At 40.0% G+C, this 144,179-nt stretch overlaps 6 protein-coding genes and 4 long non-coding RNA genes across 20 annotated transcripts; 4 read left to right on the top strand and 6 right to left on the bottom strand.

Moving 5' to 3' along the window:
- Positions 1-26,457: 26,457 nt before the first annotated feature.
- On the bottom strand, positions 26,458-28,780 carry LOC133723705 (uncharacterized). Its single transcript, XR_009853202.1, has 4 exons — positions 27,287-28,780; positions 27,111-27,144; positions 26,946-27,023; positions 26,458-26,624 (listed from the first exon to the last, which is right to left on the bottom strand). It is a non-coding gene; the product is annotated as an uncharacterized LOC133723705 (long non-coding RNA).
- A 909-nt stretch (positions 28,781-29,689) lies between these two features.
- Positions 29,690-33,910, bottom strand: LOC133722458 (5'-adenylylsulfate reductase-like 5). Its single transcript, XM_062149347.1, has 4 exons — positions 33,519-33,910; positions 31,681-31,862; positions 31,094-31,218; positions 29,690-30,401 (listed from the first exon to the last, which is right to left on the bottom strand). Exons 1-4 carry the CDS (start codon positions 33,678-33,680, stop codon positions 29,971-29,973), a joined length of 900 nt encoding a protein of 299 aa, XP_062005331.1. The 5' UTR covers positions 33,681-33,910; the 3' UTR covers positions 29,690-29,970.
- Positions 33,911-44,705: 10,795 nt separating this feature from the next.
- On the top strand, positions 44,706-46,965 carry LOC133721115 (eukaryotic translation initiation factor NCBP). Its single transcript, XM_062147643.1, has 6 exons — positions 44,706-44,923; positions 45,004-45,099; positions 45,172-45,276; positions 45,363-45,440; positions 46,404-46,523; positions 46,612-46,965. The coding sequence occupies exons 1-6, from the start codon at positions 44,768-44,770 to the stop codon at positions 46,741-46,743; spliced, it is 687 nt and encodes a 228-aa protein (XP_062003627.1). The 5' UTR covers positions 44,706-44,767; the 3' UTR covers positions 46,744-46,965.
- A 14,750-nt stretch (positions 46,966-61,715) lies between these two features.
- On the bottom strand, positions 61,716-64,668 carry LOC133722294 (superoxide dismutase [Cu-Zn] 2). Of its 2 annotated transcripts, XR_009852610.1 has the most exons (8): positions 64,531-64,668; positions 64,343-64,444; positions 64,168-64,263; positions 64,058-64,089; positions 63,904-63,979; positions 62,676-62,752; positions 62,133-62,186; positions 61,716-61,939 (listed from the first exon to the last, which is right to left on the bottom strand). XR_009852610.1 is itself a non-coding variant. In XM_062149148.1 (7 exons), exons 1-7 carry the CDS (start codon positions 64,619-64,621, stop codon positions 61,911-61,913), a joined length of 480 nt encoding a protein of 159 aa, XP_062005132.1. In that variant the 5' UTR covers positions 64,622-64,668; the 3' UTR covers positions 61,716-61,910. The 2 variants fall into 2 exon arrangements, 1 of the variants encoding a protein (XP_062005132.1); XM_062149148.1 differs by lacking the exon at positions 62,676-62,752.
- Positions 64,669-67,321: 2,653 nt separating this feature from the next.
- LOC133723292 (ATPase family AAA domain-containing protein At1g05910-like) lies at positions 67,322-70,099 on the top strand. The gene has a single exon (XM_062150105.1). It carries the CDS (start codon positions 67,322-67,324, stop codon positions 70,097-70,099), a length of 2,778 nt encoding a protein of 925 aa, XP_062006089.1.
- A 3,321-nt stretch (positions 70,100-73,420) lies between these two features.
- LOC133720275 (uncharacterized) lies at positions 73,421-82,866 on the bottom strand. The gene is made up of 20 exons (XM_062146504.1): positions 81,493-82,866; positions 81,007-81,210; positions 80,138-80,242; positions 79,270-79,335; positions 78,926-79,090; positions 78,637-78,711; positions 78,372-78,523; positions 77,155-77,290; positions 76,995-77,064; positions 76,771-76,898; positions 76,604-76,660; positions 75,990-76,175; positions 75,799-75,891; positions 75,520-75,605; positions 75,359-75,425; positions 75,211-75,277; positions 74,975-75,111; positions 74,151-74,242; positions 73,976-74,042; positions 73,421-73,889 (listed from the first exon to the last, which is right to left on the bottom strand). The coding sequence occupies exons 1-20, from the start codon at positions 82,720-82,722 to the stop codon at positions 73,725-73,727; spliced, it is 3,348 nt and encodes a 1,115-aa protein (XP_062002488.1). The 5' UTR covers positions 82,723-82,866; the 3' UTR covers positions 73,421-73,724.
- A 20,137-nt stretch (positions 82,867-103,003) lies between these two features.
- LOC133723641 (probable glycosyltransferase At5g03795) lies at positions 103,004-105,985 on the top strand. Its single transcript, XM_062150534.1, has 3 exons — positions 103,004-103,339; positions 103,532-104,087; positions 105,308-105,985. Exons 1-3 carry the CDS (start codon positions 103,108-103,110, stop codon positions 105,828-105,830), a joined length of 1,311 nt encoding a protein of 436 aa, XP_062006518.1. The 5' UTR covers positions 103,004-103,107; the 3' UTR covers positions 105,831-105,985.
- Positions 105,986-119,911: 13,926 nt separating this feature from the next.
- On the bottom strand, positions 119,912-130,936 carry LOC133721626 (uncharacterized). 3 transcript variants are annotated; one of them, XR_009852268.1, is made up of 8 exons: positions 130,589-130,934; positions 130,394-130,506; positions 130,202-130,272; positions 129,367-129,425; positions 121,450-121,520; positions 121,108-121,202; positions 120,582-120,739; positions 119,912-120,308 (listed from the first exon to the last, which is right to left on the bottom strand). It is a non-coding gene; the product is annotated as an uncharacterized LOC133721626 (long non-coding RNA). The 3 variants fall into 3 exon arrangements; XR_009852267.1 differs by having other exon boundaries at positions 120,416-120,739; positions 130,589-130,933; XR_009852269.1 differs by lacking the exon at positions 130,394-130,506 and having other exon boundaries at positions 120,416-120,739; positions 130,202-130,344; positions 130,589-130,936.
- Positions 122,201-125,619, bottom strand: LOC133721627 (uncharacterized). 8 transcript variants are annotated; one of them, XR_009852273.1, is made up of 5 exons: positions 124,202-125,536; positions 123,835-123,912; positions 123,286-123,651; positions 122,689-122,798; positions 122,201-122,489 (listed from the first exon to the last, which is right to left on the bottom strand). It is a non-coding gene; the product is annotated as an uncharacterized LOC133721627 (long non-coding RNA). The 8 variants fall into 8 exon arrangements; XR_009852272.1 differs by having other exon boundaries at positions 122,689-123,447; positions 123,550-123,651; XR_009852277.1 differs by lacking the exon at positions 124,202-125,536 and adding an exon at positions 125,543-125,619 and having other exon boundaries at positions 122,689-123,651.
- A 7,539-nt stretch (positions 130,937-138,475) lies between the features above and the next one.
- Positions 138,476-140,443, top strand: LOC133719817 (uncharacterized). The gene is made up of 3 exons (XR_009851480.1): positions 138,476-138,595; positions 139,407-139,472; positions 140,163-140,443. It is a non-coding gene; the product is annotated as an uncharacterized LOC133719817 (long non-coding RNA).
- Positions 140,444-144,179: the final 3,736 nt, after the last annotated feature.

Below are 144,179 nucleotides of genomic sequence, written 5' to 3'. Positions count from 1 at the left end.
TAGAGTCTGATAGAAACTGTTAGCGTGAGTTATGGCATAACATTAGAAAGCATAACATTAGAAATGGAATATATTGTAATTATATCGTAGTTAGTACTTACCAATTCTATGTGTGGTAGAGAATAGAGACGTAAGTCAATTGTATTCCTGTAATTCTCTTTATATACCTCCACTGTGAGATGAATAACATATCAACAATTCATTCTCTCAATTTCGTTATATTTGACTTGGTATCAGAGCAAAGATCCGAAAGGACTTTGTCTCCTTAACTGTCCTCTTCTTTTTTCTCAATCCGAGGAATTGAACCAAAGCCAAAACCCTTTGTTAGGGGTGTTTTTGTCATTTTCCATCCAAGACTGGTCTTCGTCTCTTTAGAGACTGACCTTTGTCTTTCCCAGATCAAGTCAAACCGGTCCACTGTGTCAAAACTGACCGCGCCAGTTCCTATCCGGAGATCGCCGTCGCTCTCCTCAGTTTCCGTCAAGAGATCGCCATCGCTCTCCGAGAACGGTCATCCTCTGTCGCTGTCCATATCTTCGCGTTTGCTTTTGCTTCAGCTCGATCAGATCACTCACCAGCGACGTGAATTGCTGCTCCAGTCGATCAGAACGCTCACCAGCGCCGCCGCGTTTTGCTTCACATCGCTTCCCAGGCCGCTCCATCATCAGCCTACTGTCGCGCAGCATCATCAATCCCAACGTCAATCAGTCTGACCAGAATCCTTGCTATCACCAGTCCCGACGCCGATCAGAGTCTGACCCAAATTTCCAAAAATTGTTTTTTCTTGATTCTGAATTTTTATTTCAACGAAGCACTGCCCAGGTTCTAAACCAAATCTCTCTTGATTCCGCTGCGTATTATTGATATATTGTTATTGCTATTTCAATGGGAGAGACAGGAGAAAATCAGATTTCTGGTTCTAGGACCAATGAGGTCCAGAAGGTTGAGGTCTCTGTCAAGAGCTCAGAAGGTGGTTCTTTCGGGGGTACTAAACTCACTGGTACCAATTTCCGAACATGGAAGAAGATTATGTCTGTTTATCTCCGGGGGATACACAAGATGGGACATGTGACTAGAACAATCAAGGCTCTTGGCGAAGATGATGTGGAGGTCTATGCTAAGTCGGAAGATGATGATGGGTTTGTAATGTCAATTCTATTTAGAGCCATGACTGATGAAGTGCTATAGATGGTGGAGGAATGTGAAACCGCTGAGGCATTATGGAAGACGTTGGGAGATCTCTATACAAATGAGTCTGCCTTTATACAGGTTCATGAGTTGATGTGCAAAGCTGCAGGAATGCAACAGAATGGGCAACCAGTGTCAGTATTCTTTACTAAGCTGAAGAACGTATGGGCTGAAATTGATCAGAAGCGTCCTTGCAAGATCAAGAATCAGGAGGATATTGCATGGTACCAGAAAGAAAAGGAACTTGAGCGGGTTCATGCATTCTTGAGAGGACTTGATGCGAAACATAACAGTGCCAAAGGGGAGTTGCTCAGAATGCCAGAACCTCCGAGCTTGACCACAACCTTTACATATATTCGTAAGGATGAATCTCAGCAGGAAAGTCTCAAACAGGCACAAGTTGAAGTTTCTAGCCTAGCCATTCAAGCACCAGCACCCTCACTCAAGCAGCAGAGTTCAGTCCCACTTCATCAACAAGGACCTCCACCAGGCTTTGCCAATCGCCCTCGTCCACAGTGTTCTTATTGCAATGATGTTGGACATGTTCGAGAGACTTGTTGGAAACTAAACCCGCACCTTAAACCTAAAAAGCAAGGTTATCGTCCTAAGGCAAAGGCAGCCGCGGTTCAGTTGGTCCAAGAACCAGACTTCTATGGCGTGGCCGGACAGGATCATCATACTGCAGGTGGGGCTACTCCTATAGCCTCTATAGCTAGTCGTGGTAAGATTGGTGTGGCTCTAAAGGTTTCTAACTTTGTTGGTTCTGATACATGGATTATTGATTCTGGTGCCTCTGACCATATGACTTATGATAAATCATATTTTACTGAATTGTCTTCCCCACCAGTGTCCTATGTCACTGATACGCCCAAAATAGACGCTCAACTTAACCCTGCAAAATGTAGTTGTTAGTATAGAATAAGTAGGGATCGTTCAAGCCGGGGATTGAGAGTACACAAGTAATTACATAAAGAAAACAAAACAAAAGAAAACTAATACTAAAGAAAACGTCACACAACAAAAAGACAAGAGAGAAAAGAACACGATTTTGAATTTAGGGTTTTGAAAGATAATGATGAAGATGTTAGGAACTCGGAAATCCACCACCAAAACATGCTTGAGACAAATTTATCATCCTAATTTCAATTACTAAGTCGTGAAAAAGGTTTCAATCAAGAACAACCATGAACGCATGCCTAAGTTCTTATTACTTCCCTAGATTACTTAAGCAAGATGAACGCACCATTACTAAGCCTTTAGAATAAACAATCAAGGTATAGAACGCTATCCTACCAACAATTTATTCTAAGCATTAATCACATGTGGAAGTTTGATTGAACAAGTATGCAAAACTAGTGTGGAATGCCTACCTAGCATGCAATCCTTTTTATTTGGTTTCACCTATTGTCCTATAGGTTTTACTACCATTGAAACAAGCATTATTAACCGTTTAGGAGATTAAAATACCTATTTCTAGCCCCACTCACATGATCATAATATTTTATGTGCGCATTCATAAAACATAAACATGCAAGAGTTATCTGTAAACCAAAACAAAATAAACAATTTCACAACAAAGAAATCACGAAACTAGGAATCAAAATATTGTCAAAAACATATCTTAGGGCTTCAAACCTCGCCCCTAACAAAAGTGAATTAGCCACACATTGTCTTAAAATTCACAACTAAAAACATATTAGTTTGAATTACAAGAAAATAAAAACCGTAAAGGAGAGAAGATGAGAGCCACGAATTCACTTTCAGGTAGCCTTGGATGCAAGAACTCCCTTCAAGATGGTACACGGCAAAGCTTGATGAAGATGGATAATGGTGTGCACGGTTTTTGCTTCTTGAAGTTGAGGAATTTTAGACTTTGTGAACTAGGGTTTTTAGACAGAAGATGGCGCTGTAGATGGGTATTTTTTTCACGTTTGCAAAAGCCCTATGTGTATGAGGAGCACAGCCCAAGTTTCCTTTTCCAATTCTGCTTTTAAAACCTCCCCTAGTTGCTTGAGGATTCCTCTAATTGGTGCACAATTAAATGATTTTCAAGCCTTAGTAATCTTCCCAAAATCTTGAGGAATCATTCTAGGACTCTCCTTGATATTTGCAGCATCAATAACCTTCCAAAAATGTCCAAGAAATCCGTCCATAGAAGAGTCTCGGCCAAAATGCCCTGTTTTGACTAGGATTCAATTTCTGTCTCTGAAGCTTTTTTCTTGGACAAGGAACTCCTTTCTCTCGCCACTTTTCTGGATGGTTCTTGACTCCTACGTATTCCATGACATCACATATTATATAATGATCAATAACCTTCTGGAAAAACGCCAAGAAAGTCGCTCGAAAAGATCTCCCAAAAAGCTTCGTGAGAAGCTAACGATTCTGCCTTATCGGGAATCCTGCTTGGACTTTGATTTCCTACTGCCTCGTCGACGATTTTTACTAGTTCTTTGGCTCCTATCAAAGTATAACATCATGTCTTCTAGGATCACTGGTCCTCTATGCAAAGGCGCAGCTGGAAGAATGAGAAAATTGCTCCTCAAAACCGTTCCCAGAAAGCTGATTCTGAAACTGCAGTTCTCTGCTTTGCAGCAACTGTTTTGCACAACTTTTTCCGTGGACTTCCCTTGTAATTTCTGGCCAAAAGGTTGATCAAAATTAGTCCTTTGCATCAGTACATCATGATACATGGCTCCATTGCTCCCTTTCAGCTCCTATTTCTCTTGAATCACTCCACGAACTTCCTAAGAAGAAAACAAAGTTAAAACTGACTTTTTAAAGAAAATAACTAAGAAAAGTGGAACGGATTGCACATTATATTTGTCGCATTTCATGCTCCTATCAGTCACCAATGCAAATAGTGAGGCATTTCCTGTGTTAGGATCAGGGTCAGTTCGTATTACTCCTACCTTAGAACTTCATAATGTGTTATATGTACCTGACTTGTCTCATCACTTGATATCTATTCCACAGTTGAATACTGAGTCTAAATGTTCCGTAACCTTTTATCCTATGTATGTGATTTTTCAGGATCTTCTCACCAGGGAGATAATCGGTCGGGGGTATCTGAGGGGCAGGTTGTTCCATCTGGATCAGACATACGCAGAAGAGAAACCAGGAACATAGTCCCGCGCCGCTTTGACTTCGAATTCTGATAAGCTAAGTGAAATTTGGTTGTGGCATCGCCGTTTAGGGCATCCATCTTTTAGTCTTATGAGAAAAACCATGCCTACTCTATTCATTGGTGTGGATGAGTCTGTTTTATATTGTGAAACATGTGTTTTGGCCAAGAGTCATCGTGCTACTTATTCTCCTAGTGTTTCTAATAAAAGTTTCATTCCTTTTGAGTTGATTCATTCTGATGTTTGGGGACCTTCTAGAGAGCCTACTATATCGGGTATGAGATATTTTGTGTTGTTTATTGATGATTGTACGAGATTGTCATGAGTTGCTCTTCTTAAAACCAAAGATGAAGTCTTTCCAGCTTTTCAAACTTTTCGTACTCTTGTTCAAACACAATACCATAGCACCATTAAAGTCCTTCGTTCTGAAAATGGGGGAGAATATGTTAATCATGTTTTCCAAGAGTTTTTTAAAACCCATGGGATTGTTCACCAAACCACATGTCCACAAACACCAGAACAAAATGGAGTGTCCGAAAGGAAAAACCGTCATTTACTTGATATGGCTCATGCTCTTCTCTTTAGTGCTCATATGCCTAAGTATCTTTGGGGCGATGCTGTACACGCTTCCTCTCATCTTATCAATCGTCTTCCATCTAATGTCCTTCAGGGAAAAATTCCATTTGAGGTTCTTGCATCTCATGTCTCCTTACCTTCATTTCATAATCTTTCAGCCCGTGTCTTTGGTTGCGTTGCTTTTGTCCATATTCCTAAAAACCAGAGGTCTAAGTTGGATGCCCGGGCGCTTAAGTGTGTGTTTGTTGGCTATGGAGGCTATCAGAAGGGGTACAAGTGCTATCATCCACCTACCAGAAAGTATTATGTCACTATGGATGTTACTTTCTTTGAGGACATGAGCTATTTTTCCTCTTCAGATACAGCTCTTCAGGGGGAGAATTCATATTTTGAAGAGCTGTATCTTAGAGAGGGGGAGGAATCAGAACGAGGAGGAGGAGAAATCACGCAGGCAGGAGGTTTTTTGACTGATCCAGTTGAGACCATCAACCTGTCACCTCCAGAAGCAGAAGCTCCAGACATCCAGGCACCAGTTTCAATCACTGAAAATGAAGGTGAAGACACAACTGCCCCTCCTGTTATGGTGCCTACCCCTGACCCACAACTTCCTGGTACTGAAGATCACTTATCTGAGGTATGTCCACCACCCACTGGTAGTAGTAGTGAGTCTAATGTTGGGCAATATGTGTTACCAAGTCAGACTACTCGAGGTCAACCCCCCAAAAGATTTGAACCTAGCTACTCTTACTGCCAAATCAAAATACCCAGTAGCCAATTATATGTCCACTAGGAGGTTGTCTAAGTCATATGAATCATTTGAGAATCAAATATCTGTTGTATCAGTACCTAACAAAGTGCAGGATGCATTGGGGGATCCAAAGTGGAGGAAGGCAATGGAGGAAGAGATGGAGGCACTGCAGAAGAACAATACTTGGCAACTTGTGCCTCCACCACAAGGCAAGAAGGTTGTAGGTTGTCGTTGGGTGTTTACTGTGAAACATAATGCAGATGGATCAGTGAGTCGATACAAAGCACGCCTTGTAGCAAAGGGGTTTACTCAGACGTATGGTATAGACTACGATGAAACATTTGCTCCTGTTGCCAAGATGAACACTATTCTGGTTCTGCTCTCGTTTGCTGCTAGTTTAAACTGGCCACTCCGACAGTTTGATGTCAAGAATGCATTCCTTCATGGAGAGTTAGCCGAGGAGGTGTACATGATCCTCCCACCTGGGTATGTCGTTGCTTCTCCTGGTGATTTTGTATGCAGATTGAGAAAGTCTCTGTATGGTCTCAAACAATCACCTCGTGCTTGGTTTGGAAGATTTTCACAATTCATGCGGAAGGTTGGTTACAAACAGAGTAACTCAGCCATACCTTGTTTCTCAAACATCAACAAGGGAAGGTAACAGCTCTGATTATTTATGTGGATGATATGGTAATCACTGGCAATGATACTGTTGAGATAGATAGACTGCAGAGACAGCTAGCCTCTGAGTTTGAGATGAAGGACTTAGGTGAACTTAAGTACTTCTTAGGAATTGAGGTAACTAGGGGAGAGAAGGGATCTATTTGTGCCAGAGGAAGTACATTCTTGACTTACTAACAGAGACAGGTTTGTTGGATTGCAGACCTATTGATACTCCTATTGAGCAGAATCATTGTTTAGCTGAGTATCCAGATCAGGTACCTACTGATCGAGCTCGCTATCAGAGGTTGTTGGGAGCTTGATTTATTTGGCTCATACTAGACCAGATGTTGCATATGCAGTGAGTGTAGTGAGTCAGTTCATGCATAACCCGAGTGAGAGTCACATGGATGCTGTCATGCGAATTTTGAAGTACTTAAAGTCAACTCCAGGAAGGGGAGTGCTGTTTTCTAAACACAACAATATTCTTGAGGTTTGTGGCTTCACAGATGCAGATTGGGCTGGAAATATTACAGACAGGAGGTCAACATCGGGTTACTTTACCTTTGTGGGAGGTAATTTGGTTACATGGAAGAGTAAGAAACAGAAAGTTGTGGCACGATCTAGTGCTGAGGCCGAGTATAGAGGTATGGCTCATGGAGTGTGTGAATTGCTGTGGCTGAGAAATCTGCTACGTGATCTGGGTTTCAAACTCAAAAGTACTGTGCAATTGTATTGTGACAACAAGGCAGCTATTGACATCTCACAGAATCCAGTACCGCATGATCGTACTAAGCATGTGGAGGTTGATCGTCACTTCATAAAGGAAAAGCTAGATGCCAAAATTATTAGCTTTCCTTTCGTTCCAACTGAAGAGCAACTTACTGATATACTTACCAAAAGAGTTTCCAAGAAGGCGTTTTATGACTCACTAAGCAAGTTGGGCATGGTTGATGTGTATGCGCCAACTTGAGGGGGAGTGTTAGCGTGAGTCATGGCATAACATTAGAAAGCATAACATTAGAAATGGAATATATTGTAATTATATCGTAGTTAGTACTTACCGATTCTATGTGTGGTAGAGAATAGAGACGTAGGTCAATTGTATTCCTGTAATTCTCTTTATATACCTCCACTGTGAGATGAATAACATATCAACAATTCATTCTCTCAATTTCGTTATCTTTGACTCCGCGCCTCAAATTTCACTCTAAACCTGAAATGGCCATGCAGGGTCCATCTTAGGAGAAACTTTACCAAAAATTTGATAGAATCATTCCTAGTAATGGACTACCCAAATCCTTTAGAAATAATCTCAACAATTCTTAATAACACAAATTTCCAACCTTGACACCTGGAGCCTACATGCTCCCCACAAATAATGATCAACTCCACAACCATAAATAAGTAGATATAAATCGGAATTTTCTCAAATAAATTTACAGACAATAGAAGAGATTGGTAATCAGAGCAATCTAATAATTTCACTGGATATACATAGATATAAGAATAGTGTAAATAAATCCTATAATGCGGAAGCAATGATGACAACTATGCCTCAACTCCAAATACGGCCGATCTTAACTAATCTAGTCTGCGAACTGGGCAACACGAAACTGAAGGGCCTAAGAAAAAGTATTTGAAAAATGTTAGCGTGAGTGGACAAAAAAATAATCTTTATGAAATAAAAAGAAAAAAAAAACTTCAATACTTTTTCATTTATTTCTTTCTTAAAAAAAATAAAAAACCAAGCATGTAATTCAGATTATAAAATCTCTCAAAAAACTAAAAGTCGAACACTTGTAAATTGGAAAGATACCAGTTTCACTTCACTTGTCTATGAAAAATAAAATTGCTGAAGGATATTCCCAATACAAACAATAGGAACAAAGGCTAGGGCAACATCCTCCTAGGCTAACAATATACTCTCATTACTCCTGTATCGTCAAGTTATGAGGGAAGTGGATACTGGTTTTCGCCTTTTACCTATGGCAAGCCTTTCAGCTCACCACATAGGTGGATGGGCTAAACAATATACTCCCATAATAAATCCAAAAAGTACAAAGTAGGAGTAAAAGTGTAAAATCCATCCGCTGCCTAGGTGATAGTTAGGACAAAAGTCAAAATTTAATAAGTAGTCGACTGCATGAAACTAACATGAGAGGAGGATTGGTTTCACAAAACACCAACTAAATAGATCTGAAACCTTGACCAAACGGTCGATCCTACAAAGCAATAGATGGCAATAATAATCATAGGTGACCTCGTTACAACATTGCTTGGATAAAATCACCAATGTTGGGACAATCAAACCTACTGTAGTTATGAAAGGATGGACACAAGATGCATGCACTACAACTGCTTGTGAAATGATCATTCTCGATCAACTACTATCTATTCACATAGAAAAAGAGGAATTCAAAAGGATTTGTTTGGTATCTATTGCACGTTATCTCATCTAGACGAGTAATTGTTAGGAAGTTTATGGAGATGTATGATGCAAAGAAGAAGGAACCAAAGTTATATTTAAGTAAGCACAGAGTCTGTCTTACTACTAATACTTAGACATCGGTACAAAATGTGAACTATATGGTGTTGACAGCCCTTTTCATCAATGGTGGGTAAAATCTGCACAAAAGAATATTGAACTTTTGTGTGATTCCTAATCACCATTGGGAAATTTCTAAAAATTTGTTTGCTTCGGTGGAAGATAGATATGGGTTTAAGATTCTCTGTGGAAAATACTGTAGCAAGCAAGGGTGCAGTGGATTATCTGAGGACGAAAATGATTAGTTGGAGAATCCCCCAATTTTGATGGAAGGTGTTTGCATGTTCGATGTTTAGCAAACATTATATACTTTATTGTGAAATAAGGTTTTAATATTTTGGCCAAATCAGTTGCAAGCATTAGAAATGCAGCTAAATATGTTAGGTGCCTCCATCAAAATTAGATGAATTCAAGCTATATATGTGTTGAAAAAGAGATGTTGGACTGCAAGAAGTTTTGTGTGATTGATGTTTCTACAAGGTGGAACTCTACTTTTCTAATGTTAGAGACTACTATTGAGTTTAGGAAAGATTTTGAAGGAATGGCAGAAGAGGTAGAGCAAAACTAAGTACTATAGCTACTTCAATGAGAATGAGGATAAGGTTGAGGAAAGAGAAGAAAATGAGGAGACAAAGTCTACACAACTCTAAGGAAGATGATAAGATCACCCAATGAAACTGACTGAAAAAGAGTACGAGCTTTTGGCGGGAAACTTTTGGGGGTATTCTACGACGTGGCATTAGGGTTCAGTGCATCAATAAAGCTTACTAGACAAACTTTTATGACATTGTAGCAATAGTGCAAAGATCAACGTCTTATTTATAAGGCTAGAGATGGTTGACGGAAGTGAAATAAAGAAGATCATGGTGCAGATGACAGTGAAAATGAAACACCACTATATGCATCATTAGAAGGTGCTTCAACCACTAAAAAAAAATGAAAATAGTATAAGTAGTAACATCACTACTTCTGCCTCTAAAACTGTAAGTGGAAATGACTGAGATGCTTAATGATTGGGAGAGAGAGCTTGAAAACTTCTGTGAAATAGTGGTGGAGAGTGAAGTCAATAGATATCTGCTAGATCCCATATTGAAGCCTCCAAGAGGAACTACATTCAACATTCTAATATGGTGGAAGTTTAATGGAGTGTAGTGCCCTAACTTAGCAGTTGTTGCAAAGGATGTTCTTGCAATAAAAGTGTCAAGAGTTGCCTATGAGTCATGTTTTAGCACTAGGAAGCGTGTTGATAGGAGCATAATTATGCGATGTTAATAGCGTTAATCTCTATAGTTTCTTTGTTAGTTTAGTGTATTTTCTCATTATTTACGTTGTTTATTTGTTTTATAGGTATCTTGGAGCAAAGAAGGAGAAAAGGAGTAAAAGAGGGATTGAAAGGCAAAATCGGCAAATCTGCCTGTGCAGATCAGTTAACTTCGACAGATCACTGATACCATCTCACAAAGATTCAGATGTTGATCTTTATATTGATGGAAAGCCTTGGACGTTTAGTTTCCAGATCCTTTTACAGCTCGTCAATATCATTTTTCTAGAAAACGTTATGGCCGATTTAGTACAAGAAGGTCAGGCTGCGAGTGAATCTGAGGTTGGACGGAAATTTATGTTTTGAGGCCCAAATCACACCGAGAAGCCCGAGGACGAGTTTGTGCTTCATATTTCAGCTTAATATGGACAAATGGCATGATGTGAATGGTTGGAATAAGTCATCAAGTTCAAGAGCCAATAGGAAAACTCCACCTAAGCATGCTAACCCTAATTCTTTTAGGTTTTGGATTTCCTACACAACAAGAAGGATGAATGCAACCGCTAAGCAATTTCAAGAAGGTATTCCTCAAGTAAATTAAAAAATGGCTCTGCTAGGGTTCCGCTTCCGCCGCCCGTGGCCTCTTCTCCATCATCGGTGGAAACCTATTCCGATCTCCCTTTCATCGGACTCATTGGGCATGACGGTTGCTGTCTCCTCCACGAGGCCAAGGCTAGGCTTCTCTCAATCCCGATCTGCTTCTGAAGCTCCGGTTTTGCTGGGGATTGCGGATCGATCTAATTTGTTCTGGACCGGGACGTCAAGGCGAGGTGCGAGGCTTCGCTTAGGCGCTGCCGGCGGTGAAGCAAGCAGCGGCAAGCCCTCGATCTATAGCTCTGGCGACGAGCAGCTATGCTTATCGCCGGTTGGGTGTAGCGGCGATGCTGATCGTGACTGCAGCACTGAAGCTTGGCTGATTTCCGCAGACGGAAGGGGGTCCTTGGCTACGGTGGTGTAAAGTGGTGGCTGGCTCCTGCTCTAGTGGACAGTTTTAACGCTATCGGTGCCGTAGCTGCTGGTTTGGCTGATCAGACTCCTCCTCCAGCCTTTCTTGCCAATCTGGTTCCGACCAGATTCGATGTTCAATGGCTTGGGTGGGGATGTCCTGATGGTGCAACTGTCTCTGTGGTTGCACTTGGAACTTTTCAATATGGTGGTCTTCACAGCGTCAGGTGGCGGTGCAGCCTGTGGCACGGAGCTGCTAGAAGATTGTGCGGCGCCGAGATTGGCTGGGCCTTTTGGGCTTGCTTGCTCCTTTTGGGACTGGAATGAGGTCTTTGGGCCTTATCTTGGGCCTCATGAGGAATGGGTCAGCCTTCAAGGGTTGAGTCTCATTTAGGTTTTATTTACCTAGCCTATTTACCTATCTTTGGTAACATAGTTTATAGGCTTTCTTGAATAAGTGAGCATGGGTACCGTCAAATGATCGGATCTAGTCTATGTATCGCTGTGGTTTACCACAAACTCTTTATGTACCCATAGATGGTAGAGGGAGGATATGTAATGGTCCTTTCTGGCCTGAGTTATTATTAATATATCGATTTGATATTCTTCAAAAAAAAAAAATGCAACCGCTAAGCATATAAAAAGGAGATCAATCTACAGCAGCTCTCTCTCTCTTCCTCCCCTTCTTTAGTTAATTTTGTTTCTTCTATGTTTAACTAGTTTTTATTAGTTAGGGGGTTGCTTGAAGCCCCTAGACATGAACTACAAGATGATTTGACCTTTGATGTTATTTTCTTTTAATTCAAGATGAGACTTTAGTTTACTACTTTTCCATTGATGAATGCTTGCTTATATGCTTTGAGTGCATGCTTAGTATGCATGTTAGAATTCTACCGCTTTGATTGTTTGATGTCTGTGTCAATAGTTGGACTCCTCAAACCTTCTAGAGAAGCAATTGTTAGTTTTCACTATCAAGTAAACTAAGTCCTAGGTTTAGTAAGGCGCTAAGTTTATTGCGATGCCTAGTGATGTCTCAAACTCTTTTAGACCTTAATGATCTCTGCATGTTTAATCTGATAAGCGTACCTTTAGGTTGCATTGTTAGGGAATAGTCTAGGAGTAGAGCACTTCCTGCCTAGCGTACGAAGTAAGAAAGGGTAATAGGTTGTGTTCAAGCGTACCGAGCCAACCTGGCATCTTCATCTAGATTAATTGAATTAAAATTGAACAAATTATCTTGTGTGTGATTGTCGGGGGTGCATGTATCTTCCCTAACTAGCTTTATTCTCATTGTTTTCTAAAATCAAACCAGTTTTGTTATTTTCAGCTTCTGTACTCTATCTTTTCGTATTTGTTTAATATAGTAAATCAGTTCCAAAAATCGCCAAATTTTGTGTACTGGACGCTCTGTGTGTCTAGTACGTTATTTAAATTTTCATATTTTTCTGAATAGTTTAGGTTAGGTTTTTAATTATATTTTCGACTGCTGTTCGCTAGGAACAGTGGTCACTTTTGTGACATTGTTTTGAGTAGTTATAACCTTAGTCCTCTGCGGGAAAGACCCTTGTTTACACTTGCTACAATTGACAATCTTAAGTGAATAAGGAAAATCAATAGCTTATAAATTTAGCTATCACATGTAATTGATCCACACAAGAGTTCCTTGACTCCTAAATCCGTTGAAGCAGTTATTTGCTTACAAAACTTGGTTAGATTGTTAAGATTTTGCTATGATGTAGAAAGATTTAGATGTAAATGCTAAATTTTTTTTTTTTTTATCAAATAAACAGCAACTAGTCTATTGTGAGTTGAACTCACGACCTCCCACTTATAAAGGGGAGACTTATGTCACTAGACCAAATGATACTTGACTAAATTTTTCTTTTTCTAGATTGTCAACCGCTGCAATTTAATAATTAGTATTATAATGCTTAGGATCTAGATTATTTCATACCATAGAGGATAGACTAAATTTCTATATATTTTTGTAACATTCTTAGTTGTAATGATCAATCGATATACCAACTGTCATTTGAGATGGTATCCGAGCAAAATGCTATTGGACTTAAGTTATCAAAATGTTTGGAAGTACTATTGGTATTTCTTTGGGAAGCTTTTAACTTCTACTTTTACTTTTCATGGTTGCCGCTTATGCCTCCATCCATAAACCTCAAGCAATTGTTCTCAATCGTATCGTTGAACAATGTATAAAAATTATGGCTGGTAAAGAGTATGGTACCAATTTTCATCTCAAGAAAATGGTACCAATTTACCACATTTCTCTAGTTTTCTTAATTGTTGGATCATAAACAGCGAGGCAACGAACCATATTACATCCATTCCTTATTCTTTTTCAAATTCTATTCCTATACCTTTGTTTTCCTTTGTGAAATTACCTTACAGTGAATATGCTCTCAATCATTTAGTTGGGAATTTTTCTTTCACTTCTAATATCCTAAATGATGTGCTTTGTGCTCCAAGTTTTTTATTTAATCTTATTTCAGTAAGCAAGCTTACTAATATCTCATATATATATATATATATGTATATGTATATGTTTCATCACCTTTTTTCCTAACATGTGTCTTTCACAAGATTTGGTTAAGAAGATCGAAGATAATTGGCTTGGGTAGGGAGCATAATAGTTTCTATTACCTCACTTCAAATTTAGCCACTAAACCTTCACATATTCATTATGTCATTTCTTCTGCTTTGTGGCATCGATTTCCTAACAATCTTGCTCCAAGCCGTCTGCAATTGTTAGCCAAAACAATGCTTGTTCTTTTTTAGCCTAGATAAAGTGTTACGTCTCGTACCCAAGTTTATCGATTTACTAGTCATCTGGACGGTAAACTACAACGGTCTTAATTTTTTACCTTTGTATCGAACATTTAGTAAACCCAAAAGTTGATTTTTTATTCTATATAATTTTTTAGAAAACTTTAGTCACAAAAGTTGTAGAGCACGTTAAACCAAGTTATTAGACACGTGGCACGCTCAAGTTGGAGTTGGTACGAAGAAGTTATGGTCTAAAAACCAAACTTACTATTTTCGAGCCTTAGTATAAATATGAAGACTTTCTATTTAGGGTACGTTCAAATTCAGATTTCACCAAAACCCTAATTTCACTATTTTTCAAGTTTGACCTGCAACACAACCTGACCCGGAAGCTCGACCCGGCGATTACTCCTCTCTTCGGCCACCAATCGGCGTGCAACCGGTCTCGTTCGAACCGCGCCATCTTCCCTTCGAGGTCTGTGGTGTTGGTTCAAGACGATTCACCTAAAAGAAAGAGAAACAAAGTGAAAGCGCTCTCGGTCAGCCGTGCGACATGTTCCAGTTGGAAATATATTTTTCAGCCACTGTTTGCATTGATACCAGTTGGGTTTTGGAGCTCTCCCAACGTACTTTAAACCTTCCAAATGGCATAGCTCGAATCGGTCAGAGGTAGGCGAATCAAGGATTTAAAGTTTTCAGAACCTAAAGCTTTGAGGTAAAATTCTGACTTATCCACTTATTTTCGATTGATTTTGTAGTTAGGAAAATGGAATGGGGATGTTGAGAAGAAGAGTTTGGCATAGGCCTTGCGACCCCTGAGTGGGCGGCACATGGGGTCCATGCACAGCCACTTGTGGAGGCACGTAGGGGGCGCATGTGGCCGTTTCCAGCCTTCTGCTTTGGCTCGTTAGCTAGGGCTTGATGTCTTGAAGGTGTTGGTGAAATTTGGTAAATTGTAGTGAACATTTGATATTGATCGGAGATTTCGGGAGTTTGAAGTTTTGGGTATTGATTTATGAAAATACGACCATTAGATTTCCTTCATTTCCATTCTATAACGCTAGAATCGATGAAACGATGATGTAAGTGAAGCTTGAGTTGATTCCGAAAATAATTATAACTTTCAGGTTTCAGAGGGTCCAAGATTTTGAGTTTTTTTTTTATTCAACGTAAAGTTAATTTGGATCTTCCATTTGGTTATTTACGATGTACTGCTATATTCAGGATGACGTACTGAGCCACTGCTAGACGAGGAAATCTTTACGCGTGACCGCTAAGTTGTACTGTGAGGGGACTATTGCTTTAAATATTATGCATGGAATTAATTTTCTAAATGAATTATTTTATTTATCATTTGAGCATTTTAGTTATGATTTTCAGAAAAAGAAATTACCTTGGTGTATTACTCATGCTCGGGTTTGTTATTATGATTTTGGTCATGACTTATGGTTTTACACTTATACTTGGGATTTTTTGTTAGCCATGACTTGCATTTTTTTATGAATCGTTTTTCCGAGGAGCATTCTGAAATAAAGTACAATTTACGATTTATATTGGTTTTCAACGAATTATTTTTCTAGGTGATTTCTAGAATTGAATATATTTTTGTTCGTCAATTTTGAACTTTCCAAAAAAAATTTGAAAATGGGATTTTCGATGGAATTTATAATTTTCTTTTATAGCTCGCAAGTTGAATATGATTCTCTCTTTATGAATTATTAAATCACATTGGTTGATTGTGAATATTAATTACGACATCTTTCGGCGATTTTCCGAGTACAGTTGGAAATCATACTCGTGCCCATCCTTCATTTGCGATTTTGGATTCATTTGAGATTTCCCGGGACAGTTTATTCCGGTTTTCAAATTGTTTTTCTTCACAATACTTGGGTTGTATTTTTACTGCTAGCTAAATCATTGCTCCTTCTCACAATACCTTGTGGGTAGTAGTTGAGCCTATAACCTGGGAGGCTCCGACTTGAGCTTGAGAGGCTCTCTTTATTGTACGGTGACCTCTCCTTCCCCATGTTTTATCTTTCTACTTAACTAGCGGGGCTGGACTGATTTTTACAAGATTTTCAGTTTCAAAGAAAACTGTTTTATAAACGGTTGCATGCATTGGTTTTTAAGAAAGATCTAAATGGGAAAGTACTAAGTTTCTATTAGTTTCAATTAATGCGAATATTTATTTTTGTCCACTTATGCTAACGTGATTTTGGAATACTTTTCCTTGAGCCCTTCGGTTTCAAATGACTAATTTGCATACTATATTAGTTGAGGTCGGGTGTAATTAGAGTCGAGGCATAGTCATCATCACAACTTTCTCGTACTGGCTCTACTTTTATATTTTTGTGTACCGTACGAATTAGACTGCTCTGATAGCCAATCTCTTGTGTAAATTGTGAGTTTGAGATGATTCATATTTTTATTGTTTTATACCTGGATATGGAGTTGGTTGTAAACTGTGGGGAGCATGTAGGCTCCAGGCGTTGAGGTTGTATTGTGTATAGAAGTGTTGAAATTGTTTTTACAGGATTTGGGTAGTCCATTTTTTAGGAGGGATTCTGCTGAATTTTCGGTAGAGTTTCTCTTATGTGGACCCCGCATGGCAACTTAGGATTTCAGGGTGAAATTTAGGGCGGGTCATGTCATAAAGTATGTGATGTCTATCCGTTGGCCAAGCAAACACGTTTGTCATTCAATTTGAATACCAATTCCACAACAAAATCATTTACTCGTATTCATTGTGATTCTTGGGATCCTCACAAAATTGCATCCCATTCTAGTGCAAAAGATTTTTTGACTATTGTGGATGACTTTCTTGTGGATTCTAAATCTGAAACTCAAATTCTTCTGAAATCCTTTCTTGCCTTCACTCAAACAAGGTTCAATCAAAAGGTAAAAAAAATTATTTAGGATAATAGAAGTGAGTTTTATCTATGCATGCATTTATTCAAGCTAATGACATCATTCATTAGCACTATTGCGTTTACTCACTTTAACAAAATGATCGCCATATAATCACGATTGCTCATTCTTTGCTTATTCAAACTTAGCTTCCATTAGAATTTGAGAAGATTGTGTCCTCACAACGGTTTACTTTATCAACCGTCTACCTACCACTTTTGTCAAGTAAATCATCATTTGAAAAAAATATATCAATGTGTTTCCCAATATTATCATATTCGTGAATTTGGTTGTCTTGTGATGACGTGCAATTTGATGCACGTAATTTCTCCTTAAACACTGAAATTAAGTTAATTTTCAAGATAATTATTATGTATTTAATCCATATATTTTTATTTAAATGGTAGAAAATAATTGAATTAATGGAAATCAAAAGAAAACATGCGAAAAAGATCCAAATTGGAACTTCTGGTAAATAGACGGAGTCATTATATTGGAGTCCAAAACAGTACTTTCAATGATTTTAGTCGTGTCATTATTTTTCAAAATTGTGGAGGAGCGAAAACTCGAAAAACTTATCCAAATAATCTCGATTATGGTACAATCTGGTCCCAACAACCTGATAAACACTATTTGGGTCTAAACCTAAAATATTCACACTCAATCCGGTTTCATCAAAATGACAATCGGGCCTTTACCCGTGCCCAGCCCCTAGTTTGAGTAATGCTAGGCTTTGTTCGTACTCTTAGGTGGCAGATCATGTAGCAACATAGCTACATCATTTAATGAAATTTTCTAATAAGTTCGGTTTTTTACTATGAGTTTTTCTATTGGCACATCCAGATTTTCTCTTTGACCTCTCTTCTTTTGAATTATCAGATTATATATTTATCATAATATAAATTTACTACTATGGACAGGAAATCATAAGAATTTTTTTTTCTCTGCACCTTCTAGTTTATAAATGGTATAAACCCTATTTTCATATCTTCATCTAACTAATGCGATGACAGTTTACAAATTCAAGATGTTATATGATGGACATATGTACTTGAAATTTATTTAAAATATAATAATAATATAGACGGAGTAGTATTTATTGAAGAGAAGACTCAACTTCAACATTCTCAATGTATAGAACACTCACCAGTTAGGGATGCAATCAACAAAAAAATAATAATAATAACTATACTAAGTTACTAACATTTATATGCATCAATGTAATTGATTAAATGGGCATATTGATTCACGCCCTAAGCACACAAGAAAAAAATCGACCTTATAAAGAAGCTTGCATGTGTTAGAAATTAACCTCAAGAATTTTGCATCAGGAACACTTGAACTGGGTTTGCAGGCAATTAATAGTTTTGCATCAGAAATCAAAAGTCATGGAGGTTCAACAAAAATGGAGAATCAGCCAAAGAAAATTTCTAAAGAAAAACTAATAAATGGAGTTGCAGTGAGTAAATTCACCTCAAGTTTCTATATATTAAAAATATACAAAATATATGAATAAGGCTATATTAGTTATTTAAGGGAGGTCTCATGAGCAAACTTGTTTAAAAAAAAAAAGAGGTCTAAAGAGCATGGGAGGTCTCGAGAGAAGATTTAGAGGCCTGACTAGAACTCTCTTGTACTATATCAGCTACCACATAAAAAACAATTCATCTTGCATTATTCAAAATGTTTTATGCAAAATATTATATCGATGAAATCGTTCAAGCTAAAGCCCTGAGGCTTGTTCATTGGTGTAAAGCTTGCCGATGAACTCCACATTAGAAAACTTGAAATCGAAAACGAATGCTATCATGTATGGCTAGGCACGGGCCGGGCCTGTATGTCGATTTGTTGAGCCCGGGACCAAACCTAAACTTTTCGGGCTGGGCCCAAAACGTGATATCCATAAGTTGGGACCGAAGTAAACCTGGATTGAAACTTTTCGGGTCGGGTTTCCAGGCTTTCGGGTCCAAAACACGCCTTGGAATAAAAAAAATTGAAAAAAAAAAATGCGTGTTGTTCTCGCTTGCAAGGAGAGGGTCTCGTTGCAGATCCTAAATCAGAGCCAGCAACACAGTCCACCACCGTCGAAACTCCAAACCCGGATCGACATCAACGCTCCTCCACCGCTACTCCCGCCGTGCTCTGCTGACTCGTTATCCACCAAAACCCTTCACGAACAGAGGGTCTCCTTTTTCCTCACTCACTATAGTCACTTTTATCACTGCTACCGGAGTGACACGTGGCTCATCTCACTCTTCTCAGCCCATCGCTGACCTCTTTTTCTTGTATTGAGTTTTAATTCTTGATCTGGGTTTGAAGAAAGATGCTTTGATTTTGATGTGGGTGATTGGAAATTGATGGGAACCTAGCTAACGATGGGTTCATTGGGAAGTGCGGTTCCACTAAACAGAGACCCTGTTCTTCGTTCTTCTTCTAATGGTGGTAGAAACTGTAATAGTGAATCAAGTACATGCAACACCAGAAAGCTCCAGAAGACACCTAATAAAAAGAAGAAGGCCCTAATATATATATATATATATATATATATATACACACACACACATATCCTATCCAGAGCGGAGCTCCGCTTTGAAAATTAACGTGTGAAGTTCGAGTTTTGGGTCACTTTTCGGTCGCATATCCACATCTCGACCGTTCAGTTTTTAGGTACTAGTATATAGATCGTCTCTGCAAATTTTCAGCTAAAATGATGATCGTTAAGGCATTGATAATTGCCTTAAAGCTAGTACGGTTCAGGTTGACAGATTCAGTCCGTCCATTAGTTTAACCGAGTTAGATACCTTAACGATAATCAACTTGGTTGAAAATTTGCAAAGATGATCTATACACTAGTACCTAAAAACTGAACGATCGAGATGTGGATATGCGACCGAAAAGTGGCCCAAAACTCGAACTTCACACGTTAATTTCAAAGTGGAGCTCCGCTCTGGATTGGATCTATATATATATATATATATATATATCACTTCCACTGAGAGATTCATTTTTTTGTCATTTTAAAGGATCCCTTGTGGGACCCATTTTTCGATCGCAATTTGGCATTTCGACTGTTCAGTTTTTAGGTCCTAATGTATAGATTACTTCTGTAAATTTTCAACCAAATTGATGACTTTTAAAGCATCCAAAAGTGTGATTTACAATTATAAACATGAACAGTTCAGGTTAGACAGATTTGGTTTATTCATTGATTTAGTCTAATTTGATACCTTAACGGTCATCAATTTGGCTGAAAATATACATAAGTGCTATATTTATGGAGTTTTAAGAATTAAACGGTCGAGATGCGCGCTGATATTTGATTACAAAATGAGTTCCACAAAGAATCCCTTAGTGGAAGGGCCCTATAAATATATAATTAATAAAAACAGGCCCATCGATTTTTTTTTTCTTTTAATTCAAAACTGGTATCGAACCAAGTCTGACTCGGTTCGAACCTGACCTAGACCAATTTCTCATTTTTTAAGAAAATCCAAACCAAACCGACCAATCCAGTTCAGTTTTTCAAGTTTACAGGCTTTTTACCCACCCCTTTTTTTTTTGGTCAATAGTTCATTCATTAACAAAAACATATATTACTACAAATATAGATGTGCATAAGGAAGCTAGAGTCACAGGCCCAAAAGCCCAATAGACAAAAGCTTAATTAATCTACATCCAACACAAAATAAAAAACTGAGGCCCAAAAGCCCAACTACAACCAAAACAACCGCAGAGCTGCAGAGAGACTAGCCGCCATGCCTGTTAACCACCAAACTGCAAGGCAACGACCAAGGCTTCACTTTCAGATGCCAGAGGTTTATCCACCATCATTCTCCATACCCGAACAGCCTGCAGAAGAAGGACAAATGTACCAAAAGACATAAAAACGGCAGTTATGGTGGTGGAGATCACCGAGCAACACAACGCCACTAGTCTGGCGACATCCACAAACAATGGTGGAGTACCAGTTCGACAACTATTTCTAGGTGTAGAGTTAGGTGTATAGACCCAGGTCGAGAACGGCTGTGATGGTAGGATTGTGAAAAAAGAAAAACATGGGATAGAAGATGAAAGGTGAAGTTGTATGAGGATGAGAGAAAAGATAGTAAATTGGACTGGAGCAAAGAGAACGATAATGAAAGTGAGACATAAAGCCTCAGATCTGAGAAAAAGCTTAGGAAAAACTCACCACAGAGGACAGAGACTCACCACAGAGGGTGGAGGAGCGCTGTCGACTCTCAAAACAGCATAGAGTTTTTGTTTTTTAGATAAAGCTAAGCTTTCATTAAGAAAAGGCAAAAGCCCAAACAAGAGCCAGACAAAAGTCTATAACCCAACAACAGGAAGAAATAGAAAGTCAAATTCTCCTACTGACACCAAACTAATACAACAAAGGAGGGAAATACAAAGCAGCTAGCTAGCAGAAGCTGGACAATAGGGCAGTCCATCATTCTGGAGCACAAGAGTCATAGACGGTGGTGGCTTATTAGCCCATCTGATTAGACCCACTGCCCGATTTCCAAGCGAGGCTGCCGTATGGGCTGCCATGTTAGCTTCACGGGGAACCTATTCCCATGAGATTCGATTGAAGAAGTGACTCCTCCATCTAATATCATCAATGATAAAGGTAATTTTCCAGTTTCTGCTTGTGGCATTGGAATTCAAGGCTGTTAGTACCTCTAACGAGTCAGATTCAACTCGAACGATCCTCAGGTTTTGATCGATAGCCACTTCAATCCTCAAAAGGATTGCCTTAGATTCTACTGCCTCAATCGATCCTTCACAGAAGCGTTGTGCTCCACCCGCTACCACCGAACCACTATGGTCACGAATTACGAAGCCCAGACCCCCATTTGAAGAATTGATTCATGACCCATCACAATTGATTGTCATCGAATCTGGAGGAGGAGGTTTCCATCTTGTATTGCAATCAGAAACAAATGCCGGAATGGGAGTAGTTGCATTCATGAATTCAACAGCAAGGGTCAATCCAGCATCAAGAACTATGGCAGGAGAGGGATACCGATGCTGGTAAACAAACTAACACCGAGCCTTCCAGATCGCCCAGCACAAGAAGCAGATTAAGGTAAGCACCCATTTTTTCTCATTGGCCTTTGAAACTACCCCAGCAATTCGTAGTAATCATGTGTCTATAGAAGTAATCTTCCGTTTATCAATTTTTAGTCCTAATGGGGATCCAAACTAGATGGAATCTACCCAAGGACCCAGTAGAAGGATATGCTACATAGATTCTTCAAACTCTCCACATATAGGGCAGACAGGATTAGTTGTTAGCCTTCTATGAAAAAGATTCTAGAAGGTAGGGATAGCATCATTCAAAACCCTCCAAAAGAACAACTTAACCTTCGGAAGAGTTAGGAGTTTCCAGATTAGTTTCCAACATTTCGGGTCCACAACATGGGAGGATCCAATGATAGGACCAAAAGAGACCAAAAGAGCTTGACTCATGTGAATGAATCCAGTGATATCCCGATTTCACAATATAGCTACCCGATTTATTCCATGGCCAGATAAGACGATCAGGTCCATCCCTTCTGCCAATAGGTATAGTCAATATGTGATTGATAACTCTAGGTTGGAGTAAATGAAGAATCTGATCCAAATCCCAGTTTCTAGTCTCCCAATCAATAATTTCACTGACCATACTAGAAGCATTGCTTGGGACTGACCCAATAGTTTGTATCAGCCCATCATTTGGAGGGGGGATCCAGCGATACAACCAAATATTGATAGAAGAGCCATTGATGACTTGCCAGCAAGAACCTTTTAGAAAAGCATCTCTAGCATCGATTAAACTTGACCAACCCCATGATGCCCTGTACCCTTTCTCCGCCTTAGTAAAATCACAATCAGGGAAGTACCTTGCCTTCATCACTTTAGCCCATAATGAGTCTGGGCTCTACATTAGACGCCAACACTGTTTAGAAAGTAATGCTAGATTAAAGTGGTGTAGGTCCCTGAACCCGAGACCACCCTCAATCTTAGGTCTGCCCATGTAGTTCTAGTTCTTCCAATGAATCTTGGAACCTGTCTCCGAAGAACCCCACCAAAAATTGCTCAAGGCTGAGTTTATGTCATTGCAAATTCCATTTGGGAATTTAAAACATGTCATGGGGTACGAAGGGACAGCCAAAGCCACAGACTTGAGTAGAATTTCTTTTCCAGCGAGAGAAAGGGAGTTATGCTTCCATCCCTCCAATTTCCTAGAAATCCTCTCCTTGATAAAAACAAGGGCTTCTTTTTTAGATCTTCACCATATAGTTGGCAGCCCAAGATAGGTGCCTGGGTTCTCGACAACATCAATCTTTAACAAAGTGCACATTAACCTCTTCATCTGATCCGGAGTGTTCGGAGAGAAAAATATGCTAGATTTCTCTTGGTTAATTTGTTGCCCTGAAGATGAGCGATACTCAGCAAATAATCGAGAGAGTTGAATGCAATTCATAAGGGTTGCTTTCAAGAAAAAGAGTGCATCATCGGCAAAGAAAATGTGAGAGAGGGTAGGACAAGACCTTGTTAGTTTAATGCCAATAAGACCGCCCTCACTCACTGCTTTAGTCAGCCTAAGTGAGAGTACTTCACTAACAATGAGAAAAAGATAGGGGGATAAAGGGTCCCCTTGCCGCAATCCCCTGCTAGGTAGGAAGACCTTTCCCGGATTCCCATTCAAAACAATAGAGAAGGATACCGTTGTTACACATGCCATGACTAGATTGATCCAACTTCGAGAGAAGCCAAACCGGATTAAAGCAGCTTCTAGGAAATCCCATTCGACTCTATCATAGGCTTTATTCATATCTAGCTTAAGCCCCAATTCATGATTGCCACCCTCTCTTTTCAACCACAAATAGTGGTAAGATTCATGAGTCAGCATAAGGTTGTCTTGAATAAGTCTCTCCGGAACAAAGGCGTTTTGGTTTGGGGAGATCAGTTGTGTGAGCAGCGGCTTCAAACGATTAGCTAGCAGCTTTGATAAGATTTTGTAGGAATTGTTACACAAGCTAATAGGTCGAAAATGGGTAGTTCTTTCTGGGTTAGGGATCTTTGGGATTAGAACAATATGGGTTTGGTTAATGCTCTTGAGATTTAGCTGGCCTGCCAAAAAGTCACTAGAGGTACCCGACACCACCTCATTCACGAGTTTCCAATACTTGTGATAAAAAAACCCGGAAATCCATCGGGATCAGGGGACTTTAAAGCTCCCAGCTGAAAAGATGCTTCTTTCACTTCATCTAGAGAGAAAGAAGTTACGAGACTATTGTTCATGTCACTAGTCACAACGGGGTTAACCCCTCGAAACACATCGCCCCATTGTCTAGGCCTGTGATACTCTTGAAAATCGGCTGAAATTGAGTTTCAAACTCCCTTCGAATATAGGCTTCCCTCACAACCCAAAGACCGGATTCATTCTGGATTTTTAAGATACAATTCCTTTGCCTGTGGTAGAGGGTAGAAAGATGGAAGAATCTAGATTTTGAATCACCCGTTTTCAGCCAGTTCACTCGAGAGCGTTGGTGCTAATACTTCTCATCTTTAACCCAAACAGACCCCAATTTATTTGTTAGGGCCTTTTGTCGTTCCGTGCTTGTGAAGGGTGATAGATTTTGAAGCTCCTCCAACTCCTCCAAACAAGCCTTGATTTCAGCTTTGTTGCATCTAGGAAACCTGTTCTTACTCCAAACCTTAAGCTTTGACTGGCAGCGGAAGGTTTGAAGTCCACTGAGAGATATTGGATCAAGATGGAGTCTTGTGCCAACACTCTAATGATTGGATAGGATTCAGCCTCATCAGCCCATGTTGCTTTGAATTTGAAGGAGGATTTAGGTTTTGTTAGAGTAGGGTTGGTGTCTAGATAAATTAGATTGTGATCTGACCCAATCCTAACAAGGTAGGTTAGACTAGTATTGAGCCAGCTTAGTAGCCAATTCTCCGAGACCAAACAACTATCAGGCCTTTCTTGTAACACCACCACCTCGTTTTCTTTTCTAGCCCAAGTAAAAGACTGACCCTTAAAACCAATATCTAGTAGTAGATTGGCCGATATGAAATTATTAAGATACTGTCTGCGGTTTGTATTCCATGGAGCACCACCTTCCCTCTCAAAATGAAAGGCAACCTCGTTCAAGTCTCCAATCACCAACCAAGGTTTCCCATCAGTCCGACCCTTTCGACACCATGATTCCCAAAACTGAGCCTTATCCACTCCATATGGGGGACCATACATCCAAGTGACCCTGATAGGGTCATTAGAACCCGGGATAGTAATATCAGTATTAATAAAAAACTTAGAGAAGTCTATAACATCCACTCTGAAGTCTGACTTCCATCATAAACTTAAGCCACCTGCAGAGTTAATTGGGTTCACTGTATAACCCATACTGTAGCCCATCTATCTTCTTATTTTGTCAACATAGGAACTGCTCTGATGCGTTTCAGAGAGAAAAACAAAACCACTAGTTTAGGAGTGGGTGTTCTCCCTTAGTGTCTGCACTGTCAAGGGCCTCCCCAAGTCTTGACAGTTCCATGCAATGCAATTCATTGAGTTCTTGCAGCTGATTTCGGCCAGCCGCCACAGCCCTGGAGGTGAGTTAAATCCTCCATATCATTCGATTCAATAGTAGAGACAGTAGGATCCTCTACACTTCTGCTAGTCAATAAGCTCGCGCTCTTACCACTGAGATCATCATGCTGGGACCCAAGAGAACATTCAAAAGCATGAATGTCCCTTCCATCATCACTTCCAACTCCAAATCGACCTTTCCTCCTTCCTCTTCTTCCTCCTCCCCTTCCTCTGCCAGTTCCATTTGAAAGACGGAGCCCCAGACTGTGAGAAATCTTAGTCTTCTTCACAGCACTCTTGGGTATGGTCAGATCCTCATTCTTCTTTTTCTTACTCTTATTCGAGAATGGATCCTGGGGCAAGGCAGCGCTCTGTTTGTTTGTTATGGGAGGAACTATACCACTAGCAGAGTCGAGCTCCATAATCTTGACTGTTGATAGCTGACTCACCAGTTTGAAAGAGTCAGTGGACAGGGGTATTGGGAAGAATGGGTTAGCATTATAGTACTCTTCCTTTTTCTTAAAGGCCCAGGGTGGAATACATTCCGGGTCAGCCCAAGACCCATGATGAAGTCTGAGCGCATCCATGGCCCGCGTAATACTCTCATTTCTAGGGCTGGGTTCGGTTCGATACCAGACCTTGAAGCCCAATATCACCTATCGAACCGAACATTGTTGGTACACAAAATGGGCTACCAATTACCGGCCAAAAAGTTGGTATACCAACTTGTCGGTATACCGAGATAGCCGGTTGGTATCGGTTGGTATGAGTGGGCTTTAAGATTGGTACACAACTTGTCGGTATACCAAGATAACCGACTTTAAGATTGGGCCAGCTTTTAGCTCCGGCCCAACTGCAATTGTAAAAGCCCAAACAGCCAAATCTGTCCAGCAAATGAAAAACTGCAATAATCATATGAATTTAAAGGCCCAACCATAAGCAAATCTGCAAATGAAAAATAAGCAAAGTTCAACACTTCATCTCATCATCACTTCAGTTCAACCATGAGCAAATAAAGCAATACAAACTTCAGTTCATCTTCATCTCATCATCACTTCAGTACAACCATGAATGAAATAAAGCAATACATCAACTTCAGTTCATCTCATCATCACTTCATAGTTCATACAATTTCTAATTCAAACACTTATAGTTCACACTTCACACAAATGAATGAAATGATACGTTGCTCCAGGTCTAAGCCGGCCTTGATTAGATGATTACTTGAATTTCTGAGATTGGAACAACACCTGTAAAGCACAGTAAGAAAAACAAACTTAAAATTTAAGAAGAACATAACAATTCACAGGTACATGACTATATTTTCTTCAGTCTTAATTCTACCTACAGCCATCACATATAGATAGTGAGTACTGACATTACTCAAAACTACTAATTCATAATTCATTTGACATTATTTCGAAGAGGTATCAATCCAGGCTGTTACTAATTCTACCTTATTCTCAAGATGAGATGTATCTATTACGCATAAATCAAACCTACCACAATTGCTGCAAATCAAATCTACAAAGAATTATCAATTATGCATAATACGAATTAATGAATTATACCTTCAATTGTGTAGTGACTTTGCCTTCGTCTCCCTCAAAGTCTCAAACACTCAAACTCAGTCCTTGGTCCTCTTGTTCCTGCAAGCACAGAAGGGAAACCATGAAAACCCAGAACATATTGGTAAAGAAAGAGCAACAAATCACAGGTTAAGAACTCATAGATACCACTTGAGATTAACGGCAACAGAGACCCATTCCACTTGAGATCCACAACAGCAAGATGCAAAGCAGCAAAAGCATTAGTCTTAGAGATTACTCAATTTAGAACATGAATCGAATGAATCCATGCGCTTCTAGCTCAAATTGAAACAAAAATCGATTGAGTCTTAGGGAAAACTCACCGGTCGTAGGACACTAGGACATGAATCTCTTATCTCTGGGTTCGATTCTTGGATAGTTCGAACATCATCACTTCAAAGGGCTGAAGGAGAGGTCGAGAGGCGCCGAGGCGGAGAGGGTTCGGGTCTGAGAGAGGGCTCGATCAAACCCCCCTTAGGGTTTGGAAAATTTAAAATCGAACGGCTATAATTTAATATGAAATAAAACTAAATCGAACGGTTATAATTTAATATGAAATAAAACTAATAATAATCAACGGTTCAGATCGATATATATAAAATTTATTTAAATAAATAAATAATATATACAATATACGATTCGGTACGGTATACCGTATATGTCTAAAATTCAATACCAATACCGTACCAATATATTTCTCTCAGTTCGGTACTACCGTACCAAACTTTCGATTACCGACATGGTCGGCTACCTACTTTTCCCGTTCGGCTCGGACTCAGTTTGTTGGTTTGTCTTGGCTGAAAATGCCAGCCCTACTCATTTCTGAACATTACCCCATGTGCATCAGGATCGTACAAGCTGGGACCCTGTTGGAGTGCTTGCTTGGTCAACCTTGGTCTCTGTATCACCATGGGGGACATTGAGTCCTCAGCTTGTACAGTGGAGTAATCATTTTCATCCCTAGTACCTTGAGCCATCATCGTGTTGTCCCTATCAATCTCTCCCCTCGAGTCCAAATTCAAACTTTGGCCAGTTCCTCCCCCACTTGATTTCCGGCTGAAGATTCCGGTGGTCGGAGCATATGGGAACTCCGGTGGATAGGTTCTTTGTGTGAATACAGGTCTTTGAGGAGGATATGCAATTAAGGAATTATCATACTTTACCCCCAATTTGATAAGTATATGATTTACCTGATGCCTGCAAGCTGTGATCATATGTCCTAGCCTCCCTCAATGAAAGCAGAAATTCTGAAGTTTTTCATACTGTAACCGGATTCTGAAAACAGTTGCATTGGGTCTGGGTAATTGCACAAACGTAGCCAGAGGCTTCTTTGTATCAAAATCAATCCTCATCCTTAAAGCGGGTTTCGTACTGAGGGTGAGAAGAAGATGCCATCTGGTTTGTAGTGAGTGCACAGAAAATAAACTGTAGAGACAGAGCTCTTAAAGCCACATAAAGTGGATAGTTCCTAACTCAAATCGAGTAGGTGAGCAATAAATTATAGATGGATAAAAGAAAACACATTTCCACATGCACAGTGAAAGCAATCAGTACAGGTAATGGTTCTAGTTTTCAGTAGATAAAAGTATATCATAACCCAGGGTCAAGAATCATTCTCTTTTGTAGGCTCTTAACTCCGTGTGGAGAAAAGCCAAAGCGCAGAGTAGATAGCTTCCCTTCTTGGTAAACAAGGAGGGCTCGACCCTTTGAATCAACCGTTAGCTGCTAAAAACCAGATTGATACTTACCTGTGAGAAGTCTGATTTAATACAGAGCAGTAGCTAGTCACCGGAAAACTGGCCGAGAAGGAGAGATGTTTTTAGTAGGGCTGGGCACGGTCCCAGACCGGCACTGGATTTGCTGGGACCGGGACCGGGACCGGCTTTTTTTTTTCGGGCCGGGCTTGCAGTTCCAGAGAATAGGGACCGGGCTAAACCCGGACCGGGACAAGCGGGCCGGTTTTTTCGGGCTTTCGGGCCTAACCCGTCTTTGAAAAAAAAAAAAAAAAGATTGATAAGAAAAGAAAGCCAGAAAGGTTTTTGGCTTTGAAAAATCGAAGGGAGAAGAGATTTGGATTGCTGGGAAAAGAGAAGAAAGATCGTGGGTTCTTTTAGTTCTTGATGTCGTGCACGACTTGCGGTGACTGTAGCGACGGCAGCGGAGGAGGACGAAGAGAACGAGCACGATGACTGCGCCGGAGTTGAACTTGAAGAGCGAGAGGTAGAGGAAATGAGGAATAATGGACTGGCTGATCTCTAGTTTTTGGAGGAGGAGCAAAGTTGGGGGTGGGCATATATGAATTTCACTTTGGGGGTGGGCATATAGGCCTTTCTCTCTCTAATAAAGTTTCTTTGTATCTTCGTTTTTCACTTTGTTGTGTTGAATAGAGTTTAGGATGAAAGAGAACCCTGTATTTACTTTTTTTTTTGCCACCCGAGTCGTGGTGAAGCTAGTTACATACTTATTATAATATTCAGGATTCATGAATATTTTCTTTTGGCAAGTCGTTAGGATTTAAGGATTTTTTCCGACTTAACGCATGATCATCTCATAGCTAGTATAGGTGGTAAAGGCAAAAACTCATGGAAACCTTGCTGGTGGATTTCACATTTCCTTAAGCTAGGATGCCTCACTTCAAGGTTCGAACTATCCCCTTATCTGCGCGCAAATTAAAAAAATAAAAAAATAAAAAATAAAAAAAAAATATTTAAAAATAAAAATAAAAATAAAAAGAACCCTATCCATGTAAACTCGTATGGGAGGGAAGTTGATATTACATTCGGATGGTCACTCATTACAAGTAATTTACAAAAACCATGCTATTCTCAAATTTACATTACCTTGTTTGCTTTCCCAAAAGCCCAACTCAAACAAGGACAACAGCTTCAACTATCATTACTGGTAAATATGGTGAGCGAGGGAGAGAACTACCTGCCCCAAAAGCCCCACATAGAGAAGCTCTTTTCTACCCCTGGATATGTCTTGTACAAGATTGTAAGTTCTGCAGTTAAGATGACGATGATCTAGCCGATGAAGATTCACCCAAAGAGACTGAAGTCAGGGAAGAAGCCCAAACCCTGGCATTCTTTGCACCTTCGTGGAAATTCCTGGTCTTGCATAATCTCAGCTTGTTCCAAATCCTCCTAACATCAACCATGTGAAGGATACGCCCCATAGTTTGACTCGTCTCCCCAAATATTCCCACGTTGAAATGTGGAACGTATAGAACCCAGAAAGCTTTCAGGTGAGTCAATACCTTAGGCAATATATGTATAAGTGCCCTAAGACAGAGAAACAATGTAGCGAAAACTAAATAGGGTTCCCTCCTTGATATCTCTCTTAGTGACAGCAGGTTACTCATTGATTTGATTATGGATTTTTCACCAGATTCACAACTGACGGATTGATCATGATTGTAATACTGAACCGGCTCAAGTCCTGATAGACACAATCAGACAGCAAACAGCATAGATGGTCAAGTCACTAGACCACTGTTCCAATTAGTGCAGAAACAGACGAACAAAAGAACAAAACAAGAGGAACCGATATAGTGCCAGTGACAATTAGTGTCAGGGGGCAGTGACAATTCCACTAGTTAATCCTAACCTGACCATTAAGTTAATCGTGTATCAAATGACTAAATATAATCCGCAGTCAGTTGTACGTTTGACTCGAGTACAATGTGAACTAAAAGCCTATATGAATTTATTCACAGATACTCATAAAATAAAAATATACTTGATCCTTATGCTAACCACTCAAATGCTTCGGTTGACCCAAAGTACATTGTGAGCTAAATGCCTAAATCATTTTCATTCAAAAATTACTCGAAATAATAAAATTTGACTTGATCCTGATGTGAATAAATCTATGCAATTGACAAAGTTGGCATTTCCTTCATGTACTATTTATTACTGGGATAATCATGTCATACTAGGTTACTCATGTTTGACATTACCTGATATGTTTATTATGTGTTAGCAAGTCATAGCATATACATTACAATCACATAATTCGACCCAAAACCAGCTAACTGCATACTTGAGGCATGTTATCAGTCATGTTAAAGATTGACATCCCCACAATTGGGCATCACACATCCTTAGTAGTTAAATTTGAAAAAATCTTACCTGTGGTTTTCTGGTAAAATTGGACAAGGGACAGGAGATCTTTTGGACCATAATATCGGACCCTTGACGTCTGATTGACTATTAAAATAGAAGGGAAGCTAGGGATTCCATATCTTGAGAATACACTGCAATAAAACAAATCAAAGGCAGGTGAGTTCAGGCCAAAGACATGCTGATATTTCTACAACTTCAAAGACGGCAAAATTACAGAAATTTGTGATATTTCACAACATTCCAATAAATGTGACCCTGGTTCTGTTGGTTGTTCGAGGAAGTGATGCAATAAAATATAGTAATTGTACAAAAAATTGTTTTCCATGAAATTATTTATCATCAAACACAAAGGCAACAATATTATGCAACATTAACGGTAAAAGATGCAACATTAACGGTAAAAGACCGGCAAAAAATCTTTTCCATCCTTTGCTAATCAAACTATGCTATAGTAACATACAAACAGAACAACAATCAAACTCAGCATTTCTTTCACCTACAAAATCTAGCTATACAGGCTTCAGAATCCAAGGCAAAAGAAGGAATTTTATGCAAAGTTAAAAGACAAAGCAGATCTTAAAAAAAGCTCGCACCTTGGGAAGGCTGAAGATTGCTCAACTGCTAAATGCTCCACTTGAGGGAACATGAAGCTAAGCATTTCAAAAATAGGATACAATTTGCGTGAAAATGGGCACCAGGAAGCGTAAAAGAGCACAGAAGTATAACCAGTCTTCCGTGTTGATGCTAATGCTCTGTCAATGAAGTCCCCATCCACCTGAAGATAACAACATTATATAATGTCATATTTACAACTTCCACTGGAAAAATAAATAAATAAATAAATAAAAAGAGAGAGAGAGTAGGTTTTGCAAGTGTTAAATCCTTCAGTGATAACATTAAATTTTTATTTTGAAGCTTATTAAGAAAAAAGGAAAGAAAGAAAAATATATATTGACGATAAAATCATCCCAAGTGGTAACTACTTATGGAACAGATAGATTTTAACCATAGACTTAATCCCTGTTTTCAAGGACTATATGTGAGACTATAACAGCAGGAAATCAACCAGCCATTCAGATTGAAGTTGAAATAGAAATCACTGGGGAAAAAGGTTTGCTTCCTCAACTACATTAGATAAAATAATAGAACCAGGGCATCCCAAGGAGCCCTTGTTTCACACAAAATCCTAGAGAGATTGAGATATACAAACCGTGTCATCCAACATTGTCTGTAACGAAATACCTTGAACAGAATTATGCTTAAACTAATCATTTTAATTTATTACATGGATTCCAAAGCTATAACAGAAAAATGGTGAAACATTAATTTAAAAGACAGGGTCTAAAGAGAACCTTTTCTCTTGAATAAAAAAAAAAAAACGAGCTTATAAATGGGAGCATCCATGGTAGACTCACATGCACAGAGCTGACATCAAACTTCAAACATTCAGCTCAGAAACACAGAATCTGGAGCAGAATGGAAGCTATGGCAAATACACTTAAATTCAGCCACACACAAAAAAAAAAAAAAAAAAAAGCCATGATATTCAAAGGATCAAACTCCATATGAACACCAGGTCAACAACCACTGATCTGATTCCGACATGATCAGAAAGTTAACATTATTTGTCACAGGCATGTCTTGTGTTTATGACCTAAAAAAGCTAATAATTAATATCTCAAACAACCAAGAGTTGAATTCAAAAACAGTTTAGGTTTAGGTAATGCAGAGAAAAGCGGCAGAATTTATATGTGTGTGTGTAATTAAGGGTAAAGAAAACTCAAGACTAATGTTTTCAAAACTGGATTATTATCCTTTTGTATACTTTTCTGGAATAAAAACAATTATCAAAGACAAACAATATCCGTGCAACCTACAGTTAATTCTCTCTCTCCAATAATCCTAACCTTTTCAGGAATATAAAAAAAAATTGAGTCTCAAGTATATAGACTACAATACTTAACAGACTCATCAAATGGGGGTAAAGACTAAAATTCCCCCAAATGCACTTTGTGCCACCAAGCTAATCCCAGGCCAGGGATGGATAATTTGATTTCATGCTGTCTAACCGTAATCGGTGGCTTCAGAGAAGAAATCCTTTCTGACTGCAGCATAAACTCACTAACATAGAACAGCAAAAGGACAGGGATGATAGAACTACGAAGACAATCCCAATAATACAAGCATAGTTTGCATTCCATAACAACTTCGAGTGATTACTGAAAGAGAGTCTGTGGCTTAAATTAAGCATGACATGCCTGCCTGCCTTAATTCAAATGAAAACAGATCAAAGCGAGCACGGAAAGGTAAGATGTGATTGTGATTGATGGCACATACAGAAACCTAAAATCCCAATTTCCAGAGCAGAGCAAAAGAAAATCCCAAATTGGATTAAGAAATAAAAAGACAAAAAGGGTACCCTATGCCATACCTGGAGGGGTGGGTAGGGGGAGGTTGCGACGGGGCATTGAGATTGAAGAGTGATACGGAACAGATCGGACTGGGGAGGGCAGACAGGCGAAGACGACGATACCAATTGTAGCGTTGTGATTGTGATATATAACAACAACAAGATTGCAGATTTAAAACCCATATATGAAATATCAACAACAACAACGAGAATGAATATACAGCAACAACAAAATGCTATGCTGATTGCTGATTGCTGATTGCTGATTGCTCTGATTGCTGGTATTGGATTTGAGGGTGAATCCTTGCTTTTTTGCTTGGGGGCCAATAACACAATTGACTCTTCTCTTCTCCCTCTCTATTTTTTATTTTATTTTCTCAATCCCCTCTGCGACCTGCCTCGTCCTCGTGTGCCAATAATTAAATATCCAGAATCTGCACCCCCAATATCTATACTATTATTAAGAGAAGAGGCTTTGTTAGCCAAAATGCATATGAAATTACATATGGATCCTTACATCATATATTAATTTGAAATTATATTTAATAACTAAGGGATAATAAGGTAAATAACAAAATCAAAATTGAAAAAAAAAAACAATAATTTACTTATCTGCAAATAACTTCCCACTTTTCCACTATGTGCATTTCATCCAAGACAAAACTTCCCACTATCTGTAATAACTCCCCACTTATTTTGAAAAAACTTTTCCATATTTATTTAATTAATAATTATTCACACCCATCGGGTGTGTTTTGTTCTAGTATCTTCTATACTATTATTAAGAGAAGAGGCTTTGTTAGCCAAAATGCATATGAAATTACATATGGATCCTTACATCATATATTAATTTGAAATTATATTTAATAACTAAGGGATAATAAGGTAAATAACAAAATCAAAATTGAAAAAAAAAACAATAATTTACTTATCTGCAAATAACTTCCCACTTTTCCACTATGTGCATTTCATCCAAGACAAAACTTCCCACTATCTGTAATAACTCCCCACTTATTTTGAAAAAACTTTTCCATATTTATTTAATTAATAATTATTCACACCCATCGGGTGTGTTTTGTTCTAGTATCTTCTATACTATTATTAAGAGAAGAGGCTTTGTTAGCCAAAATGCATATGAAATTACATATGGATCCTTACATCATATATTAATTTGAAATTATATTTAATAACTAAGGGATAATAAGGTAAATAACAAAATCAAAATTGAAAAAAAAAACAATAATTTACTTATCTGCAAATAACTTCCCACTTTTCCACTATGTGCATTTCATCCAAGACAAAACTTCCCACTATCTGTAATAACTCCCCACTTATTTTGAAAAAACTTTTCCATATTTATTTAATTAATAATTATTCACACCCATCGGGTGTGTTTTGTTCTAGTATATCATTACCGCACCCCAGTAATATACATTTTCAACTCTTTTTGTTTTTATTTAGATAATATCAACCATTGAGGGCCATTAACGATTCACACCATGTCTCTAGTCCAAGTAAACAAAGACTTGTTATATACCAATCAATAACTCTACTTAGCTTTTTTATTTCAAGACGAGCCTACAAGAAACAGAACAAAACCTAATAAATCTAAACTCCAAGAGAATAGTCACCAAATTAATTAACTAGAGAGAAGAGTTGAAAGCTGCAAAGAAAAATAAAAAATAAACTAAAAATAGAAAATAGATAGACTGAGCCTAAGCTAATTTCAGGCCCAACTACGAGAACACCCAAAAGATGGAAAGCCCATGTGAGGAACAGCATCCCACCTTTTGACCACAACCATTATAGAACCTACCTTGCGCCTTCCACCGTCGGCTGCACAAACTGTGCCTAACCCATAGCAGCCTTGAGATGACTAATGACGTCGATCGCCAACCACCCTACATCCGCAACGCCATCGTGCTTGGCTCTACCAATGCCGCCATCTCACATTCCTCAATATTCATACTAGAAAAGCACCAGATCGAGGTCGATCTAGGCGTCTATCTTTATTGGCAACTAGGCCCTAGCTCACCCACCGAGCATAAGAAAACTTAGAGTCTGACGTTTAAAAGAGTTTTGCTTTGGGTTACACACACAGACACTCCTCTAACTACTTAATACACATTCCAACTATCTTACATTATCAAATCAGATTTCATATGCTCATACAAACGTTAAAAGAATCTGTCATAAAATAGACCATTTCTTAGTTCAATGCTCATTTAGTGGTGGTGGTGGTAATGGAGGTTATGGTTTGAAGGTGGTGGTGATGGAGATTTGTGGAGGAGATGATAGTGGATTGTGGGCAGTGGCGGAGGGAGGAATATATATGTATGGGGGCCAAAAAATTTAACCAAACACCAAAAGACCATTGATGAACCAAAATGGCAAAATACATCCCCTGTATTTGGTTGCAATCAGTGCATATGATACGCTCAAAGCAAGCGCATAATTTAACCCTGAAAAGATCGTTAGTAGTATAAGCAAATAGGGATCGTTCTATTCCGGGGATTGAGGGTACACCTGTCATTGTCAAACAATTAAACAATTAAAATTAAAACAAAGTATAATATTCACAAATGTATTCACAAAATATAAACATTTTACACGAAAAGGGGGGATTTTGTTTTTGGTTTTTTTTTGGAAATGAAACTAAGTTAACAAAAACAATTAAAATGCAAAAACATAAAAATACGAATGGAATGAAGGAACAAAGATCAAAACCGAAACTTATGATTAAAATTGATTCAAACCCTAATATTGTTCATCTAAGTCATGAGAAAGGAGTTGATCATGTGAAACATTCGAAAGCAAATGAATTCCCATTTTTTACTTTTCAATGCTAATTAACCTAAGCGAAAGCACCTAGATTAATCCTATCAAACATGCAATCAAACCCTAGAAAGCTAGTCAATCATGTCATGTTTAACGCATTACACATAGAGAAAGGCTATCAACTCAAGTGTACAACTTAGTATGGAAAAGTCCACCTAATTGCAATTCTCTTTAATTAAATTCGATCTTTGTACAAAACCTTTACTACTTTGATTCAAGTTTACACAAAACGAAAAGTCGATTTCATGTTCTTAAACCTAGCACCATTCATATCGAAACCCTAAGTGTTTGCAACCACATAAGATTAAAATACAAAAGTTATCTATAACGCAAATTTAATTAAACAAACCCACATAAGCAACTCTCGAATCACAATATATGAATCTGAAAATTCTCAATTAATCATAAAAATTCCAGAAATAATACTTTGTTCAAACATATATGTCAACTAGTTCATAACCAACAAAATTCAAAGCAAAGGTTACAAAGGAGAATCGGATTACACCGTGGATGAAGATGAGATGGATGATTCACGTTGTGGATTCTTGAAACTCGAAAGCAAGCTTCAAGGATGGCTATGGATGGAAGTGCTCACGGCTTCTCTTCTTCTTCTTTGGCCTTGCTTGAACTCGTGGAGATGACTAAACTTGAAACTAGAGGATGGAAAGGAAAATGGAAAGGAAATGGAGAGACAAAGAAAATGGAATGGATGAAGGAATGTCTTTTCTTCTTTGTTGTAGCCTCTATTTATAGGCTACCAAGCAAAACTATTTGGATTTAAACAAATGATGATATGTTAGGTTTGAGCATTTAAACATTAATGGAATTTATTAGGTTTGAGCATTTAAACACTAATGGAATTTGTTAGGTTTGAATATTTAAACACTAATGGAATTTGTTAGGTTTGAGTCACTTTCTACTCATTTTTCCTTCAATTAATTCTCCACCAAGACTTCAGATTTTGCCCGTGACTTCTTCATATGAAATGATCCATCATGAGTGTAGATCATTCTGTAAAATTTTCAGAATTTATCTCCATGTGTTTGGGCCGGAATTTCTGCTGGACTCCTTACAGGTCCAGTTTTCCAGTTTTGCTTCTGCAGAAAATTGGGCTGACTGTTTGAAGGCCTTCCACTTCTTTTTGGCTCTTGCACTCTTCATAAGAAATGTTTCTTAGGATGTCTAGAATGGATCTGGAAGGTTTCAGCTCATTTGAAGTTCATTTGGTCAGGTGGTCGCTCCTTCTTCCTTGCTTGGCTTGGTTTCTCCTAGCCGGAGTAGGAAAATGTGTAAAGTTGACCTTTTTAGTGCATTTCCATTTTTCTCCATCATTTTATGGACCTAACACTTATTTCATCATCATCTACTCCAATGTACCTAAAAATAAAAATTGAATTAAAAATCGATTCGTTAAGGAATTAACTAAGCAAAATGTGAGGAATTAACTATTAAAATATCACATTAAAATGCTTCTATCAGCATATAACTGCCATATAATACACATGATACTGATGATAGAACATCAAGTTATCAATTCATCAATTCACATTATTTGTTCTCAACAAGTCTACACAAGAACAGAGCCACAGAGGAGAAGAAAAACAGTCAAAAAGAAACAAACAAATTAATCAACCTGAGTGTTGGCTTTGGTAGTTGAGTTTGATCAACAAAGAGATACTGATATATGGGGTTTGAGAAACAAAGCCATCGCAGCAACTAGGAAGCCACTACCAACAGTTGGTACTTGGTTATTGACTTTGAGTGCAGAGTGCTGGCTTTGGTTCTTGGTAGTTGAGTTTGAATATATATGGTGAATGGGGTTGCACAAGAAGCTACGTGCTCCTCTTTTTCTTATTTTTTCCGTCAGTTTGTGCCTTTGTGATTGTGGAAGACTGGGAGTTGTGTCACTTGTGTTGTGGGCCTGTTGATATCATGATATGTTTAGACGGTTTGTGTGGGCTTTCAAGTTTGAATTGTGCCATATATGGGAACACTGAACACAATATATATACATATATCATATATAAACAACATATATGGCCACTTGATGGGGGCAAAATGTATACTTGGTAGCCAAATGTCAAAATCTCAGTGGGGGCAGTGGCCCCCGCTCGGCTGCCTCCTCCCCTGATTGTGGGTGATGCATTCTTCAAGGGGAGAAGGGATACTTAAATAGAGAAAAGAGAAGTGTACAAAATGATTACGGAAAGCAAAGGAAGAAGTTAGGTTCTTGAATTGAGCAAAGAGGTAGAGTATGAGAGTCGTAATAAATCCCAAAACCAAGGGAAAATGGTATGAGAGTGATGGTGTAGGTTAGAGTAGGTAATGATGAGTGAAAGATGATGATTAAACGTAAAACATGGCAGATTTTTAAGTGATGATGATGGTGGACTTTTGGTTAATATAGAGAGTTGAGATGGTCTGGAAAACAGGGAAAATAGATGAAGTTGATTTTGAACCAAAAGTTTTGGGATTTGGTTATGATAGAATGATGGTGAATGGATGTAAGTGGAATAAGTACAATATTACTCCTCCTCCTTGATCCTCCATGAGTATGGCCGGAAAATACATGGCACCAAAGTGAATGGTGGTACGAAGCCACTTGTGCCGCCAAAAGTAGTGGTGTATGGAAATTTCGCCAGAAATTCATTTTTTTTTTCTCTTGTCAAGATTTTCTACAAAACAAGGAATTGGTTCGTCAACACTAAACTGGACTTTAGAACAAGTAATTTCGATGTTTTATGGCACAAATACATATATGAATAATGATCGAACAATAGGCAATCTAGCGACCCACTAGATGCAACCACAATTTTAAATCGAATCTTTGGCTCCATCAGTCAAATTCACTCAAAAGTTCAAATCAAATCCCTGACTTCGCCAGTCAAATTCATCCAAATAGAATCCATGACTCCACCAGTTAAATTCGACCAATCCCAAACTGAATCATTAACTCCAATCAAATTCTTCCAACACAAAATTCAAGGGCTCTAAACCCTCACAAAGTTCCCAAACACAAATCCGAATTAAATGGATCATCTACCGATTTAAATCCCAAATGCCGAAACTGCATGTGGTTTGATTTTGCAAGGGTACTAGGCAATCTAGAACCAAGTGAATATAGATGCAACTACATCCAAAACACTATTCTATTCCAAAAGCAATTCCCTCCAATGAGTTATTCACTGATTGAAACTCTTCAACTACAAGTGGCTTGGTCCCTCTCCAATGGTACATAGGCAACTCATTCAAATATCTAGGTGCAGCTGCAAAAACAAACAAACACACATCCCCTCCATTGGTTTCTTCATAAATGGAATGTAAGACCTCGGAAATTTGTTATTAATTCCTAAATGTTTCATGGGATTAATAAAGTATTCGTTGTACGATTTCGTGGTTCGAGGGTGGAGTGGAATTATTTTCGGACGAATAATTATTCGAAGTGCACGTTTTAGGGGGTTACGAAGTTTGACTTTTTATATGTTTAGATTCTGTGAGAGCTTCCTTCACGGAAATAGTAGAGCGCGTCGATACGAGTTCGTGGACATGCGGAACGCGGAAATCGGAGTTCGTATGAAGAAGTTATGACCGTCGGAAAAACTTTCCATTTTGGTATATATGGGATTTTTCTGGAAAAATATCAGAAAAATCTGACTTTCCATTTTGGGAAAGTTTTCTCTTTTCTCTCTCCCCGAGCCCGCGTCGCACCTTCCACTTCGCCGGCTTCGTTCGTCCTCCTCTGGCCACCATAGGACTCGATCCAAGGTGAGTTGTGTTCGCCTTGCTGCCCTTTACACGTCTGTGGAAGCAATCGAAGGTGGGTCGAGCTGTAGCTCGTGCTACGACGTCGAGACAAGTCCGAGAAGAGGTCGGAATCACCTCAATTCGCCGACTTCCATTCTCCCAGCTCCGGCCACCTTTGGCCGTGGTTCCAAAAGAGATTTTGCACTCCAAGGGACGTAGATCATTTTCCCCAAGGTGGGTTGCATCGATTTCATATGTGGAGATCGAATTGGAGCGAATTCAAAACTAGGGTTCATCGGATCCGTCGGCTTCTAAGGTAAAATTCGACCGATTGGTTTATAATTGGACTTTGGTGTAGTTATGAAAGTTTCAATTGGAGTTGAGATGAAGCACTTTGATGTTGGAAGTTTTGTCAAATTTTGACTTTTGTTTGGCGGCGGTGCCGCCACTGTGGTGGTGGTTTCCGGCCACCTCTGGGGCAGTTTCTGCTCCTCAGTGCGATCTACTCGTCGATACGAGCATTTCGATATATAGTTTGTAATTTTTGGAAATCGTATGAGCATGTTATGAATTTTCCAAGTTTTAGGGTTTTCGGTTCGATCGGTTTTTGATCCGTGAGGATTCGGCCGTCCAATTGACTTGTAGTTTTGTTATATTGATCGTATAAGTATTCCGGAGGCCTCGGGTGGTCTCGGATGAAGTTTCGCCTCGATTGGCATTACTTTTGGGGATTTTAGTTTAACGGGGGTTTGAACTTTAATCTTTTTCGATCCGTATACTAAGTTGTGATGCATTTTACTTAGGTGATTGATGGAGTGTGTTCTGTACTTTATCTCGGCTGTAAGAGAAGACGCAGCGGGATTTAGAGGTGAGTAAATCTCACGGTGTTTCGGTTGATAAAGTAGTTATGTTTTAATTTAGTATATTTAAATTGTTAGCATGAAAAATCATTTTCGAAACAAATTATTTGTTTTAAAATATATGAACTTGATCGACAACAGTTCATGGGTAGGTTAAAACAATGTTTTGATATAAAATGATTTTCGAGAAGTATAATTTATAAAACTATAGTTGGTATTAGTGGTCATTCCTGCGTGAATGACTACGTATATATATATTTACGTGGAATATATATATTGGATGGTGTGACATTGGTGAAGTTGTGTTTGAGAGTGTGATTAAATATATTGTAGTACCAAAGTGGCGATAATTGATGTGTTGATTGTTATGAAGAGGATAGGAATTAATGTTGAGTGATCATCTACTTTAGTCAAAGTCGATGGGTGAACATCGACTATCGACTTTAGTTTGGAGTTGATGGGTGATCATTGACTTTAGTGTCAGTTGATGCAATTGGCATCGTAAGGCTGAACCTCGGCCGAGGTGACAGGTTACGATTCAGTTGGAGCTCTAGTCTGTTGTATGCGTGCGGTCATGGTGGTAACTGGGTTACGGCAATCATGAGTACGTAGTCTGTTGTATGTGTGCGGTCATGGTGGTAACTGTGTTACGGCAATCATGAGTACGTAATTTTCGAGGAATGTTGTTGATGTTCTTTCTTTAGTGTTTACGTGAGATTTGGATTTCTATGAATTCTATTGTTTGTTTTAATGTGTTACGGCAATCATGAGTACGTAGTCTGTTGTATGTGTGCGGTCATGGTGGTAACTGGGTTACGGCAATCATGAGTACGTAGTCTGTGGTATGCGTGCGGTCATGGTGGTAACTGTGTTACGGCAATCATGAGTACGTAGTTTTCGAGGAATGTTGTTGATGTTCTTTCTTTAGTGTTTACGTGAGATTCGGATTTCTATGAATTCTATTGTTTGTTTTAATATAATCTCCTGAACTAAGTTATATGCAGGGATTACTGCCTTTTGTATTGTTTGTTTTTAATGTAATCTCCTGAACTAAGTTATATGCAGGGATTACTGCCTTTTGTATTGTTTGTTTTTAATGTAATCTCCTGAACTAAGTTTCTATGCAGGGATTACCGCTTTTTGAATTGTTTGTTTTAATGTAAATTCCTGAACTAAACTCTATGCAGGGATTTATATGATTTCTATTGTTTGTTTTCAATGTGATCTCCTGAACTAAGTTTCTATGCAGGGATTTATATGATTTCTACCGGACTCAGCAACATTTCGTTTGCAGGTTAGTTTCTAATTGTAGATTAACTATCTGTATTGTGATATTTTAGATTAATTGGTGTTTCTGATTGATCAATACTTTTCAGTGAAGTGCTAGTTTCTTAGGATAGTAAAATAGTTTGGCAAATTTTCGTTGCATTAGTGTTCTTTATTAGTTTTCTATTGAGGGTCAATAGCTTTAGTTTTGTGTTTATGTTATTTTCTTATGGGATTGGTGGTGTTGTGTAATGTAAAGGTAAGGTGAGTGGTCTGAACTTTGCATATTAGATTTGTGGACCCCACAGATTTGTGACTTTGTGAGCTGAAACTTGAAGCCATTGAGGGTTAGTTAGTATTTCCTTTGCTTTGTTTGGTTCTTTGTTCTTGCAAGTTCATGGATTAGTTGCAAAATTTGCTGCTTATATCTTCTACTTCCTTTTGTTTTTTCTTTTCTAATTTTATCTCGGAAAGAAATGGAAGAAACTATAGAGATTAGGCTCCAAGTTTAGTGCCAGTTCTTGTCATTAATGAAATTCCAAAATGTGTTTGAATGTTATGATTTTTGAAGAGAAAGGATTACAGTTGTTTCAACATTCTAAAGATTATGAGGTGAATTTAGAATGCAAGCTTGACTAGTAAGCTATAATAGGGGTCAGTACACTACTAATGGTCAGTACTCATATTTGCATTTATCATATACACAGATTAATCGCAATGGCAAAGAGGAAGGCTGCTGCAATAGACAAAGAGGATGTACCGATTGAAGAACATGAGAAGAACCATGGTGCAGAGATTTTTTTCAGCATGACGAGAGCTGGTATTCGAAAGTAGGTGATAATTGAAGGCAAACAAAGACCATATTAGGTTAGATTGGATTGGGATTAGGATTTGCATTTGATCAATCTGAATCATTTTGTTTTGTTAAGTGAGATAAATAGTGAAAGGTTGACCTTTTGCCGATGTGGATTTGTGTTTATGAGTTGAAAGGATTTTGACGAAAGTAAATTGACATAGGTGCAGGCTTTTTGAAGTCTTCTTTATTGTTAATGTTAATGGATTGATTTAATTACTAAGTTTCAACCCAAAAAAAATGGTGCAAGGTCAAATAACTTTGGCTATTTTATGTGTATACAAACAATCCAATAGGTTTATCATTCAGAATTGCCTCTAGAAACTGGAAAGAACTGCAAGTTGTGTATGTCATAATGATATTGAAGCTTAGTACATTAAATATGTAATCCTTCAGAATGATACTGAAGCCCAGTACATTAAGTATGTCGAGGTTATTTTGGTAAGTTACTAGTTAACATAATCAATTCAAAAAATGGCCGCATGGGCCTGGACCTTGCGCAAGGTTCAGCTATAGTACTGCAAGGGATTTAGAAAAAAAAAAAAAAAAAAAAAAGGTCTGACATTGGTAATAAATGGGCTGAGATTGTATCTATTAGTAATTTGCTTTAAAAAGGTTGTAACCCTAATTCTCTCTTTGTGGAGAATGAAAGAAAAGAGGCACCAAGGCCGACTTTCAATAGATTCCTTCTCGTCCGGTGGCAAGCCGACGTCGCCTCGCCGACTCCGTGATGCTGCTGGACGGGTAATGGATGAATCATTGCCCATTGACTTCTAGTTGCATGGCTTGTGGCTTCTTGACAGCAGAGGTTTTCAGGTTGTTCGGATTGATGAGGCAGTAGACTGGTTTCGTGCCCACTGCGTAGGGCAAGGCAACGACGGCGGCGGACTGGGTTTGGTTCTAAGACGACGACGGCTGTTATGCATGCTACGGTTGGGATGCAGCGGCCTTCTTTGGTTTCAGATCTACCTGTGTTTGCAGCATGCTTGCTTTTCCTATTGATGGCGGCGCGTGATGGTGTCTTTCCTGCAGCGGGACAACAGTTAGCGGCGACGTCGGTGTGGATAAGTCTGCAGCAGATCGTGGCGGCTTTCGTTATATGGGCGGTAGGAAGTTGTGGAGATCGGAAGACGCTGGGCTTCTTGCTGTTTGGTCTGGGCTGGGCAGTCTAGGTCTTGGGATCTAATAAAATAGTTTTGTCTATTTTTATCAATTTCCTATTTTTAGGAGGGTATTCCCAAAGTTTTATTTTTAAACTTGGCCTATTTACTGTGTATTTCCATAGTTCATAGGCTCGCTTTAGAATAAGTGAGCACTGATTGTCTAATGGGTGGTGCTAGCATACCACGTCCTAAACTTGCCCTAGGATTGGCAAGAGAAGGTATGTATCCGTGTCATTCTGGCTTGAGATGAATGAATGATTTTAGTTCAAAAAAAAAAAAAATTAGTAATTTGCTTTAAAAAAAGAAAAATGTTAATTAAACCGGAATCAGGCACATCGGGCTTTTTTATATTTCAAAACCTTGAACCGAAATTAAACCGGATATGAGCTGATTCGAATCCGGACCGGACCGTTTTGATAAATTATTAGTTTTGTTTTTGTTTTTGTTTTTGTTTTGGGTTACAAAAGGAGCCCATCATCGTTTTATCATTGATTGAAGTATTGAAGGGTTGAAGCAGGAAGAGGAATTAGGGCTTTTGGTTTGAGGATGGATGCAGAGAAGAAGGAATCGGACAACAGCCACAGCGAGAATCATAATAGCTATGCAAGAGCACTTATAGATTCTACCGCTCCTCCTACTACCGATAACACCAAGGAAGCCGACGACGAACGCGACCTCAGAGCTGGCCTCCATCCCCTCAAGGTTTGATCTTGATCGATCCACCCCCTCAGATTTCGATCCCTCACTTGTCCCTAATGTTCTTCTATGTTTTTTTTTTTCAGAACAAATTCGTATTTTGGTACACTCGCCGAACACCAGGAATTCGAAGCCAGACGTCTTATGAAGACAACATAAAGAAAATTATCGATTTCAGCACGGTAACATCTTCTTCTTCTTCTTCTTTTTGAAAGGCGGACAGTAATTGATTTGGTTGCGTATTATTATTACAGGTTGAAGGTTTTTGGGTGTGCTATTGCCACCTAGCCCGTCCTTCCTCACTGCCTAGCCCAACTGACTTGCATCTGTTCAAGGAGGGAATTCGCCCTCTTTGGGAGGTATACCCAGCTCTCTTCTATTTTCTTTCTTCATACACAAACAAGAGAGAGAGAGAGACACAGTGCCAACTATTTCTGGTTTTCAGGACTCTGCTAATTGCAATGGTGGTAAATGGATAATACGATTCAAAAAGGTTGTCTCAGGCCGCTTTTGGGAGGACCTGGTAAGCACTATAACTCTTATTTGTTTTTCTTACTAAATATGCACTTTGCATGCTCATGTCACCCAAGTGTTTTGACAATCTTTGTTTTGAAGCAATTCTTTGTATCGTAAGCAAATGCTGAAACAGTAGCTGTTTGCAAATACATCTTATAAGTATTGAAATTTAGTGAAGATTACTGAATTATCTACTTAAGTATTCCAATTTAAATGAAAATTTAGGAAGTTCTATTCAACATTTGATGCATCAATTAAAATGTAAGCTTTCGACATCCATCATAATTGTATGACATTGCCTGCATAGAGGTGTGCTGACCGATATGTAGACATTATTGTTTGCTGGTCCACCACAAGGAAACCGTATCTCTTGTTTGATGTACTTCCTCTTGGCCCTTGTATGTTGAATTTCACTACTTGACAAGAAAATGTTGTTGCAATTAATCCAAGTGGAGTTCACTGATACTCCACCTAATATTATTCTGACTCATATGTGAAGCTGGGAGTTTTGATTGAGCTTTGGAGCTCAATGTCAAGCTTTCAGAAGTGAAACTGAGTCAGTTCTCTGTCGACTTTGGTTTTGCTTTCCTCTGTATTGATCTTTTGGCTCAATGTGGACAAAAATTGATGGCCAAGTTGTAAAACTTTGTATATAGTTTATGTGAACGATGAGGAAAGAAATTATGTAAATAATTTGCAAGAAAGAACTCAAAATAGAGAGAAATGTGTACAGATATAAGGGATGGTGGAGGAATGGTAGAAGTAGTTTTGAATCTTTTATCAACAAGCTTTTGAATTATGTTTTTCTTTTGCTTGTTTTAATTTTTTCCTTTTCAGATAATTTATGTTTGTAGATTCATTTGCTTTTTTATTATACCAGGCTATGTGTACTACCATGGCTGTCTCCTAAAGTTGGAACTTGAAACTGAGAGTTTAGTATGGTGTTTCATACTACTGTATATGAATGCAGGTTCTTGCCTTGGTGGGTGACCAACTTGACTATGGAGAGAACATATGTGGTGCTGTACTAAGCATTAGATTCAATGAGGATATAGTGAGTATCTGGAATCGTAATGCTTCTGATCATCAGGTTGGTCATTTGAAACATAATTGCTACTTTCATGGCTAGTTACTATCCTAGTATAATTGCTTTACATTGTTTCACATTGTTTAACCAGGCTGTAATGGCTTTAAGAGATGCAATTAAGCGGAACTTGAAGCTTCCACACAGCTATGTCATGGAATACAAGCCTCATGATGCTTCACTCCGTGACAATTCATCATATCGAAACACTTGGTTGAGGGGTTAGAAGCTTGCAAAATCTCTTTTGTTGCCACCCGGTAAGTAGCTGTTACAGAAAAAACAAGAAGTTATGACCAAAATCAGTCAAATGATAGAAAAGAGTTCTTGTGAGGTTGGTGGCAATCTGTTAAGTTGAACTGTAACAGACTTGTATTTGTACTAAAGTTACTTACGGAGTATTGAACACATCTTATTTCATTTCTGATTATATGCTTCTCTTACTGGACAAGTCTTTCCAATTTTCTGTTCATGTATTGTTGAAGTTAGGTACTGGTACCAGCCTTTTCTGTTTAGCTCATAAAATGTATGAGATCCCAGATTTTCCGTTTCCTATTTCAGAAAATGAAAAATAATTTTGAGCTATATTAAAATTTTCAATAATCCCTTTTATGGGAAGTGAAATTTGCACTCCAATTATTACAAACCACACTCCCTTTATGTTGGTTGTCTGATGGATTTTCTTCTTCCAAAAATACCCCTGCCTAGTCTCTTCTCTCTTGGGTGAGTCCTGGAGCGAGAAAAAGCATGCATTTTTGCATAGATTTCTGGGGAAGTTGGAAACTTTTGAGATGGGTCTTCATTTCTTGACCTCAATTAGGTTTTGGGCGTAGGTCATTTCAGTTCTCTTATCTCTCTCTGTAACTCGATAGATTAGAACTGAAATAAGATGAAAAATGTTGGTTGTGCACGACGAGGCCAAAATTGGTTATGAACGTAGATGTTCAAATCAATCAATTTCACAATATCGATTCGCCTAATTCTTCTTGTGTTGCTTCTTCTAATGTTGGTCTTTGTTTGTGGCCTAGAAATATGGAAAATTTGTCTATTCAAGCTTCATGGGTGTTGGGTGCAAGATTGGACATTTAGACATGTTTCTCATGGGGAGTTACATATCAAGTTCTGAGATTTGCTTATAACATGTTTCAATCAAAAAGTTTGCCATGAGGAAGAGCATAAAATGACTTTTAGAGTGATATCATTTTCATTTGGAGTGTATAATTTCCGGTTTAGGTTGATTACAGAAGGGAGGGCAAAAAATTATATTAGCTGTAGCACCATCAGAAGGCAAGAACAGATTCTCTTTCTTATCAGATTACCTAATGTTAGTTTGAAGTTAGGAAATGAAACCACACCAGTCTTTATTCTTCAAAGCCAAAATTATATCAAAATGCATGTTCATGTCCAGATTCGTACCCACATTTGAGACTCCAATTTTCAAATTTTTTTCTTTTCTTTTCTGGGTTGTAGCTTTTTTATCTTTGATTTTCATTCATAGTCAAAACCAACAGAAAATCCATTTCATTGAGAGCCAAATCGAGATTTTGGAGGCAAATGAGAGAAAAGTTGTTTGGTTGTTTAATCATGAGACAAATCAAGATTAAAAGAGATTAACAATTAGAGGAAAATGATGTAATTCTCAGATCAGGGAACAAAAATCATAGAAGCCAAATGAGAGGGATCATTGTGCCATAAGAGAAATGGGAAGATGATGAGCAGAAGAGGAGAAAGAAATTTCCAGTTTTCCACCAAAAGAGAGAGGAGAGAGATGGAGTCGGGAGTCATGATTGTAAGGGTAATGTGGGAAAGGAATATAAGCAAAGTAAGAGAAATTATTAAAAAAAGAAGAGGGAGTGCAGAATGTAATTTGGGGAGTGTAAATTTCAATCCCTTTTATATAGCTTATATGTATGTATGTATGTATCTTAAGGGATTTTTATTTTAAGGGATCACTTGTGAGGCTTCCCACAAACGACGCTAATGTTAATGCTCAAGGTCTGGCGGTAGCCAACTCTTGGTAACGCTATTCCAAGCTTGACCGCTAGAAAGGATAAGTAGCGCTAGCATCATGTGTCAAATGAAATACAAAGGGCGTCAGGAGGGAGACCACGGTTGGCGGTCTTCTCTGCTACGATGTCTAAGGTAGTCAATGTATTTGTGTTGACAGCGTAACGTTAGACAAGTATTTAATGCGTACTGAATGAAGAGAGAGGAATAGACCTTTTATAGTGGAGAGGAGAGTGAACTCCATTTGGTTTCTGATGTGGGACCGATATGCATCAGTCTATGCGTTCCACAATATGGCTAATTATGCTTACAATTGCTTATGTAAGTACAATTTCTCTATTATTTTCTCAGATATTGTTCCCATAAGGGATTAATTTTGAGCTTTAAACAGGCTCTCAACCAGTTTTTTAGCGGATCTAACCGATGCTCAAATAATTAAGGGATTCTTGATAATATTCAAGAGATCCTTTGATATTTTGAATATTTTTCTCAATCCTCTTGATTGATTTTTGAAGTCTATAAATTAAAGATCAATAGTCTAGTCTAATCAACTAGTAACTAATATCGAAGGGAGAAAAAAAAAAACCCTAGAGAGTGAGCGCCGTGCGCGAGTGAGTTCTACGTGGGTTTCCTTCCCCGTCCGGCGGCACGTCCTTGAGACGTCGTCATCGGATGGGTCTGTCAGATTGTGGGGCTTGGTGAGACCTCTAGGCTTGGACGGAGACGTGGTTGAAACGATATGTGGCTGGCATGTTGTAATCCAAATCCGAATTGATCTGGTTACTCGGAGGTTCCGGTGGTTGGCTGGGTTGCCCGGCGGTGCAGGTGCTTACGAGGAGTGTGATCCTGGGTTCGGAGAAAGGGCGGCATGGGGATCTGATGGGGATGAGGCGGTTGTCCAATTGGACTTCCCGGTTATCTTCTGGGTCCGATTGGGTGGTCGGATGTGAAGAAGGAGGTGTCTGATGGTTGCTCCGGTAATGGATTTACGGTTTGGCCATCAGAAAGCTGCTTTCATGGTGCGCAGGCGGAGGTGTGGGCGGCTGGGTCTGGAAGGAATTCCAGATCCAATCTGGATCGGGTCTGCCTTCTGGGAGGCTTACCTATGTACGCTGGGGTGACTGATCGGTGGTGGCAACAAGGGGCGACGACGACGGCGGTGCTGCTGCATGGTTGGTGGTGCGTGTCTGCTATTGTTCTACGTCACCTGGAGGATGGGCTTAGGGTTTTTGGGCTGCTGCTGTTTGGACCATTTTCTTGGGCTAGGGCTATGGGTCTCTCCTACTTGGGCTAGATGTGGGGTTTGGGCTCAATTTTGGGCCCTGCCCTGGTTATCTTTTTATTTAATGTTGTTTTTTAAGTTGTTTTGTTGGTATTAAGATCGGGTTTGCCATGGTGGCGGGGTTGGATGTTACTAGTGTTTTAGGGTTTTGTTTTATTTATTGTTGGTAATAAGACACTACTAAAGGTGTGGCAGAGACAATCTTCTCTTTCGCAGTCTTTGGGGTCGTTCCTGTTCTGGAGTTGGGTCAGCAGCGGTGACGAAAAAGTCTGGCATAGACAATCATCCTTGGCCTTCTAGTGGGTCCTTCCTGTCTAGGATCGGGTCGGAGGCGATGGCGTTTTGGAGCAGTGGTGGATGGATGGTGTTGACAATAGGGAGGTGAGGTCTGAGTGTCCGGTAATCCACTTGGTTGAGTTTAGGTCACAACGAGTGTTGGCTTGGTCAATCAAATGCTGGTCAGGAGGACTCTGGTTGGTGAGTTTGGTGTCGACACAAGTGAGTTGTCTAGTCTTAGAGTTATTACTGGCTGGATGAGAGGTGAGATGTTAAGGATTCACTGCTCCTGCGCTTTTGTCTTTGTCATACAGTTGTAGTGCAAGTTTAGAGTCAGTCATTATAGAGTTCCAGTGTGAAGTCTAGAGGCCATTTCTGGGTTAGAGATGTCGCCTAAAACTCGTTGTAAGCAGTTCATTATTAATTAAGTTCTTATTTGATCAAAAAAAAAAAAAAATCAATAGTCTATATCTTTTGCTTAAGCTAAGATCTAAGTTTCTTAAGCCATCTTAATTTTTTCTTTTCAACTTGTAATTCTTCTGTGGTATCCTTGGAAATATAAAGTAATTGCTCCCTAGTAAGGAACAGAATTGTGGATGAAAATTAACTGTTTACTTTTGAGTTTTGAGGATGAAAATTAGCTGCAAAATAACTAAATAAATGAATTCAAAATATGAGCCCACTACGCTCTGTTAGATTTTTTTTTTTTTTTTAAGGAAAATGATTGATCGATACACCAAATTTCTATCCAAAATGATGTGGCATTAGCCACGTCATTTCCAAAATTGTTTGCAAATGCCACGTCATTCCAAATTGTATTAATTGAATTTCTACATTTACTTTTAAATTCATTAAATTTTCTCTAATTTCTCATTTTCTGCGTCTCTTCCCTGAGGGCTGAGGGTAAGAACAAGCAAAAAAATCTGAAAAGCTCAAAATCGGAAGATTTCCCAAATCTTCATCAAATTCAAAACCATTAATTTTGAAGTTTAAATTGTACAATTTGGGTTTATATTGATCTTAGAGCATATATGATGATTGCTGTAGAAGATCGATCAACCATGGAAACATGATTTCATTATGATTCGACAAATATAACCAGAACCCATAAAGCTGCATAGCAAATCATTAATTGTTCCAAAAAATCAAAATTTTATCAACTACATGTGTTGGCTAGATTGGAGACTTGTGTTCAAACACTGTGCTGCAATGCATAGTTGGAGCATTTCACATGCATTGAAGGGGTTTATCTTGGGCCTAGGAAGCCTTTGGGTTCCCCTTAACAAAGTCAAAATATATATATATATATATATATATATATATATATATATATATATATATGCTTAATTGAGTTGGTATTGACAACCAAATATCCACCTTAGTTTTTCATAAAGCTTCATGTTTGTAGATAATCTTATGGTGGCAATTTCAGTTTTGTTTGGTACCTGCATATTACGCGGGAAGCACGCTGAGAAGAGTTAATGAGATTAGTGTTTCAAAATTCGAAAAGAAAATTTTAAAAGAATTCAATATCAACTTCTTGAATGCTTTTGGCGCTTGTAGGGGTATTAGGGCAGTTAGTTGTAATGGGACGGGTGCTTTTATTTGTACCACGAGCTCAAGCTTAGATGAAGCTTGAGGCAGTTTCTAAACTAGTTTGACGACTATAACTCTATTGGTGTCCTGTACCCGTACCTACTTGTTACTTTTTTTTTTTTTTTTTTGGAATAACCGATACCATAGAGATCACAAATTCAAATCTCCCTGGCATCATAAGATGGGTTGGGTGAGAAAAAATTTTTGCATTATTACTTGAAATATAAAAAAATAAAAAACCCCAGCTCTGCTAGAAGCTTTCTGCTTTGCTGAAGCTCGAGGCTGTTTCTAAACTAGTTTCACAACTATAGCTCCACTCGCAACTTTCATGCCAAAACTGCAAGTCATCAACTGGTCAATTTAAAGGCAGATTGATAAATGAGGTCAAGGTTGAATTTGGCGAAAGTTTACTCATTCTGTGCTTCAAAGAGAATATTTTGGAGTCATTGATACCGCCATTTCATAAACTGTTGACATGAGCTGTATTGAATCAATTAGTTTTAGGGTTTTTGTCAATTTACCCAATGTTTAGGGATTTTTTTTTCCACTTACTCCATTAAGTTTTTTTAATTCCCCCTTACCCAAAACACTATAAGGAAGTCTTCCTTAATACCCCATTAAGTTTTTTTTTTTTGGTTTTTTGTTTATTTTTGAGACTATTTTACCCTCACCCCTTTATTACTTAAAAAGAGAGAGAAAAAAATGGAAGAGAGAGAAACCATAGAAGACTTCACCGGAGCCCCGTCATCGGCCGCCGGATTCCAGTCAACTTTTGCCAGAATCTGGTCACCGGCCGCCGGATTCCGGTCACCAGCCGCCGTCCACCGGACTTTTCTGAAAACCTCGCCGGAGGTCCCCAAAGATGTCGTCGGAGATTTCATAGGTCGCCGGAAAGATTTATTGCCCCCAATAGATGGGCAATAGACCTCTATTGCCCCCCAATAGAACTTTTGGTCACCGGAATGAGAACTAATCTTCTTAAAATTAGACAAATAAAACTTTGATTAAAGAAAAAAAAATGAAGAGATTATATCAATTCAAAACGTCTATTGCCCCCCAATAGACGTCTATTGCCTCCCAATAGAAATTCAAATTTTTTTTTTCCTTTCCTACCTTCTGTCCCATTACTTAAAAAAAAAAAATTGATTTGGGCACCCAGAAACTGCTTTGGGCACCCACCCCTCAACCATTCTTCGCTGGGTCAATTTTCGCTGGTTGCAGACCCTCAGATCGAAGAGGCATCGTGCTAGAGAGAGAGAGAGAGCAGAGAGATGACAACGTTCATATCGACAGTAAGTTCGGCCTCTCTGTCAACAATCTCAGAACTTCGTCGAGGCGGCGCTGTTTTGTGGCTCTAATCGAGACGGAGTTCGACTCCGGTAGCTCCGACCAGAGCTTCAGGCTTGGACGCCATCGCCGCATGTCGCCCAAGATCGTGATGCCGGAGTTCGACGCCGCGGCGGAGGTGATCGGAGAGAGAGAGAGAGAGAGAAATCGGATGTGGAAATCGGGGAGAGAGAGAGAGAGTTGCACTGGAGAGTGAGTGGCATATACTGTAGTTTGTTAATTATGTCAAGGGCAAAATGGTCATTTGATGTTAAAATGGGTTAGTGGGAACAAAAATTTGTTGTTGGGGTAAGTGGGATAATTTTGGCTCATTTTGGTGCTATTGGTCAAGGACCCTTTTTTTTTTTTTTCTTTTAACCCTGTTTTCTCTTTTCTTTCTTCTCTTTCCCCATCTTTTTCTTATGAGATTTTGTCCATTTACCCTAATTCTAGGGATTTTTTTTTCCCACTCACCGCATTAAGTTTTTTTAATTCCCCCTTATCCATAAAGACTCTAATAAGGTCTTCCCTAATACCCAATTATGTTTATTTTTTCTTTTGTTTTATTTTATTTTATATTTTTAAGAGTATTTTACCCTCATCCATTAGTTACATAGAGAGAGAAGCCATAAGAAACTTCGTCGGAGTCCGATCACCAGTCCCCGGAATCCTGTTACCAGCCGCCACCCACCGAACTTCTTTGAAAACCTTGTCGAAGCTCCCCAAAGAGGTCGTCGGAGATCTCATAGGTTACCGAAAAAGTTTATTGTCCCCCAATAGACATAGAGGTTTATGAAACCTCACCGGAAGTCACCAAAGAGGTTGTTGGAGATCTCATATGGGGCCGGAGAGGTTTATTGCCCCCTGAATAAACCTGTATTACCCCCTAATAGATGTCTGTTTCCCCCGATAAAACTTTCGGTCGTTGAAATGGAAACTAATCTCCGTAAAATTAGACAAATAAAACTTTAATTAAGGAAAAAAAGGAGGAGATTACATCAATTCAAAACGTTTATTACCCCTCAATAGAATTTTTTTTTTTTTTCATTTTTCTTTCCTTCTGGGCCTTCTGCCCCCATTTTACCAGAAAAAAAAAATTTAATTTGGACACCCCAAAAATACTCTGGGTAAATGTCATATATTTGCACCAAGACTTACCATGAGTTTACCAAAACTTATGCAGAAGCCAACACCCAAAACCCAATAGCCATTTGCTCAAACACCCTAATTTATGCAATTAGGGAAATTAGAGTATTTGAGCATTTCATAGAAAATAATTTATGCAATTTCCATTTCATGTATTAATTGGATACTAAATGGTAGATGTTCAGTGACTAATTATAAGAATATACAACAGCAGGAGAAGGATTTCTATACAAAATGACCAATGAAATAAGTGTTCTCTAACCAATTCACATAATAAACCCGATTAGCCAAAGCACATTATCACCACACACTCACTGCCAAGCTCCTTATTTTATTCTCAGCCGTCCTAAATATCCTTCTGTCTTCAATAAACCAGTTTCTGCAACAACCTCATAGTGGTAAGAATCATCACCAATTGAACCAGATCAATACTAACTCTAATGCAAATATATGATTTCTAATTCAACCCAAATTAATGGTATCAAATCAAGCCATCTAAATCTAATCAAGTTGAATAATATAGACTGCCATATACCGATCCAAGCTGAATGCCGTATACCGATTCGTTTTCAAGGTCATTGATCTTATAAACGTCCTCCGTCGTTCTGCGTCTTTTGCACGACCACCCAAACCCGGACTTCTACAGCTTCTAGCGACGTGGCGAATGTGGTGAGAGAGAGAGAGAGAGAGAGAGGTCAGGGAGAGAAGAGAGAAGAGAGAAGAGAGAGAGAGAGAGAGAGAGAGAGATCAAGGTGAGAATGAGAGGAGGGATGGCCGGCAAGATCGTCTCGGTCAGTCGGCGCCGAAAGATGTCGGCTGTGGTGAACAATTTGGGAGAGGAGAGAGAGAGAAAGAGACAGAGTTTCAGAATTATCGGAGAGGAAGGAGAAAGAGAGAGGAGAGAGAGTGGCATGGCAGTGGTTGTAATTCATTAATTAGATTAAGGGTAAAATTGTTATTTCACTTTAAATCGCGTTAGTGAGAATAAAAATCTGTTGATGGGGGTTAGAGCATATTTTGACTCCTTAGCTATTTTAGAGAGGATGTTTAGCTTTTTATCTATTTTAGCAGCTGCACCAGACTCCTAAGTGGCTCTCCATTATAACTTTTAGCTATCTTGCTCCTAAATATAGAGAGCGAGATGAGGCTCTATATAATTTAAAACATTCATTTTAAGTTATTTTATGTAATTTATAAATATATTTAAACTATTTAATCTTCATTTGAAAAATTATATAAATTCAAAACTAGCTAAAATAGAGAGCACTGATGCAGACGTATTTCTAAAGTGGCTAGCTAAAATGACTTTTTAGCTACTTTGGCTAAAATTTAACTCTAAAATGGCTAGCATTGCTAAAGATGCTCTACTTTTAAGTGGAATAATTTTAGTTAATTTTAAGTGGGATAATTTTAGCTAATTTTGGTGCTTTGGGTCAATGACCCTTAGTTTTATTATAATTTATTTTGTGTATCAATTAGCATTAGTGCTAGAGTTGACTTAGAATAGGATTTATTACTTTTCCTTGTATGTACATGATTATATAAACCTCCTTGAGAGATGAATACAAACAAGACATTATTCCATACAATTCAAGATAAACAAGATGTGGTAAACAAATCTGACAAAAAGATTACCTTTCATAGTGTAATTTATCCTTGCAGCTATCTATTTATTTTCTTTTTTTTTTTTTTTTTTATAGAAAATTACATAGTAGCACATGACCAAAGATATAAACACAGAAAACTCACTTGCAAAAAGATTTATACAAATAAGGACATGAGCCAAGGTCCAAAAGCCAAATGAATCAAGCCTGATTCCCAATTTTAATGGCAAATGACTAAAATACTCGAGTTTCATCATAATTTACGGCACTGCCACTGTCCAATACCCAAACCGTAAACCGAGTTTCATCAATTTTTAAACTCACCGATTTGGAAATCCTTCAAATTCTCCTTCCACAGTGAGAATTTCAGCTAGAAGCTTTGAGGAAAGATGATCAGTGACTCGAGGCGCTCCTAATAGGACCGGTTTCACTTCCGGAAGTGGCCGGAAAATGGAGAATTTCGCCGGAGAACACAACTGCTACAGTGACAGTTTTGGCCAAAATTGATGGTTTTCTGGCCAAATCGCCGTGACCCACGGGTACCAACGTGTAGAGGAGAAAGAGACGGTTCTTTTATGGGTGGTGGCGCGCCGTTTGGTTGCCGGATGCCGGAGAAATCAAGGAAAAACGGGAGAGAGCTGACGCGGGGGAGAGAGAGAGGAAGAAGAGAGAGAAAAGTGGCTGGGTAGGTTTCTGACCTACCCACAGTAACTTTCCATATGTATACTAATTACCATAAACAGTAACTTTCATATTTCGCTTATAACTTTTGAATACGAAGTCCGATTTTTACGAACCAAATATGCACGCGCTCGGTTTAACGTCCTCTACGACTTTCATGAAGAAAAACTTTCAAATTTTGACCCGATCAAAAAATCAACTTTTAGGGCCCCCTAAAATATCGAAACTTAAATAAATTGTGTAGAAAATCGTCATACCAATATGCGTTTAACCCTAATGCGACTCTAGCCGCTCCCAAACCCTATTCTTCCTCCTGAAGGCGGTACACCTCACGGCCTCTGTTTACTGCACAATGACGTCCATTGACGAAGTTACTGCAAGCTTCGCGGCCTCTCTCGCCCTAGCGGGCTCTGATGTCGTTGACATCTCGCACTTGAACGGCTCGGACAGGCGTTCCAACTCTCAGGCTTTCCTTCTAGCCAAACCAATGACAAAGAAACAGTTTGGCACTCAGGATCTGCAGCGTCACTTCCGACGCATCTGGATCATTGATGGAGCCTTCAAGGTTCACGACAGTACTCAAGGACGCTTTGTTTTTTCCTTTGATCTGAAACGTGATCGAAATAAGGTTTTACGGGGAGGGCCGTGGTATTTTAACAAAGCTCCGGTTCTGCTACAGCATTATGATGGCATGGAGGATCCTCTTGTCATTCCAATGAATTTGCTCTTTTTTTGGGTCAAAATCACAGGTATCCCTCCAGCCCTAGAAGAGAAAACGATTATCATGAATGTTGCTTCTGTTGCGGGTAAGTATTTGGATTTTGATCAAAGACTGTATAACAATAAGAATCACATTAGGGTTCATGTAGCTCATGCTATTTCCCATCCTTTCTTCTTGAAACGGACTCTCAAGATCATCCCTGGAGTGGTGAAAGAGATTACCTTTTTTTATGAAAATTTGCATGGAATATGCAAAGATTGCCAACTCTTGTGTCATGAACAGGACGTTTGCCCTACTGTTGAAGCCCAAGCTATGCATAACACCACTACCCGATCGGAGACATCAGGGAAGTCGCTCACATCCCATTTTCCAGGTTTGTCTGATCTTCGTTTCCAGAATGGATCGTTCCGCTTTCAAGGCCTGCAAACACCGCTACTGCCTCCAGTAGTGCGTAACCTATTTGGCACTTCTGCTATAAACAAGCATCGCAAGCCTATTGTTGTGCGTAGTGAAAACCTAAGGCCTGATGCGGAAGGAAATGCCCTAGCCCTAGTTCCTGTGGACGTGGAACCATCCACTGTGAAAAGAAATAGGCCTGCATCACCATATACGTCCCCAAAGAAACTGAAATTTTTGTTTCATGATGGTGAGACTGCTGCTAGCTCCGCTATGCTGCCTAAGAAACTGAAAGTTCCAGAATTCCACACCAAATTCTCTGCTAAATCACTGGGTCTCATTGCAGCCCCGGGGGGAGTCTTAGTTCCTAAGGAAGGATCACTCCCTAAGGAGTCTCTGCAGCTCGTCAAAGTGGAATCAAAGAAGAAAAGAGGCCGGCCTTTGGGCTCGAAAAACAAGAACTCTTCAAAGGGTAAGAAGATTGCAACTGACGAGGTGCTTAGCATGCTTTGCCCTGGAAAACCTCCTAGCCCTAGTGTTAAGGGCAAGGAAAAGATTTAGTTTTTTTCTTTTGAACTAAGCCTATTTACTTGTCATTGTAACATAGTTTCTAGGCTTTTAATAAGTGAGCATGGGTACCGTCAAATGATCGGACCTAATCTATGTATCGCTGTGGTTTTCACCACAAACTCTTTATCTACCCAGAGATGGTAGAGGGAGGATATGTAATGGTTCTTTCTGGCCTGAGTATTAATATATCGACATGATATTCTTCAAAAAAAAAAAAAAAACAACTAAACATGAAAATTTTGATTCGAGGCGTAACAAAGGTTTTGTAGTTTACTTTGATATACATGAGGAGCAGATTCATGAATTTAGTATCACTAAGGTTCTGTGGTTTACTTTGATATGATCGGCTGCTGTCAATGATATGATCTGCTACTGTTCAAATTGAATTGATCTGCTACTTTATAGTTTATGGTTTATGTTAATGATATGATATTCATTGTTTATGGTTCAAATCGGCTACTGTGTGGAGGTGCAAAAGGGTGATGACACAAGAAATAATCGAACAAAACCAGTGAGAAGAAAAGCTCCGGCACGTAGGAAAAATTGCAGTAGCAGAACTGGACGAGTATGAGTGCAGTAGCAGGATTGGACGAGTGTAGTAGCAGGATTAAGCGATGACGAGTGCAGTAGCAGGACAAGAGTACAAGTGCAGTAGCAGAACTGGACGAGTATGAGTGCAGCGAGTGCAGTAGCGGGATTGGACGAGTGCAGTAGCAGTATTAGGTGATGACGAGTGCAGTAGCAGAACACGAGTACAAGTGCAGTAGCAGAACTGGACGAGTATGAGTGCAGTAGCAGAACTGGACGAGTATGAGTGCAGTAGCAGATTGGATGGGTGCAGTAGCAGAACACGAGTACAAGTGCAGTAGCAGAACTGGACGAGTATGAGTGCAGTAGCAAGATTAGGCGATGACGAGTGCAGTAGCAGAACATGAGTAGCAGAGCTGGACGAGTATGAGTGCAGCGAGTGCAGTAGCAGAACATGAGTAGCAGAAATGGACACGAGTACAAGTGCAGTAGCAGAACTTGACGAGTATGAATGCATCGAGTGCAGTAGCAGGATTGGACGAGTATGAGTGCAGCGAGTGCAGTAGCAGAACATGAGTAGCAGAACTGGACACGAGTACAAGTGCAGCAGTAGAACTTGACGAGTATGAGTGCATCGAGTGCAGTAGCAGGATTGGGCGATGATGAGTGCAGTAGCAAAACTGGACACGAGTACAAGTGCAGTAGTAGAACTTGACGAGTATGAGTGCAGTAGCAGGATTGGACGAGTGCAATAGTAGGATTAGGCGATGAGATGAGAGTAGTAGGAGAGTGAGGTATGAGATTCTTTCTCTTAGCAACGTGTAGAAGAAAGATATTTTTTTTTTTTGCTTTTGAGAAGTAACATAAATGGATTATTCTCAGAAAAAAAAAAGTAATATAAACAGATTATTCTCAGAAAAAAAAAAGTAACATAAAGGGATTATTCTCATAAAAAGAAAAAAAAAGTAATATAAAGGGATTAGAAGTCAAAAGAAGTAGTTATGGGGGGAAAAAAGTAACATAAACAGATTATTCTCAGGGGAAAAAAAGTAACATAAAAGGATTATTCTCAGAAAAAAAAAATATATAAAGGGATTAGAAGTCAAAAGGAGTAGTTAAGGGTAAAAAAATAAATTAACTCATGACATGTGGCAAGTGGAGAGCTTATTGTCTTTATTTGTAAGATTTAATCCTTATAAAGGGATTACAAGTTAAAACAAGTAGTTAAGGGTAAAAAAATAAATTAACTCATGACATGTGACAAGTGAAGAACATATTGTCCTTAAGTGTAAACTTTTGTCCTTAAATGTTCAAAACCAAATGTTGTGGAGTTTTTTGTGTTTTGAAATCCTATCAAGGGGGTATATGTAGTTTGCTATTTTTTTTTAACCCCTTGTGGCATTATTGTACCAATACACATACTTTTTTTTTTTGAACAAAAGACTTTTATTGATAAAGACCTCAAGTGAGGTACTGGAGATCGTGACTGAGAACATCACGAATACATTCAGGGACTAGTCCCAACCATACAGAGTTGTGGTTTGCCTCAAAACCTATTCCCGCCAATCTATGTGCTACCAAATTACTAGATCGGGGTTGATAGCAAATGCGAATGTTGGGGATGCATTGCATGGCACATTGTATATCATCTATTAAACCTCCATTAGCTAACATGCTGTGATCTGGGCTGAGAGCTTCAGCAATAGCCACCGTACTATCACTCTCGATGACAGCCTGCTGCACTTGGAGGGAAACCAGAAAATCTACTCCTGCTCTAATGGCTAAAAGTTCACATTGCTTAGGAGATGCAGCATGTTGAACTGGTCTTGCAAAAGCTGCAACAAAATTTCCTGAGGCATCCCTTAACACTCCCCCTATTCCACCTGTGGTTTGTTGAGGTAAGAAGGCTGCATCCACATTCAGTTTGAAGGCCCCACAGCAGGCTTCCATCTTGTTCTTGGTTGTTTGTGAGGCTGCTTCACAGTACCTCGAGCTCTCTGATACTCATCACACCATGCAAAACTGCTTAATATGATATCTTGAGCTGTCTGCCTGGTTCCTGCCCAGAGCACATTGTTCCTGTTCTTCCAAAGGGCCCATATTATCATCATTAAACGTGCAAAAAGATCTGAGCTTAGAGTTAATGCCCGTTCCAGCATCCAATCCTTAAAGTTGATCGATGGCAGTAGGGTATCTTGTAAATGAAATGGTGGACCTGAAAGAATAGTTGAAGCTGTTTGACACATACAGAAAAGATGTGCCACATCTTCGATCTGGTGGTTACAGAGTATACATCTGTTGTCTCCACTATAACCTTTAGTAAGTAATCTCTCTCTTGTGGGGAGTAGGTTGTTGCACGCTCTCCACACACATATGCTTACCTTTCCAGGTACTTTGGCCTTCCATAAACATCGCCAAAGTTCTTTGTATGGATCACCATTGGAGGTAGACGTGAGAGTATTTTGCATGACTTCGACCCTTGCAATCCAATATGCCGACTTGACAGAGTAATGTCCTCTCTTTTCCGGACTCCAAATTAACCTATCCGGACTATGATTTCTGCTCAAAGGAATACAGAGAATACGAGAGGCTATATCATTTGGAAAGAGACTATGCACTTCCCCCGTTTTCCATTGCCGGTTTGGAGCATCAATAAGATCAGCAACTTTGTTAAAAGAAGTGTTTTGGGGTCTAGTGGCTTGATACGAAGCATGTACAGGAATCCATCGATCACACCAAATATCAACCTGTTCACCATCCCCAATTTTCCATTGGACACCCGCCTTAAGCACTGCCCTACCTTGGAGTATACTCCTCCAGGAGAACGAAGGAGAATCACCCAGTTCAGCCTCCCAGAATGAACATTGTGGAAAGTACCTAGCCTTGTACAACTGAGCAATTAGAGAGTGAGGATTGGAGAGAATCCTCCACCCCTGTTTAGCCAGCATTGCAATGTTGTAAGCATAAATGTTTTTAAAGCCCATACCTCCCTCATGCTTGGTTAAACATAGTCTCTCCCAACTTCTCCAATGGATTTTCTTTTTCTCCTCTGTGTCACCCCAAAAAAATGAAGCACATAGTTGATGTATATCATCACAAAGACTTTTAGGCAGCAGGTAGCAATTCATGGCATAGTTGATGTTTTTACCCCAATACACATACTATTATTACACAAGATCAATTTACACAAATGAAAATACAAAAGAAAGAAGAGAAGCCACATTTATGAAGTCATCTACTATGTGCTTGCATTAACATCCCTCTTAAACAGATGACTGAAGGCCAATTATACCTGCTCAAGATCAATATGTATCAGGCCAAACATTAGGTGTATGAAAAGAGGGAAGGGACGGAGGGAAGGAAAAAAATAAAAATAAAACAAAACAAAAACAAAAAACTCGCCTAGCCCTGCTAGTCTGCTACAGGAAAATAAAAATTAAAAATAAAACAAATTTTGGCTGCAATAACCAAAGGGTAATATGTACCGCATCCAACTCTTGCTCCTGCATTCCCAGTAGATTTGCTGAGTTCATGTCCACCTATTGCATTGAAGATAACATAGATATCAGAGAAGAACTTCAGAGTACTGACATTTCCAGTAGAAAACACATTTTTGAAATAATTGAATATGGAAGAGCAAGTCATCAACAGTTAAGGCAGAAGCTAGATTCAAAGGATTCAGTAACAAAGTGTTTGAAAAACCAAGTGAGAAGCACTGGATGTCACTGCAACCAGTAATTAAAATACTTTACAGTGGAAATTAAATGGATCATTATGCATCTTTCATACTATCCTAGAATCACTCATACAGAAACACATGGGCATAAAGCATGTGAAACAGATATTAGCAATAAATGGGGACTTGCAGGTTTTACTAGGCAAAAGATATGATATTAAAAACAGTGAGAAGAACTACAAGACAGATAAAAGTGACAAACTCCTGTATTAGATATAGTGCCAAGACAAATTCAAGAGAAGTTGTTTCTCAAGTATGATATGAAGCAATGAGGTAAGAACTTTTTCTTTACTTGTTCAACTTTTTATCATTTTGAATCAATGAAGTGAATGACTGCTTTTCTTTGAGTACTGTGCAATTGACACAAACCTGGCCACAGTGAAAAAAAAAATTAGGGCATGAAGACTGACTGTGCTCAAGTCTTACTTGTGATGATATTGACATCTGAGTGATAAGTGCAAGATGCGTCACAAAGTACATTCAACAATTAGACACATCATGATTGAAATTTTTGAAACAGAAAACATTTCAAAAGTCAAACAACATCTGATTATTCAGCAATCAGTTGGTTCATACAAGGATAAAATGATCAGTATCAACTGATTATTTATGATTCTGAGTTCTATAACATGCAATCCTCCAGATTCTAATTTTGTTAGATTAAACTTTGACGGCTTTGTTCAACAGAATCATCTTGCTGAACTGGTTTTGTAATCAGGGATCAGCAACGAAAATCAACTCAGGCCTTTGAAGCTTGGCTATTCTGATGTTTTGATCACTGAAGCGCTAGCTCTGAGAGAGGGATTACACTAAGTGATTCAGCAAGGTTATCTATACATTCAAGTTGAGGGTGATTCTGAAGTTCTGATTGACAACATCATTTGGTACTCCCTGGAGAATCAAGTCCCTAGTCCAGGATAGCAAGTTTCTAGCCCGTACATCATAGTATTTCTTTCACTCATATATATAGAGAGGCAAACTTCGTTGCAGATTGCTATATTAGTTCACTTCCTGGAAATCACCAGTCGGAACCAGTCTAATGCTTTTAACTTTTTTTTTTGCACAATTCTACTGCTTTTTACTAGACTAACTAGATGTGGGTTCAAGGGGATTTGCTTAGCAACCTTATCATTGAAAAAAAAGAAAAAAAAAAAAAAACTGATACTTATTCCTCTGATTTGAACTCTAAGTTATTATCAAGCAAAGAGAGGAATGTCAAGAAATTTAAAATCAAGGGCCATATATTTTTTTTTTGAAAATCGGAAGGTACCCTTCCTTCATACATCTGTAAGAATAAATATGAAGTGTAAGTTAGTAAATTTAAAAAAGAAAAGATTCAAATGCATATTTGAATGTGTGGGATCGGAGAAGGTTCCCAACTGCAACTGCAGATGTAGAAATGTATGGGAAAAACAACCACAGAATAAAATAGAGAGATGCAGCTAAAAGGAAAAAGAAAAGCAACAAGAGCAAAAACTGGAAAGATAATAAAAATTCAAGTATTGTATTATATATCATACCTTTGCCAAGATCATCAGGATCAGCATGCACTACAACCGCCCTCCCAAGAATGGAATGAGGTCCGCTTAGTGGAATCTAAAATTTCTTAAAATTAATATCAACAGTAAAGCTTAGTGATGAAAGAAAGGATTTGAATGGTCGAAATTGGGTTACCTGCCAGTCGTCAACAGAAACCTCAGCAACTCCTGCAGAGTGCAAAGCTTAGTCAACTCCTTGCTAGCCAGTAGCTACATAGTAATAGATAGAAAATGATTTTTGCATACCATCTGGGCCTGCAGTGACGTTACCCAAATCACCGGCGTGACGGTCCTTGTCTGAAGGAGCTCCATGGGCCTTGTTCAGTGGATTGAAGTGAGGTCCTGACAAAGCAGAATTCAAAATTGAAGAAACGATCGAGCAAATAGAAAAAGAATTGAGAGAGAGAGAGAGAGATGGAACCAGTGGAATTGCAGCCGTTGGAGGTATCACCAAGAGCGTGAATATGGAAGCCATGAAGGCCCGGAGAGAGGCCACTAATTTTTCCTCTAACACGGGTTGGCCCTGTTCATGTTCATCTTTATTAGAAATTAACAAAAGTTGTGAATTAATTGTTCAGAAACAGAGAGAGCGAGTGAGAGAAAGAGAACCTTGGGGGCCCTGCACGAATTGAAGAGCGCCTCTGAGCAGGGGGCACTTATCTCCCCCGCTGATGACAGCCACTGCTTTCACACTGCCCATTTCCTTCTCCCCATTCCATCCCCTTCACTCTTCACTTTTATACCACCTACTTTTTTTTGTTTTTTTTTTTTCCTCCCTTTTTAGCGGAGGACAAAATAGTATTTCCGAAATTTACACAACTAAGTGTTTGGATGGTTCTAGCTGCTCTTCTAAATTTAATTTTTAAACCTCTCTCTTAAGTATTAAACCTTTAATTTACTTTTTTGAATATTCAAAAACTAAGTATACCTCTTTAATTATATCAAAACACCCTTGAATAATTAAATATGTATTTTTAATAATTTGTTATTGTTTTTTATCTTTTTTTTTTTTTTGAACAAATCATTCCAAGGATTTTCATTAATAGAGGATCAGGCAGAATGACCATTACATATCATTCGGCTACTATTTATAGATAGACAAGTAGTTGTGGTGATATCACGGTGATACATAGGATAAGTCCATTCATTAGACATATCTTGCTCACTCAATAAAGCGAGCCTAAGGTAAGCGAATAGCAAATAGGCAAAGTACTTCACTCATTAGCGCTCATTAAGGAAGTAACTAACTAACAAGCATAGTTCCCTACACAAGTAAGGAATTTATTAGAAATAAAAAGAAAAATTATCATTTTTGTCACCCAACTATAACTCAATCGACACTTTGGTCACTATATTTTTAATAATTTCACTTTAGTCACTCAGCTTAAACACTCTCTATCACTTTGGTCACTGCCGTCAACTTCACTGTTAAATTCTTGTAAATAACTCATATTTTCACGGCATTTTGGTCAAATTGAGTACCAAATTCCTCTCTTTTTTTTCCTTTTTTTTTTTCAAGATATTTTGGCAAAAAGAAAAGTTATCAGAGATTATTTTACTCTTCTAGAAAAGACACTAAGCTTGATCCTTCTAGCTTCTCCAATAAATTTAGCCAAATTTAATGGTGTATTTTTTCTTTTTTAAATTGTTCCCAATTTTAATATTTTTTAGTAATTGGACCAAAATGTCCTTAGTTTTAACGGTGTATAATGGAGTATTTAACAGCAGTTATTAAAGTGAAAAATAAATCTAAACTTGAGTGAATAAAGTAATGTTTTTTAAAATAGAGTGACCAACAATTGAGTCATAGTAGAATGACCAAATTGATAATTTTTCGAAATAAAAAATAAAACTAAATGAAGTGGGCAACAACCCAAAAGCTCATAAGAGTTGCCCTAGCCCAAGGCCCAAAACAACAGCCCAGCACCGATGCAAGCATGGCTTCACTGTGCAGATCCATCCGAAGCACCACGGCCCCCGCTGCCGCTGCGAGGAACACCACCAGCACCAGAGGCGGAGCCAGAAATTTAGTATAGGTGGGGCACTTAAATTTTTATTTCCATTAAACTTTTTTTTTTTTTTTTTGAAATGATTAAACTTATATTATTAAATAAAATAGTTTCATCATTCTATTTTAGTTCATCAACACTCTTAACCACTTTTATGGAAATAAGAACTCCCCGCAATTATACAAATACATGCATACAATAGAACTCTAGTTAGCTAACACGCAAAATATTTTTCTTAGCAGGAAAAAAGAAGAAACAATAAAGATAACTCTTTAGGTAGGTGCATAGGACAAAATTCACTAACAAATAACAATTAATAGTTTAGTGGCTGTGATATATAGCAGAACCACATATATAGTTAGAAACCAAAATTTGACTGGGGCACAGGACCCCGTAGGTCCTCACATAGCTCCGCCATTGACCAGCACCCCTCAACGTCGCCATCTGAGCCGTCGACACAGTCGCACAAGAGACCCGAACCAAGTCCCCAAACGCACCGCATCCCAACAGACCTTCGCCTGGAAAACAAAAACAGATCGGAGATCCATATCCATCCCACGCTGCCCTCCTCACCGTCCCTCGACTCTGTGCCAGGACCTCACCACCACAATGCTGCCAGGAGCTTGAAAACCAGCCAAATCACTGCTGTCAACCTCAAGCCAAAGCCAACCCAAACCGACCGGGCAAAGCCTTAGAAGGCAAAACTACCCGTTCGGCAACAACACCAACAACGTGAGACCAAGGCTAGCACGGGTGTTGGACCACCACCGGACGAGCACCTTGATTACGCCTGAAGTTGTACGCCACTCGCTTAGGTCTTGGGAAAAAAGTTATTGAGAAAACTTTGTTTTTTTTTTATCTCTAACAATTCAACCACGAAAAATTTTGTACGGGAGCTGCCTACATTTGTTGTGTAATTTTCTCCAATAACAGAACCAAAAGTTGATTCTGAAGGGGCCGAACAAGTAGACAATTATAAAGATTTTTTTGTTAATCCAAATTATTTATATATTTTTTTAATATAGATGGTTGTAAGAAAGACTTTGATTTTTAAACAAATAATATTAAATCTAATTAAAAGGAGTTGACTTTGGGTCTTAATTAGTAATAACTACACCAAAGTATTCAATAAATTTAATTTAAAGAAATTCTAAATCAGATTGTTTTAAATTTATTTTAATATTAAATGAGGTGACTGTATAAAGAAATTATTTATTACTTAATTATTTTAGGTAACTTATATTAATTGGAGGAGGTAGGAGGAGCCTTTGTTTTTTTTTTTTTTTTTCCTATGTCTTCTATGTCTTTATTTGTCTTTTCAATTAAAAAGGCAAAACCCTTGCGTATATGGTCGGCGGCTCAGCAAGTTGTATTACAAGACGAGTAGCATGATGAGTGACAAAGGGAGAAGGAAGAAGAGAGGTGGTGCCTCCAGAATTGGTGAGATGATGCGCGATGGCACCGCTACTCCGATTGCCTCCCTCAATACAGATTATGTATCAGACAGTTCCAATGACATGATGAAACCCTCTATCAAGAATCCGGGTGCATATCAAGATGCAGCATTATCACCTTACAAGCATGATCGACGTGAAGGATTGCGACCTCGTCGCTCAAACACAATTTCAACTCAAGATATAATTTTTGGGTATGACAATGATGATCCTGGTAGTTCGGTTGACCAGGATATTGAATACAATGATGGGGATGATGGTCAGAAAGATGATGGAGATATTGGTGAGGGCCAAGATGGAAGAAGACGTTATCATTTTCGAAATCGAAATCGAAATCGTGCACAAGTCCAAGTCGGCAGGTTCTCTATCGATCAAGGAATGGGGCCAAAGGTCGGTAAGGATGTAAGAGAGTGTGGATCCTCAGTTCATAAGCGTCATCGAATTACAAGGACTGATGATTCGGAGCCCGACCAAGCTCAAACTGCTGGGGCTGGGCCAAGCTCAGAGGGAGGGGTAGACATACAACCTCTGCAGCTGGTTGATCATAGTGTCAGTTTTGAGGATATAGGGGGGCTTTCTCAATATATTGATGCTCTGAAGGAAATGGTTTTCTTTCCTTTACTCTATCCAGATTTCTTTACTAGTTATCATATCACCCCACCAAGGGGTGTTTTGTTATGTGGTCCTCCTGGTACTGGGAAGACATTAATTGCCAGAGCCTTAGCCTCTGCTGCATCCAAGGCTGGCCGCAAAGTTAGTTTTTACATGAGGAAGGGTGCAGATGTGCTAAGCAAGTGGGTTGGCGAGGCTGAAAGACAATTGAAACTTCTTTTTGAGGAAGCACAGAGAAATCAACCTTCAATCATATTCTTTGACGAAATAGATGGCCTGGCTCCTGTAAGATCCAGCAGACAAGAGCAAACTCATAATTCTATTGTGTCTACATTGCTTGCTCTCATGGATGGTCTTGATTCCCGTGGACAAGTGGTTTTGCTCGGAGCAACCAACCGAGTTGATGCAATTGATGGAGCTTTGCGGCGCCCTGGTAGATTTGATCGTGAATTCAACTTTCCTTTGCCTGGCTGTGAGGCCCGTGCTGAAATTTTAGACATTCACAGTCGGAAATGGAAGCATCCTCCTTCGAATGAGTTAAAATTGGAGCTTGCAGCTAGCTGTGTTGGATATTGTGGTGCTGATTTAAAGGCTCTTTGCACTGAAGCTGCCATTCGTGCTTTCCGTGAAAAATATCCTCAGGTCTACACAAGTGATGATAAATTTGTAATTGATGTTGATTCAGTAAGGGTTGAAAAGTATCACTTTGTTGAAGCCATGTCAACAATCACCCCAGCTGCTCACAGAGGTGCTGCTGTGCACTCTAGGCCATTGTCTTTAGTAGTTGCACCATGCCTGCAGAGGCATCTACAAAAAGTCATGAACTATATATCCGACATTTTCCCTCCGATTGCAGTGTCATCAGAATTGACCAAGCTTTCCGTGCTGTCTGCTTGTGGCTCTGCCATTCCTCCTGTTTATAGGCCTCGGCTTCTTCTATGTGGTGGTGAAAGTTCTGGCCTGGATCATCTCGGGCCTGCAATTTTACATGAACTCAACCAGTTTCCTGTTCATTGTCTAGGACTTGCATCTCTTCTATCTGATCCTAGTGCAAAGACACCAGAGGAAGCGCTGGTACATATATTTGGTGAAGCAAGGAGAACGACGCCATCCATTCTCTACTTGCCACAGTTCAATCTGTGGTGGGACAGGGCACATGAGCAGCTCGGCACGGTTTTTCTGACTTTGCTACAAGAAGTTCCATCTGATTTACCTATATTACTACTTGCAACGTCATCTGAAGTTGATGCCATCACCTCTTCAATATTCTCCGAACGTTCTGTCTATCAAGTGGCCGGTACGCCATCTAATGAAGACAGATGTTTGTTTTTTGACCGTCTGATCGAAGCTGCCTTGTCAGTCTTGTTGGAGGGCAGGACTAAAAGGTCTCAGGCTGAACTTCCGAAGGCTCCAAAAGTGGCAAGCGGTCCAAAGGTGTCAGAGTTGAACGCCAAGGTAGAATCTGAGCAGCGTGCTCTTTGCCTATTGCAGATGTGCCTCAGAGATGTTTGCAATCGAATTCTATCCGATGAGAGGTTTAGTGCTTTTCACTATCCCATCTTGGATGAGGATGCTCCAAACTATCACTCAGTTATCCAAAATCCTATGGATGTTGCGACCCTGCTGCAGCGTGTTGACTCTGGGTTGTATGTTACATGTAAAGCATTCGTGCAAGATGTTGATCTTATAGTTTCCAATGCAAAGGCTTATAATGGAGATGATTACAATGGGGCTAGGATTGTTAGTAGAGCTTATGAGCTTGGATACGTGGTACATGGAATGCTGCAGTCACAGATGGGCCCTGCACTGATTGCATATTTTGACGAGATTGCTGCTCAAGGTGGCCTAGAAGATGTAACTGTTGTCACAAAGGCGAGTGCTCGACTTCGTGAGGGAAATCTGGATCCTAGCTACGAGGCACACAAGAGGCTTTTTGTGCAGCGGACCAAAACGTATGACATTCCACAGCTTGAGAGGCTTTACGCAAGAATTATGAAGGACATTTTCAACATCAAGGACGGAGACAAAAGCGATGTAGTGCCACCTATGCATTTAATTTTCAAGTATCTGTTGAAATTTGCAGAGGATGAAGCAAACTTCTGATTTTCTAAAAACAAGGAAAATCTTATTATTTAGTCGGATGTAAAGTAAGGATCTTCGCTTTATGCAAAATCCCAAAGTATATCAAAAAAAAAAAAAAATCCCTTCACTATAAACAAGGAGGTGACATCGTCGATACTCATTTTTTTGCAAACCACACTCCCGTCTATGCACATTTTCATGGAGGAGGTGTTGTTTGCTAAAAAAAAAAGGGTCCCAATATCAATCTTTCATAAAGAATTATCTTTACTATACCAGGTCAAAAATCTCTTCTTCTTGTTCATTTTCCTCCTTCAGAAGTGTCCCTTCTTCTGCATCCAAGTCCTCTGCCTTGGCCCTTTCTGCTCACTCTTGTTTTCTGGATGAGCTTGCCTGTTACCACCTGTTTGATCTCATCCACGATGCAATCTAACTTGGTTTTCATCAAGAAGTGGCCTAGAACTCTGAAGAAGTAAGTGCTACACAGAGCCGTCCCTTGACCAAGGCAACTAAGGCAGTGGCCTTGGGCCTCGGTTTGGGGAAGGCCTCCATCTCATATATATATATACACACAGCAAGGTTCCAAAGAGGACGTCCTTGCTATAGTTAATTTGCGGATGGGTCAAGCACAGCCGTCTATAGCAAGGACGTCCTCTTTGGAACCTTGCTGTGTGTGTGTGTGTGTATATATATATATACACACACACACACACACACAAGGTTCCAAAGAGGACGTCCTTGCTATAGTTAATTTGCGGATGGATCAAGCACAGCCGTCCATTTCTTTCAATGAAATGCAATGGCTCAGATCAATCTCCTTGAAAACCAAACCACAGGGTACTAAACAATATTTAGCCCTTTTAACAAAGAGCTAACAGGGTGGACCTATTGGAGGAAAATTGAGAGGATAGAGAGTTTTTGAATGAAATTGAAATGTCAGGGACTGAAATGATGTTGGAGGCAAAGTACATGGACTAAACAGATTCTATCCCAAGATTTTTTTTATACCGTGCCCAATCCTGAAATTCTTTCTATACATATAAACAACAATCAGAAAAATAAACCGGGAGTGCGAGATTCTGTTCTCTATAGAATAAGTTAGGGGTTTTGTCCATTTACCCCATTTCTAGGGATTTTTTTCCCACTTACCCCATTAAGTTTTTTTAATTCTCTCTTACCCAATACACTCTAAAGGAGTCTTCTCTAATACCCCATTAAGATTTTTTTTTTGTTTTTAATTTTTTTTTAATACCATTTTACCCCTCACCCCTTTGTTACTTAGAGAGAGAAATAGAGAAAATGGAAGAGAGAGAAACCATAGGAGACTTCGCCGGAGCCTGTCACCGGCCGCCGGAATCCGGTCACCGGTCGCCGGAATCCGGTCAACTTTCGCCGGAATCCGGCCAACTTTCGCCGGAATCCGGTCGCCGGATTCCTGTCACCGGCTGCCGCCCACCGGAATTTGCTGAAAATCTCACCGGAAAGTTTTTTTGCCCCCAATAGACATCTATTGCCCCCTAATAGAGGGGCAATAGACGTCTATTGCCCCCCAATAGACGTCTATTGCCCCAATAGTCTATTGCCCCCTAATAGACGTCTATTGGCCCCCAATAGACGACTATCAGCCATGTATTGCCCCCCAATAGATGACTATCAGTCATGTATTGCCCCCCAATAGACGACTATTGCCCCCCAATAGAACTTTCGTTTGTCGGAATGAAAATTAATCTTCCTAAAATTAGACAAATAAAACTTTAATTAACGAAAAAAAAAAAAAATTACATCAATTTAAAACATCTATTGCCCCGCAATAGATGTCTATTGCCCCCCAATAGTCGTCTATTGGCCCTCAATAAAACCTTTTTTTCTTTCTTTTTTCATTCTTTCTGGGCTTCTCCCACATTTTACAACGTGCATTCAATCCCCACCCAATATTTAAGACTCAACTCAAACTTTTCAAAAAAAAAAAAAAAAAAAAATTAGCCCAGACTCAAAAATAAACTGACATTTCTGAGCGTTGAAGAACATGAGAGCCTTGTGGAGAGCGAGAGTGTAGTTGTCCGGAGGAGGCTTGGCATGGTGGTGACGCGGCACGGTCTTGACGATGAGGACGATCAGTCCGGCGAGCAAGCCGGAGAGGAGGAGTGTCCTTACCGTCCAGATAAAGATCTTGCGGCTGACGATGACGCGTCCCAAATCCACGTACTTCTTCTTCTTTTGCTCCCCGGTGGGGCCCAGCAGCCAGCTCTGTTGCGTCTCGTCGAGCGGCCGAGACGACAGCGCCGCCCGGTCGAGGTCCTGCAGGTTCCGGCTGCGGTCGTCGTCGGTGGCCGAGTCCGCCGTGTTGATCTCCAGCGGGCCGCCCCATGGATCCCTATCGTACATGGCTGAGGTTCAGTACTGGAGAGATATCTGAGAGAGAAATATGAGCCAGAGGCTGGAACAAAGCTTCGTGCAGGGATTTGATCTTCAACCCTACACTACCATCACCGGTGAAAGAAAGGAGAGAGAGAGGGCGCGGAGGAGAGAAAGAGAAAGAGAGAGATGGCGTCGGTGATGGAGAGAGAGGAGTGGAGTGGCATCTGTGTAATTATTTAATTAGGCTGAGGGTAAATTTGTTATTTCTCCTTAAATTGGGTTAGTGGGAATAAAAATCTGTTGCTGGGGTAAGTGGGATAAATTTGGCCAATTTTGGTGCATTTGGTCAAGATCCCAATAAGTTATTTGTATGTCTTAAAAAACGGCTCTTTCTGTTAGCCCCTCAGGGGTGTGTCGTTGCTGGTACTGCTTGCTGAATATTATAAAATTGGATGACCTATTTCGATTAAAAAAAAAACAAACAAAAAAACCCTATACAGTTTTAATCATTAGCTAATACGTCAGAACAAAGGGAACTGATGTGTTGAAATTCATTTTTTTCTCAATCCAATCTTGGAAAACGGCGACAGGGGAACCCAGCAATATCGTGTGCTGATCAAATTCTTGCAGGATGATAGTTCTGATTTCTGATTTATGTTCTAGTTGAACCAAAGCAACAAGCTCAAGCTGGTACTGATCCACTGCAGTACTATACAGTCTCCACCACTTACAATCTTCCATCTTTGGGGTTTATACCAAACACAAGTAATCAAGCTGCTTTGAAGAAACTCAGCCGAACTGTAGAGAGTTTGATACAAGTAATCAAACTGCTTTAAATTACAAACTACATCGAAATGCATTTCATTGAGGAAATAATAAATCACAAAAGTTGATACAAAATGTCTTACTGGCACATCTTGATCTTTTGCATAGTATAGTAAAACAGTTTTCAATTTATGTAGCTTAGAAGTGTAATTGGGCCATGCATAAGCAACTCTATAATATATACACTGTATTGCAAAATTTTGACTATCCGCAACCTTTTTTTCATAATCCTTTGACAACTAGACAATGCAACCAGGCATTTGTGCCAAACCACACGCCAAATAAATTATCAAAAACCAAAACAGAATCGAAGAATGCACTATTGAACCAGAGACTAGACTGCAATAAGCCAACTTATGCAGATGCACTTTCTCGAGGAATGAATCAGGCATCCACCAATGCAAGAAAATATAATGATCAGAAGCGGCAATTTCCGTAAACAAAAAACAATGCCATCAGAAACGAATTATGATGAGAGTATAAATTGCAATGCAAGCTGTTGCTGGGGTTGCAAGGATGACCAGGTTGACGCAAGGGTAGAGGGCGGTAAAGTTTGTTGAAGCTGCCTTAATAAATTAATCATTCGACTAGTTGTTTGCTCTGTGGCCAAGTCTTTACCCGCACATATAACCTACACCAAATTATCCTAAATGGGTGAGACGCAATATTTCGGAGGAATCACGTTAAATAATTGTGCAGCAATTTCATACACAATACCTCGGCAAAAACCGCAACTATTTTCGGAAGATACTGATTATTGGGGCCCAAAAGCTCTCTATCCGACCTGTACTCAATGTGATAGCTCTTGATTATATAACCCCTTTTGAAAAACTAAATAAGGAACAACACCAAGTTAAAAGCCATGCAAACGTTCAAGATTGAACTTTTTTACCTTTCAACCATTGAACATAACTGGTCATGGACAACCTTGGCCTCAATCAAATCACCTTTTATAGGCAGACAACCTAACCAGGCAGGGACAAGCTGCCAAATAAAATCAGATATAAGAAACAACAAAAGGTGCAAACAGCACTACAAGCAAGCAAATAACGATAACAGGTGAGAACAGTATAATTATTATATAACATGGTAGCACATGATCAGTACTTCTGGTACATTAGTTATTTTCAACAGCTTCATCACAGAATGAAATGCTCCAGGATAACAATTAAATGACTCCGTTAACTTTTAAGACACCAGTCAATCAGAACATCGGGTAAAGTTGAACTAGCCAGAAAAAATGCCAGCGGAGAGCCGACGGTGCACTAGAAAACCACCTTGGAGCTCATGAAAAGTGCCTCAAAGCTAGTGGATTGTGGTTGGTTATGGCTTTACGCTACTACCAGAAAGGAGAAGAGGGATTGAGGTCTTCGTTTTGGTTTTTTAAATCCCAAACGGGGGGACACCTCCAAGGAAAATAACCCAAACGATGCTTTTGAGGACTATCAGTTCTCACAGGATCCTTATGCCAACCCTTCATCATACCTTGAGAATAGGTCCAAAATTAAATTGAATAGATGTATCTAGGGAAATTCACTTTGAAGAAACGAGGGTGCGCTCATGACCGCATATACACTCATAAGAGAAGTCAAAACCCAAAAGAGATCGGAGGGTGTAAATATGAGGACAATCATAGAAAAAAAGAGAAATGAAAATACCCAATTATGCAGCAGAGATTTGAAAAAAGTAAAGACGAGGCAATAGAATATCTTTCACCTGTGGTGCATCTATACTATCACGGTGGAACTGGCATATTTTCCCAAGAGCTGAAACAGCGTTGTCATATGCCATCATATTGTCAGAGTGTTGTGAATTGGGGTTCCTGATCACCATATCCAACCTAGAAAGAGCTTCTGCAGGGAGACAAAAATGAAATGTGATTTCCATCTACAAACATAGAAGCAATCAACTTCAAATAAGAAAAGAAACCAAGCAAGAGGAAAGCAACCTACCACCAACAAGAGGTTTGAACACAGATCCACCATACTCCGCACAAAGACCAACCCCATAAACAGCAGCCTGAAGTGGTTAATTGTTAGTATGTTAATTGTCATAGTGAGAAGTAGGCATGCACTAAGTGCAGTTAAAAGGAACCCAAACCTGACGAACATCTGAACTTTCATCATTGCAGGCTTCCAGTAGGAAAGGAACGTAAGTATCATAATATCTGTCTCACCGAAAAGCATATGATTTCATAAGAAAAATCATACATCACTATTCCAATAAGTGCGGAAAATAAGATAACAAAAGGAAATGCTTACTTAAGAGCAGCTTCACGGCAATGCTCTGCAATATCATCAAATATGCAAATGGCAATTCTCCTCTCTTCTGCAGTTTTATCCTTACCCTGATTGGTCAATAACCTTAATCAGAAAACATGTTTCAAGAGTTTCTTAATTTCAAAGCATACATTAAAAAATGAAAGGTAAAAGTGCTAAGCGCAGGAGGTTACTTGATTACAATTTATATCAAAGATTATTGCTTCATTTCATCATAGATATCCAAGTATTTCCTTGAACAACGGGTCAGGAAAAACTTACCAACATAGGTGTTATGTAAGAGGAAAGCTCGTCAAAGAAAGGCAAGAAAGATGCCTTGAATGTCTTAATCAAAGTTCCCAAGCAATCACCAACCTGAATGAAGGAAAAAAAGGAAGACTCAATGAAAATCTATTCTTCAAATAAAAACCACTTTACAATTCCATAAAATATTCCAAAATCTGAAAACATACCAGGTCAAAAAGCTCTTCTTCTTGTTCATTTTCCTCCTTCAGAAGTTCCCCTTCTTCTGCATCAAAGTCCTCTGCCTTGGCCCTTTCTGCTCGCTCTTGTTTTCTGGATGAGCTTGCTGTAACCACCTGTTTGATCTCATCCACGATGCATCTAACTTGGTTTTCATCAAGAAGTGGCCCAGAACTCTGAAGAAGTAAGTGCTACATTAAAATAGATCCTACTATAACAAGTAACAGAGGCACGCAGTACCGTAGCTCAACTCCAGATAAATTAAAAAATGAAAACAAGACTAAATGAAATTGCAGTTAGATGATTAGAAATAAAGAAAGAGGAAATTAAATTATCCTAAATTCTAGCCAAAAAATGAAAACATAGTACAAGACAGAATTTGAACTGATAAGCAGAACATGTTGACATACTTCTTGTTTTTACGAGTAAATTGATAAACATAGGACAAGCATAAAAACTAGGAATGGAAAGTAGGACTTGGGGATTTAATGCAGTAAGATAGAGAACCACAAGAAGCATTCATTGAATTTCATTTGCTTAAAAGCAGATGAGAAAGCTTAAGAGTTCAATTACACATGGAACGCATTAAATAGATCCTACAAACCTGCACACATTCGTTCAATGCATCTAGAATGCTGGCACAAATTTCTACCTCAGGTTCCTGCACACCACATACAGTTCAAGGCAATTCAAAACAGAAGATCGCTCGTATTGGAAATATACAAACAAACAGCAAAAGACATTCAAGAAATGAACCAAGGGGACCAAGACCTTGTGTAATGCTTCAACCAGTGCTGGTATTATGTAATCAGATAACTGCTTTACGTAGGACTCATTATGACCTTGAGATTGTCCCTTCTCTACTGCTAATTTGGCTGAGCGTAGGAGCTCCGGCATCGCTAAGGATTGTAGATAGTTGAAGTGTCAGTTCCAGTAGACTCCAAACGAAGCTGATGCAAATTAAAACTAGTAATAAGAACAGCTCTGGCTAATACCTGAAACAGCTGCCTTTCTAACTTCTTCATGGAAATAAAATTTGAGAAGAGGAACCAATGTTGGAGCAACCTACATGAACTTACACACAATCAGTATAAACTTACAGAACTTGATGAAAATATGGGAAACAAAAACGTGAAAGAGATGTCCATCGTCAACCTGATCAATCCACGGGAAAAATCCTTCCTTTAACTCATCAGCATAGCAACATAGCATGTTACAGGCTGTAGCTTTTTCCTCAAGAACACTAGTCTTAATCCCTATCCTTTTATCCCCAACAGTAATCATTTCAATGCTGCATTAAGAACACAAAACATGTCCACAAATGAAGGCACAAATTCTTTTCTTTTTTTTTCCTTAAAAAAAAAAAAAACAAACAAACAAACAGAAGGCATATCTTTTACTCGACTATTATTCAGGCAGAGGTATAAAATCTAAAAACTGCTGGTCCTTTTTTTTTTTTGAAATAAAGAACAGTAAATAAGAATGAACGATACATCACAACTCTACCTCAAAAAGAAAATATGATATTTCCAAAGGTAGGTTCAAAGGCATCATATTTTTTTAGAAGTTTGTGGCCTTTAGATTTTATAACATTGAATGGTAGGGATTAAATGTTATACAACTTTTTTTTGTTGAGAAAATATATAACTATGTTTGCTTAAAAGTTAAAGACTGAAAATTAAAAATAATAAGAAAACCACTCTCTCTCTCCTAAAAAGAACAAGCATTTTAAAGTTTATCTACTCCTCTTCTTTGTTCTTGGCTCTCTTCATCTCTAGCACAAAAGCAGACTGGTTATGAAGATTACCTCCACCTCTTCTTATTTCCCCTCTTAAAATAGAAAAATTATGTACATGAAAATCATTTGCACCCAAGGTCACAACCCGAATTCCCAAGATATGAAGGTTTTGGTAAAAAAATATAAAATGTAAAAGATAAAATATAAACAAAACTCAAACACCCATATAATGGTTTTGGATTTACATTGTCAATGGCTTATTGGTGAAAGTGCTCTTATTCAATGGAGCATGAAACACAAAATTAGCAAATTGTTAACCAGAAACCCATATTTGTTAGTAACAAATCTCATACCCTGTCACTTTATATTTTTCTGAAGTTCAAGAAGAAGAGGAGCTATCAACAGTAGGAGGTTTAGAGAGAGGAGAGAGAGAACTGTTATTTAAAATTTGTAATTTTTTTTAATGAATATTTAAAAAAATAATATTAGTTTTGTACCTTTTAATCTCCGCCATCAAATGTTATCAAATCTAAGGCCCACAAAATTCTGTCAAAAATTGTGTAAAAAATATGATGCCATTGAACCTGACCCTATTTCCAATGTGCATGAGTTGAAAGAAGAAACTTTAACCAACCTATCATCATCTTCATCAATTTCTGCATCTGAATCTGCAGAAGTAATTGTTACATCAGGCTTAAGCTGAGCAGACTGAAGCAAAGAAGGCATGACAACATTCATGTACGGGAGAAAATCCTGCCCAAGGCATTTGCAAAGTCTAGCCCATGCCTGCAACATAATTAAGCACTTCTTACTACCAATCAACAAGAATGAAACTTCATTAAATATATGCAGAAGTTTTTAATAAATTGCATGTTATTTTTTAAAGTGCAAGAACGTACTTGTAACATATAACTTGTTGTGGGGTCATCTGCCTCCATTTCAGATCCTTGCAATGACATCAGGACTTCCATAACCTTGCAAAACAATAGCGTCACTATTAATGGATCTCACGAGATCAATAACCTGGAATAGACAAGAATAGTAAAACAATTTGAAAGTTGAAAACAGAGAAGTCATAAATGCTTTAAGCCTCGAACAGAACAAAAGCCAAAAATTTCTACTGCGGTCAGCACCCAGAATAATAACAAAACGAGGTAAAATCAGAATCTGTAAATTTTATTTAGTCACCTGCTTTGCGTCATCCCTGAACTTATCCTTCCCGACAGCCATTCCAACCAAACTAATACACTCCATTGATTTTGCACGTAGCATACGATTAGCTTTGTCATTTGCATTAACCAAAATAGCTTTCAAGTAAGGCATTACAGCATCATAATACTTCTGGAATTGCTCCTGTTAATACAATACAAGCATGAAACATCAAAATCCAATAAATACATTCTAAAATAAACTGAAAAAATAAAAAATTACTTTGAGGTATATAAAAGTAGCCCCTGCTCCGCATATCCTAACCTCTAACCCCTAACAAACTTTATTATGAACATGAACTATAAGTTTTAAAATATAAATACCTGTGACGAATCAGCAACTGATGCTAAAGCTGTTAAAGCCCCCTCCTGGACCATCTGCTTTCCATTCTGGGAGGCGAAATTCAAAACATATAAATCCATAAAGAAGTATATGGCCTTTGTACTAACTACTAAGAAAAGAAATCTCACAGTCTCACACTAGAAGAACTTTAAACATTCATCACTGGCATAAGGGAAGGACTCTTTCAATTTCAACTCAGGATGCGAAGGGCTAGGTGTAGCTGAGAATTGGAATTTTTAAGAAAAAGAAAGTAGCATGCACTTTTTCTAACAAGATAAGTTCTCATTATTTCCCATTTCAATTTTCTCTGTCTCAAGACAGTATTTCCCCCAATAGATAGTTGAATTCTGTCATTATGACTATGCAAAAGCCAAAAGCTAACTGGTAAATCCTTTTTCCCTTGCACCTCTAATTACTACCAGTAAGAGTAGCATTCTCCTATCTTACATTTTTTTTTCCTTGCCCATTACCCTCCATCCTTTCCTATGCTCTTTTCAACATATCAGGTTCTCATTTTGTATTCCCTCCGCAACTACCTACACTCATGAGCAACCATTTATTGGCTAAGCTCATGTTGTAGTCAGCTTATAAAAATTCTATCTTCTGTAAAAGGGCCATGCATCCAAATATTAATTAAACTAATTATCCGATACAAGAAATATCTTCTGCATAGCTACTTCTACCAAAATGAAGTGGTTTCACCAATCAAATTCTTGAATGACAAACCTTTATCTTGAAGCCTTGAGAAATTTTGAACTGCTAAACTTATATTTACAAATACGCCACCAAAAAAAAAACAAACAAATGCCTCTGTATGAAAATGCCTTCTTGTGTAGGACAATTATTTACCTGTAGAAGTACAAGAAGCTTGCTAACAATTCCATCCAGGTATGGTACCAAAATATCTGGGGTGCAGTTTTCACTGAAATTGAGTACTGCTGAAGCAGCATGGGCCTGTAACATACAGAAAGATGAAACAATAAACCATCTCAATGAGTTCATTGGAAACTTCTAGAAGATAAAATTATATGTAAATGGTCTGCATGCAAGAATTTTGAATGTCATGCATGTCTGGCCAGTGGCCAATGTCAGAACTGATATGGGGAAAGGATAAAATGTCTTGTATATAAATACAGGGTTTGCCCAACACTTGTTGAGCTTCAGGATTATTCTACAGCAGTTCAGTATAACTATTTAATCAAAACATAGTTCCATCAATTACTACAATTTCTGAACAAGAATTGCACAAGCTTCATTACATAAAAGATTTTATCTCTAATATGCACAATAAGAAGACAAATCAACAAGTTTTCTGGAATCTGTATCATTTTCTAATTCAGGCTCACTAAAAGTTTAATCTGAAGTCGAAATATATTCCAGTTCCAAAATTAATACATACCAGGGCAGGGGGCGGGGGTGAGACAGTATTGTGTTGGATAGGCATTATATTATTTTTATTAGCATAAATGGTTCATATTTAAACCCTCATAAATATCCAAATTTCTAATTGCTAACATTCACACCTTCACAAGTTAAAGTAGTCGGAAACACAAAAGTGTGTTTAATTTTATGAATATCATAATATGCAAACAATCAGGTACACCCAATCATTAATTGTTGTGCAAATGAAAGCCAACTATTACCAGCTTTATTCCTAAAGAGGAGGTGTTGAGTTAATGAACATATACCTATATTGAGTATAAAGCAGAGTTGCAAACCTGTACTCGTGGATTTTGGAAGTCATCCATTGCTCCAGCTAATGCAGGCAGCACTCGCTGGTGATACTTTTCTTGTAAGTTTGGGCCTAAATCCGTTGACAATTGCCCAACTGCATTAATTGCTGCCCACCTCACACGTGGGTGAGGATCTTGGAACGAATTCAATACCATTGATACCACCTGTTCGAGGTTTTGTACCATTACCTGCATCAATGAAGATATGTTAGAGAAGCAACTTGGAAGGGTATACAGCCTAGCAGATGGATAACTAATGTGAGAGGTAATGTTGTCATAAGAGTCTATGAAAAGCAAAAACATCTACGATGATGACAAAGCATTCTGATAAAACAACAATAACAAGTAAGTCAATGGCTCAAACTAAGTATCATTGTCCAGAAAGATGAGTTTGACAATATGGTATAGACAGTAACAAATTAAACAATAGGTGTCTTAATAAAGCACGAGCATTGGCAAGTGAAGTTGTACCTTAGAGCACCCCTCGGCAATCTGGGCAAGGGCAATGTGCACGGCGTGGTGCTTTTGCCATTCAGGGGCAACCAAGTAAGACGGAAAAAGCTCGGAAGCAACAGGGACAATGGTATTGCCGCCCAATGAAATTGAAAGTCTGTCCAAACACTCCTGTCCAAAGCCGTAATTGCTAGTCTCACCAGCATCCTCATTCTCAGTATCTGCAGTGTACCAGTCGGGGTCGTCCTCAAGGTCCAACAACATGTTCATAAGTATGGCAAACAACCTATGAATAAACTGAGGCAACTTCCTCATCATCCCGGGGGCTCTCTCCCTGGCCTCAGCCAGAGTGATGACAAACTCAATGGCCAAATGCCTTGTACCTTCCTCGAGGGACGCAGCCTCCGCAATTTGAAGCATAGAGCCAACCACATCCACCAATTGCCTCCGCAGGAACCTCGGCTCGGTCCCGGCCAACTCGATAAGCAACTCCAGCGCCTCCTGCGCCGTGGCCTCCTGACCGCCGTTCAAGGCCTCCGTCAAAGTCTGCATCATCAAGGGCAACAGGTCCTGGAACCTGTCCCTGTCGGAGGCGCTGGTCAGGCACTGGATGAAATTGACAGAGGCGCCGAGTGCTGCAATTCTGACGTCGGCGCTCTTGCCGGCGGCGTTGGACAGGCACTGGTAGAAGACCGAGTGGAGCGTAGTCAACTGCGGGACTAGGGTTTCGCCGATGTAATGCGCCAACTGCGCAAAAATCAAAAGCGCAGACTCCTGGAGCTTGGAATTATCGGAGGTGACGCAGTGGAACATGAACGGCAACAGCTCCGGCCATTGGTTATCGGGTAAGATGGCGGAAGCGAGCTCCGAAACGGTGTCGCAGAGCTTCTTGGCCATGGATTTGGTGGATTCTGATTGGAGGCAAGTGAGGAGTGTGGACTTGAGGGTCGACTGAGTGGAGGGCCTGAGGCGGGGCCAGAGGAACGAGTCGTCGCGAGTGAGCTGCCGCCGGAGGAGGATGACGGACATGGTGCGGGCCTCGGGTCGGGTCGAGGCCTGTAACACATGGACCAGCTTCAGTAAGAGGGCGTCCGGGTGGGCCTGCTTGCAGAGGTTGAAGAGGGCCTCGGCCTGCGACCGTTGCTCGTTGCTGGAGGACATGAGATGAGAGATTAGGGTTTCGAACTGACTCGGGTCCGGGCCAAGAATTATGGCCAGCTGCTGCTGCTGACTTGGATCGGCGGCCATCGGAATTTGCTCGGAGGGAAAGGGAAGGAGGCAAAGAGTTTAGGGGAGGGGGGAGAGAGAGAGGGTTTTGCTTTTTAAATGCGACACGACACACTTCTGGTCTCTCTCTCTCTCTGCGCACCGTTGCCTACTCTCACCCTTTTTTCTTTTTCTTTTTTTTTTTCGTTCTTGTTTTTTTCCCCCTTCAAATTATCGCCACCTTCCAAATTCAAAACAGCAAGTCCATATTACATTTTGTCTTAGACACCATCCAAATTCCTTAAATAAGAGTTCTACATCAAATTCAGTTTCACCACAAGAGAAGAATCTGATTCTACGTTGACTTGATTAAAATTAAATCATCTCTAAACCAAAATACGACACCTAGATATATGCTATCAAAATTTTTCAAAATAGCAAGTTCATCACTTACATTTTTTTGTTTTAGACACGTTTTGTTCAACTCTTAAGTGTACTTATTGGTGTTTAAGCCACCAAAATATTTGTCTTATAAGGTCAGTCTCAGACCAAAACACGTGCTTTTATGCCCTCTGATTTTGCCCTTGCATCCTCTCAACGGAGAACATGACTAATTTCTATCTAAATTCATCATCTCCGTTCCCAATTGAATTTCAAAGTTAGGAGAAATGATGGGCTTGTTCTCTGCATTTTCCTCTTTTCAGTTTTGCCTTAGCTGAGCTTCGGTTTTCTTCTATCGATGAGTTTGCATATTGTTGTTCATCTCTGAGATTGTTCATTCCTCTGAATTTGAGGCTTGTAATTCCTGATCGAGGGTTTGAAAGTTGCTTATATCTCTTATCTCCATCTTCGATTTGTGATTTTGCTTTTACAATTATTATCAAACTTTTTTTTTTTTTTTTGTTGAAGTGTGCCTGCCCTCAAGCCTTGATTAATAAAATTGCAGAATACAATGTTGGGGACATAGAGCCTGAACCCCAAATTACAATAAGCATAGAGAAAACATCCTATAATAATACCCGGATTCTCCACAAAATCTATATATTCTAACAAACACCAATTAGCAAAGAGTGCACGAATGGCTACTCTATTTGCTTTGACATAGCGATGACATACTGGAAAGATAACTCTATTACGAAGAATCATAATTGCAAATAGCATAGCTTTCCCACTATGTTGCCGCACAGAAATAAATCCGGCGACACCTAATTTCATCTTGCCACTAGGAGGTTGCGTCCATTTGATCAAGCAAATAGCTCGCCGCCTCGCTAGGCCAGACAAGGCACATTGAGTGTGCATACCGGGACAAAGCCCACATTGGCCTACCAGAGAGTAGTAGGTTATTATTGCTAACATAAAGCCATAGCTTACTATAAGTAAAGAACAATAAAACATAACAAAAAAATAACATGGGCCCAGAGCAGAAACCCAGGCCCATGAACTACCAAGCCCAAATCGAAGTCGACACCCGTGGGCTTTGCCGCACTGCCATCCCACCTGCAGCTCCTTTGCCGTCCCACCACCGGCAGCAACACCGGCGTCCCCTGCTGTGAGCCGAGATCCCACCATCCCGCCATCGTTCTCGAACTGCCAACGAGGAGCGTCGTCCTTGCCACCTTCCCCCAGACCCAAATCGGAACCTAGCAGCCCAAACCAGATCGCAGTCTTCCGATCTGATCTGCACACCGCAGATCCCGACGATGCGGCCATACGCTCATCGCCATCAGGCGACGTCACATCACACGACACCAACTCGGCCCACGTACCAGACTCCAATCTCCACACCACCAGCCACCAGTTCCTCTCCCCGACAAAGCCTCCAAGCGCTTTGCCGGCGACACATCTCCCACGCAGCCTTTCCTTCGACTGGGCAAATCACTGGGCACGAGGTCCCCTTTGGCCCGTCCGACGACGCCGCCGCGAGGGCGTGCCGTCGGACAGGGCATAAACTTTACTGTAGCGGCCTAGACGAGCGGCACTCTAGGTCAGAGAAAACTGTGTTATCAAACTTTTGTGATTGTTAATCTGAGTGATCAATGTTTCAAAATTGAATAGCATGTTTTTCAAAATTACAATTCAATTCAAATTCAAGTTCTACATTTCTATGTAATTTCATTTTGGTTATGTTTCTTTGTTGGATATTCCTATTCCAATTTTGATAATCGAAATAGTGGATTGTGTTTTGTGGACAATCGACATATTGTTGGAAAAGCTACTAATATACTTGTGAATTGTTACTAACACATTTTAGGAAAGATATTGTCAAACAAAACCTAATGTACGTGGATTGTCTGTGGGCTACATACTTCATGTAGTTTTCCTTTTGCGCTTCCATATAAATCAAAGCTAGAAGTTGATTATGTAGTTGATAGAGTGGTATGTTTGTGGTGCAACACACACGGTTGCCTTTTTAGTTTTCATTTAGGAGGGGTGAAATCCCCCCCCCCCCCGCCCCCTCTTTTTTAAACTACACCTTTATCCATGAATAATTTTTCAACTTTCATGGACGGGTGTGTGGTTTGTAAAAAAGCACCTTCATTGAAATACTAATTTTCGTCAACCTGCGAAATTATTTTATTTTTTACTAAAGCAATAGGTGTTACTCCCTGTATCTAGATTTATCTGTTTACTGGTCATTTAGACGATAAGCAATTAAAATCTTCACTTTTTACCTTCATTTTGAAACTTTTAGGGGCTCCAAGTTTGACTTTTTCTTTAGTCCACTTTTTAAAAAACTTCTTTTATGAAAGATGTAGAACATGTTAAACTGAGTTTGTAGACATGCAGAACGCAACAAATGGAGTTCGCATGAAAGAGTTACGATCAGTAGCTTTTATATTCAGTAGTTTTGTGTTTTTAACTTTTGATTTTTATTTCTGATTATCTAGCTAGTTCATAAAGTGGTAGGTTTGCAATGCAAAGTGTCACACTCTATCTCATAAATCTGATTTTTTTTTTTTTTTGAGTAAGGATGTGAACAACTCTTAGTTGTCAAAGATAAGAAACAATTTGGCAAATACAAACTATATAGAAATAGGAATCAAAAGGTGACTTGGTTGTGAAACACTTTGTTACATAAGTCTGTTCTTACAAAATAGAAGAAAGTAGGCTTATGAAATAAGTTTAGTGTACAAAAGATAAGTTAAAACAGCAAGTTAATAGTTTATTTTTCATTTTCCTAGATTCAGATTTCCAGAATTTAGGTTCTAATCCTCAAGAGTATAATCTGCACAATTTCATAAAAGGGGTGAGCTTAAAGCTCAGTAGACCAAACCTCATAAATATAATTTAGTGATTGTGTAAAACATAAAATGACTCCTTAATCTCCAGTTGTTAGTACTCTTGTATTAATCTTGGTCACCAGTGTCATCTTGCCAAATATAAGATCATTTTCTCAACAATAATTGAAGGGGCTTCTCTCCCCAAGAGTATATACAATACGCTGACGTAGCTGGCCCCTTGCGAGTATTAGACTCAACTACACAACTTTTTTTTCATTCTTTCTTCAAACTATGATCAGATAAAAACAATGTAATGATGAACCAAGCATATATTTCACATATCATAAACATTGACAACAGAAAATATCATTCAAAACATATCAATAAGTATATAAAATCATACTTGAGATTCCCTAGAACTTCCCCTACCTTAAACCTCGTTTAGTAATGTTGAGACTTATTTCCAGACCTCTAACAAGTTTGTTTATGAATTCTGATGTTTCCAGAGTCTTTGTTTCTCTCTCTATTGTTTTCTGTTCTGTTTTCTACCTTATGTTTTCTTACTTCAAGTAAAGACCTTTTTTTTTTTTTTTTTGAACTAACGAGGATTAGGCGATATTAGTCCCTCTGCAGCGATCTGAAAGGGATGCCTAAGCACCCACACAACCCCGAAGGGGACCACTACAACCGGGGACCCACCGCCCATCCCTCGCTAGAAAATATATTAATAATAGGTGGCCGACAGGCCAAAGTACATGAGGTAGGGGACTAGGCCAAAACCACCTCCAAAAAGAGAGCTACATAAAACAGAGTACTGCACTAGTGGACTTGCTAACTTGAACAAGAAAAAAACAAACCGGTTAAGCAAACCGGTAATCTGTTCTAGCTGTAAAATCATGACCAAAAGAACTAATTAGAAATTGTGGAATTGAACTCCACCAGTTTGTACCAATATTCATAGCACCATAATTTGCAAGCTTATCCGCCACACGATTACCTTCCCTGTATATATGATAGATATGAACCTGCTGCTGGTTAAAAGATTTCATGCAGTTCTTCCAACGGGTGCGGAGGCGCCATGGGACCATGCTAGGATGCCTGAAATAATGCAAGACTAACATGGAATCTGTCTCAATCCACAAAGGAAACCAGTTCTTCTCACGAGCCACCTTAATTACCTCAATAACTGCCAGGATCTCAGCATCAATAGCCCAAGAGACTGTTGCTTTACAAGAGAAGGCACCCAAGAATGCGGCCTCGCTGTTTCTAAAAATTCCACCATATCCAGCATGGTCACTGTCATGGAAGGAACCATCTGAGTTTGCTTTGAACCAGCCAACTGGAGGGGGATTCCAGACCACTGGGATGTACCTAGGCGCAGAATATAGCAAAGGAGATAGGCCCAAGAGTGCAAAGATGGGCAGTACCGACGAGGTGCCTGAAGAATATGCAAAAGCCATGCCTGCAGATTCTTTTAGAGATAGTACAAAGAATTGTTGTAAACGGGCAGGACAAATATCACCATTGTCAAACTTCCTTTTATTCCTTTCTTGCCAGAGGGACCATAGCAAATTACACACCGATATGTACCATAGTAACTTTGAGGACCTATTAAGAGAAGAAAGGAAGTGATCATGGAATAAATCATGTAGGGACGCACTTGGAGAAGGATGAAGTCTAAATAATTGCAGAAGCCAATCCCAAAGTGCCGCAGCAGTATCACATGTAAGAAAAAGGTGTTGTGTGGTTTCTTGACTTTTATTACAAAGGAAGCACCTTGAACAAAGACTGGTCCCACGTTTTTGAATGAAATCATCAGTTGGAATCTTGTGTAGTAGAATTTTCCACGTTGTAATACTTTTCCTTGGCTGAATTGCAGCATGCCAAATGCTCTTGCACCACAGGGGCCCAGGTAAATGAGGAGCAAGGGTGTTGTAAGCTTCTTTAGTTGTTAGAGAGCCTGATGCCGTGGCTGACCAGATAACTTGGTCCACCGTGGGTTCTGTTGGGATTTCCACTGAATCAATGGATTGGGCTACTTCTGGAAAGGTGTGACAGAAGCTTGCAGGAAGAGACCATTGCCCATTAGTAATAAACTCACATACTTTTTCATTGAGCAGCTCTTGGACCTCCTGAGCATAATTGGCGGAATTTGCTAGAACTTCCCCTAACCAGTTATCTCTCCAAAATCGAATTGAAGTGCCGTCCCCCACTAGCCACTGAACGCCGTCGAGAAGTGTTGGCCAAAGCTTTTTGAGCCCTAACCAAATTGAAGATTTTTTGTAGTAAGAACAGGGCTGCAGACCCCCTTTTACAAATCTCTCATGGAGAAACTTGGCTGAGCTTGATGCGCACGACACCACATCCCAACATCTCTTCAATAACAGAGCCTTATTCAAGGTAAAAATATTTTTTAGGCCTAACCCCCCTTGCTCTTTTGGGGTGCAGACTGTGCTCCATGCCACAAGTGCAGAGCCATCCTTGAGAGGATCCCCATTCCAGAAGAAATTTCGAATCCATCGTTGGACTCTCTTCAACAAAGATTTGGGCCACTCGTACACTTGGAAACTGTAGGTCAAAATACCATGAATCACCGAAGAAATAAGCTGCAACCTACCAGCTTGAGATAGTTGTTTCCCCTTCCAAGAGCTCAATTTACACCGCACTTTATCGGCAATCGAAACTAGGTGCTCAGATTTCGGATGCCCAGAGAAGATTGGAACCCCACCCCCAGATACATAAAAGGCAGATGGTGCACTTAGATCCCAAAACTCTGCAGATTCTATTCTGCCGCAGCGCAGCATACTTCCCCAAGAATAATTGGGACTTCGCCTTGTTTATCACCTGACTTGAATTCAAGGCGTATTCTTCCATGAAAGAAAGTAAATTACGCAAGTGAGAAACTTTACCTTGTAGAAACACCATGACGTCGTCTGCGAATAACACATGAGAGGGTGGTGAGATGGCCGATGGAGATGCAATACTCCGTATCTTTTTTCCAACGATCAAAGATGAAAGACCACGACTTAGAACTTCCTGAGCAAGGCAAAATAATAATGGGGATAGCGGGTCACCCTGTCTAACTCCTCTAGAACAAGTGAAATAGCCACACGCTTGCCCATTGACATTAACCGAGATGTGTGCAGATTTCAGAATATTATGAATGTAAGTGACAAAGCTCTCGCTGAACCCAAAAGCCACTAGAACCCGAAGAAGGAATTGCCAATCTAGTGTGTCGAAAGCCTTGCGGATGTCAAATTTAATTGCCAAATTCCCGTACTTGCACTTGTGGTCCAAAAGGTTGACGCACTCTGATGTAAGAACAATAGGATCAATAATTGACCTTCCTCTGATAAATGCACTCTGACTAGGTGAGATGATCCGCGAGGCGATGGGGCCAAGTCTATCTGCCACAATTCTTGTGATGATTTTAAATACGAAATTAGCAAGAGCAATTGGGCGGAAGTCTGAAATGCTCTCGGAATCTTGCAGCTTGGGGAGAAGGACCAGAACGTTTGAATTGAAGTGCGGCATAATGAACCCATTAGTAAAGAAGCTTTGAACTGCAAGGATCACGTCATGTGCCACCACTGACCAACAAAAAGTGAAAAAGTCACCCCCAAAACCGTCGGGCCCAGGAGCACTCTTCCCATCCATACTTCGTACTGCCGAGAAGACTTCCTCAGGAGTAGGGATAGCTAAAAGTGATGCATTATCCTCAGCAGTGACTAATGTAGGGATAACCCTCTCAACTAAACCAGTGTCTGTGATACGTGGGTCACAAGTGAAGCAATTTTGAAAATGTTGCACGGCATGGGCAGCGATAGCGGATTGATCAGTGAGTACCGCATCGTCCATCAACAAAGAAGAGATGGATTTATGAAGTCGCCGAATCTTAATCATGTTATGAAGGAAAGCAGTATTTCGATCCCCATCCTTTAACCAACGAATTCTAGACTTGTCCCGTAGCATAGTTGCCTGAAGGGATAAATCCAGAAGATACTTGGTGTGAGCAGCATTTTCGATAGTAGACCTCTCAACCGATTGACCGTGGAAAGATATTTCAGCCTGAATAGAATCCAAAGCTGCCCTGGAGTTAGCTACTTGAATATTCACATCACCAACCTGAGCCTTGTTCCAGGATTTCAACATGCCTTTGAGAGCCCGCAACTTTGCCGCCAAAATAAATTGCGGGCAACCATAATAATGCAGAGAACTCCAAAATGTCCGGATTAAAGTAATGAAGTCCGGTTTTTGTAGCCAGAAGCTTTGGAATCTAAAGGGAGGTCGTGGAACAGTAGCTAGCTTTGAGCATGACAGTAAGATAGGGCAGTGGTCTGATGTAGCTTTCGTGAGGGTGCAACAGTCCATTGAATGCCAAGAATTCAACCACTCAAGGTTGCCTAAAGCACGGTCTAGCCTGACCTCAGTGAACTTGTTGGACCAGGTGTAAGCAAGGTCATTTGTAGGAATTTCTATGAGGTCACACGATGCACACATCTGACTGAAGTCGCGACAAGAGACCGCATTTGGAGTACAACCCCCGCGCTTTTCATGGGCTCCCAACACACAATTAAAATCCCCAATCACTGACCATGTTGAGAGTGAATGATGTTTAAATCCTGCCACAGCTGACGTCTACCCGCAATTGTAGTTTTGGCATAAACTGCAGTGATGACGCAAGAAATTCCATCCAAGGTGCATGACACTGTAATCTGTTGATCAGAACTCGAAAGCACCTGTAAAGTGAGAGCCTCATGGCACAAAATCCACAGGTTGGGGTCTTGCAGACCTCGGTTATTAGTAGCAACAAGTTTGAGGCCCAAAGACCTCCAAAAAGAGAAAGGAACAGAATCAAAAGTAACGAAAGGTTCGGAAATGCAAACTAGAAGAGCTTTGTGAGACTTTACCATGTTAGCTAATGCTCGTTGTGTGTCATCATTAGCGATGCCACGAGCGTTCCAATACAGAACTCTCATCGGAAATTGATGTGCTTTGCACTCTTCTGGACAATAGCACGGTTACCCGGCTTTAGTTTAACTTTCATCTTTTCTGACTTTTTTTGTTCTTTCCTTTCTCGCTTGGTGACAACGGGAGTAAATTCGCCCTCCTCTAGCAGAGTATTGGGAGGGGCAGGCTCAATAACTTGAGCAATTATTAGAGGATCTGCTACGTTGCAGGGACTGTTGGCCACTTCAAGATCATTAGGAGGTTTGTCAAACCCCGGTGGAACACTTGCAGAAGAGGAGCAATCTTGGGGACCTGCTTCTGCCATAGCCGGAGCCATTCTCTGGATCACTGGACTTTCATGGATCACTGGAGGTGGTTCAACGGTTGTAATGGGATGATTCTCTCCTACAACCGGCCCCTCCTGTGAGGATGGAGGTAATGCAGCAACTGCATGGGGATGATGTTCTCTTACAACATTCTCCAACCGCGCCATTCTCGCAGCGGTACTCTCCCGGGAGCGGCGTTTCTGGGCGGGCTTAGCGCGGGTAGCTGAGCGTCCTCTAGTCGGTGACGCCTCAGAGGGGACCCTAACCCTGCAGGTTGAGGCAACATGGCCAACAGTGTTGCATGAAACGCAAAAACTGGGCATGGTTTCATACTCAATCCCAACTGAAATTGATGCTCCATTTGCACGGCAAACCTGAAGATGAGTAACAGGTGGCCTAGACAGGTCCACATCGACCAATATTCTGGCATAAAGGCCAACAGAGCGGCTGGCAGTCCTAGGGTCCAGTTTCACGGGCAGACCAACTCCACTAGCAATCTCAAATAGCGTTTGTGGTTCCCAGAAGTCAAAACCTAAATCCCAGAGGCGCACCCACACCTGAGCATAAGTGTTCTTGTATGTTGATGGAGAGAAATCAGGAGTCCATTTGATTAAGCGTAGGATTCCAGGTTTTAGGTTAATGGAGCCCATAGACCAAACTCTTTGCATGTCCTCTGGAGATTGAAATTGTAGCATGAAAAAGCCACGTCCCAGAGGCGCCACAGTCCAGTTCGATAGAGAGGGCCAGCATGATTTCAAGCGCGCAACCAATTCATGTGATTTGGGCGTGATACCATTCGGGGGGGATAACAAACGACCAACCAGATAAGACTTGCAACGCTTCAGACCACGTAGGTAAGGCTCTTCTGAAATTTGTATGGTGGTCTTCCCATTGTCAAAGGAGGGAGAAGGGAGGGTATCGAGGGAGAAGTTAAGCGGAGGGTCAGACGAAAGGATGGAGGCAAAGGAAGGCTTGGGTTTTTGGGCCTGACCGGCGCCGGCGGTGGAGTTTCCAGGCCGGACATCTGTCATGGCGGCAAGGGTTCTTCTTTCCCCTAAACCCTAAAACATTCCCTTAATTAACTAGAACTTATAGGTAGACTAGCCACACCCTGCCACTAGGCGGTAGCGACCATTTGTCGAAGAAAGGAACTCGCCGCCGACCTAAAGCAGACAAGGCACTTTGAGTGCACATGTCACGCCCCTGATTTTTAACACAATTAAAAATCGATATATAACCCCATAATTATACATGCGTGAACGTTCAGCCATCAATACCAAATACCTGGAAAACTTTTTCCCTTTATACAACAAACATATTGATGCCCTGAACCCACTATGTCAATATTGACCCGCCCACAGAGTCATATATTACATAAGCTTACGAATTAAATTGTCAACAACAAGATAAAATGCAAAAGCTCCTCAGAGTTTACTACATAGCGGAAGTCATAACAATGGCAAAGCCAATCAAATTTGCTTCCTACCAGTTCTGCTGCCAACCAGCTACCTCGGTTTCAGCCCCGATTATCCTACCCTGCAGGATTAACCCCTACACCGTTGGAATGGTGCACCGGATTGTCACACAACAAACCCGGTAAGCTTTTGCAAGCCCGTATGAGTAACTCAAAACAACTCACACCAAATCACGGGATAAAAGCCCGCACAACTCACGCCAAACACGAGGAAAACCTTTCGACTCGAGAATAAGGAAAACATACCATGCTTCCCAAAGCAATACTCTTCTCCCAAAAGGAAATCACAAAATTCACACAGTGGCAAAATCATATAAATCGTTAACCTAACAATTCAAATATGATAAATCGATCCAACCTGGATAAAACACATCAAAATGGTCCAACCTGGACAAACACGTACGCACATCAATCATACCTATTGTTAACCTAACAAATAGAATATGATTCTTTTAGTCCAACCTGGACAAACACATTAAATCGGTCCAACCTGGACAAAACACGTCAAATCAGTCCAACCTGGACAAAACACATCAAATCGGTCCAACCTAGACAAAATACAACAAAACGGTCCAACCTGGACAAACACATACACACATCAATCATACCTATTGTTAACCCAATAAATAGAATATGATTCTTAGTCCAACCTGGACAAAATACATACCCAGGAGTCGTAAGTAACCTACTTAGATCCATGAAGTACCATAGCAGACAGACTAGAGCTCTAACTGAATATATCGTAACCTGTCACCTCGGCCAAGGTTCAACCTTACGATATACACTGCCTGAGGATGCAACCTGCAACCCCGGATCCTTAGGCCAACCTGACCTTCAGATCAAAACATTAAACGAGTCGCACCGGACCCCAAATGTCAAATCAAATCAAACGGAGAAATCACAACCTATGACTCTCACATCCTCGGACCACCGGTCGTCAGATCAAAACGTTAAATCAACCAAAAGGAGAAATCACAACCTGTGACTCTCAATTCCTCAAACACTTTTCAAAATAATAGAAATACCATTTCCCACCATTTGTTTTCCGAAAAGCCACAACCCAAAACAATAAAACGCATCAATTCATGCATATTGTTTTCATCAATCCACAACCCACCAAAACATGAATACATATGTATATATATATATATCCCATAATATATATATGTACACACATAGTCATCCACTCAGAAATGCCACTAATATCATCTATAGTTCATTTCGAAAGCTAATCAAAATCAACCAATTTAAATCCGTTCATAATTGAACCTTGTGAGATTACTCACCTCGAAACTCCCGCTGCGTCTTCAATACAGAACAAGGCAGCCAAACCACCAAACAACCGTCCAAGAATACTTCCCAAGTACCTAATCACATACGGTTTCAACTTAGTAACGATTCACAAACGATTTAAGTTCGAAACCCCTGTTTTGAACTAAAATCCCCAAAGTGGCGCCAATCGAGGCGAAACCACATCCGAGACCTCCCAAAGTCTCCGGAATACATCCACGATCGATACGTCCCAACCACAAGTCGATCGGACGCTCGGATCCTCACGGATCGAATAAATCAACCAGTATGAAATCGTAAAAATCATAACAATTTCATACGAACTCCAAAATATGCGTATTATATATCAAAACGTTCGTATCGACGAGTAGAAGACATATAATACCAGAAACAATCCCATACACCGCCGGAACGACGCCACAGGCAGTGGCGCACCGCCGCCGGCCAAAACTCAATATTTCACAAAACTCCCAACATCAAAGTTCTTCATCTAAGCATGCTTGTGAATTCTCATAACTAGCTCGAAGTCAGAAAACAAGCATAGAGGGTCGAAAACTACCTCACAAGCCGTGAACAGTAATCCAATCTGAGTTGAACCGATTTCCACGTAAATCGATCCAAACAAACACCATAGATCGACTCAGACGACCCCCACGAAGCCAAGGAAGGAAGCTTGAAGCCGTGCTGTCGCCGGAGCTGTGTTTTCCGGTCGGGTCCAAAAACACCAACCTGCACCGCCTTCTACCGCCGCCACCACCGAGAATCGGCGCTAGAGGACACCACAGGGAGGAGCGCACGGAGGAGGCGATCCTATCTGGAAGGTTTCGTCGCCGGAGACCGCCGCAGTTCGCCGGAAAAGTCGGGTCGGATCTCCGGGTTCGAGTCGGGTCAGTCGTGGGTGATGAGAGAGAACGGAGCGTTTCTAAGTTTCCGGTTTTGGAAACTTCCGAAAATAAAAATGGAAATTTCCGAAAACGGAAACCCCTATATATAGAACTTTCCAAATTTTCAAACGCTCATAACTTTCTCATACGAACTCCGATTCTCGCGTTCCACGTGTCCACGAACTCGTATCGACGCGCTCTACAACTTTCGTGAAGGAAGTTTTCGGAGAATCTTAACGTATCAAAAGTCAACCTTAGTAACCCCCCCCCCCCCCCCCCAAAGTCATACTTTTCGAATAAAAATTCATTCGAAACACTTCCGCTCCATCCACGAGCCACGAAACCGTCCAATAACCACAATTTAGATTCCGGAAAATCCTCGGAAAATAAATACGAATTTCTGGGGCATCACAGCACACACAAACATATAGCTCGACTAGCCCTACACAACAAATGTAGGGACTTATTGCTCGCAAAAAGCGCAACCAAACTAAATGTTAACGTTAGAAATCCGAGGGGACTCTAGTTAGCTTAAGTGAGAGAGAGAGAGAGAGAGAGCGACACAAGCGAAGTATAGTGGTTCACCTCCCGCCTTAGCGGGAGACTACGTCCACTTGAATGTGTACTAGTGTGTCGAGCCTTGCGGCCCAACAAGATTACAAGAGATGTAATGGAAATGAATGGTGTTTAAGTGGGAGGAGAGTTCCTTTTATAAGTGAAGGAAGCCATCTCCTTTACATTGTTTTCGATGTGGGACAAGTAACAACTATTCTAGTGTAGAAAGCCTAGTTTGTGAGGGTAACTTGGCAAGGGCGGGAAGGTGGCTTCCCGGTGGCGGATTTGCGACTTCCGGATACTACCGCGTAGCCTGAACATAGGGCTACACGATGCATGTCTCGGTTGGGCCTTGCCATGTCTTGTGGATGTCCCAAAGTGGGTGTTACTTATGCTTGGTGATGTAGAAAACTAGCCTTGCTAGTGGAGGTATCTACAAGTCCCCGAAGTCCCCAAGTAAGAGGAGCTTCTTGGTTGGGGAGTTATACACATGATGTCACCAAGCATAAGTAACCGGGCGGTACGGATCCCCTACAAGTCCCCGAACTCCGTAAGCAAGAAGGGACTCGTTTAATCCTGCACAATGAGACAAAAAACGCGCATATGTAGAATGCTTGTTGTATTGGTTACCGTTCGTATTAATGGAATGCGAAAAGAATTCGATTTGTAGCGGGCAACAAATGGTAGAAGAATTCAATATTCCATTAATGTGTATGAACATGTAAAATATTGGTAGTTGTATATGTGGATCTTATGGCCATTAATACGCACAATAGATAGTGGCAAGTGTAATGGGTGTCCATAGTAATTTTGTGGGAGTAGTCCCGGTGACATAGAATGAAGCGTTTGTGAACTTGGGGCTTAAGTAAAACATGTGGGACATGATCGAGCAAGTTGGGTTGTTCGAGCAAGTTGGGTGTAGTTGAGTGTGTAGGCGCTGTGCGAGCATGCGAGGCGTGACCCAAGCGCAAGTCGTGGCCATACTCGATACCCAAGCGAGTCGTAACCCGAGCAAGTCGTTTATCCGAGCATGTTTAATTAAGTCGTAAGTGTCACAAGCTTCTAGATGAGTTGTCACGTGTGAGTGATTTTAAGCATGTATGTGTGTAGCATGTACTCGTAGTAAAGTTGCTAATAACATGTTGTAGGCATGCTTAAAGGGTATAGAGACATGTATAGTCATGGCAAAGGCTCTAATTGCAAGAGCGTATGAGATAAGATGTAGTTACTTATCTTGTGCCGGTTTGGAGGCTAACGGAGTTGGCCGAGCATGACGCTCCATTGCTCCGGCGGAGTTTCTTTGTAGAGAGATGATGATTTCATTGACTGAAACGGTGCTTGTGCCTCCTTAACATAAGAGAAATGATTAGCAACTAATCCATGTAGTTTAATTGATTAAACATGTGAATATGTAGCCTCGTGTTACGATGTTAAAAATGCTACAATTCTACACAATTGCTATCTCACTTATACGCACAATGTTAATTTACAATTATATGCTTGAATTTCATAAGCATGGCCATGTGCAAATTTGTGCTTTATCTGAATCATGTGAAACAAAAATCCTGATGTATTGTGCGGTCAAGATACAGCAGCTATTCTCTAGAAGAGGACGGAGAGTGGCCATTGATGTTTTGTGTTTAATTTGAAAGCTAATGGTGAGCGACGCAGCGAGCATATGAATGCGTACCATTAGATAAATATATGGCGTGATCTGTGCGTCAAAGTATAGCAAACTAACGTAATCAAATAGATGATAGTGGTAGTGCATCAAGAATCAAGGTATGTGTCAGGGGGTTACATACTTAAATAATAGCATATGAAGACATGTGGTTTAGAATTTGAGAAGATTATAATAAGTGCAAATAAAGAGGAAGTATATAATGTTACTGATAGGTGGCCTCACATCAGAATTCATGCTTATGCTTGCAAGCAAGCACGTGGTGTGCCACTAGAATGATTCTAATTCATGCTTATCAATAAAGATAAATGAACATAGAGAACAGAGACTTAGCTCATTGGCTCTTTTGACTGGAGATGAGTTTTAAGGTCGAAGCTTTTGAAGCCATTACTGAAGGAGTGAGAGAAATGGCCGACGTTGATCGAACAATTGTGTGCGCCAGAGATGCCAGCAGCGGGTGCAGTGCAAGAGCAAGGTTGGGTGTCCAAATCAGATTTGGACCAGGGACACTGACCGCTGAGAGAGGGTGGAGCATGACGGTGACTCATGAACGGCGGTGCTCTGGTTGGCGGATGATTTCACTGGGTGCCAGAGTAATCTTTTGGGTGCTGATGATGACTAAGCTCCCCTGGGTGAGTTGATTTGTTCAAGAGACTGATTGCAAGAATGGGTCTTGGCGGAAGAGAGTTGCCGCTGAGGTTAGCGGGGCTGGCCAGAGGCAATGGCCTATGGAGGCTGCTGGTGCTGCTGGAGCTTTGGTGTGCTAGCGGTGTACGGCTAGCGGAAGAAATTTTGGTCAGCGGTAGCCTTGTCCGGCGGTGGCCAGCTATTGCTGCAGTGAGCAGAGGAGTTGGGCGGAGGAATTGCCGCTGATGGATCTCTGGCGGAGGCATTTGAGCGGAGGCCGCGGAGCCTTGCCGCTTGTAGGACTGAGCGGATGCCTGGCTGTTGTTGGTGCAACGGAGACTTGGTGGGTAAGGCCTGGCGGTGCAACATCAGCAGAGGTGCTGGCTTTGCTTCTGGTAGGATCTGGCGATGCGGGGCTGAGCCGCTGACGGAGTTCGGCGGAAGAATTTTGGTGCTGCTGTTCACCGCTGGCCTGCACCGCTGGTGTTGGAGGAGCGCCACTGGTGGTGGGGTCCAGCCGAGCACTCGACGGAGCTGGGCGGAGCGGAGCCGCTTGCTGGGCTTCCGGTTGGTATCGCTAGGCACCGGCGGGCTATGCGCGGGGCGTTGGCTGACGGAGGGCCCGTGGCGGATAACGCCTGGCGGTTGAAAGAAGGTGAAGCTGGGTTGTGCCAGCGGTTTGAGCTCAGTGGTGACCCGAAGTCAGCGGAGGCATGGTCAGCGGCGCACTGGATCGACAGCTAGCGGAGGGAGAAGTTCGGCGGAAGAAGTTCGGCGGAGACCCGGTTCGATGGTTGGCTGCCATGATTGGAGCGGCGAAGACCCGGAGCTCGGAAACCGATTGATGGAAGGTCGGCGGTGCAAGGTCGGCGGCGGGGGAAGTTGGGCGGAGCGGGGCTCGCTGAGTCTTGAGAGAGCTGCTGCCGGCGGCCTGATGCAACGAAGAAGAAAGGGTGGCCAAAGCAGATCTCTGGGTGTCCAGAGAGAATTGGCGCCCAAAAATATATATATATATATATATATATATTTTTTTTTTGCTGCCGTTGACTAAGTGAATAGTTCGGCGTTGACCAACCATGGTCAGCGTTGACCAAAAGTTGATCAAGCCTGATGGGCGTTGACCAGCCCCGCATGGGTTGACCGACCCCGCCGGGCGTTGACCAAGCACTGACCGGCCCATATGTTGGTGTTTTGAGTAGTTTCTGTAAGTTTTGACCACTCCTTAGGAGTTGACCACGTGTTGACCAACCTCAAGGTGCAATTTTCTGCAGATTTCTGCTCTAGTTGAGTAGTTGTACCGCTGGAGTGATGTTTGATCATGCCTTGGCAAAAGTTGCCGCCGAGAAACACAAATTCAAACATGAACTCACTGGGAACCAATGAAAATTCATGAATGACCAAAGAGAAATGGGTGACCAATGAATTTGAAGAAGCTCAAAGAAGGAGGGAAAATTTTCTTTGAGTTCCGCTAAGCAGACTTAGCTCACGGTAGGTGACGAAGCCATTGTGTTGGCTTCCCACAGACGGCGCCAATGTTAACGTTAGAAATCCGAGGGGACTCTAGTTAGCTTAAGTGAGAGAGACAGAGAGAGAGAGCGACACAAGCGAAGTATAGTGGTTCACCTCCCGCCTTAGCGGGAGACTACGTCCACTTGAATGTGTACTAGTGTGTCGAGCCTTGCGGCCCAACAAGATTACAAGAGATGTAATGGAAATGAATGGTGTTTAAGTGGGAGGAGAGTTCCTTTTATAAGTGAAGGAAGCCATCTCCTTTACATTGTTTTCGATGTGGGACAAGTAACAACTATTCTAGTGTAGAAAGCCTAGTTTGTGAGGGTAACTTGGCAAGGGCGGGAAGGTGGCTTCCCGGTGGCGGATTTGCGACTTCCGGATACTGCCGCGTAGCCTGAACATAGGGCTACACGATGCATGTCTCGGTTGGGCCTTGCCATGTCTTGTGGATGTCCCAAAGTGGGTGTTACTTATGCTTGGTGATGTAGAAAACTAGCCTTGCTAGTGGAGGTATCTACACTAAACAATATAAATAAGCAAAAACTTTAAATAAAATAAAACATAGGGCAAGGCCCACTAAGTGAGCCCAAACCCAAACTCCAGCCCAAGTGGTTGGGAAATCCAAGTCACCTAACAGGGCCCGACCCAATCCCTCTACAGTTCCCATCTGCTTCCTCTCTTCGCTGCTGCGCTACTGGTGATTGATCTGAATCGGAGGATCGAAGATGGTAGCCCCTAGTCGGCTACCCCAAGATGGCTGCTCCACCACCGGCTCACCCCCAAACGGATCACTCCACCGCCAGAGTTTCACGGCCCACACCCCACAAATCGAGATGTTCATCGAACCACTCCATCTCCGGCCAGTCATGAATCGAGCCGCCGCCACTAAGCCTGCCTCCCCAGCCTTCTTCTCCACCAAACCAGTGCCACCAGTAACGATCCCAGCCGCCAATCCGCCCCGCAACTCCGAACTGTAGAAACTGGACCAAGACCTCCCGGCGAACCTGTTATCACCTACCACCGGCCACCAATCCCCTTGATCAAGAGCGAAGCCACCCTGACCAGAGGAACTGCGTTCACCATGCACCAGATCTCGTCCGATGACAGCGTCCATGGACGCGCCGTCGGACGGAGACAAGCCTAACTTTTGACGAAACCCTAGAGCTCCGATAGGGAGAGGCCACAATCCTGCATAATGTGTGTGCTTTATATAGTTGGCCCCTAAATATTATAGAAGAGAATAAAGTGAAATTTTTATCTTTTATCATCTAAATGACTAGTAAATAGATGAATCTAAGTACAGCACTTAACATGCTGTCAAAAGAAAAAAAAATACTTTAATTAAAGAATGGCAAATGGTAATACTATGTCAAACCTTTATTTACAAATTAATATTCATGATTAAACAATGAGAGTTTCTATTCATACCTCTAAAATTGGCATTTGGACCGCCTCACTTAATAGACCTCAACTTTACTTTTACAAATAATCAATATGTTATCGACACCTCCCTAATTTTCCCACAATACCCCTCTTCCAATAAAATCGAGAGATGATGCAAAATTTATGTATTGATGAATAGGTCATCGAGTTTATACCAACTGTATACTTCAATGTGATTCAGGTGAGGAGGGATCTCCTTGAGGGAGATTCAAGTGAGGAGATCTCTTCGAGGAATGAGTGAAGAGGGATCTTCTTAAAGGTGATTCAAGTGAGGAGAAATCTTCTCTAAGAAGATTCAAGTGAGGAGAAATCTCCTCTTAGAAGGATCCTAGAGAGGAGGAATCTCCTTAGGGGTGATTCAAGTGAGAAGGATCTCGAGGATCTCCTCAAGAGAGATTCAAGTGAGGATAAATCTCCTCGATGGTGATTCAGGTGAGAAGACATTTCCTCGAGGGTGATTCAGCCATTCAGGTGGGTTGAGCATTGTGTGAAAAAAGACACACCAAGGACATGATCATTTCGTAGTAAGTTGGGAACATTCCTTCACTCAGAAGCATGATCATTTCGTAGTAAGTTGGGAACATTCCTACACTCAGAAGCAAATCTTAAATAAAATCCCAATAAAAGCCCTATCCTTCCCACTACATAAATTAATCAAGCATCAAACTTCAAAATCCAGAAGAAAATTTATAGAGGTAAGAAGAGACTTTTTTTTTGTCCCTCTCTTGTGTCACTATTGGTAATATGACATGAGATGACAGAGTCAATTATCACTTAAAAAAGTGAAATCTACTACCCCATTGTACAATCCAGACTCCATGTTTTATTTTTTGGTAACTTAAATTTTATATTTTTATGAGAATTTTGACCAAAAAAAGAAAGAGGGAGTTGGATTACAAATTAGGGAGTGTGGATTTCACTATAAAAAAAAAGTCAAATGTCAATTTTAGATATATGAATAGAAGCTGTTTGGCTATGATCTAGTTTGACTAGCAAACAGTCTCTTTTGCTGATGATGCGCTGTGAGTTGTTCGGGATGTCCCTGACCTGACTTCTTTTTCAAGCTTGTAGACAAGGAGAGCACCAACCTCATCACAAGGTTCTTCTCTATGCCTTATTGATAAGGACTTCTGGTGTGATCTTCTACATCACAGTATCGATACTCAACGTTGTAGGTTGAGCAGAGCAATCACTGGGAATGAGGAGAAAGCATGGTTTTGCTAAAACGTCTGTGAGGGTCCTTTTATAATTAAGCATTGACTAGGCCAAAATCAACCCAATAATTGATTAATGAGAGGATTTTGTGCGTGATTTAGATAATGAACAGAGCTTGACAGCGTGTGTAGTAGCTAGAAATATATTGCGGTGAGAGAATTGGAGGGTTTTTGGACATGGGGATTCTAGAAAAGTGGATTTGAAGAAGGTTTGGGGAGAAAATGGCTAAGAGCTGGGTTCATGCTTGAAGGCTTGATTGCTTTAGGTGTTTCTAAGTTTTCTGGATTTTACTCGATTATGCTCGATGCCAAATTCCAATCCCAAATTTCCGTTTATAGAGGTTTCATTGGGAACACATGATTTCTGGATAAAACATTTATTCTTCAACTTAGACACAATTTCTGCCCTAAAATCGGGGAAAGATGTGCTTACTTGAGAGATGAGGATTTGGGAGAAAGCAAAAGTTGCTACAACGGTGGACAATCGCTGCAACAGAGGCAACTGCAGTGACAAGGTGACAAGAAACTTGGAACGAGGTAAACGAGGTAAATTGAGAATTGTGCGCTCATGGTTTAAGGAAGAAGAAGAATGTTCTTTAACTGGTCACAAGGTTTGCCTTTCACTACCTAGTAGAAAGAATCGATCGTGCTTCAGGATTTTTAGTTCGATCTATGTGTATACAATTGTTGCAGGGAAGAAGGCAAGATTGAATGAAGAGGAAGAAAGTTGGGCTTTTTGTCTTGGGTTTTCTATTTGTTTGGGCTTTGAGTTTTAAGGAAAAAGGTTGGTCTAAATCTCATATTCACCATTTCGCTATCGATTTAAGTCATCGGGCTTAGATCTCGGGCCCAAGACCGAGATCACCAACGACACTAAATCAATAGACGAACATTATGTATTTCCGTAACCTTTCATACTACACCCACTTCTGTAAGCCCCAAAAGCGTAGTTGTGACTTGAGCCACATGCGTGGCATGACCCTTAATAAGGTAGAATCGAAAGTGAACTACAACTTGATTTACACTCAGACGTGTTACCATTGTACACTACAGATTTAAAAATTGGCCGATCTAAAAGAAAGTCAAGAATCAGACAAAAAAAAACAGTGATTAAAAGGAATCTGCTGCGATGCCGAAGATTCCAATAAAAGTCGCTGAGAGTCAAGAGGTAAAAACATATTTCTTGTTGCGCTTCCCCACATAGTATTTGTGCTGCTGCCTGGCTTTGGCTTTGGCTTCGGCGCCCATCCATGGCTTCACTGGTGATTTACTATTTGTCTCAGCAGCGTCTTCCCAGAAGCTTTTTCTTGATACCCACCAGCTTGGCCCTCGTAACCTCTCTTCTCATCCTCTTTTACATTTCCACAACCTCAAATCTCTTCCCTCATCATCCTCCCCAACCCAGTCTATCTTCCTTTGCTCATCATCTCATCATCCCATCTCAAAGTCAACGCTCACTACCACCTAACTCGGCCCCAAATGGTATGTCTCTTTCTTTAATGCTCAAATGTTTACATTTTATTCTTGATCTATAACATGTAAATCCCTCAACATTGTATGTATATAAGTAAGCACAAGTTTTGGCATTGGCCTGGGTGGGTGAGTAAGAGGTTTCACCAAGTTAGTTGTTATATTTGAACATTTGGAAACTGTGCTGCTTTTTTTATGGTTCAGGAAACAACGAGGTGTTCCATGATACAGATATCTTTCTTCAAGACTATAAAGAAATGAAAAGGAGCTTTAAGATATATGTTTATCCTCACAGGAAAGATGATCCCTTTGCAAATGCACTTTTGCCTGTGGATTTCGAACCTGCGGGTAATTATGCCAGTGAAAGTTACTTCAAGAAGGTCCTGTTGAAGAGTCATTTCATCACAAAAGATCCAACCAAGGCACATCTTTTCTTTTTACCTTTCTCTATTGCAAGGTTGCGGCACGACACCAGAGTTGGAGTGGCAGGTATCCAAGATTTTGTAAGAGATTACATCTTCAATATTAGTCACAAGTACGAATATTGGAACCGGACTGGTGGAGCAGATCATTTTTATGTTGCTTGTCATTCTATTGGACGCTCAGCTATGGAAAAAGCAACCCAAGTCAAATTTAATGCCATTCAAGTTGTGTGCTCTTCTAGTTACTTCCTATCTGGGTACATTACTCACAAGGATGCATGTCTGCCTCAAATATGGCCCAGAAAAGAAGAGCCCCCTAATCTTCTATCATCAAATAGGTGAATGTACTTCCTTCATTTGCTATTTCTATTTTTTTGTACTAGACATATGCTCAAATTGGAATTGTTTTTTCCTCTTTTTAGAGGCTCATCATCAGTAGCAATAGGTTATGAGCAACTAAATTCAAATTATATGAACATGATTACTTGTTTCTGAATACAATGCTTTTCAGTTGACATTTTGTATACTATCAGTAAAGAAAATCAGAAAAAAAAAAAAAAAAAAGACTTTTGTCCTTGCTTGCTTTTGCATCTCCTTGATCATCTGCAGATGTCCAACAGTAGATTCACTCTTAACTTTATTTATTCGTTTCCTGGATTTCTATTTACATCTTTTACTCATTTATGCTGTTTCCTTTTCAAATGCTGTTTATATTTCATTAAAGATTGTGAACTGATGTAATGTTGTTGCTACGCTAATCTAAATCAAACCAATGTTAGTCAATTCCCATTTTGCCAAGTAAAACAATATGAACAAAATTGATACTAACCATCAACCAAAAGGTTGAATCTATATGTTCCATTAGGTCCACTCTCCTCATTGCGCCTATATGATACAATTCTTCACCTTTTAGGTGAATGATTCTGATATGGTGGTATAGGGTATATCGAGTCGCTGTGATTGTCCTTCCAGACTCAGCTTCACTTACTCACCTAGGTGCACTGTTTACTAGTGATATACCTTTATAGAAGAAAGGTGTTTTATATTTATATGGAGGAAAATCACCATTTCAGGTCGATTTCCAATAGATAGAACCTTTTAAGGCTAGGTTTGTAAATTGTCAATGTCAATATTCTTTTCTTCTTCACTGGAATGGAGCAGATTTGAGGATAGCCTCGAAGGTGTTACATAATGTAGCATTCATAAGGCACACACTTCTTAGCTTTTCTCATAGTAAATAAGTGATGGTGAGCTAAGTGAACTGAGTCCTAGTATCTACAAGTTTTATGGTAATCTCATCAATTAAGTTTTCATTTGTACTTGATCATTGAAGTTCTCTAGAACAGAATATAAGAATCATCGTCTCATCTCATTTCATGTTTTCTCAAAAAGGAAGTAGTTGCAAGAAGTGAATCTAGCATTTATTGAAAAATACACTTGTATAAATAAGTAAAGTTTTTTTTTTTTTTTTTTTTTTTTCTGGTTCATGTTTATGTTTTGATTATATATTGTGGTGATCTCTAAATGAACTAGAACTCAGTTTTTCCCTTTGACACAGAACAAAACTTGCATTCTTTGCCGGAGGAATTAACTCCCCAGTACGGGAAAGGCTTCTTCAAGTTTGGAGAAATGACCCTGAGATTTTTGTGCACTTTGGTCGGCTTAAAACATCTTATGCTGATGCGATGCTTGGTAGCATGTTCTGTCTCCACGTTAAAGGATTTGAAGTAAATACAGCTCGTATTGCAGATTCATTGTATTATGGCTGTGTCCCAGTGATAATTGCCAACTACTATGATTTACCATTTGCAGACATACTAAACTGGAAGAGCTTCTCAGTCGTTGTTGCCACTCTAGATATCCCGTTGCTTAAGAAGATCCTTAAAGGAATCAGCTCCAACGAATACATGAGGTTGAAAAGCAATGTGTTGAAGGTGCGCAAACAGTTCCAATGGCACCTTTTACCTACTGATTATGATGCTTTTAACATGGTTATGTACGAGTTGTGGCTCCGTCGGAGTTTTTCAACAGTTTCCTTGAGCACTTTTGAACATTCCAAATCAACAAATGATTTTACATGACTTTGTCCATTTCATCCGGATTCTGTATCTATCACTATATGTTTCATCTAGTTAGGTTCTTTTATTGTAAAGGTAGCTTGCATATTTTTTATCTTGACAATTTGCTGCTTTGTAATCCACAATAGAATAAAACTAAAGAAATGATTTGTCATTTATCTCTCTACCTGAGAGCTTTCCTTCCAACTGAACACGAGCAAGAGGTCATTTATCTCTATTTCATTTTTGCCGATATGATATCAATTCAAGAGTTATGAGATGAAAGATCTATTTGGTGAAATTGCACGGTAGATCCTAGTGAATACAGGCTTACCTTTTGATTTACCGAAGCCTCAGAGGCATCAGTAGCAGGCTATCAAACCGAAGCCCTTGAGTCAAGTTTTTTGAATTTTTTACAAAGTGAGCCAGTTCCTTTGACGAGTTCACTACTGGTTAAAACAAAATATTAATACCTACATCGGTCATTGCCCCCTTTCTTGAAAGGAAACGGAATCATTGTGAGATGTAATCAATATAGACAAGTATATATTGCACTTAATTTAAAAACACACAAAGACAAGTGACGGCTGAGATACAAAAACATTAACATGCTTGATCTTCTTCTTTCAGCAATCTGATGAATGCAATTTCAGTATGGGGCAGAGAACTTAAATGCTTGTAAGTGATTACTAGAGCAGGGGTCCAGGTCTATAAATATGCATTGAGGATTAGTTGCCTTCCATAAAAATTCCCTAATTCCATTACATTTAGGCCAACTTTTTCCTGTTCCATATGCAAATAACATTTTAATTACTATGATCAAGAGGAAAAAAATCATGGAATCACTGAATACTAGGAATGTCTTTTTGCTTGTTTTGCAAGAAAAGTTACTTAGTTGTCATAATTCCTAATGAATATTGATAAGTCCACATCAACTTACACTATTATCAAGACTCTTAAGCTAAGGTCCGGCAAGAATCGAAAATCTTTTTTTTTTTTTGGATATTTAATTATATGTATTTTTATGCACGTAATTGCATCATAAACCTTGAGATTTAGGCTAATTCTCAAACTTATCAATATGTAATAGATCCATTTTTGTTTTAATTGTAGAAAATCAACAGAGTTGTGGAAACGAGACAAATCAATGCAAAAATAGAGCAAATGAGGATTTTATACTACAGAAAATTAAAGAAGGTCAACACTACGTCCACCATGAGTAGGCGCAGAAGTGATTTGGGAAATAGAAATAAATAAAAAACCACAACAAAATGCATCATCATGACATCAGCATTCAATTATCAAATCAACATTTAATTAAGCATAATTAAATGATGATGTCATGATCTTCAAGTGGGGAGGTGATCACTGTCCCATTTTCCTGTGTCAATTTTGTCATAGCCCTCAAAAATTGACACGTGTCTTCTTACAAATGCTTAACATCATCAAGTTGTTTAAACTGTTAACATCATCAAGTTGTTTAAACTGATGATTTTTTATTAAGAAAAATTATTATCAGAGAAAAGGAAAAAGAAAAAAGAAAAAAGAAAACAAACAAAATATTGTGTTACTCTGCCTTCCATAACGCATATCAGTAGGGGCTTGTTACATTTGCCTCCACTTCATCTTTTGAAACACCAGTATCTGGAAATCTGGAATACCAATACCATCCATGATCTAATATCTTCCCTTGTAAATTTTATTACAAATATCCCCAAGCAAAATCAGAAATACAATCCTTTTGAATTCTCATTAGTGTAGCCATTCAAAAAATTAAATTAACAGATGATGTAATGTCCCGAACCTGAATTTACCCGTTTACTATCATTTGGACGGTAAACGACCTTTACTTTCATTTTTATTGTAATTTCAGCACTTTTAGTGGGCCTAAAAGTTGACTTTTTGTTTGGGTCAAAATTTGAGAAAATGTTCTTCATGAAAGTTGTAGAGGACGTTAAACCGAGTGCGTGGATATGTGGTACGTAAAAATTGGAGTTCGTATGCGAAAGTTATAAGCGAAATACTAAAGTTACTGTTCATATGGTAAGTTTCTATAAATAGCCAAGTTACTGTGGTAAGTTTCCATTTTTGGAAACCTACTGGTTTTTCTCTCTCTTCTCCCCCGATCCTTTCTCCTCTTAGGCCCGATTTCTTCTCCCTCTGATTTCTTCCTCCTCCGGCCACCCCACGATGGAATCCGGACATCATCTGGCTCGCCTCTTCACCCTGGTCACGTCTGTGGTGGTGTTTTGCAGCGATTTGGCCGGAAGAGCTCGATTTTGAGCTGTGAAGGTTACTGTAGCAGTTTGGAGTTTTCATCGATTTCCGGCGATTCCGGCCGTCTCCGGCCACCAAACAGGCGTCGAAGGTTCGGTTTTTGACATAGATCATTTCCCCTAAGGTCTTTCATTTCAATTTGCAGTGTAGAGGTCGAATTAACAATTTCAATTTCTAGGGTTCTTGGAATGGTTGGAAATTTTTGCACCGGCCGGTTTCGACTGTTTAAAGGTAAAATTGAAACTTGTTGTAGTTGTGAAAAATGTTGGGTCTGTTGAGTAGGTGATGCTGCTAAAATTTGGTGGCCATCGGAGGTGGTGGCCGCCGGCGCGTGGGGCCCACGCGCTGCCACTGTTGGTGGCGCGTGGAGGCATGTAGGGCAGTGTTTTAATTTCAGTTTTTAGCCCATTAAATTGTATGATTGTTGTAGAGCTTGTATGTGAAGTTTGGTGAATTTTGGAGGAGTTTGGAATTATTTGTGAATTTCCGAAGTTTGAAGTTTTGTGATGGAATTGTTGGAAATCCGGCCGTCGGATTTTCCTCGTTTTCATTGTGGAATATGTAAATTGAGGAATTGGTGTTGTGGAAGAGATTTGGGTGGAATTTGAGAAGTAATGGAGATAGGGATTTTCGGGTTTCGTTTAGGTTCGTATTTATTTTATTGGATTGCCGTTTACGGAAATATAATTGTGTACAGGGCAATGTTGCGAGCTACGGCTAGATGAAGGAACTCGTTTGCGTGATCGCCCAATAGTACTGTGAGTGGACTTTTGTTTTAAATAATGATGCATGCGTTTATTTTCTTGAATTAATGCTTTACCTAATTAATATATTACTTTCGAGCATACGAATGGATTTCGGAAATTTATTTCGATTTATCACGTGGATTTGCTTTCAATAATGATTTTCATGAAGTAATTATGATTTATTCCGGTTATGAATTTCGGATATTAATTTGTTATGCTCGGATTCGAATTTATAATTTATGTTGATTTTCGACGAATCATTTTCCGAGGTAATTTCCGGAATTAAATATATATTCTCTATTCGTTGATTTGAGATTTTTGGAAAGATTTTCGAAATAGGATTTCGATGAATTTATTTTCCTATTTATTTATCGACTTTCGGTTTTGGCATTGGGAATGCCTTGTTGATGATCTAACTATTCTTTTAGCGTGTGGGACACGCTGTAGATTTATGTGACTTTCTACGAAAATTTCCGGGTACGGTTGGGAATCGTACCCGTGTTTTCTTTATTCGCGGGACTTATGGGGAAGCCTTACTGATTTTCAATTTTTCGTATGATTTTTACCCGCCATACCTGGGTCGTCATATTTATTGCTAGCTAGCCTATTAGTACTCTTCCCTGCTTACTATGTGTTTGTGGGTGAGTAAGAGCAGAGCATGGGATGTTCCAGAGTGTGGGACACTCCGACCCGAGCCTGGGAGGCTCCCTTCTTTCGTATGGTGAAACTTCTTCCCCATATTTGATCGTTGCTTGACTAGCGGGGCTAGTCTGATTTTCATTATAGCTAGCGGGGCTGGTCTTATCTTCTTGAGAACCGAGATTTCGATTTTACAATATATTTTTCGAATATTGTGACTAGCGAGGCTAGTCGGTTTACTGTTTTGAAATTCTTGGATTTAAATCTAAATGTGTTTTCTAATTGTTGCATGCATCGGTTTTTAATGAAATAAATGTGGGAAAGTATGAAATCCTTTTTCTCTTAAATTGTTTATTTTTGTCCACTCACGCTAACGTTTTCGTCTACTTTCCCCTGGGCCTTTCGGTTTCTAATTCCCAGTTTGCAGGCGCTATTAGTTGAGGTCGGGCGTACATGGTTCGAGGCATAGTTGACGAATAGCTTCCGCACTTCTTTGTTTGGCTCTGATCTATTGTGGGTTACTGTTTTGGGTAGTCCACTTTAGGGGTGGCTCGACCAGTTCTCGGTAGAGTTATCACTAAGGTGGGCCCCGCAGGGCCACCTCGGATTTCAGGGTGAAATTCGGGGCGGGTCCTGTCAGATGACTTCAACACTCACACTCATTGTTGAGTTATTAAGCAGTCATATTAACTCAAAAAGTTAAAAAGACAACCAGTTGAGAACTTGAGATGATATCCAAGCCCAGATGGAGAAATTCATAAATGATCAAATTCAATAAAATCATAGATTTGAATTAAAGAGATGATAAATAAACTAGTCGGAGAAAAATTCATTGTGTTATAAACTAGAGAATAAGAGAGATAGAATAGAGAAACAAAACATAGAAGAAGGTAGAAGTGTGTGTTTCATTCTCATTAGACCCCTTTATATAGGAGTAGTGTTTACATCATAAGGACATAACTAATGAGTATTTATAGTGGACAATCACAAACATATAATATTTACAACACTCCCCCTTGGATGTCCACCAATTTGTGATATGATAATGGACGCGCTTAATGTTGTCTTGTCCAAAACCTAGTCAGGTAACAAAAACCCAGTGGGACAAAAATAACCCTGGTCGAAGGAGAAATAGAGTACAACGTGCATATGTTCTAGGTAGCATAATTTTGAATGCTCTCCCTCAAGGTTCGAAAAATCGCTAGGCGCTAGTCTGGCGGTGGCTAAGCGACTAGAGCGCCCAGGCGCCTAGGCGGATTTGTATTTTTTAATTTTAATGTTAATTTTATATCATATAATTTTATATCATATATATATATATATATATATATATATATATATATATATATATATACTTAAAAGAGTCTCTCTCTCTGTCTCTCACTCTCTCTCTCTCTCTCTATATATATATATATAAAGACTTAAAAGAGTTTCTCTTTACTAGAATTAATCATATGTAGTTGATTGGTGGGTGATTTTGCTAAGTCACCGTAGAACAGTAGGTTAAAAACTCAAAAAGGTGTATCAGAAGATAGACACGGGTTATCTTTCTTCTTCTTTTTTCAACGGTCAAAGTTCAGTTCCTCTTTTTCTCTGTCCTCTATCGTTCTATCTACCTTCCCAGATCGAGAACTCTTCCTCCTCCTCGTCCTACCAAACACCAAGCATTGATCCTTGAGAATTTTAGATCGATTAAACCTCGAGGTCAGTAAATGTTTTAGAGTTTCATCGAGATCTCAGATCTAAAGATGAATTCCATTTGCTTCGAAAATCATTGAGATCTCAGATCTAAATCCTTTGGGCGGTGAAGTTGTTCGACGGCTTAGGCGGAGAGGGTTTTGGACAAGGTCGAAGTGGAAGAGGAGAAGAAACGTCTTGTAGAGCCTCTGACAAAAACGCCCAAACCCACCCAGATTCACCGCCTTGATATTCCGCCCAGCCGCCCAGATGCTTAGGCACCTGCCTAGGTTGGTTAGGCGCCCGCCCAAAATCCAGCCGCCCAACACCATCGATTAGCCATTAGTCGAGTCGGAGGCTCACCTCCCAGCGCCTAGGCGGTCTGGGCGGCCGATTTTTAGAACATTGCTCCCCCTGATGAGAATCTCCCCTTAATTATTGCAAGCTTCAATCATGCAAGTAACAAAATACATGCACCATGTATATCGGATATAGTGTATCGATCACATAGGTGAGACCATGTGTGCTTTTCATAAAGGGGACTTATCATCATGAATTTCAATTCTTGCAAAGGTTAGGGTAATACCAATAAAACTATGATATTCTTAATAAATCTTACCTGACATGATAAGAGTATAACCAATTTCATATGCTCAAATTATAGATAAAGATATTAGTTAAAGAATAACAATATAAAGGAACAACAATTGACACATTTACCTTTATCCGAGCATTGAAATTTAAGTATGGCATACTTAGCCATAAATATCAATTTGTGTAATTGATAATTTCATATAGGCTCAATATGAGCTCTACATAAATTCATAACTTCGTGGAAGTTAGAATATGTTGCAACATTGTGAGCATGATTCGAATTCGATTTCTTAGTGTTGTCACAGTACTCATTGAGGCAATAAGTCACTTTGACCGTAATTGAATGAGTATATATGAGCTTTAGATCGACTTTTGATTCCATGAGTAAGATATAAACTCTTTCATTCATTCATGGACTTGCCTTTGGTAATATGAATCCGTTAAGGATTTGATTAAGCAATACGCTTATAATGACACATTTGAAGATTTGCTTTTAGCAATTTGTTTTTAAGATCTTCATAATATCCGTGACAACCTGCTATAAGCCTCTCGTCAATTTAACAGCTATATGTAACATTGTACTTATAGAAAAGTTGTCCCTTGAGAAGAATGATAATCTTATTCCTCTATAAAGAGAGATTTGTGTCATAGTGATTCCAATTCATTGGAATGAACACCCTCTTGTATTTTAGGGGTTATAAAGTCCAAATATTTCATCACGTTTCCAATAATCGAATTCATTGGAATTGCTTCTTTCCAATTTGGCCAATAGTATAATTTGTCGACACAATGAAACGTGGTAGTATACAGCCCTTGATGATATTTAGTAGCTACTATAGATGTGGATGCATTAGCTATAATAAGCTTTATTGATATCGAGTACTCATGCCTTTTTTTTTTAGGGGAAATATTGTTTATCCAGAACAACATAATTAGAGAATGTGGATCTTTGTATAACCTCATGAAGAGTGTTATAGGGCTTGTACAATCTTCTCTTATAAGGAGCTTAAAACATTGGACTTGGTGAATATATTCCACATAAATTCACGCCGTTACAATAGTGTTTTCTCCCCCTTAACGGCGGGAAGACTATCTAACGAAGAACTTCTTGCACAACAAGAAAGGACTCGACGTATCGAGAACAACTTCAACAGAAACAAGGATCACGAGAAATCCTCAGAATCCAAGGAAGGGCTGGACGGTGGTGATGAGCGGACGAGTGGATCCGATGAAAATGCGTTTGAAGACGGAGAATTATACTCCGATGAAGATCAAAGGCGCCCAGGAATGAGAAAGTTGGGGCGCCAGACTCGAAGGGCTCTAACATCCAGTGGTCGGCGTAAAAAGGTTGCCAAGCCAGTGCTGGCAACACAAGTGCCCTTGACGGCAGAATCCATGGGAACCCTGGTTAGGCAAGCTGTAGTTGGAGAGCTCGGGACCGTGTACAGACGTATGGATCAAATGGACAAAGGAAAGTTACCCTACATTCCCTATCTTGGCTTAGAGGAACTTACGCTTCCATACACGGAGTCCATAATGCTAGGCAAAACTTCCAAGCATACCAAGTTCCAAAAGATTGATCTTTATGATGGCTCAACTGACCCCTATGACCACCTGGACAACTTCCGGTCGACCATGGATGGAAAAAGATGCGACGGAGGCTGACCGGTGCAAACCTTTCCCCAAACACTCAAGGGTTCAGCCCTAAACTGGTTTCGTCGCATTCCAGCTGGCACGATCTGAAGCTTCGGAGATATGCGTAGGGTATTCCTCGACGAGTTCATGATAGTCTCCAACCGGGTCTACACTCCAAACGATCTCACCCAGATACGTCAACTCCCCGAGGAAAATCTGCGAGATTACGTGATCCGCTTTCAAGGAGATTACCACCGATGTGAGGGGGCAGACGAGAAGATAGCATATGCTGCCCTTATGGGAGGATTTCGCTCCGGTCCATTCTTGTTTAAGATCATGCAAAACCCGCCAGGTTCTTTCAAAGCACTCATGCGTGAGGCAACGAATTACTCTTGGGCGGAGAACCTTAATTGCGCAAGAGACATGATCATGGACCCTTAACCTGCCGTGGGAACAAAGAGAACCAATGATCGATACTTCTATTGGAGCAAGAACCCAAGCCAATGACAACAAGAAGCCCAAGACCACCACCACTGGAGGGAACCCAGGAACTAAGCCGAAAGTGCCGCTATCGCGATATGGGAAATACACTCCGCTAGTTGGCCCGAAAGCGGAGATCTTTGCAGTCGTCTCCCGAGACCTTCCAGAACCCAAGAAAATCAGACCTCCGACGAAAGAGAGAATAGATGAGTCTCACTATTGCCGATACCACAGGGAATACGGACACACCTTAGAGAAATGCGTGCATTTGGCAGATGAATACCAGGCCTTGATAGACAAGGGTGCCCCAAGCATACAACGCTTTTCATCAAAAAAGATGGAAACCAAGCTGGTAATCCAAGGCCCGTTGGTCAGGAGGCGCGCCCCAACAACCCCTGGACAGTTATCAACACAATTTCCGGAGGCCCAACCTTGGCCGGAAACTCCAATAGGTTTCGCAAGGCATATGCTCGATATATTAATGCAGACATTTTTTCGGTGGATACAAGACCCACCAAGACGAGACGACTAGTACCAGAGCCCATTACCTTCACTGATGAAGACGGGGAAGGACTGATTTACCCCCATAGCGACCCAATCATCATTACGGCCCTGATTGCGGGCTGCGAGGTAGCTCGTGTCCTAGTCGACGGCGGTAGTGCAGTAAACATTATCTCAGCTGTAGCATTTGCAAAACTAGGGGTCGAGCCCGGAATGTTGACACGAGGAACCGCATCACTGACCGCATATGGAGGTGCGAAGATCCAAACCATCGGTCACATGCCTTGACACTCTTTTTAGGGACTTGGCCCAATGTTGGGACTTGCACAACCTTGTTTGTGATAAGTGACTGCCCTTCAGCTTATAATGTCATTCTCGGATGACCAGCACTCGGGGACCTGATGGCTAGAGTCTCATACTGTCACCTAACATTGAAGTTCCCTACGTCAAGCGGTGTAGGGAAAGTTAGAGGAGACCAAGCACTAACACGAGCTTGCTACGCTACAGACTCCAAGCAAAGCGCGGGACCTGAAATGATGGACACCAGGATGGTATCATCAGAGGCCAGTCAATTAACTAACAAGGTGATCCCAGCTCAAGAGACGTGTGAAGAGAAAAGAAAGCTGAAACCCGAGCCAGTAGAAAAGTTGGTCGCTGCTGTCCTTTCAAATGATCACCCTGAGAGAGTAGTGAAAATTGGTGCCGAACTCGACGGTCACGTATGAGAGGATATCATTAGCTGCCTCCAAAGAAATGCTGATGTCTTTGCAAGGTCTCATGATGACATGCCAGGAATCAAACCCGAGATCATCACACACAAGCTCAACATTGACCAGGGGGCTAAGTCGATTAGGCAACGACGGAGGCCATCCGATTCAGAAAGATACGCTGCCATCAAAGGAGAGGTTGACAAACTCCTAAAGAATGGATTCATAAGACAGGTGGACTACCCTTGATGGGTGTCGAATGTCGTGATGGTAAAAAAGGCAAATGGGAAATGGCGGATGTGCGTGGATTACACAAACCTAAATAAGGCATGCCCAAAAGATAGCTTTCCCTTGCTGCGTATCGACTAGCTTGTGGATGCTACCGCTGGACATAAGCTTCTAAGCTTTATGGATGCCTATTCAGGATACAACCAAATTCTCATGCACGAAGAAGATCAAGAACATACTTCATTCATCACCGACAAGGAGTTATATTGTTATCGTGTGATGCCCTTTGGTCTCAAGAACGCCGGAGGCACATACCAACGCCTTGTGAACCACATGTTTGCCGATCTAATCGGTAACACCGTGGAAGTCTATGTTGATGACATGCTAGTCAAGAGCACGCATGTTACAAACCATGTAGAGAATTTGGAGAGGGCATTCAAGATATTGAGGGAGTATGGAATGAAGTTGAATCCTGAAAAGTGTGCATTCGGCGTCCACTCGGGAAAATTTTTGGGTTTCATGGTCAGCGAAAGAGGGATAGAAGCCAATCCAGAGAAAATTCGAGCATTTCTTGACATGAAGTCCCCAAGGACGAGAAAGGAGGTCCAGAGCCTCACTGGTAGAGTAGCAGCCCTGAACCGTTTCATCTCAAGGTCCACCGACCGGTGTCTCCCATTCTTCAAAGCCTTGAAAGGAGCAGGAAGGAGCATTAACTGGACTGAGGAGTGTGAGAGGGCTTTCATCAGTCTGAAGGAACATATGGGAAAAGCACTTGTGCTCTCTAAACCAAAACCGGGGGAAGTACTCCTAATCTACCTATCGGTATCGGGTGCGGCAATTAGTTCCGTACTCGTTTGTGAAGAAGGGAAGGACGAAGAAGCAATATACTATGTTAGCAAGGGATTCACGGATGCGGAATTCCGATACCCGGAGATTGAAAAATTGGCTCTAGCCCTCGTAACCTCAGCCAGGAAGCTTAGACCATACTTCCAAGCCCATTCCATCAAAGTAATGACCAATCAACCGCTGAAGCAAGTGTTGTGGAAGCCCGAGACATCGGGAAGGCTTGTCAAGTGGGCGATTGAATTGGGGGAATTTGACATCCATTACCACCCATGCACGGCCATCAAAGGCTAGGCTGTGGCGGATTTTATCTCAGAATTTACTTGCCCACTTTACCCCGAGGTCACGACTAATGCCCAAGAAAGTGATCAGCCACCAAGGGATGAAGTTCGACCTTCAACAGAAAAAGTTCCACCTCTGAGAGAAGAAGTTCGAGCACCAGAGGACAGTGATCAAAGTCCAATATGGACGCTCCACGTCGATGGATCCTCCAACCAAGTAGGGAGTGGAGCAGGCCTGGTCCTCGCAACCCCACACAAGTTAGAATTTGAATATGCCCTCCGATTTAACTTCAAAGCATCCAATAACGAAGCAGAATATGAGGCTCTCATCGCTGGCCTTCGCATTGCAAGAGAACTAGGAGCAGCTTGAATCCGGGTACACAGCGACTCTCAACTCGTGGTCAACCATGTATTGGATGAATATCAGGCGAAAGATCCCACAATGGCTGCATACCTTGGGAAAGTGAGATCCCTTCTATCAAGCTTCGTATCATATGAAATCATACAAATACCGAGGGCACAAAACGAGCATGCCGACACATTGGCTCGACTAGCATCAGCCATCGACTGTGATGTCGGGCGAAGTACCCCAATTGAGTAGCTAAATAAGCCGAGCATCAAAGAAGACCTGGAAATATCCCAAATCAATGGTGCACCCAGTTGGATGGACCCTGTCTACGACTACCTAGCTAAAGGAGAATTGCCGGACGATTCTCTCGAATCAAGAAAAATCAAGTACCGAGCTGGCCGCTACCTAATAATCAATGGGTCCCTGTACAAGCGCGGCTACTCTGCCCCTTACTTGCGCTGTGTAACCCTTAAGGAAGGAAGGAATGTATTGGCAGACATCCACGAGGGGCTCTACGGGAACCACTCTGGTGCTCGCTCCTTGGCTCTCAAGACGCTCAGGCAAGGATATTTCTGGCCAACGCTAAAAGAAGATTCAAAATTGATGGTCCAGACCTGCAAAGCATGTCAAAAGAACTCTTAGCCCCTTCCACAAGGGAATCAAGTTCTCCCTCAAGTTCGCCCGCCCCAAAATTTGTGGTATAAGTCTTAGTATCAACAAGCCCCATCATGTCCCCAACATAATCAGAAAGAAATTCTGGAATGTCAACTTGACGGTGGCGCACACCCGAAGTGTCAACTCGCTGCCTAGCCTTGGACTGCCGAGTCTCCCTCCTGGCATCTTCCATGATATTGTCGACCTCATTATCCACCCTCGTTTTCTTCTTCAGAGGGTCTTGCTTACCCTGCGCCTCCTCACTCATTCTTCTCTTTCCTGAGGCTTTTTCCAACGAATCAATGTGAGATCTGATCGTTGCCCTCCTAAATCCAGGGGGTGATGGAGGCCTGGGTGGTCGGGCCCGAGACTTGGGACTTGGGGGACTAGGTGAAGACATGGCTTCATTAGGAGGGACCAAGGGTCTGGGCACAATCGGCCCCTTTATGGCTTGACGTTGCTGGAGAATCCTTGCACGAAGTCCAGGATCGTTCTTGTCAAGTGTCATGTCTGCATTCAAAAAAAAAAAAAAACACAATTAAGATATGGTGTATAATCAAGACCAAGAGTCTTTAAACCAGGGACTTACTCCTGGCTGGAGCTGCTATCCCAAGCCTCGCCAATTTCGCTTCTGTGACAATCGTCTTGAAACCTCGCTTCTCCTTCGGAAGATCAAGCAAAGTTTCGAATCTCTCCTTCACAACTCTAAAGAGAGAATTCAGTTTTGGGCACTTCCCTGCAAGGTCAAATAATTGTAAGTTTTAGGACATGATACATATGTATGAAAAATAAAAGACATGAGAAACTTTCCATAACTAACCTAACCTGCATCCTTAAAATGGGTAACAATGTCGAGGGCTAGAACTCCACCACTAGAAGTGGACGCTCAGCCCTTAACATAAAACCACTTATTCCTCCAAGTTCTAACCACGTATGGAAGCTCAAGTACGTACAATGGCAGGACGTTGAGGGACAATACAATAAAAACCCTCAATAGGATCCTTGGTCGCTGATATGTTCTTCTGAAGCCACAAATGGTAACGAAGAATTTCAACTGGTGGGTCACAACTGAATTTATCGTTCCACAATGCTATCAAAGCAATGATCACCCTATAGCCATTAGGATTAATTTGAGCTGGAGCAATGCCAAGCTCACTCACCCAACCATGCACGGAGGGCTGGAACGGTATCCTAATACCTAATTCTAGCATGGCTGGGTATAGAGTAACAAACCCATCCGGAGGACTACTAGGCAGCTCATCATCCTCAATCAATCTTAGCTCTACGGAGTCAGGTATTTGATAGTTCCACATCAGTTCTCTTAGAGCGTCAACACTAGTCTCGGTCATCTCTTGGTCAGCCGTCCACAGAGAACGAGCAACCCTATATGCCAACAACCGGTTCCTAGCCTCTGTTTGCATTTTTCTACTCAACTTCAACCCACCATAATAACTCTTCGCCTCACTATTGCTGCATAATCGTCCAGATGAAGCACCCTGGAGACTAGGCCCAGATGACATGCCAACCGAAGTCACACGACCACTGCCTCTCCCACTCAACATTCGAAGTCCCCCTTTGAAGGAGGAGCCACTAGACTCCGAACATGTGATAGAGGAACCCCGACTGCCAGACTCTAATCCCTGACCCATGAACTCCCTCTCTAACCCATGCACACCCAAGTTTTCCGACGACCCAGTAGACGTCCCCCCCTCATCAGAACTAGATGTTGATCCCTGAGAATACCTGTCGGAATCACTAGACAACCACTACTAGAATTATAGCCCCAGACATCGGCCAAAAACCGATGAGAAACAAAAACCCGACCGATGTCTTTGTGGGTGATGAGAAAGATCCAGAAAATGCAGACATCGGTTTTTAGCCGATGTCTAGTATCCGTGTAGACATCGGTTCCTAATTATAAATCGATGTAAATAGGTTTAAATGATAACAAACTTACATGTTTTACTATTGTTAAATCCACATTTTATTGTTTTTAATGCTTAAAGAAATATAGATTACACAACACAAGTTTGTGTTTTAACATCGTTATTGATTTAAGAACCGATGACTGACACTGTTACAGACATCGGTTCCCATTTTGGAACTGATGTCTGGTACTCAGTAACATATCGTTTTCGACAAAAAATCGATGTCTGTATATTTTTGTAACATTGATTTCCATTTTGGAACTGATGTCTGGTACTCAGTAACATATCGTTTTCGACAAAAAATCGATGTCTGTATATTTTAGTAACATCGATTTCCATTTTGGAACTGATGTCTGGTACTCAGTAACATATCGTTTTCAACAAAAAATCAATGTCTGTATATTTCAGTAACATCGATTTTCATTTTGGAACTGATGTATCTGTATTACTAGACATCCGTTTTTATGGTTAAAACTGATTTCAACTTTATATCTAGACATCACATTCTATAAAGAGAATGATGTCCACAAAATATATAACTGCTGTTATAAATTGCAATTTCGATAGTTGACAATAGTGATTTGAATATTGAGCTATTACAAGGATGATGTCCACAAAATATATATCTAAAATCATCATCCTTAACAGTTTACAAAATGGACAAAATAAAACCCCAATTCACCTACTACAAGGCTAGCCTAGCAATTAGTATTCATGTTTGTTCATAATTGCTACAAAAATGTTAATTAAAAGCTAGCCTAACTCAAAAAAGAGGCTGGCTTTCCCAACTTCTTGAATATAAGCAACCCCCATTACACCTGACAATCCTGCACATCACAGCAAAATATAATCTTCATACCAGCACCATGGCATCCAGTGATTAGCTCATTAAGCTGCAAGTAAGAGCAAGTTTGAGTAGTTTATTTTTCCTCCTCGAAACAGAGTTCCTGAAACCTCATTAAGCTGCAAGCAAGAGCAAGAAGTTCAGTTTGAGTAGTTCACGTTCATTATTGTTTAAAATAACAATAAACTCCATAGCTCCATAGATTAGCTCCACCAAAGACACGCACCGGTTCAAAAGAGCATTAGGATTGTAGGGAAATAGATTCTTTTGGTGGAGACATTCAATCGAATTTTTCAACGAAATTAAGCACTCTTTGGCTTTTTGGAAATTCTCTCGAGTGTGCTTGAAATCATATTTGTTTTCATCGTCACATTCATCTTCAAGAAACAAACCTCCAGAGTCTTTCACTAGCGCAAACAAATCTGCTCCACAGAAACTCGACCCATTCAATGAAACTTTTCTTTTCTTGCAAGATGATCGATTTATAGCTTGTCCACTCAGTGGAAATTCCACAATTAAGCTCCATGAATCACACACTTTACGCAAGCACCTATAAAAGAATGCATTCAACACAAAGTCAGAGATACAATGTCATATCAGAAAGCAGAAGAATCAGAAGCATATAATCAAACTAGACATTTAGCAAGTTCATATGTGGTGATATGCAAATAGTAGCATAACTAAAAACTTTATTCATTGAGACAAAAGTTGACAACTAAATTGGTCACACAGATCTTTTCTTTCAAATCCCACGAGGAAGTATAATCAAATTACAATTTACAACAATGCCTCAACACTTCTGACTCCTTGTTTTGTTAAGTTACGAATATAAAAAGCAGTTCAATGGATTAAAGGAGGTGCGCAAGCAGAGTGTATTGTTCCAAGAAAAAAGTACTGGCATAAAACTTTCACACAAACCTTCTCTGTTAAAGGCTTCTTAGGGGGTTTGTAACTTTTTTGGGAGAATAGAAAAACAATGACTGCAAAAAGAAGTACTTCTACAAAAAGATGTCCTGCAAGAAAAAGGCCAAACAAGAGAGATTTGTTGATCAGAAACTATCCCAGACATTCAAGAGAGATTTTTTCAAGCAAACAAAATTGAAAAACCAGAAACAACCCATAGGGGATATTCAATAAGTCAATGAGAATTTCCATTCAAGTCAATTATCCCAATAATCCCAAATTTAGCAAAATAAAGTTTAAACAAGTTAACACTCCACACCCATACCAAAAGAAAAACCAGATCTAGAGTGGTATTACCGTAGCCCATCGCCCTGAACCACCTTCGCTGACACCTTAGACTGCAACCTTGATACAGCTTGACGAATGTCCTGCAATATGGAGGGAACCATTTATTCAGTAATTAATGAAACAAAGTAATCACAATATAGCATATTCACTATGCCAAAAAATGAATCAGACGACAGTTTTTCACTGTCGTCTGATAGGCCAAATTGCTGTTGTTAATACTCATGCCGTCTGATAGGAGAATCAGACAACATCAGAAATCTGTCGTCTGATTTGCTTTTGTACGAGAGCAGGCATGTAAATGTCTGTTGTCTGAACACCAGAAAGAACAACTGAACTTGATGTCATATATGTTGTCCAAAGCAAAGTCAGTCAACATGAGCCTAACGGAAAGCAACTTGTGAAGAGAAGTCAGACAACAAGCGTTGTGCATAAACTATTGTCTCTATCAATCTTCTATATCAGGATTTAACTTAATTATGTTGAGTTTGTTTAAGTAAGACAACAGAAAATTGAGAAAACCATTGTCTGTTTATATTTGATACAACAAAATACGCTATTTTGTTGTTGTGTGTTTTCTAATTGGGCAATTGAATATGTTTGAAAAGTATTGTAATTAGGTGGTTCATACAACAGTTTTTGCATTCCATTTTATGATGTTCATTTGTTAGACAATAGTTTGGTTGGAATAGAATGGTCGAATGGTCTGGGAGTCTTTAGGCATACATTCTGCATATATGGCACCTAACAAAATGACAACACATCCAAAACATACATTCATTGATTAAACATCCAAAACATTCACAATCTCATCATCACAGCTCAATAGTGCAATAACCTAGTCTTCAATTGCAGTTGGCTTCTACAAAACCTTATTGAACCATTTTATCAATCATCTTGCACACAATACTCTTGATTTCCTTCTCCAAGCTTGTTATGAAGATTCGCAACTAACAAATACGGCCTTGGAAGAACTGATCATCAGCCTCAGACTTCAAAGACTAGACCATCCATTTCTTTTTTTTCACCATGATGAATTCATAGTCAGATTTCTGCAATGTTAAATTCACAAGTAATATTAGTTTGACTTAAAAGCAAGAAAATGTGGAAAGAAAATTGAAATAAAAACATGAAAGAACCTTCTGCATATTAATAGAAGTGCTTTCTGCAAGAGTGTTTTTTGAGTGAAGTGCTTTACTGTATCAAATTTAAGTGGTTGTCATACCATCTTAAAAGATTCAAAAGACTCACTCAAACTCAAGGCTTATGAGACTCAAAAGATGATATTCTGCACACATGAAAATAAAGCTTCGAGGCCAATTTGATACTACTGTGCTTACAATCACTGCTCTTGCTTGTACCTGCACAGCAAACATTTCTGTTAAAATTAATACAAGCTATGTTGAGTCTGCAATCATCTGTCATTGTTCCGAACTCACAAAGAAAATCCAGCCACAAGTTACTACTGCTACTGAAGAACAAATAAGAAAAGAAGCTGCTCCTTGCAATTAGTTTCAATACAAATAGAGTGCACGGGATTAATTTTATATTTGCTGAAGACCACAACAATCAAAGAGGCAGTCTAAAATTTATCCCAAAAATCTGACAGCTATGCATTCTTGGGTGCAACATGTCATGGTGTAAAACAAAAAGAAAGTGGTGGCGATGGAATTGCAAAAGAATAAGTTTGAAGCTTTAATCAAGTGCACAAGACAAAATGGCACACTTTTTATCAAAAGTGTGTTATATTATCAAAAGCATCATTCCAAGGCTGCAGCAAATCAATTATGATGCAGGAGACTTCATGAGAAAGAAACAAAATCACTTGAGCATGTGTTGGGATTATACTTTGAAAGCACAAGGCTGTGAAGGCAAAAATTCCTTGAGTAAGCCTTCTCCAATAACAATGTGGTAGGAACCTAATACATCCTAATCTAAAGAGGATGTAATCTCACTATGCAATCAGTGGCTTTCCAACCAGATCCAAAGTCACAGATCACTAAATCCAACCTGTTCAAACAAACCAATTAATCTCTAAAAAATAAAACCAACGTATACACCGATTAGCTCACAACTATACATCAAGGAGTATAAAACTAAAAGGATCAGCACCTTCCCTGAAACCACTCTTAAACCTGCGTGGGACATTCCACAGATACCACATCCTTCCAGTCCCGGTGGTCTTCCTCCTGATGGCCTTCACACTCCAATTGACTGTTTTAAACACCAAACATCAATCGAAAACCCAAAACCACAACAATTCTAAATGCAATGAGTTTACTACAAAACCTTCATCAAAATCAAAAATCCTTTTCTGGGTACTCAAATTTCTCAACCAAAATTCCATATACAAGAACAAAATCATGAACCAAAAGCAGAGAGAGAAGGGTTTCATACATTTCCTGGTGCGGACAGCTGGGTATGCACAAGCAGAGCAGCGACTCTTCTGGAGATGGAAGTTGCCCTGCAACGGAGCTACCACCAACATCAACACAACCCAAAACAAAAATGAATCAAAATAAGCATAATAAATCAACCAATCAGCTCTTCTAACCCATAATAAGGACTTGAACAGAAACAACTATAACTAAATAGAAAATCACCAAGAACAGTAACTTCCAAATCTAAATTAACAGCAAACCCTAGCTAACACCCCAAATCGAGTTCTATGAAATCCCCAATCCCCAAATCCATTTAACCGAAAATCAATCAAACCCAAAACCCAATCGATTTCAAAAACATGAAAATTCGAGGAGAGAAATACCAGTTAACAAAACCCGTCCTTGGCCACCACCGTGAGCTTTACATCACCAGAAACTAGCCCTCCCTAACTGGGATTCCGAAACGGCGCCGATTCGAGGAGCTTGTGGACTTTCTAGTGGAGATTCCGATCGGAGAATTTGGAATCCCAATGTTGCTCGTCGGACATCATCTGGTAGAGGGTCTGGGACTGAGGAGAAAATTGGGTTTTGGAATTGCGGGAGTGGAGCTTGGAAAGAAAGAAGTAAAGATAGAAGAGAGAAGTGTGGAATGCGCCTCTGAGAGAAGAAAGAGGTGGAATCTGAACCCTTTATTTCTTTAAACGAGGAGTTTTGTGAAAAGGGGGAAATTTAAGTTTTGGCCAAAAAATAGGCGGGCAAAGGAATGGAGGGAGTCAAAAAATTGAGTTATGACTAAATGTGGAACTCAGACAACATAAATTCATAGCCATTGTCTGAAGGAGAGTTGCACGACAGATTAAAGCAACAAAAAATAACTGTTGTCTGAAGTCATTGTCTAAAGGAGACTTGCACAACAGAATAAAGTAGCACTAAATAACTGTTGTCTGAGTAAAATCAGTCAGACAACATCATAACTCAACCATTGTCTAAATACAAATTGCACAATAGCAAAGTATCAATAGATAACTGTTGTCTGTAGCCATTGTCTGAAAGAGAGTTATACAACATAATAAAGCAGCAAAAAACAACTATTGTCTGAATTAGATTGAACAGACAACATCAAAATACCACAATTGTCTGAATAGTAATTGCACAACAGTCAATGTAATAACTGTTGTCTGAAATAACTCACTCAGACAACATCAAAATATAACCATTGTCTGAATGACAATTGAACAACAGCAATGTAATAACTGTTGACTGAATCAAAAATTTAGACAACAGAATAATTCTATATCAGACGACAGTTAAAAATTTCGCTGTTGTTGGAAATGTGTCGTCTGATTCATTTTTTGGCATAGTGATTGTTCATATCAACAGTCTCATTGTAAAGCATGTACATGAGAATAATTCCCCAAATTCTACTGCATCTAATGTCTTTGAAGTATACCCAAAACAAGACCAAAAGACTAGGAATTCTTTTAATACAATCCGTCTTTCCACTGGTACAAAATTTTCAAGATGGAAAACTGACTATAAGGTAGCCAACTATGTTCAGCTTGATATTGTTCATGTCCAACAAGGCAGGGAACACTAAAAGCATGCATGGTGAATATCAAATATTCAATAATAAAATAATGGGCCATAAGCTACCCCAAGATCATCAAATGTTACCATCAGAATACAGAATAATTCAAAAGGACACCATTCAGACATGTGATTACCTCTAAATGGTAGCGGGAAGAGAAATGGGTCAACAAAATTGCCTTATTTCTAATCCACTGAGCATTTTCAATGATCTGCACTTGAGACGGACTAAATTTAGGGTCACAGAATATGTGATAAATGAAGCAGTATACTCATTAGTCAAATATCCGATCAACATGCACTGTATTCAGAAGGAACATGAAAACCAATAGTTCACATGCCTCATTTATATGCGTATGACCATGTTGTCGTGCATCCTCAATACTGAATCCTTCATCCAGAAAAGTTGCATGTCAAAGATCTCCAACAGCAATAATTAATAGAAGTTTAGTGAAAAATAATAATCACCAGCTCCCACAACTACATTATTTGACAGGACCCGCCCCGAATTTCACCCTGAATTCCGAGGTGGCCCTGTGGGGCCCACCTTAGGAATAACTCTACCGAAAATTCGGCAGAGTCACCCCTAAAAATGGACTACCCAACCTGTAGAATTACAATCACACTTCTAACAATCATCCATAATATCCTGGAGCCACCCTGCTCTCCAAAATCCAACAACTCCACAATAAGCAACTGAAATCCGAAAATAACATATTCTTAATTACACCAAAGTATCTTCCAACCTTTACATTATTTATCCCCAACAGGTTATCAGAGCAATCTAAAAGAGGAAGAAGAAAATAACAATACAGGTAGGTTCAACAGATAACCTACAATGAAAACAACAGCAGCAGATGCTATGCCCCGAATCCTACTATGCCGAACCAGCTACTCTGCAGACTGGGCATTTGAAACCGAAGGGCCCAGGGGAAAAGCACATAAAACGTTAGCGTGAGTGGACAAAATAAATAAATAAATAATTGTAAAGAAAAGTGGGTTTGTGCTTTTCCACATTTATTCCTTTTAAAAACCCGATGCATGCAACATTTAAGAAAAACACATTTATCAACAAATCCAAGATTCTCGTGAAAACACACCAGCCCCGCTGGTTACGAAAATAACGGACTAGCCCCGCTAGTCAAGTCACGAAAAAGTATGGGGAAGAAGTTATCACCATACGAGAAGGGAGCCTCCCAGGCTCGGGTCGGAGTGTCCCACACTCTGGAGCATCCCATGCTCTGCTCTTACTCACCCACAAACACATAGTAAGCAGGGAGGAGTACTAATAGGCTAGCTAGCAATAAATATGACGACTCAGGTATGGCGGGTAAAAACCATTAAAATCCAGTAAATCTATAAGGCTTCCCCATGTCCCACGAATAAAGAAAACACGGGTACGATTCCCAACCGTACCCGGAAATTCTCGTAAAAGTCGTATAAAGCAACAGCGTGTCCCACACGCTAAAAGAATAGCTAGATTATCAATAAGGCATTCCCAATGCCAAAATCGAAAGTCGGTAAATAAAGAAGAAATATCACTCCATCGAAATCCCATTTCGAAAATCCTTTAAAAAAATCTCAAATCGACGAATAGAAATATAATATTTAAATCCGGAAGTCACCTCGGAAAAATGATTCGTCGACAATCATCATAATTCGTAAATCCAAATTAAGATCCGAAACCAATTCATTTCCGAAATCACTTTATAATATTTCGTAAATCTCAAAACCCAAACAAATCTGAAATCACTTCAGAATCCGAAAACCAAAATCAGTAAGGATAGCAAATCATCATATGCTCAAAATATAAAAGATGATAATTAAATAAAGCATTTCTTTAGAGAAATAAATGCATGCATCAATATTCAAAAACAAACGTCCACTCACAGTATACGGCTAGCGTGGTATCCAAGCGTGAGGATCCTCGTCGAGCGATGAGTCAGTATCTCGTCCTGTACACAATTGTATTCCGTAAACAACAATTCAATAAAACAATACGATTCTATATTGAATCCCGAAAACCCTACGTAAACTAGCAACTCCAACTCCTTTCAACTTCAAGCCAAACTTCACCATTTATATCAATCCATCGATTAAGGTATTCCATGACGGAATAAGGGAAATCCGAAGGCCGGATTCCCACAAATCACCAACCGAAACTCCACACTTTCAAAATTCACAAACAATTCCAAACTCCTCCAAAAATTACCAAACTTCATAAACAAGCTCTACTCAAATTATAGGATTTATTGGGCTAAAAATTGGAATTAAATGTCAGCCCTACGCGCCACCACGCGCCACCCACAGTGGCGGCGAGTGGGGCCCACGCGCCGGCGGCCACCACCTCCGATGGCCACCAAATTTGGACAGTAGCTTCTACTCAACAAAACTAACCATTCATTCAACTACAACATCTCACAATTTTACCTTTAAGAGCTCGGATTAAGCTGATGAAGTTTGCCCAGAAAATTGCTTCGGACCCAAAGATGTTCTTCGTCGATTCGGCCTCCACACAGCAAATTGGAATGCAAGGCCTTAGGGGAAATGATCTTCGTGGAAAACCCAAGCTTCGACGGCAAGATGGTGACCGGAGGTGGCCGGAATCGCCGGAGATCGGCAAAAATAGCTAACTGCCACCGTAGCTTCCTCCGCTCCAAATCGAGCTTCTCCGGCCAAATCGTCGTAAAATACCTCCACAGGCGTGACAAGGGGAAGAAACCGAGCTTGGGGGTGGCCGGATTACGTCCTGGGTCGGCCGGAGGAGGAAGAAATCGGAAGGGGAAGAGATCCGGCCGAGAGGGGAGAAAGAGTCGGGGAGAGAGAGAAAGGAGAGTTACCCGGTTGGGTAGGTTTCCAAAAATAAAAATCTACCATCAGTAAATTCCCATATATATACAACTTACCATGAACAGTAAATTCTACATTTTTGGCCATAACTCTCGCATACTAAGTCCGATTTTTACGCACCACATATGCACGCGCTCGGTTTAACATCCTCTACAACTTTCGTGAAGAAAATTTTCTCAAATTCTGACCCGAACAAAAAGTCAACTTTTAGGGCCACTAAAAGTGCTGAAACGACAGTCAAAGTGAAAATAGTTGTCGTTTACCGTCCAAATGACCAGTAAACGGGTGAATTTGGGTTCGGGACGTAACATTATTGCTCTTCATAATGAAGTAAAAGTAATAGAAAACGGTGGGTTTTGAAGGAAAGTATTAGGTAATGGTGGGTTACAATTGAGCAGTCTAAGACCCATGGAAAGAAAAGAAGATGACCACCCTGATATGTTAACAAAACCGAAAAAAAAAAAAATACAAAATGCCACCCACAAACACAAAGTTTTCCATCTCACACATAACATAATAAATCAAAAACATTTTCATCAAGTAATACCTATTTGGAAATTTTTGGGAAGGAAAAAGAAAAAATAATAGTTTTTTTTCTCCAGCTACAAAATCTGGGTACATCTCAGAAGTTCTTTTGTTTCTTTTCCACCAAAAGTAAAACAATGAAAAACCCCAAAACCAATGTTAAACATAATAGTAGGGAGACATAAAATCAGTTCAGAGGCTGATTGTTTTTGGCAGAGAGTGGACAGACTCTACAGTGGACTCCAAAAAGACAACAGAAAAGGTTGTGACTTTTTTGAGGGAGGCTCAGCCTCCACAGACTTTAAAGAGCTAAACAATTAGTAAAATATTGAAATCAAAGACCTTTCCCTGTTCCCGGCCACTACCATTTCTATTTGTCAATCAAACAAAACTGATCAGATCTAACCCAGCAGAATTCAGACAAGAAATGAATAAACAAACAGAGGGAAAAGTGAAAACCCAGACTCGAATCTCTCCAGATGGGAAGAAAACTAGTAAAAATGGAGGAATAAGAAAGATCTAAATCAGATCCCAGAAGATATTAAATCATACAACAACAAAAAATAAAAACTTGAAAAGACAGTACCTTGAATCTGGTAAGTAATCCACAGAACAGCAGCTTCCTCTGCCTCAGTTCAGAACCAACTGCACCCACAACCAGAACCCAGAACCCAGAACAATAACAATCAGCTCCAGAATTGAGAGCAAAAGACTCAAAACAGCTAATACATATATATCTGTCACATATATATAAACAAAAACAATACCCTTTTACACAACTTTCAGATCGTAATCCCAGTATTAAATTCAAAACAGAGGAAACAGAGTTAAAGACGAAGTAAAACCTTAGGTAAAGAGAAAACATTCCGTCATAGTAGTTGAATTAAAGCGGATAATAAAAACGATCAAGGGTATCCGAGCCCAAAATCACAGTGATACTTTGATGACAGATACAGAGATAAAGAAAGTAAAACTAGAAAAAAAAAAAACAGAGAGAGTAGAACGGGAAGAAGTTTTGGCTTGTGGCCTAATAAATAGAATTGGTTTCAGCATTTAATACCAAAGCCCTTATCCCAGAAAACTGAATTGCAGACCTCCTTTACTCCTCCTTACCTGTCCAGTTCTCACTTCCACAACCACCGCAATCACTACCCAGTGATCACGATCGCCGGAAACACACGGGCACAGTAAATAATAATAGTAGTAAGTAGTAACTAACAATAACAATGGCTTGGTTCTGCTGTACTAGTGCTCGGAGCTTGTAACTTTGACTCTCTTTCTATATATATATTTTCTGTTATATATAGATCATCAACTTTTGCCGATGTGTTCACTGAAAAAATCTTGAGATACTCTTATCGCTAATACTGCAATTATTTCAGTAAATTGTGAATGATAAACAATAATATAGTGAAACACACCTGGCTTGGTATGGCATGCTGAGTCCTAAATGGCCGGACAACAAGGTTATTCCGCAGCTCATATGTTTCACCTGAACTCAAAAAATTATCATTCCGACCTGAACCAAATATTCTGCAGCCACCAGAAACAAATACCCAAATCCCTGCCAAAACATCAAAATCATGCCATAAACAAAGTCTAGACCCATTTACCTGCCACCATATATAATCCGTAGACTCATTCTGAAAAGCTTGAAACAAATCGAGACATGATCCCTAATTTCTGTTTCAGTTTTCTCCAGCCACCAGATATCTGAGCTTGAGCACTAATTGGAAGAATATGTGAGATGATAAGAGCCGTATCAAAAGTTCATAAATTTAAGATTGGTTAATCAGGTTGGGTCTTACTATTTCGAGCAATAACGAGCTCTTGGAGCTCTGAGATCTGACTGTTGAACCCGGCGATCAACGAATCCAACGACGCCTCTGTTTTCTCCGCTCCCATCTCACTCTCTCTCCACAAGAAAAAGACGATGAAACGCCGGATAGAAAATCAGTATTGGTGGTGGGGAGAAGAGAGAGAGGACCTACACTGGTGGTGGTCGGAGAACGAGCTCGAGGCCGCTCAGGTTTGAGAATGAGCTCGGGGCGGGTCAGGTTGGAGAACGAGGTCGACGCGAAGAAGGAGGCGCGCGCTGGAGTCAAAGTGAGAGTTAGTAATTAGGGTTTGTAAGTTTTAGACAAAGTGAAAAAATTTTAAGTGTTGGGGAAATGAATATTTTGGTCCCCCCGCGTATCTGAAAATTTCAACTTAGTCCCTCCGCGTTTTTTTAAATTTTTCCAACGAAGCTTTTCTCATCGTTTCAGTTGGTGACTGATGTCTATAATAACAACAGAAATCGGTTTTTTCACAAACTGATGTTAGCACGATTTTTAACATCAGGTGCAATCCTGACCGATTTAATAGTGTCGATGTCTAATGACATTATTCTAGTAGTGAACGATGATTCATTACTAAAGCTGTCGTCTCCACTTGTAGAATCCTCCATAAAATCGTAAGCCTTCGGGTTCCCTTTCCTAATAAAAGAAGAAGGGGAAGCCATTAAGGAAGAGTATTCCTGAAATTTAAGCGGTTCACTACGCCTTCTCTATCCCGCCCTAAAGCCCCAAACATGTATCACCAACAAAAACCCACAACCAACAGCTAAGTTTTAAAAACGTTACTATCTCCGACTCACCAAAAGAAGCCAACTATCAGCTTTTCTCTAAGGGTCAAAACTTTAAGCTTTCAAAACAAGTTTTACATGAATAAACTTTCACATATCCACAAATCCAAAGAAAACAAGGAAACAAGGAGAAAATGAAAGAGAAACAGAAACTAGTACCTTGAAAAACTTGGAAACCGTAGAACTTCCAGCAAAGAGGAGGATGATATCGACCTCTCTGGTATGATATCAACACTTTCTATTCTTTCTTCTCCTAAAGATAACCACACCAAGTCCTTCCTCCTCCTCAAAGAAGAAGAACAAAAGTGCTTTGATTCAAGAGAGAAGGCGAGAGGTAAGAGAGAGAGAATCAACAGATAAAGAAAGAACAAAAAAACGCAACATGCAGGCCTATTTCATAATTAAGGCCTAGGCTAGTAAGAAGGTTGGAATCCTAGCCTTTCATTCCTATCATCACCCAGCCTTAGATCGTGACAAGTGGCAATATCAACCTTCCCACTCAACCCACCATTTCGGCTGCCCAAAGTGGTCTTATCAATCACATAAAAAGCATCTTTTCAAAATATACAAATATATATATATATATATATATATATATATATATATATATATATATATATATACATATACACACACACACATACATACATACATATTTACATATACAAACACAAACACACATACACAGATATAGTTTAGTGTCATGAAACATGTCATGACACATATCTTACAAACTGTCATTTAATTCTACATGGATTGCCGCACAATTGTCTTTTGAAATAACGTGAATGGATATAATTAAGTTGTGAAATCATTTTCCTTTTTTCAGGCTCTCCCTCGAATATTTGTGGAATATGAGCTGCAGCATGATGAGGGGTGGTTTACAATCCAAACTATGGTGAAATTTCTTAAAGTGGAAGATACGTTGCATCTTATGATTAATTATCTGCCTTTCAGAAAGTACTTTGCGTTTAGGAATGGATCAACCATCCGCATGTACCTGGTCGCCTCGAAGCTGTTTGTCTTCCACCGTCTTTGATCTCATAATAACGGATATTTGTAACTTCGTCAGTAATGTTGTAGCGGTCTTCTACTTACGGTTACGATAAGGCTTCGTATTCACTATGTAGTACAGCGGTTAATTTTTTTGGATTCACTAGTAGCTACACAACTTTGAATTGTACTGCATTCATGGCATTTGGTCCACCATGGAAATTTATATTCATGCCTGTTAGGTTTTTAGTTTCCCGCATTTTGTTATTAATTTCATGGAAATTTATATACATGTAGTAGGACCATTGAATCACTAATAATGGAACATGTAGGCTTAAAATTTGTTTCTGAATCCAATATTGAGGATAACAGATTGGGTTCATATTATATCTGTCCGGTTTCGCTACTCCTGTGGCTTTGTCAATGATACGTTGGATCCTTCGGTTTGGTGGCCATTCAATTAGACAAGGCCTCGCAAACATCCACAACTGTCCAATATATATCGGCAAGGGCTTCTATTTTGTCATGTACGTGAATAACAGAATACTGGAATAGATAGAAAAAGATAAAGTAATAATCCAACAGTTGCCCTACACCATTACATCCATAACCATTTCCGTGTCACCAAACCCATCGACAATTACGTACAGAGCTTCACAGAACAAAGCTGAGGCTTCATATCCTAGCTATATACATCACGGGTGTAACAATACTGCTGTCAGTGGAATCTGCCGAACAACTAAAATAGCACGTGGTTATGGAGAATCGATAATCTTGTTCACTGTGAGAAGAATAGTCATGGATGCATAGTGTGTGGTCAACGGAGATAAATCACGTGTGTGGTCGCTATGCCAGTTCACTGTTACAAGTTGTCGTTATCGCGTCAGGGAATCGTACATTATGCGACGACGAGTCTGTAGTTCGGACTTGGTCTTATTCTTGTTTCCTCCCACATACTGTAATCAGGGATTTGTATTACATAAAAGGATATTATTTTCACCATTTTCACTGATTATCATACGTCCGCTAGGCAATTAATAATTTTTTTTTAATGGGATGGGGATCATGCTAATATCGATCAGATTGTACCACTACCACTAAGAAAAAGGAAGCATCAACATAATAACTATTGATCGAATTTTTGAAGAGTGCAAGAGCAACATTTAAACACTACAAATATAGATGGGCAACAACATACATGAGAGAAGCAATTGAAAAAACATGTTCTCCTCAAAAGTTGGCATCCTATGGTCAGTGAGAATCATCCGCAGCAGATTAACCAAATGTAGGCAAGAGCCAACCCTTCTCATGTGCGTGCTCCACGTAGAAGCTGAACTTCTCCCATTATCACACGCAGGTGGACTTAGGTGACTTCTTCACACCTATATATATGTTCAGCCACCAACAAAAAGCATTGTGCAAGAGCTTCATTACATGCTTCGTACTAGTGAAGTTCAAATATGACATATAATATATGTGGATAGACTCATAGTGAATTGAAGATCTAGTAATGGTGGACCGGGGAATTAGGCCGTGGACTCGAAATGGGACGACGCCCAACCATTTCCCTCTTCATTGCAGCGTTTTGACAAATTCGCTTCTTATACAAGTTGATAACGAGTCCACGTGCAGAACATGTGATGCCAGTAAATCAATTTTAACTGACTTTCAATTTAGTTGACTAACAGTTGACCCACTTAACATCTTCTCTATCTGTTAATGTGGGTCAGCAAAGTGTTGGTGTATGGCACATCGGCGGTGTGTAGTATGCGCTCCATTATATGAAGAGGCGGACCACGCCATTTCCCCTACATTTAACCATAGCTACTTCAAATGCTGGTAAAAACTCAGGAGCTTCATTACACAATAATGAATGGGAGGAGAATATGATATATTGCCTTTGCACGAGCTCGTAACGTGAGCCAAAACTCATTTTATAAAATATGTTTAATTCCTAATGTATTCCAATTACATATAAAATGAGTGTCACATATGCAATCCTTGTTGGGTTTTCGGGTAATGTAACTTTCGCCTTCCAAACTGACAATGACAAATTTTCATTTCCAACGAAACAGAGCCAACAAATTATTATATTAGGAAGTTGTAGTGGCCTGGTGGTGAGGTAGTTTGCTGTGTTCGAATCCCATCTGCAACCTGACTTGACTTCACGTACAGAGTAAGTGTTTATGGGGATAAGTTCAGACGACAAATATATATTACAATTACTGTACCCGACACAGCCTGCACAGAAGTCTGCAGACAATTTTGTTTTTCTTTGTCAGTAACCCGCTTTGAAAGGCATCGACTCTGTCGAGGTCGAATGGTACCCATTGTAAAACGATTCAGCCCCTTCAATCGATACCCATAATCCCCACAATCATAGTCCGCGGTGACGACTCCATAGCCAGCGGACGCCACACATTTGACTTGGTAACTGATAAACACCAACCACACATCTGGGTACGGCCAGAGTAGGACGACGACGTCATACAGTTCGAGCGACCATTGCAGGGAACAAACCCGATAACGATCGCAATGCTGCGGTAATCAGGTGGGAGGCCGTTCAAACAACCGGAAATTAGCTGACCTAACTGTTTATGTGGGTTTGCGAAGCACAACAGCAACACATTTGTAAATAGCCACACCCATGTCATGGGTTGCACTACAAATAGAGATTTTTAGTTCCGCTTTATATGTACATTTAATACTGAGTTCCATGGGTTAGGTTTGCAAAATATCGAATTTTGAAAACAGCTTCGGTTAGGGGAGAGTAGATAATTTTGTTTTCCTTCGTTGATTCAAATCTGCTGGTTTAACTTTTCCGACGGTCATATATGCAGGTATCGGTTTCACCAAACTGGGACGTTTTTGAAGGCATCGCGGAGTCAGATATTGTCCTCCTTGACAGTTCCGTACACATTATATAAGTTCAACCTAATTATATGATTGTTGATCAACTTACAGAACATGATGACAACGCCACCACATCCAAGTTTCTACAAAATCATATTCCCCACAAGCAACCGACATCATGGTACGTACTTTCCACCCCAGGCGGTGCATGAGTTGTTAAGTTAGGTGCTCGAAGGTTTGTCCAAGCACAGCATTGTTAAAATTAGATGATAGAACCATATAAAAACTGAAAAAAGGAAAATCTGTGCAACCGTACATCATATGCGTTTCGATTATGGGTATAAGTTGGCCACCTTTATAGCATGTGTTCACTAACTTGTTTCAACAAGGGTACGTTGTATATCAGATTCACTATAATGAGATAATATGATAGAATATGGCTTTGAAAATTAAAAATACTAATGTCGCTTATAGAATTAGGGAATGAAATGTCGAATAATTCAGTATATGCATGAAGAATTCAGGGTGCATGGAGCTCTGGCCCGATCGCTGCATGGTCATTAATTACTTTGTATACACATTTTGCGGTCATGAGTATATGCATACAATCTGCTAAAGGCCAATTTTTCCTGTGAACGTGTGCAGAAAGTTCCGGGACGCTTTATAAGGCATCTACAACAGGACCTGGACCTTGGACTTGCGACGGCTCGCTTTAAGCTAACAAATGCACCATATAGAGGGTGGCCGTTAGACGTTAATGTGATCCAGAATAGTGGTCGCGTTAGTGTTTATTTTACATCCGGTTGGAGTAAGTTCCTTGAGGACAACATGTTGGGGGATTGTGAGTTCATTATGTTTACGTACCTGGGCCGGATGGATTTCGACGTCACTATAATTGGGAGAGACTGTGTTAGTAGGAGGGGGGATGATGATATCATAGTTGTTCATTCAGATGACTCGGGTGATGATCAAAATGACACAGATGCCGCGAAGAGGATGGCAGTATTGGGAATGATGTGGAAGGTGAAGATCAATCAATGCAGTTGGAGCATTCATTCACGTATTTCCTGGGCTCTCAGAACCCGGTGAGAGAACGACTTACATAATGTTTAAATATGTTGAAATTTTAAAATTGTATAGTCATGATTGACTGTACGTGTGTAACAGATGCGATGCACCAAATAGTATGAAACCTTATTGTTTGCCAAAAGCTAAAAAGTTTTTTTTGCAGACCATACAGGCTCGGTTCTATAATTCATTCATAGATGAGACAAGCCCGGAGTTCGTATTGTACGAACCTTCAGGCGGCCCCTTCATGCTCACGGCATGGAAGAATAACAATAGTGTGCGACTGGGTCGGGGATAGAAGGCATTTTGCCGTGCCAACGAGTTAAATGTCGGTGATGTGCTACAATTTAACCATATTGACAACAACACCTTTACAGTTGCAAAGGTTGAACGGTAAAAGAGTGCATGTTTCATTAAAATATTTGTTCCTTAGCATGAGACTTTTCATAATTATGTCATTTCTCCTAATATAAACATTATATTATCTGTCAACAATAGGGATATCTGTAGGGATGTCTTTAGGCCGCTTAATGATCAGTACTAGTTCTATTATGCATATTTAACAAATTTCCCTATAACTTTATTCATTGCTAGTGTTTTGTGGTCTATATGGTATTGCATTTGTGGGAGTGGATGGTTAGTTATAGATCGACTGTTTCACCAACCGTTATGAGTGGAGGATAGTTCATGCTTCTAATTATATGTTAGGAAGTGTCGTCGGTGATACGTCAACACCATAACACCTTAACGCCTGTGGCGGACACAATAGTGAAAGTCTCAGTAAATGCCGAATGGAAATTCGGAATTGGTAATGCATGAATCCAGTGCCTCCAAACTTGGTCTATATTATATAACTGGAACGGTACTGCTGTTTCAAAACCATGGAGTTGTGCGATGTGTATTGCAATAGAATGTTGTTGACCTTCAACGTTGATTTGGGTGAGACAGTGTTTTTTGTAATCTGATATGAAATGACCCGCCATTTGCAGCCTGTCTGACCAACATACCATGTGGGAGGTGAAGTGGCCATTATAAAATGTAGTCATATAAAAACAAACCCAATGTAAATCAGAAGGGAGGAATATATATATATATATATGGGGACTGAAAGTCCAGTTGCGGTCCACAAGTATGGCACCCAATCTTTGCCAACCTCTATGACCCTTTTACCATAACCCCGTTCCTTTTGAATCTTTCAAATGGATTTAAAGAACCAATCGCCAAATACGTACGAATACAAATTGTCTCCGGTTCACAAAATTAAATATTGTCTTGGTCCAGGTTATAATTGGGGCGGAGGCAATTGGTTCTGTAGACCCCCGTACTTTTTTCTTGTTTATTTTAATTTGTCGTATAACGTATGAAACTACGTATTCGTATGGTACGCAAGTATTCGCGCTTAGGTTAAGATTTTGAGGCCATTTTTAAAGGATTAAGAATTTAGAGAAAATCCAATTTGGGTCTAGAAAAGTATTTTTAAAGTATCGAGGCTTAGGACAAGCTCGGAAAATTTTCCCGAAAGGATTCGGTGAAGTATCGGGGAAATAAGGATGTTTGAAGAGGTAATTTTCGGAGTGGGCTTAAGGAAAATTAAAAGGAAAAAGAAAATAGGAGCAGCCCAAGCCCATTGGCCCAAAAGGAGGGGCAGATTCGACTTTTCACAATTAAATTTGGGAGAGGTATTTAAGGAACACATTCTCCAAACCCTAGCCTCAACCCACCTCATTTTTCACTTCAGCTCTCTCTCTCTACCCGAGAGCCTCTCTCTCTAGCCTCCACCGGAAATCGCCGCCACCGCAGGACGCCGCCGCCGCGCCGCCGCATCGCCGCCGGTCGCTGCCGTTCCCGGAACTCGGATTTCAACCAAAATTTCCAGATTTTCTTCTCTTCATCCTCTCTTTCCATTTCTCCAACCAAAATCATGAAATTTAGCCATTTAACCCTCCAAAAACCCTAGAACCCGAAGCTAAAATTGGGGCTTTTGTGATTTCTTCTCTCCAAGCTCAAATCAAGGTATTTTCCATCCTAATCTAGCCTCTAATCCTTCGATCTATACCTATTTCTTCCTAAATCCGAGTTTTTGATTTTGATTTGTGATTTTGTTTGCATGAACCCGATTTCTCCTTAAACCATGAAGCTAGGCTATGGGTTTGGTAAGGATCTATCCATGCAACCTTGTTTTCGAGTTTTTTGGTTGAGATGTTGATGTTGGACGGATTTGTAGGTGAAGAAGGCCAAGGAGAAGGAATAGGCTGTGAGTTTTGAAGAAGAAAGGGTAAGGAATGGGTTTTGGACAAACCCTAGAATTTTTGGAATTTATTTGGTTGATTTTGATTATGTTGAGCTATTGTTGTGTTGGAAAAATTGTGAAAAATAGAGATTTGAGGATGGTTTAATTAGTAGGATTGTATTAGCATAATTTTCAAAGTGTTGGAATTTTGTTGTTGAAGATTTGGTGATTGTTGTTGTGTAATTTTGGCCAAAAGAAAAAGAAAAGGAAGAAGAAAAGAAATGGCTTTGTTTTTGGAAGAAAAGGAAATAAAGAAAATGGTAAAAGTTGGATTAAATGAGGTTTTACTGTGGTAAAGTGGTAAAAAGTGAAGAAAGTGAAAGTAAAGGTAAATTCAGTAAAAAGGAGGTAAAAGGTAAAAGTGAAAGTCTGGAGGTAAAAGTCATGGTAAAAGTGAAAAGGTGAAAAAGGAGAAGTAAATAGATAAAAGTAAAAGTAAAACTTTATTTATAATTATTTACTTATTTATTTTTAATAAAAAAGAAATAATGGTAAATAAAGGAATATTTGGTCAAAAGTCAGAAGTCAAAAGTCAACTCCGAGAGTTGACCAGGGTTGACCGACCTCATAAAACGTGAGGATCGACTCGACTTTGGTCGCTCGGATTGGCGAAAGTTTAGCGGAGCGATAAGGACGTTTTCCTTTTTAAGAAAGAAGTTAGTTTCCCAAATTGGTAAAAGTTGAAAGGAATAATTAATGGCCCCATTGAAATAAAAAGGATTTAGTATGTGCGATTACTTAAAGTTGATCATGATGTTTACCTGGATAATTACTTACAAACTAAGTAATGGTTTAGGAAACACGATCATTAAGGAAGCTTAAGCGGAAAGCACCCGGTGTGGAGTACGCCAGCATTTTCCAGGTAGGGTGAGTTGTCCCTTCCTTGTTAGAGGTTTTTCGATATATGTGGAATGCTCTAGTATAATATTATGTTGCCTGCAAGTATGTTTTTGGTTGTTCATTAGTCGATGCCTCGTGATACATGTGTTTTCAGAACTGATAATTGTTGATTGCGAAAACCGAGGCTAGACTTACATGTTGAGATACTGTACCCTTTGTATGTTTGTGACCTGAAAGTGAATGGGACCTAGACGCGTAGATTCCTAGGGATCCCACGGTGTCGATAACCGTGAACCTCCGGAGGGGGCTGTGCTCCTATGTTTGTCAGGGAAAGGTGAGTACAGACAGTGAACCAGTCATAGGAGACTCAGAGCCAGGAAATGGACACTTTCGCTACTTGTAGTCACAAGAACAACAGAGTAGTTGGCTGGTTCTCGTACTCAGGACGAACCAGGTCGGTCACTGATATATTTTACTTTAGCCAGCAGGTAAGTATCTCGGAGCTCCAAATTGTGTGAAGCATGCTGCATATGATTTCTTGAAACAAAACAACTATGATTGTTTTTGTTTGCATTTGTTCTACTCGATTTTACAAATGCGCGCAATCTATATTCTAGTAGCTGTGTTTTATCTATTAGTTTTCAAACCTAACTAAGGTTGGGTCGGCCCCTATTGGGCTAGCGAGGACGAAATGCTCACCCCTACATTTCAGGTTACAACGAGGTCATTCCGGACGATTTGGATTAGAAGTGGGTCGTTGGCAGAGTCCGTGTGTTGCTGTTCCTGTTGCTTGAAGTTCTTCCCATTTGGTACTCTATCGATTTACTAGCTTTTCTTTCAATGTTGAACTCTGTGAGGTCCGCCTACCTGGGAGCGCGCCTCACCCCTTTGTTTTATTGTTATTGTTGAACTCCTTTCATTTCGGTTATGATGTAAGCCCTAAGGCGCCACAGTGCACTTGCCCGCTTTGTTTTGAAGCATTTCCAGACTTGTTCATTTAAATGTTGGGTTGTTGATTTAAAGTCCTTTCTTAAAAGTTTTTCTTGGTCTCCCATTTTCCAAAAATTGCATTTTCAACAGGCCTTGTAGTATTAAGTTGGTAGGTCTACGGTACGTCTACGACGTATCGAGCTCCTATTGGCTTAATATTATGGCGCTGTGGTATACCCATTCGGGTCGCCACAGGTTCGGCGTTGAAGACATTTTGAAGAATTTGAAGGCCGTTCATGAAATCTCTTTCCCAACAATCCCATACAAATTCCTGCGGCACAACGAAGCCGGAGTCCCATATACTCATTGGTGTTATGTATACGACAATGATAGAGGAGTTGCAGAGTGGGTCGGTGATGTTTCTGGGTTAATTTACAGTTCAACAGAAGGTGCATCACTATGTTCTCGTCTACCATCGATTTGCGAATTCCAAAATGGATTGCATTTGCTAGTGTCGTCGTCAGGGATTTCATCATCATCATCATCACAATCCATATTACCGACAAAGAATGAAGCCCAACTCCACAACAAACGTGATACTTCACACCTATCGGCCGAATGTCATCCAAGTAAGAGGCAATATAATATGAAGGCATATAATTTGGACGGTTGATGACATCAACAACGTGACGTGGTCGAGTGTCCGGAAATTTAGCGACAATAGTCGCACATGGTATGCGTGTATTATGTAACAACTTTATATTTTTCTAACATGTGAATATGTTAAGTCCATAAGTTGGAACATATTTAAATAAATCATCCCTCATCAGATTTATGGATTTGAATTTAAAAAAATGCTATGACAATTTGAATGTATGATGTTTATTTGACTACATATAATCGCTGCACTTAAATTATAAGTAACATTTCAATCCCCGGATTAGAGAACTAAGAAACATTCATTACTGAACAAAAATATTTATAGTTATATTTGAACTCATTTGATACCTGTAATCGTATTTGTAATGTAATAAGGAATGACAGTGCATGGCTACATGGGGTGCACATGTAAGCAGTTTAATTCACTGTGGTAACAGACATTGGGAGTTTAAAATTACACAGCAAGAATCCGTGGCACCTTTGCAGACATTGATAACCAAACACAAATTGTGTTACCTTAAGGAGGGATATCCCACAATATTACAAACACATAACATCGATGTTATGTGTCAGACGAGGATAAAATTATAAACCACATGGGGAAGAACACTCCATACAAGATTCTGAATATTTCATCGATTTGGGGAATAGACGCATTTGTTATTTCAACGTGGACTGCACGGAGGTGACACTGCAATGACAAGTATTCAGGAAACGATATCGTTTTATCCTGGAAGTGGGTATTTGTTGGCGTATTTAATCCTACAATATTACAAGTCAGTCCATTGAACTGTGAAGTTCACTGCAATGGTTGGCCAAAAGATGACAATTATTGTCCGAATGATAGGGTCAAGTCAAGCCATCATGGTTGAGATAGCAAAAACTGAAAAGGGCCGGGTCCTAATTTCGAAACTTGTGTTCTGACCGACGTGTGTCCGGAATCCAATCCCATACAATGCAGCACATCAATAACTACACATCCAGGGTAATTAGGGTATATAGGAAAGCAGGAGCGACGATGAAGTTCGTAAGGACAAAGTGAAGGTAAGCACTTCCCCCAAATAAGCTTCAGCTACTACAAATAGCAGGAATGACATCCTCCAGCAACAGCAACTGTAATCATGCATCTGGCAACCAACGTCCCGTTTGTATATATTGCAAGCTCAAAATGCACATACGGGTTACTGAAAGATGGTTCTATGTGAACCGGCCTTATTGGCGGTGCGATAGCGTAATTGGAAAGGTAACACATGCAGTCCAATAATTATAATAGAACGTAAATTAGTGGTTTTATTATCCGCATATAATGTTGTAATAGGGAATTAGTTTTGGATGTAAAATGATTTGAACTATGATGTCATATTGGTTCATACAGAGTGAAGGTATTTGTTGCAGAGGGATGATGTGGGTGGATGAAAAACCTTATCTACTCACAACACACGAGCACCCAAATGTGATGCCAGACAACGTAAGTTATAGTATGAACCCACTCCAGTTCATGATAAAATGTAAATTATATAATGAACCCACTTCAGTTCAAGATAAAATGTAAGTCGCCAACCATTGGAACGTACATCACAGGTGAAGTTGTCAAAAGTTGTAGAAATAAGGTTCAGGCACTATTATTTAAGAAACTGAGTTTTAACAGGTCCGGCCTCTGACAGTTCCAGTCGGCAATTCGAGCTGTTACAAATGCGGGGGTGAAATGAAGAGCTTCATATCACAACATAAAGGAAGCGAAGGCGAGAAGTACTAGCTATGCATGGCGACAAACGTGAGGAACCTCTTTCTTGTGTACAACATGTAATATGAGTATGCCATGTTAGCCTGCATGCATGGATTGTAATTGTCCAACAAATTAATCAAATTTCAGGTCGATCCAAACTGTGCAACTCTTTCTTGGGCGGTGCGGATTTACGAACGTCAACTGAGAAGTCCCCTCAAAACCGTACGTGAAGTTGGATCGGCATCACGGTCTCATTGGTCTACGGAGCAAGAGGCAGACGAATTTTGGGTTGATGTTCGCATGGAAGAGATGGACAACGAGGCGTTAGAGGAACTATTGTCAGACGATTCATGCGACGAACTCGGAGTGCATCCATCTCTCTATTTATTTATCCGACTACTCACCGTAGGGGTGAAATGGGTGTTTTAAAATTGCCCTTGTTAAGGCGTTAGGTGTTTAAGCATGGTAAATTATTCTGCCAGCTAGCTAGTTAATTAGTTTTGTTTGACCGGTACTGTTACTGAAAATGCACTATCATATTGTTTTATTATTAATGGAGTTCTGCATGTTGTAGTAGTGAAGTGGTTTTTGCGTTACTCGTCCGGAACATAGCAGAAGCAACAAAATTATAACTAAATGAGGAAGAGGTTGGAACGATTGTGAACAGTTAACTGTTAGTCCTCCGGTATAACAGGCATGAAGGAACTGAATTGATGAACCAAGTGATTTAGAGGCTGAAACAACAATAATCTGTGTAATAATTAACAATCGTCGTATTGAGTACTGTAAAAACATGTCACGGAATTCATTTGAAACGAGGCGGTATGTGTAGAAAGTATTATGTGGGCTGCAATATTTGAGGCGTCATTATATATATAAGTGAAAGTACATATAATGTGAGCCCCGGAAAAATTTATCGAGCTTAAGTGCAATAGTTCGATAATTTACTTATCGATTTCGATAAAAGTTAAAGTACGCGAGAATATTTTCAGAAAGTTTCGTGAAGTGAAATCCTCAATTTAGAAGTTGGATAATGAAGTACACGTCACGACGAGTTCGTGAAAATTTTCGGAGAATTTTCCGGATACCCGAGCTAATTTTTTAAGTATTTTGGAAGTTTTGGGATTAAGGAAATTGCTTAAAGAAATAGAAATTAGGAGGTTTGATCTGGACCATCCACCGCTTCCACCGCTTGATCCTAGCCGTCCATCCTTAAATGGGATCAGTCTATATATCTAAAGTGTTCTGTTGGGAGATCCAGAAGGATCGAGAGAGGGGAAGAGAACCAGAGTTCTCTCTAACCCGACGAAACCCAGAAACCCACAGTAGGATCCGACCGGCGCCACTTCGTCCGGCCACCGATCGACGACGGCCGACCACCATATTCTTCACCTCTTCGTCGTCTACATCCTC

The sequence above is a fragment of the Rosa rugosa genome, chromosome 7, assembly GCF_958449725.1.
Source record: "Rosa rugosa chromosome 7, drRosRugo1.1, whole genome shotgun sequence".
NCBI lineage: Eukaryota > Viridiplantae > Streptophyta > Magnoliopsida > Rosales > Rosaceae > Rosa > Rosa rugosa.
The sequence above is the reverse complement of the archived record's forward strand: the minus strand, read 5'-3'. Positions and strand labels throughout refer to the sequence as shown.

What these genes read in the sequence shown, in the direction of transcription:
- LOC133722294 (XM_062149148.1), bottom strand. Translation starts at nt 64,621, where the DNA reads ATGGGCAGTGTGAAAGCAGTGGCTGTCATCAGCGGGGGAGATAAGTGC. An exon ending in CAACGGCTGCAATTCCACTG is followed by an intron (nt 64,264 to 64,342) that starts GTTCCATCTCTC and finishes CTGCTTTGTCAG; the next exon opens with GACCTCACTTCAATCCACTG. An exon ending in AGGAGCAAGAGTTGGATGCG is followed by an intron (nt 61,940 to 62,132) that starts GTACATATTACC and finishes GATCTTGAGCAG; the next exon opens with GTATAATTGGCCTTCAGTCA.
- LOC133721115 (XM_062147643.1), top strand. Translation starts at nt 44,768, where the DNA reads ATGGATGCAGAGAAGAAGGAATCGGACAACAGCCACAGCGAGAATCAT. An exon ending in CTGGCCTCCATCCCCTCAAG is followed by an intron (nt 44,924 to 45,003) that starts GTTTGATCTTGA and finishes TTTTTTTTTCAG; the next exon opens with AACAAATTCGTATTTTGGTA. An exon ending in GCCGCTTTTGGGAGGACCTG is followed by an intron (nt 45,441 to 46,403) that starts GTAAGCACTATA and finishes ATATGAATGCAG; the next exon opens with GTTCTTGCCTTGGTGGGTGA.
- LOC133723292 (XM_062150105.1), top strand. Translation starts at nt 67,322, where the DNA reads ATGAGTGACAAAGGGAGAAGGAAGAAGAGAGGTGGTGCCTCCAGAATT.
- LOC133723641 (XM_062150534.1), top strand. Translation starts at nt 103,108, where the DNA reads ATGGCTTCACTGGTGATTTACTATTTGTCTCAGCAGCGTCTTCCCAGA. An exon ending in ACCTAACTCGGCCCCAAATG is followed by an intron (nt 103,340 to 103,531) that starts GTATGTCTCTTT and finishes TTTATGGTTCAG; the next exon opens with GAAACAACGAGGTGTTCCAT. An exon ending in AATCTTCTATCATCAAATAG is followed by an intron (nt 104,088 to 105,307) that starts GTGAATGTACTT and finishes CCTTTGACACAG; the next exon opens with AACAAAACTTGCATTCTTTG.
- LOC133722458 (XM_062149347.1), bottom strand. Translation starts at nt 33,680, where the DNA reads ATGGGTTTTAAATCTGCAATCTTGTTGTTGTTATATATCACAATCACA. An exon ending in CCCCCTACCCACCCCTCCAG is followed by an intron (nt 31,863 to 33,518) that starts GTATGGCATAGG and finishes TGTTATCTTCAG; the next exon opens with GTGGATGGGGACTTCATTGA. An exon ending in ATTTTACCAGAAAACCACAG is followed by an intron (nt 30,402 to 31,093) that starts GTAAGATTTTTT and finishes TGTGTCTATCAG; the next exon opens with GACTTGAGCCGGTTCAGTAT.
- LOC133720275 (XM_062146504.1), bottom strand. Translation starts at nt 82,722, where the DNA reads ATGGCCGCCGATCCAAGTCAGCAGCAGCAGCTGGCCATAATTCTTGGC. An exon ending in CAGTTGCTGATTCGTCACAG is followed by an intron (nt 79,091 to 79,269) that starts GTATTTATATTT and finishes TTGTATTAACAG; the next exon opens with GAGCAATTCCAGAAGTATTA. An exon ending in TTATGTTCAATGGTTGAAAG is followed by an intron (nt 74,043 to 74,150) that starts GTAAAAAAGTTC and finishes CATTGAGTACAG; the next exon opens with GTCGGATAGAGAGCTTTTGG.